The sequence below is a fragment of the Notamacropus eugenii genome, chromosome 1, assembly GCF_028372415.1.
Source record: "Notamacropus eugenii isolate mMacEug1 chromosome 1, mMacEug1.pri_v2, whole genome shotgun sequence".
NCBI classification, from domain to species: domain Eukaryota; kingdom Metazoa; phylum Chordata; class Mammalia; order Diprotodontia; family Macropodidae; genus Notamacropus; species Notamacropus eugenii.
This window is the reverse complement of record NC_092872.1, coordinates 528,695,799-528,826,651: the sequence shown is the minus strand read 5'-3', so window position 1 is coordinate 528,826,651 and position 130,853 is coordinate 528,695,799. Positions and strand designations below refer to the sequence as shown.

The 130,853-nt window shown below is 41.2% G+C and overlaps 5 protein-coding genes across 14 annotated transcripts; 2 read left to right on the top strand and 3 right to left on the bottom strand.

Annotated features, from left to right (window-relative positions):
• Positions 1 to 22,084: 22,084 nt before the first annotated feature.
• Positions 22,085 to 45,935, bottom strand: GCKR (glucokinase regulator). The gene is given in 20 exon segments (XM_072631119.1): positions 22,085 to 22,129; positions 22,880 to 22,963; positions 23,058 to 23,068; positions 23,071 to 23,154; positions 23,326 to 23,422; positions 24,049 to 24,125; positions 24,525 to 24,622; positions 24,907 to 25,005; positions 25,857 to 25,975; positions 27,714 to 27,819; positions 31,343 to 31,437; positions 32,227 to 32,280; positions 32,459 to 32,525; positions 32,629 to 32,702; positions 33,272 to 33,340; positions 34,617 to 34,685; positions 34,894 to 35,049; positions 35,591 to 35,644; positions 42,448 to 42,520; positions 45,742 to 45,935. Coding segments are annotated over 20 exon segments (1,725 nt in total).
• Positions 45,936 to 53,754: 7,819 nt separating this feature from the next.
• FNDC4 (fibronectin type III domain containing 4) lies at positions 53,755 to 57,344 on the top strand. Of its 5 annotated transcripts, none has more exons than XM_072634051.1 (7): positions 53,755 to 54,185; positions 54,397 to 54,548; positions 54,629 to 54,744; positions 54,991 to 55,195; positions 55,705 to 55,794; positions 56,381 to 56,502; positions 56,735 to 57,344. In XM_072634051.1, exons 2-7 carry the CDS (start codon positions 54,425 to 54,427, stop codon positions 56,768 to 56,770), a joined length of 693 nt encoding a protein of 230 aa, XP_072490152.1. In that variant the 5' UTR covers positions 53,755 to 54,185; positions 54,397 to 54,424; the 3' UTR covers positions 56,771 to 57,344. The 5 variants fall into 5 exon arrangements, with proteins under 5 accessions (XP_072490152.1, XP_072490151.1, XP_072490153.1 ...); XM_072634050.1 differs by having other exon boundaries at positions 53,777 to 54,185; positions 54,379 to 54,548; XM_072634052.1 differs by having other exon boundaries at positions 53,930 to 54,185; positions 54,361 to 54,548; positions 56,381 to 56,479.
• Positions 57,345 to 61,000: 3,656 nt separating this feature from the next.
• Positions 61,001 to 105,928, top strand: IFT172 (intraflagellar transport 172). Of its 2 annotated transcripts, none has more exons than XM_072634042.1 (48): positions 61,001 to 61,145; positions 69,337 to 69,480; positions 69,706 to 69,818; positions 70,249 to 70,288; positions 70,566 to 70,631; positions 70,954 to 71,033; positions 71,487 to 71,574; positions 72,199 to 72,413; positions 72,938 to 73,061; positions 73,418 to 73,513; positions 77,639 to 77,800; positions 78,205 to 78,258; positions 78,529 to 78,632; positions 79,053 to 79,138; positions 81,608 to 81,720; positions 82,747 to 82,914; positions 83,655 to 83,791; positions 83,991 to 84,098; positions 86,896 to 86,980; positions 87,287 to 87,379; positions 87,702 to 87,779; positions 87,979 to 88,227; positions 89,049 to 89,127; positions 89,410 to 89,530; positions 90,053 to 90,197; positions 91,052 to 91,141; positions 91,782 to 91,879; positions 93,988 to 94,123; positions 94,209 to 94,325; positions 94,562 to 94,704; positions 96,577 to 96,670; positions 96,784 to 96,848; positions 97,059 to 97,239; positions 97,481 to 97,590; positions 97,760 to 97,901; positions 101,067 to 101,165; positions 101,307 to 101,416; positions 101,525 to 101,588; positions 101,698 to 101,784; positions 101,972 to 102,088; positions 102,934 to 103,044; positions 103,175 to 103,294; positions 104,392 to 104,487; positions 104,638 to 104,697; positions 104,799 to 104,897; positions 105,193 to 105,346; positions 105,447 to 105,538; positions 105,766 to 105,928. In XM_072634042.1, exons 1-48 carry the CDS (start codon positions 61,107 to 61,109, stop codon positions 105,853 to 105,855), a joined length of 5,262 nt encoding a protein of 1,753 aa, XP_072490143.1. In that variant the 5' UTR covers positions 61,001 to 61,106; the 3' UTR covers positions 105,856 to 105,928. The 2 variants fall into 2 exon arrangements, with proteins under 2 accessions (XP_072490143.1, XP_072490142.1); XM_072634041.1 differs by lacking the exon at positions 61,001 to 61,145 and adding an exon at positions 61,320 to 61,628.
• A 63-nt stretch (positions 105,929 to 105,991) lies between these two features.
• KRTCAP3 (keratinocyte associated protein 3) lies at positions 105,992 to 107,541 on the bottom strand. 2 transcript variants are annotated; one of them, XM_072634047.1, is made up of 7 exons: positions 107,403 to 107,541; positions 107,121 to 107,305; positions 106,973 to 107,032; positions 106,660 to 106,848; positions 106,427 to 106,561; positions 106,230 to 106,342; positions 105,992 to 106,111 (listed from the first exon to the last, which is right to left on the bottom strand). In XM_072634047.1, exons 1-6 carry the CDS (start codon positions 107,428 to 107,430, stop codon positions 106,235 to 106,237), a joined length of 705 nt encoding a protein of 234 aa, XP_072490148.1. In that variant the 5' UTR covers positions 107,431 to 107,541; the 3' UTR covers positions 105,992 to 106,111; positions 106,230 to 106,234. The 2 variants fall into 2 exon arrangements, with proteins under 2 accessions (XP_072490148.1, XP_072490149.1); XM_072634048.1 differs by having other exon boundaries at positions 105,992 to 106,108.
• Positions 107,542 to 107,600: 59 nt separating this feature from the next.
• NRBP1 (nuclear receptor binding protein 1) lies at positions 107,601 to 122,894 on the bottom strand. 4 transcript variants are annotated; one of them, XM_072634044.1, is made up of 18 exons: positions 120,256 to 122,894; positions 116,222 to 116,451; positions 115,810 to 115,932; positions 115,492 to 115,593; positions 114,911 to 115,000; positions 114,667 to 114,707; positions 114,234 to 114,328; positions 112,529 to 112,612; positions 112,289 to 112,347; positions 112,045 to 112,143; positions 110,523 to 110,655; positions 110,129 to 110,234; positions 109,575 to 109,625; positions 109,342 to 109,477; positions 108,788 to 108,841; positions 108,625 to 108,688; positions 108,253 to 108,308; positions 107,601 to 108,167 (listed from the first exon to the last, which is right to left on the bottom strand). In XM_072634044.1, exons 2-18 carry the CDS (start codon positions 116,429 to 116,431, stop codon positions 108,063 to 108,065), a joined length of 1,608 nt encoding a protein of 535 aa, XP_072490145.1. In that variant the 5' UTR covers positions 116,432 to 116,451; positions 120,256 to 122,894; the 3' UTR covers positions 107,601 to 108,062. The 4 variants fall into 4 exon arrangements, with proteins under 4 accessions (XP_072490145.1, XP_072490144.1, XP_072490146.1 ...); XM_072634043.1 differs by having other exon boundaries at positions 120,260 to 120,551; XM_072634045.1 differs by having other exon boundaries at positions 120,198 to 120,525.
• Positions 122,895 to 130,853: the final 7,959 nt, after the last annotated feature.

Genomic DNA, 130,853 nt, shown 5'->3' with positions numbered 1-130,853 from the left:
TTCAGTGGCAAGATATAGATCAGGATTACTAGAGATGGCCCTTAGTACTAGCAATACTAGCTATAGCAATAGACAAGAGAAAGAGGCTAAAGATATAAATATTAGTTAAGAGGTAAAAAATTATCCGTCTTTGCAAATAATAAAATGGTGTGCTTAGAAAATTGTAGAGATCCATAAAACAGTAAATTAACATTTATCAAGCATTTCTATGTGCCAGTCAGTGTACTTAAATCCATTTGCTATTATAAATATGTAATGTAATATGTAAAGTGCCTTATGAAAAACTTATTTAATTTAGTCTTGAAGATCCATCCTTTTAAATAGGAGAAGCTAAGTGACTTGCCCAAGTCACACAAGTAGTGATTGAGCCAAAATTTAAATCAGTGTTCATCCCGTTGCATCATGGTGAAGAAAAAATATTAATGCTGTATTCTGCATTTTAGGCAAAAGCCTAACATTATTGAATCTATCAAGCATTTCTGACTCAGAGAAATGTCCACACTGACAAAGTCCCTTTACCCGTGCATTTCTTCAGATATATTGCACTACCCCCAAGACAATTTAATAGAGGAATCTTTAGCAAGGAAAAAATCCTAATTTATGAAAAAACAATTTTAGTTTAATATTGCAAGGCAATATTTAATTCCCCTCAGAAAACCTGACAGGGCCATTCTCTGTGATCAATATTGATATGCTTTGTGAATATCAGAAGGGGATATTTCCCTCACAAGCTGATCTCATCAGAGGATGGAGAAGGCAAAGATCTAAACAAGACAAGAGATAAGTTTGGAAGGCCTTAGTTTTTGTTCTACTCATTTTCTTAAAGGATAAAGTCTAGAAAGTATTTTAGGCTCAAGAAAATGTTATTTCTTAATATTTTCAGTTGAACTAAAAATGCTTTAATATGTTTCCATGACCACAAGTGATTGATATTCTTTAGAGATGGAGGCTTTTTACATTTCTTTTTACTCCTACCTACATATATGGTTTTCTCTCCCTAGTCTGTGAGCCTTCATATGATCTGTTTTTCAATGTTCTAATTTATTATTATTTATTTTTAACATGGCTTTCTTTTTAAATTTTGAGTTCCAAATTCTCCCCCTCTCACATCCACTGAGAAGGCAAGCAACATGATATCAATTATGCATACGAAATAATGCAAAACGTATTTCCGTCAGCCATATCACAAAAAAAGTTTAAGAAATAAAATGAGAAAATGATCCTTCAGTTCTCACTCAGAGTTCATTGTTCTGTCTCTGGAGGTGGGTAGCATCTTTTCATCGTGAGTCCTTTGGAATTGTCTTGGATAATTGCATTGATCAGAATAGTCAAGTCTTTAACTGTTGATCATCATTACAACATTGCTATTACTGTGTGCAATAATCTCCTGGTTCTTCTCTCTTCACTTTGTATTAGTTCACATAGCTCTTACCATGTTTTTCTGAAATAACCTTCCTTGTTATTTCTTATAGTACAATAGTACTCCATCATTCCATCACTAGAGGCAGCTAGGTGGCACAGTGCCCAGAGTTGCTGACCTGAAAGTCTCATCATCCTGAGGTCAAATCTGGCCCCAGATACTTACTTAGTTCCGTGACCTTGGGCAAGTCACTTAACTCTGTTTGCCTCAGTTTCCTCATTCTTTGGCCATGGCAACCCATGAAACACAAAAATACAGAATGGTCCTCAGTTCTCTGTGGCCTCCTCCTGCTTCTATAGTAACTATGACAGAATGGTGGAAGAGGAGGCTGATTCATATGCTATGAGTCACACAGGTTTTAATCTGTCTATAAATTTCAACTTGGCCCTTGGTACTCTAAATTTGAAATCTTTGTCCATTGACCATCAAATGGACGTATTGTGGAGACAGCTCTGGACTCTGGTCCCAAGAATGCCAGGAATAGTACTTTATCTCATACCACCTATCAGCTCTTGTTTCCAGCTTGTTCCTTATAGCTATCATGGAGGGGGATCAAACCTTCTAGAGAAGAGGCTCTTCATCTATACCACCATCAACATCAACTGCTGTTACTGAGTAGATGAGCCCAAGAACCATAGGAATAGCAGTGTTCCCAGGCCACCAGCCATACTTCAGTCCAGCCCTTATAGCCCTTGTATAGGGGAGTCACCCTTGTGGGGTGAGATCTGGCAACTACCTCTACAGGTGCTTCATTCCCAGCCTACTCATTAGATACAGTTCCTGAAGATCCAGAAAAGACTCATCCCCAAGGTCCTAAACACTGTCAGATGGCTCAACCTCAGAAACAGAAATGGTTTTATTAATGGAAAAGACAATTAAAAAGATGCATTACCATCTACTTTGCTACAGTACCCTAAAGACTGATGGGCTTTGCTATCTGATCTGCAGTTGAAACATCAGTATGTATTGCTTCCACCTATCAGAATGTGAACTTGAGATCAGAGCCTGTCTTGGTTTGGTTCTGTTGTTACCTCCAGAGCTTAGCACAGTGCTTTGCGTGTTGTTGTTGTTCAGGTGTTTCTGATCCTTCATGACCTCATATGGGGCTTTCTTGACAAAGGTACTGGATTGGTTTGGCATTTCCTTCTCCAGTGGATTAGGCAAACAGAGTTTAAATGATGTGCCTGCGTCACACAGCTGGTGAGTGTCTGAGGATGGATTGGAACTCAGATCTTCCAGACTCCAGACCCTGGGCTCTATCCACAGAGCCACCTAGTGTTTTTTCCCCTGTAGTAAACATTTAATCAATTCTTCATTCATTCATTTGTATTACTGTCAGAGCTGGGTCATATAAACAATGACATGCTCAATCTATAAATTAAACCAGGAGAAGGAAAGAAGTTCCAGCAAAATGGAAGCGTAGCTCACAGGTATCCCTTGGACGGGCAAAAAAAGGATTGCAGAAGTAACTGATAGGAGTAACTGGAGGCTTTCCAGGGTCTGTCTGCTTGGAGCATAGGGACATCTCCCATTATGTAGGATCATGGATTCAAAGCTGGAAGGGACCTTAAGGGCTAACTAGTCCAACTCTTTTATTTTACAGATGGACTTGATAGAGTGGGTTCCATCATATGCCCCCAACACCACAAGAAATATAATTTCATGGGACATTTGGTCACCTTTTATTCATGATAAATATTTGCAAAAAGACTACCACCTGCACTTTGTACTTCAACATGAATATCATAAAATGAAGAGACAGAGAAAATTTATGAAGAACTGGATAACATTCTTTGATTCTTTGATCCTTAATAACTTCAATTCAAAGGTTAGAATAAATGAGTATGGTAAGAAATTCAGAATCATGGGTCAGGAAGAGAAAATAAGAAAGGTTAAAGACTTGTAAGCAATGAAAAAGCTTCATGCTTCTACATCATGAATATTTTCTTCAGGATGGAGTTGCCAAGAAGGTTGTATAATATCGTAGTATACAGGGATATTTAATCAAACTTCAGGGGTTTCAAAACACTTCATTTATGTTACCTCATTTTATCCTTCAACTCCATGAAGTAGCTGCTACTCTTATTCCCATCTTACAGATGAGGAAACTGAGGCTGAAGATAAATTTCTTGAAGACTAGGCTAAATGACTTGCCCAGGTTCACACATAACAAGCATTTGAGGTAGGATTTAAACTCTGGGTTTGCTCAATTCAAGTCCAGAATTCTATTTATTACACTATCTAGCTGTCTCTTGACAGCAAAGAACTGCTTATTCAATGCCAGTCAAAGCATGAGCTGTTTGCTATGTGGTACAAGGTGGGGAATGTTGTTCTGCATGTTACATGAGTGATCTCTCTATTTTACTCCTAGGAATCTTCAGGTCAGAGCTGACAGTGTTCAAACTTCCATGAAGCTGCTGTTGCCTGAATTTAGAAATCATACAAGAACACTAAAGCATTCAACAAGAAAAGGGAGCTTGCAGCCTGAATTCATCAGGACCCCGAGCTTGGCAACAGCATAGGAGTGACGTCAGAGACATCAGTGGAAACTTCTGTGACTAGCAATGGAATCTTCAAACTCCAAGTTTCAACTGACGATCAACCAGAAAGTGGCTGTTGCTTTGAATTGGGGTGGAAGTGGAGGAGGAAAGAATCACTATCCCCTACATGATAAGATTGTTCCCTTTCTACTCTTTATGACTTTGATATTGGAAAAGTGCCTGATTGCCTTCCTCTACAAATGGAGTCAGTATATCTATAACCTTGGTGAAAGCGAATTTGACAACTTATGCTCTAATGGGAACAATTGTCACTGCTGGAGAATGGAGATTTCAGACCTTTACTGGAGTGGCTACAGACTTTAATGTTATTATCTTTTAATTTCAATTCCATTCAGTAAATGTACTTTAAGTTATAATGGGAATATGTAGTCCTTTAGTTCATGTGAAGTTGAGTAGGCTGAATGTAAGTAAGTATCTTAATAGGATGGGAACAGAGCCATTTTTTTAAAAAAAGTTATGAAATGTTATGGTGATCTTTGTATTTTTTTGTAAATGAGATAAGCTAGAACTTAGGCCAAAGCACTAGGACGCTGATATCTGCAGGAAAATCCAGTCCAAGCTCTTTGTGCCACACTACAGAGGGATAGACAGTGTACTTGAAGTGGCAGCCCAAGAGACTCAGGAGTCCATGCAAGTAGTCCATACCTGGGACATGTGTAAGAGAAGCCAAAAGGCACATGGGAACTGGAGCAGCTCAAGCTTAGAACACCACCTGGTGCTTTATATAGGGATATAGTTCCTGTCTGCCTGCCTGCTTTTCCACTAGTTCCCCACGTAGGGCTCTCATAGAGGAAAATACCTGGACCCTTATACATACATACATACATACATACATACATACATATATATATATTTCACAAATAACAGTTCTGGAACAAAACTCTTTCCAGTATTAAAAGAAATGAGACCCAGAAAAGCTATGCAAATTCAGACTGAAGTGCCCTGATCTAAACTTAGCAGATTGTGTAGGTCCCTATAGGTGTTTCTCCCACCCCTTTTGCACAGTAAATTAGGATTGTCCTTGAAAGATGTAACTAAATGCTCTATAATAATCTTTTGAAGAGCAATCTAACTTGTCTTTACTAAAGAAGTAACAGATGTTTACAAGACCAGACGAACTGAAATAGAAAGAGCTATCCTAAAACAAAGAGTGTTTCTATATCAATCCCTACCATGGCATCTATATATTCTGTGGTTTGGAAAATCCATAGATGTGAATTTCAGCAGGCTTTAAACATTACCAGCTAGTTTGTGCATGTGGTGGAGGTAGGAGGAGAGCAGCTTATTCATCCAAGAATCAAACACTGTTTGTTCTAAAGTTACAGCAATTAAAATTGTGCAACTGGGGAACCTTGAGATGATGTGCCATAGCTTGTTCTCTAAATAACCAGAAGATCCCTAAATATAACTACTGTAACTAATTATATTCTATCTGTATCATTTCCTCATGCAAGTACTTAACAGAAAGTAACCCCAAAGAGTGATTTGACTTATAAGCTGTTTTATCTTTACTGCATCTAAGAATGACAAGGTTAACAAACAAAACCAATGCAACCAAGATTAGAAGGAAAACAGAAAGCTAGAAAACCATTTTTACAGCAAGTGTGGCTGATAACGGTTTCATTTCTCAAATATGTAGAGAATTGATTCAAATTCATAAAATTGAAAGTTATTCCCCAATTGATAAGTGGCCAAAGGATATGAACAGGCAGTTTTCAGATGAAAAAATAAAAGCTATATCTGTAGTCATATAAAAAAAGTTCTAAATCACAATTAATTAGAGAAGTGAAAATTAAAACAAATCTGAGGTACTATCTTACACCTATCAAATTGACTAATGTGATAGAAAAGGAAAATAATAAATGTTGGAGTGGATGTAGAAAAACTGGGATACTAATACACTCACTGTTGGTACTGATCCAACCATTCTGGAGAACAATTTGTAGCTATGCCTAAAGGGCTGTAAAAGTGTGCATACTTTTGACCCAGCAATACCACTGCTAGATCTGTATCCCAAAGAGATCAAAAAGGGGGAGGAAAGTACCTATTTGTACAGATATTTATATCAGCTCTTTTTGTAGTAGCAAAGAAATGGAAATTGAAGGGATGCCCATCAATTGGGGAATGGCTGAACAAGTTGTAGTTTATGATTATAATGGAATATTACTCTGCTGTAAGAAATAAGGAGCAGTCAGATTTCAGAAAAAACTTGGAAAGACTTATGTGAACTGATGCAAAGTGAAATGAGCAGAACCAGGATAACATTGTATAGAATAGTAATAGCAATACTGTATGGTGATAGACTGTGAATGACTTAGCTGTTCTCAGCAATACAGATTCAAAACAATTCCAAAGGACTCATGAAGAAAAAATGCTATACATCTCTGGAGAAAGAACTGAAGGAGTCTGAATGAAGATCAAAGCATATTGTTTTTCACTTTCTGTATCTTTTTAATGATTTTTTTCCCTTTAGGTCTGTGCCTTCTTTAGCAGTATGACTAATATGGTAATACGTTTTGCATGCATAAACATGGACAACCTATAAGAAATTGCTTACTGTCTCAGGGAAAGGGTAGGTGAGGGAAGGAGAGAGAAAATTTAGAGCTCAAAATTTTTTTTAAAAATGAATGTTACAAGCTGTCTTTACATGTAATTGGGGAAAAATAAAATATTATTTAAAAAACATTTTTTTCGAAAAGAATGCCAAGCTTAAGAACTTTCCCTGAAGCCTACTTAATTGTAAGATGTGTGTTTTGTTTGTGTCCATATGGGTTGACTAGATGTGGCTTGATGGAAGACTTGGGGAAATACCTCTTCAATCTGACCCTTTCCTCTCTAAAGGAGACTTTGATTCCTTTCTAAAAGGGAACAAGAGAAAAGTCCAAGAGATTGGCTGCTCTGTTCTTTTCTAAGAGGCAATAATAGACTAGTATTACATTTATCTCATTCCACAAATAACACTGGTCTAAGGGCATGATATTTTTTTAAGACTGAGCCACTTCCCTGGTCACAATCTCTTAAATGTTCCCAAGAATGTTCCCAAGCTTACATCCACCAAATGCTAGTATTCACAAATAGTGAATACTGAGTAAACACATATATCCAAGCAGATATTACACAGAAACTGAAAAATAATCTATAGAGTCGAGAATACATGAGTGAAAGAGCTCTATATATATGAAGGTGAGCTGAGATCTTATTCAACCAAGAGAAATCTTGATCTCATCCAAAGCAAAATTCACCACTGTCTCTAGAAGGGCAAGCTACAAATCAGAGCTATATATTGACTGCATGACTGCCACTTTCCAAAGATTTTTCTTTCTCTCCTGGGTCTCTTCCCAGAGACTGGAACTACCAACGTATCTTGCATGGAGAAGGAATCAAGAATGTCTCTGTTCTACAAAGCTCTCATCAACTCTGCCCCTCATGTCGGCATATAGAATTGAATCATCCTCCTCCCCAGCAGTTAGGAGATACTGATGGAAAATACTCTAGGCTCAAAACCTGGGTTAGATGTAAATACATAAGTAAAAGTGGCTTTGATAGATCTGATCCTAAACACAACATGAGGCTTATTTCTTGAACAATTTTGGTGCTGTGTTCTTGATTAATTCTCAGCAGAGATTGGCAATGAGAATGCTCTCAAAGCAATCCTAGCATACCACTTAATATGTAAGAGACCCTCTGAAACTTTACAGGGATGTCAGTGAAGAAACTGTCTTTACCTGCCATATTCTTACTCCAATTTACACAAAGCTGACTTTTTTGTTGGCAAATCTGCCAAATTTACAATGTTAGTGAATGTATATCCTTGAGCAAGTTGAGATCTGATCTTACTGGAAAAGCTGCAAATTACTGGAATGAATTCTTTCTTCCTTTTTTTTCTTTTTAAAAATAAACCAATTCTATGTGAATTGAGTTTTGGAAGGAATAGTTTCAGGGTGTTTTTTCTTCTGAGTGTGAATTAAGTTCTCCTTTTTAATGTGTATTGTCATGCCCAAATTGTCATGCCTGTGTGAATCATAGCAACTGCCTTGCCCTTTTTACCCTTCTATACCCTATATCAAAATTGAGATAGAGCTAAAAGATCAAAAGTTTCACTAAACCCTAGGAAAAACAAACACCTACATATCATGTGTGTCTACCTTATGATTGCAAGTCTTTCTTTTGGCATTCCAGAAATGGCCCAATTAAAGTATTTCTTAGGGATGGATCTTTTAATCTAGATAAAATTGTTATTGTTCAGTTGTTTTTCAATCATGCCTGACCTTTCATGACCCGATTTGAGGTTTTTTTGGCAAAGAGACTGGAGTGGTTTGCCATTTCCTTCTCCAGCTCACTTTACAGATGAGGAACAAGGCAAATACAGTTGTGACTTGCCCAGGGTCACACAAGCTAGTTAGTATCTGAGGCTGGGTTTGAACTCATGAAGATAAGTCTTCCTGATTCCAAGCCCAGTTCTCTATCAACTGTGCCACCTAGATAAAACAGTGTACTTAAAACAGGACTACCAAGTAAGGGGTCCCCAGTGCAAAAAAGAATACTCAACTTTGATTGTTTAAAAAGAAAAATACATGATATAAGAGGTAGGCCTGACTTCACACAGTTCAATACTAGAATGAATGAAATGAGACATTTTGTAAGTTATTCAATGGTTAACAAAAGGTTTCCTTAGTTACAGCATAAGAAGGATATTCAATAAAGATACTGATAAAAAAAAAATTTCTGCAGCTGACCACTTCTTAGCCAGTCAGCCAACAAGCATTAATTAGATGCTTGCTATGCACTAGTCATTGTACTAAGCACTGGGAATACAAAGAAGGTAAAAACAGGTCCCTGCCCTCAAATCGTTTGCATTCTAATAGGGGAGACCACACGTAAACAACCATGCACAGAAAAGATAAATACAGAGTAAATGGGAAGTAGTCTCAAAGGGAAGGCACCAGCCTGACCAAAAAAAGACCTCTTGTAGGAGATGAGATTCAGGTTAAGCCTTAGAGCAAGCCAGGAGATGGAGGTGAGGAGGGTGAACATACCAGGTTGGGGGATAGCCCTCAACAAGGAACAGAATAGGAAGATTGTCATGTGAGACAAGGTCAGTATCAATGGATTGTAAAGTTCATAAATGGGTAATAAAGTCTAAGAAAACTTGAAAAACAGGAAGGACTTGGGAAGGACTTTAAAAGCCAAATAATTGTTTCCCAGTGTCATATCCCAATGCCTTATCTGAGAAATTTGACATAAAGATTTTTTTTCTCCATTCAACTGCTTTCCTTTTTATTCTAGATGTATTAATTTTGTTTTTGTAGAGTCTTTTCAATTATTGTAATAACAATTATCTATTTTATCTTTTGTAATTGTCTATCCTTTGTTTAAGAATATGTGTCCTACCCATAGCTGTGGAAAGTTTGTAATCTGTAACTTTTCTAATTCGTTTATGGTATGATCTTAATATTCAGGTCATATATCCATTTGATATTTATTGTGGAATATGGTTTAAATTATTTACTTGTATTATTGCTATTGCTAGTATTACTAAAAATCATGTCTAATAACAGAGAGGAAAGGGAGTATCCTTTATGCCTATATTTACTGAGCAAACTACTAGTGTTTACCTATTGCATATATGCTAGCTTTGATTTTAGATAGATATTTCATCCTATTAAAAATCCCTCTATGACTATATTTTGTAGAGTTTTTAAAAGCATAAATAAGTATTGTACTTTGTCGAATCCTTTTTTATATCTATTGAGACAACTATGTGGTATGGGGTTTTTTCATATGATTAATTATATTAATAGTTTTCCTAATGCTGAACTGTTCTTATATCCTGGTATAATTCCAATTTGATCATAGCGATTGATTTTTTGGATATGTTCCTGTAATCTTTTTGCCAGGATTTTATTTCTAATTATTGAATTGATATTCATTAGCAATATTGACCTATAGTTCTTTTTCTTTGCTTTCTTTTTCTAGTGTAGGTATTGAGTCTATATTTGTCTCATAAAATAAGTATGATAAAGGGCTTTCTTTCATAATTTTTCAGAATAATTTGAGTAGCACAGACACTTTTCTAAAAGTCTAACAGAATTCTCCTGTAAATCCTTCGGGATCAGGAGAGAGTTTTTCCTTTTGTAGTTTATTTATAGCTTATTCAATTGCCTTTTCTGAAGCTGGATTATTTAAATGTCTCTCTTTGGAGTTTTGTTAATTTGATTAATAAGTTTATATTTTTTAGATAATTCTCTATTTCTTTTCAATGCTCAGCTTTGTTGGCATATGCCCGCATATAATAGATTCATATCATTCTCTTTTTAAAAAAATTTCTGAGTTTGTTTTTACTTCGTTTTTTCCTTTTCTATTTTGTTAGTTTGCTCTGTGATTCTTTTTGTTTTGTTTGCTACATTTTATTTTTTTCCAGTTGTCAGGCACTCATTTTTTTCTCTCCCCCCTTTTGCCCTGTTAGAAAAATGAAAAACTCTCTTGTAACAAATATGTACAGTCAAGCAAAACAAATGTTCATATTGTCCATCTAAACATATGTCTCATTCCACATATTTAGTGCATCACCTCTCAACATTCTTCATTACCAGTCCTCTGGAATCATGATTAATCATTGGTATGCTCCAAGTCTCTATCCTGGACCCTCTTCTCTTCTCCCTCTATGTTATTTCACTTGGTGATCTCAGCTCCCATAAATATGATTATCATCTCTATGCTGTCTGCTATCCAGTCCTAACCTTTCTCCTGACCTCCATTGTTAATAGTATAAATTGTTCTCCTGGTTCTGCTTACTTCACTCTGCATCTGTTCATACAAGTCCTTCCAGGTTTCTGTGAAACCGCATCTCTTCCATCATTTCATACTCTGGTACAGCTAAAAACAATTGGTTTACTCCAAATTCTTTTGTGGCCCACCAATGCATTCCAGCTGTTTCAGTTACAAAGCCTCTATGTGGGAAAGGCAGCAAGAGGGAAGATCAACCATCATGGGAACTTTAGAAATAGTATAGGTTGGTTTTATTCAAATGTTGAAATGGTTTTTTTTTAAATAACTATTTTTTGTGACATGTTTTCAGGATAGGTGGAAGCCTGTTTCTATAAACAGCAGATACAGTCTCAAGACTCTTGTAAGAATTCATCTCTAGATTTGATATCCTTTTGATTATCAACTGTGATGGAAATGACAAATGTGCAAGATAGATGCTAAAGGCACAACAGATTCAATATTTTTACTACCACCCTGAGTCTATAGGAACTATAGGATGACAAAATGGAATTTAGAAAACAGCCAAAATTTTTGCTGTTTTAGGTGGCCAGATGTTATGCCCATAACCTTCATGAGTGTGATGCCCCTTGCCTTTAGGAAAAATTGGACTTTGTCTACCTGGGATTTTAATTATCTGCAGCCAATTATCTGACCTACAACTGGTTAATAACATTTTCTTGAATTATTGTAGGGCATGAAAGAAATGCATCAAAGTCTTCTATATGCAGGTTCATGCTCCCTTTATTAAAGTATCAGAAGAATCTTTATTCTGTCCAACCTGGTGAGTGGATCTAAGTAAAAAATATAGCAATAAAATTCCTCATTAAAACCCTCATTGGAGGGACCCACGTCAAGTTCTTCTCGCCAACAATACCAGTATAAAATGCCAAGGTCAACTAATTTAGCTTCATGTAGTTTTCTAAGATGGGGGGTGAGAAGGGACAGGAATATTTGGACTTGGTTGTTGCTATATCTTTTAAAGTAAATATAATTTATAAAAGCTAATTGATGTTGTGATTAAATGGAACTGGGGACTGGTCACTGGCTCCTATCAGTGTAGGGAACACAGCTGGTAGGGCTAGAGACAGTGGTAGTACAGAAGTTACACCAGTGAAGATATACCTCAACTCCTTAGGGTAACCTGGAACCCCCAGGAAGAGATATAGCCAACCTGGCTGTAGAAGAGAAAGTCAGAGCATACTGACCATACTAAGGATGATTCTAAGAGCAGAAAAATGGCAATGTAATGCTTTGTTATTGTTTAGTCATTTCAATCATGTGGGGTTTGTGACCCCATCTGGCGTTTCTTGGCAAAGCTACTGGAACAGTTTGCCAATTCCTTCACCAGCTCATTTTACAGATGAGGAAACTGAGGCAAACAGGGTTAAGTCACTTTCACAGAATCACCCAGCTACTAAGTATTTGCACTCAGGTCTTCCTGACTGCAGGTCAGTGCTCTATCCACTTTGCTTTTAAATATCCAATACTACTTTAAGTCATAATGAAAACACCTCTGTAAATAATGTAAGTCAACCTTTTAGATCTAATTGTAGCTTTAAACTCCAAAAGGATAAAAAATGGTTATTAATAACCAATAATTTGGGGAGATCCAGAGTTCTCCCCTTCTTCTAAAGCCCTAATTTTTTTTTAAAAGTGCATTCTCTTGAAGTCTCTTGATAACGAGATCAATTAACTCTCATCAATCTTGGTCAGACCCCACCCAAATTTACATGGAATTTAATCTAAAATAAGGCATAAAGTCTTTGATTAGATTGCCCAAAGCTGGGGGTGGTCTGGGTATACGGTCCAATGGTGACATGATGTCACTCTCAGTCCCTTATTTGAATATAGTCCACCTCCCATTGTATTACCCAATCATAGGTGATTGCCATTCCTCTTCCCAAAGAACATATAAGCCCTGAGTCCATTCCCAGTGCTACTGCTCTAGGCCAGATTCTCACCACTTCACACTTCACCTTAGGAGCACCAAAGCCTCTTAACTGATCTTATTTCCTCCAATACCTCTTCTTTCCATCCTTTATGAGCACTGTTACCAGACTCCTCTGAAGACACTGTTTCTGTCATTGCTCTCTTACTCAAGAAAGTACAGTGGCTTCCTTTTTCTGACCAAATCAAGTTCAAACCCTGCTCATTTCTAAAGCCTTCTATCGTGTCCTCTGCCACTCAAAACTTATCAAACCTTATTCTCTCCTACCTTCTGGGGTTATCTAAGTATATTATATGGAGAATGTTGTCTCTTTGTTGATGTTTATACTTTTAATTTTACCCTTTTGTCTTTAATTACAACTAATATTCCTAGGAGTATACAAAATAATTATGTTGTCCACTGCCTACAAATACGTCTTCTATTATAGTTACCATTCCCCATACATGTTGTAATCATTCCTTCTTCCATGTCTTTGTTCTGAGTCCCTGACTTACGAATGCCTTCTTCTGATCCAAATCCAAATTATACCTATTCTTCTAATAACAGTTTGTCTTACCTTTTTCACAAAACCTCTAGTCTAGTCCGAGCTGATCCCATTCTCTCTGCAGTCCCACTATACTTAGAGTTAACATTATACTAATAAACAACTTTGATTTATGTGTTTTTTAATTCTGTCTCAACATCTAGACTGTCAGGTCTCTGAAGATGTGGAAATGTATCCTGTACTTCCATTGTATACCCACAGGGTCTAGAACAAAGCCAGGAATTCAGTGAGTAGTCATAGTTGTAAGGGACTTCAGTAGTCATCCAGTCTATCCTATGCCAGAAAAAAAAATTCCTCTACAAAACACCCTGCCAAAGGAAGCTAAATGGAAAAGTGGCAGAATGCTAAACTTGGATTCGGGAGGACCTCAATTAAAATACAGTTTTAGATATGTATGACCCTGGGCAAGTCATTTCACCTCTATCTGCCTCAGTTTCCTCATTTGTAAAATAGGGATAATAAAAGCACCTACCTCTCTGGGTTGTCATGAGAATGAAAAGAGATATTTGGAAAGTACTTTGCAAATCTTAAAACATTATATAAATGATAGTTATGATTATCCAACACATAGCACAGACATAGCAGGTGCTGAGAAGATTTAATTGATTTTTTTATCATTTTTTATTGATCCTATATTTAATTAATAGATTTGTCCTATAACTGCCTAAATCATGGTTCTTGTCTCTGAACTTAGTTCAGAAATTCAGTTGGATTGTAAAGAGTCAAGTTTTGAAATCCACTTGCCCTACTAACTGCAACTCTATACTTGATTCAAAAAAAAAAAAAATCCTTGAGGAATGCAAGTAGACCCCATGGAGTCTGGTCTAGTATCTTTATACTACCAGGCTATTCTTTAAGGATGTCTGATTTGCTATCCAAATAAGCCTGGGCCACTATCTTTGTAGGTGAACTTGTAGGTGGACTTAAACAATGTACGTTTCTTAATTGCAGCAGATAAGGAGGGGACTGCTGCTAGTCTCTCATTTCTAACTTCCAATCAATCATATTGTTCCTCCTGCCTCAGCTAAGTAACCCGTCATGTTGTCTTCAATCCCATGATATCACCTTCCCTGTTCTGGTCTTTGTTCTTACCTTATAAAAATTAGTCATCTTGGGGTTCTTGGCTAACTGAGGCACAGCCATTGACCCATTTTATTGGTAAGGTAGTGTTCCATTAATAAAATGTTGTCTTGCTCAGAGAAAATATGCCTCAAGCTACCTTTGTTGAATTTTATTCAGATGGTGCTTAAAAAATGTTTGCTATTCACCTCTAGAGAGAGAGACAGAGAACTCTGAATGCAAATTGAAGCATTTTTTTTCTTTTCTTTATTTTTCTTGCCTTTTCCCCCAACATCGCTAATGTGGAAATATGTTTCACATAATTTTATGTGTACAATGGATATTGTCTTTCTTAGTTTCTCAATGGTTAGGGGAGAGGATGGAAGGAGGAAAAGAATTTGGAACTGAAAATTAAAATAAAAAAATTTAAATAAACACTCATCAGCTTGACTTGGTCATCCAGCCTTCACTTAGACTCATCCAATATTATTCCATAGCCATCAAATTTTTCAAAGCACTTGAACATATCTGATCAGCAATAATCAATCAACAATAAGTATTTATAAAAGCACCCACTCAGGCATCATGGCCAGCATTAGGGATACAAAAATAAAAATTCAAGCTGCTCTTGTCTTCAGTGAGCTAGTCTAGCCATGAGAGATAACATGTATATATGTTGTATGCAGCACTGAAAAATTAAGTGGCTTGCTGGCTTGCCCAGTCATACAGCCAGCAAGTGTCAGAAGAATGACTTGAATCCAGATCTCCTTGGATCTGAGGCCAGAATCCTGATCCACTATGTCACATAAAATTTAGTAGAAATAGGTGATTTTGGAGGTGGAGAGTTATTAACAGCTCACAAAGTAAGAAGGTCAACTATTATTATCTCCTTTATATAGATAGAGTAAGAGAGGAATGTTACATAATTTATCAAAGGAACACAGTGAACTAGAATTTGGGTCTACTAACTCGTAGCCCAGTGTTATTTCCCTTTTAACATTTTTTCAAAGAATACAAGTATTGAGCTCATAATTGAATCTTTACTAGTTGCATGAATTGGAAATATATTAGTATGGGTTAGAAATTTTGTTGTTTGAATTCATTGATAGTGAAGACAAGAAGAGGAGGAAGTTACGCATTTGAAGCTGGAAGTAGCTACAGAATGGATACCACTACTAAATGTATACTCTGAAGAGATTTTTTAAAAAGAGGAAAAGGAAATATACAAAAATATATTATCAGCTCTCTTTGTAGTGGCAAAGAACTGGAAACTAAGGGTATGTCCATCAATTGGTTGAATGGCTGAATAAGTTATGGTATATGAATATGATGGAATACTATTGTGCTGTAAGAAATGATGAATGGATTGTTTCAAGGGAACCTGGGAAGACTTGTATGAACTGATGGGAGAATGAAAGTGAGAAGAACCAGAATAATCTATGCAATAAAATCTGTAAAGACAGTCAACTTCAAAAATCATAGGAACTCTAATTACTATAATGACCAACCACAATTCCAGAGGACTTATTTTGAAACAGGCTATCTACCCCCTGATAGTGGCAGCTAAGTGGCACAATGGGTAGAGTGCAGGGCCTGAAATCAGGAATACTCTTCTTCACGACTTCAAATCCGGCCTCAGACACTTATTGGCTGTGACCCTGGGCAAGTCACTTAACTCTTATCTGTTTCACTTCCCTCATCTGAAATGGAGTGGAGAAGGAAATGGCAAGCTATTCCAGTATTTTTCTCAAGAAAATCCCAAATGGGGTCATGAAGAGTTGGATATGACTGAAAAATGACACAGCACAGAAACAGCAACTAGAACAAGCATACCTGGTTCAAATCTTGGCTTTGCAACTTACTATCTACACAACTTTAAACAAGTCAGTTAACACATCTGAACCTCTGTCTCCTTGACTCTAAAATGATGACAATCTCAGGAATATTTTCTAGCTCTAAATCTTTGATTTAATGACTACAAGATGTGACTCATTCATTCCCTAGCAGAGATGTGGTTCAAAGGATATAATCAGTTTTTTAAAAGTGCTCAAGGTTACTAATAAACAAGAAATGCAAATTAAAACAATTCTGCAGTGTCATTTTACTACTAAATTAGGAAGAATAAAAAAATTATCACTTGTGGGGGTATAGAAAAACAGAAATGCTCACTGTTCATCAATGTTGATGAAGATGTAATTTTGTCTAGCTTTTTGGGATGGAATTATACGATAAAAGTTTCAAAATTGTTTATAACCCTTGACCTGTTGATCCCACCACTAGGTTTATACCTCAAGGAAGCTATAATGAGAGGGGAAAACTTCACATATTTATAATAGCATTTTTTTCAAACTTTTCAATTGTTTTCAGTTATGTCTGACTCTGTGACTCCATATAGAGTTTGCTTGTTGCTTTTTTTTTTTTGCAAAGATACTTGAGTGGCTTGCCATTTCTTATTCCAATCCATTTTACAGATAAGGAAACTGAGGCAAATAGCGTTAAATGACTTGCCCAGGGTCACATAGGCCAGATTTGTCTGAAGCCACATTTGAACTCAGAGTCCTCCTGACTTCATGACCAGCACTCTATCCACTCTGCCACCTAGCTGTCCCTATGGTTAGAATGTGTCCTTATCTTTATAGGTACTATTTGTAAAAGTAAAAATTTGAAATAACTTATTATATATGAATGAATATTACTGTTCTATAAGGATGACAAATATGAAGTATTCAAAGAAATATGAGACTTAACAAACAGTGATGCAAACTGAAGAAATCAGTCCGGAAAACATAGCATGGGTACTACCAAATAACTTACCAGAATGGGGGATTGCATATACTGTTAGAGATAAATATGCAGTGTTTTGTAGAGGTTTTTTTTTTTGATCCTCAGGGCAGACTAGTATTAAGATTTATCAATAAAGTATAATAAAAAGCTCTTGTTCCAAACGCCCCTGGTCCAGGAGAACTAACTCCAAGATTACCTAACTCCTCGGATTAATCCTGTCTCTCCCAGATCACTCTGTTAAAACTTTATCCACTTGTATATTTTCAAAGCAAATAGCATCTGGAAGGTGTTTCTCCTTTGGGAGTTTCCAAGAGCCTTTCTCTTCTACAGGCATGAAACTGCTTTGTAGACACCCACTATATCTGTTTGTACTTTTTGATACATTTTTTCATAATTGTTCATATATGGTTGTGTGTGTGTGTATGTGTGTGTCTCCCCCCAGATAAATTGTAAGTGCCTTAGGAGGAGAGAGAAAATCTCTGATTTCTCTAATATTTTCCCACAACTCATAAAACAGTACTCTGAACTCAATTCTTACTTCATGTAGGTACTCCCCCTGCCGACATAAATCACAACCCCTCTGCTAAATCTAGAGTTGCTATGGCCAAAAATATATCACTCTACAGTCAATATGATGATAAGACTCTTGGCACTTACTGAGGTTGGTCCTCCAGATATATAATATCAGCAGAGTAAGAAGTAGTACAGCCTAGCTCGCCTATCACATCTCTTCCAAAAAAGATGTAGAAAATACACCAGACCTAATTCTGATTGAGAAATCCAAGAATAAAATCACAGTGACTAATTTTTCCAACCCAGATCATTTCAGGGAGACAAACAGAGGTCTGAGGACACTGGAGGTGGGGTTTGGCTAGGAATGTGGGACATTGCCAACCATTTCCCAGGTACTAAAAGAAGATGAGAGTGAGCACACGGATAGGAAGCATAGGAGCAGGAACAAGTGTCAAGGGAGCCCTGAAATAATGCAGGGTTCAGAAATAGGTGCCATCTGACAGCCCTGTGGCTCACTACCCAATTATGGGTCACTGATCCAAGGTGGACTGAGGGAGACTTGTGCCTAGGAAAGGAGTGGTCACATTTGAATCCTAGCTATGTACTGAGATAAGAACCAATTCCGAAGCAAACAGCAGTTGTGTGGCTTTGATCCCAGAAGTACAACAGAGACTCAATGCTCCAGATCAGGCTGAAGCCTGAAGTGGAATAAGCAGGGCCAGAATCCCAGATCTGTGAATTTGGTTACTCTGAACCTATGAAGTCTCTCAGGAGCTAACAATGACTGAGTCCACCAATAGTCTCCTGAAACTGTGAACCAGAAGAGGTCTTGCTCAGATCAAAACTTGGTTCAGGAACTTGCCAAGTTCAAACAAACAGAGCAATAAAGCAAACTGTGCCCAGCTCACATCACTTTGTGAACACTGAAAGCTTACAGGTCCCCAGCCCGAGCTGTCCCTAAGATCTCAGAAGAATACTAAGCTCAATACCCCAAGAAAGCAGCAGAAGGACCAAAGAAGACAGAAGCTCACTCAGACATTTCCCTCAGAAAGTATGCAGAGCCCCAGCCTAACATAAAATCCAAAGTGAATAAATAGGCTGAAAAAATGAGCAAACAAAAAACCAAATCCCATCATAAAGAGATATCATGGTGATAGGAAAGCTTAATACAGGAACTCAGAAGGAAAAAAATATTTAAAAACATCTACAAGTATAAGCTAGATACATTTCCAGTAAGATCAGGGGTGAAACAAGGATGTCCATTATCACCACTATTATTCAATATGGTACTAGAAATGTTAACGTTAGCAATAAGAGAAGAAAAAGAAATTGAAAGAATTAGAAGAGGCAAAGAAGAAACTAAGTTATCACTCTTTGCAGATGATATGATGATATACTTAGAGAATCCTGTAGAATCAAGTAAAAAACTACTTGAAATAATAAAGAACTACCCAGCAAAATTGAGCATAATATTTCAGGCAAGGAGATGGACATTCGATGAAATAAGGGATTTCTAGACCTTCCTGATGAAAAGGCTAGAGCTCAACAGAAAATTCGATCTTCAAACACAAATCTCAAGAGAGGCATAAAAAGGTAAACATGGAAAAAAGTGTTATTCAATATGGCCAAACTGTTTACATTCCTGTAAAGGAAGATGATACTTGTTAATCTAGAGAATTGTATATTTACTATGATATATAAAAGGGATATACATAGATAGAGGGAGTGGATATAAAGTAAATGATATGATGATAAAACTGTGATTTAAGGGTGCAAAGGGATTACACCAGGAGATGTGAAAAGGAGGAGGCAGAAAAAGGTAAATTACATCACAGGAAGAGGCACAAAAACATAGTACAGTAGAGGTAAAGAGGGGAGGGAGATGAGCATTGTTTGAGATTAACTCTCATCTGATTTGGTTCAAGGAGGGAACAACAAACTCAGTTAAGTACAGAAATTTAACTAGCCCTACAGGCAGTAGGAGGAGAAAGAGGGAAAAAAGGGAGGGGAGGCTAAAAGGGAGGGAAGAATAGTAAGGGAAAAGGGGAGTAAAAGAGAGGAGGGCTGAAAGAAGGGAAAGAAGACTGAGGAAGATGGTAATCAAAAATTAAAACTCTATTGTGGAGGGGAAGGGAGAAATGAGAACTAAGAGCCTAAACAGGGGAAAGAGGATGGAGGGAAAGACACAGATGGTAATCATAACTGTGAATGTGAATGGTATGAACCCTCCCATAAAATGGAGATGGATAGCAGAATGGATTAAAACCCATATAAGATTGCATGCCATCTCGGGGAGGGAGGGAAAAGAAGGGGGAGAAAATCTAAGACTTGTAGAAGTGATTGTAGAAAACTGAAAACAAATAAATTAACTTAAAAGAAAAAGAAAAACATCTACAAGTAAAGTCTCAATAATGGCTTGGCAAAAGACAAATCAGAATTCCTGGAAGAGATAAAGCAAGATTTGGTGGGGTTTTTTTTTAAGAACTAAAATTTTTTTAATGAAAAGAGAACAGTACAGGGAAAAGTGGGGAAAGAAATGAGACCCACAGATGAAAAATGTGAAAAAATATGAAAAAAGAATTACCAGTTTGGAACAATAAAACTTTACCAAAGAAAATAACTCCCTGAAAATTAGAATTGACCAAATAAAAGTTAATGATTCCATGAGACATCAAGAAACATTAAAACAAGGTCAAAAGAATGAATAAATAGAAAAAAAATGTGAGCTGTCTTATAACAAAGACAATTGACCTGGAAAACAGATCAAGGACAAAAAAAAAAATTAAGACTCATTGGACCACCTGAAAGCCATAACCAAAAATAAAACAAAACCAAAAATGAGTCTAGACATCATATTTTAAGAAATCATAAAACAAAAATGACCAGATCTCTTCGAACCAGAGGGAAAAGTAGAAATTGAAAGAATCCACTAGTCAACTCCTGAAAGAAATCTCCAAATGAAAATTCTCAAAAACATTATCACCAAAATCCAGAGCTCCAGAGTCAGAAAAAAAACATTACAGGTAGCCAGAAAGAAAGAATTCGAGTACCAAGGAGCCAGAAGTAAGGATCACATAAAATTTATCAGCCATCACTAAAAAGAAGCAGAGTTTGGAATACAATTCCAGAAGGCAAAAGATCTAAGCTAACAACCAAGGATAACTTACTCAGCAAAACTGAGTACAGTTTTCCTCCTATGGGAGGAAAATAGAACTTTAATGAAATAGAGGACTTACAAGCACTGCTGATGAAAAGGCCAGAGCAGAACAGAGAATTTGATATACAAACAAAAGTCAACAGAAACATAAAAAGGTGTGAACAACTGAACTGAACAAGATTAAATTGTTTACATTCGTATGTGATGAGACGATATATGCATCCCCTCAGAACTCTATCATCAAGAAACATTGAGGGAGTCTAATTAAACAGAGGGTCTACGAGTGATTGTTACATTTTGATGATCTTACAAAAAGAATGGAAAAGGAGGAGAGGGAGAATACATGAGGGAATGGAGATGAGGTGGGGAGAGGAAAGATGGGGGAAATTATCTCATATAAATGGGGAGCACAAGTAGAATCTATACAACAAAGAGGAAAGAACACCTCATTTGAACTGGTCAAAGGAGAGAAGAATACACATGCACTTACAGCTGGGTATAGAAATCCATTTCATTCAAGTGGAAAACAGAAGGAAAAGGGGCTAAGAAAAGGGAGGGGTGGAATAAGAGGGAGGGCAGATTAAAGAGAAGAAAAAGCATAAGAAAAAAACTTAGAAGAAAATTTACAATTCATAATCATAACTGTGAATGTTAATGAGTTGAACTCATACATAAAATGGAAGAGGAAAATAGAATGAATTAGAAACAGTATCCAATAATATGTTGTTTACAAGAAATGAACAAAAAAGTAGAAAAAAGAAAAGACACACAATCTATCACACTTGGGTCATACTCCAAACTAGCCCAGCTTAGTAGGTAGGTATGGGAGATAGTGTATTGTCACAGAAAGAGTGCCAAACTTGTAGTCATAAGCCCTGAGTTCAAATCCCAGATCTTCAGCTTACTACTTTTGTGCCCTTGTACAAATCATCTGCTTTCTCTGTGTCCAAGTTTCCCAGATGTAAAAATGAAGGGGTGGGAGTAGGTGACCTCTAACATTCCTTCTAGTTCTAGATCAATAATCCTACAGTAGGACATGCCAAAGTTTGTGCTACACTGGTATGACCTTCAAGAACACAATGTTATCTCCATACCATAAGGAGACTTTGAAGGGTAACTTTAGTAAAGACCTCTACAGAGAGCTGGTGTTCAATAAACATATATCATTGATGTTAATAATGTAGCTGGCATCTTTAATGCATAGCCCACACCTGTGTCATAATGGCCTATTGCCTTTGAAATTCACTCTGCTTAGTGACTTAGTGAAAAAAGAATTTACCCAGCCTGCCCCATTGTCACATTCACAGAAATGGGAGAGGACAATGTTAAATTACTGGCTTTTTGCAGATGTGTATTTCATTGTCACACCAAGTAGCTGTTGAGGAAATTCAAATATAACATGTCAAGTTGTGAGGATAAAGCACCAGCCTGGGAGCCATGACAACCTGCCACATGTACTCATTGACTAGCTATGTGACAGTGGGTAAGTCACTTAAACTCCCTAAACCTCAGTTCCTGCAGCTATAAAATGAAAATAATGATACCAACTTCACAGGGTTATTCTGATGATTGAACAAGATAATACATATATTTAAAGCACTTTGCAAGCCTTAAAGAATTATATAAAACTGAGCTAAATGATTGGTTTTGCTTATCTTTTTTTTTTTTGTTACAACAGAAGAATCAATGGTGAGAAGATAAGGGGTAAAGAAGGAATGATTATGATACTTTAAAAAATAATTTAAAATTTTTTTCTAAAATTATTAGCTTTCAGCCTCCTTCCTTGAATAGTTACTTTCTCCACATTTCTTTCTCTGAGAACACCAAAGTATGGTGTAATGGAAAGAATGTCTAGAGACCTGAACTCAGATCTGAACTCTGATACAGTGAGACAAAGAGCCTGTGTCTTGCCCTAGGGGTCACACAAATGGGATATGAACCTGGGTCTACTGATTCAAAAACCAATGTTCTTTTGGCTGTATTTTTCACTAACAGGGATCATGAACAAGTCATTTAACCTCTCTAAATCTTAACTGTAAAATGAGAATAATAATATTTCACTGACTGCTTCACAGAATTGTTTGAAGAAAATACAACAATATATGAATGTGAGTTGTAGTTTTACCTGGTTGAAGTTCCCTTCATATTCAAAGAAAAGAAGGGGCCAGGTGATGCTGATGATGGATGGAAAAAGCTTCTTCAGTGAGGACTGAGGATAGAAATGGAAAAGAGAGAAATATAGCCCCTGAAACTCCAGCCACACGCTTCCCATCATCCCCCTCTCAATCCTTGCTATTTCTCACTGGTAAGTACGTCCCACTGCGCTGTGCATCAGGGCTTGAATATTAGGACTCTTCTTCTTCACTTGCTTCACCAATGTTTCCACTTCTTTGAGGTTGTCTGGAATATAAGGAGAAGGGCTCAAAGCTGGAATTCTCTTTGGGAAGAATCAAATGATTGAAGTGTGGATGAACTTGGGTACTACCGCTCAAGAACAAAGCTATGCTTGGGGAGGGGAAGCCACCACCACTCTTTCCTCCCTACAACCACCTCATCCATATTCCCTCTCACCATCCAGGGTAAAGATGAACAGCACGGTGTCAGTTTCAGTGAGCAATGGCAAGATAGAAGTGCGGAAAACTTCTTGGGAGAAGGAGAACTGTGGACCCTGGGGGAGGAGAAAAAAAGAGAAGAAATCCAACCACCCTTCTCCCCAAAACCTTTAAGATTCCTTGCTCCTATTTCCCCTCTTCATACATTGAGCTAATATCCCCCTGTCCCTAATCACTTCCAGTTATCTCTGTGGCCTAGAATATACCTACCTGTCCTCCCATTGATGAGTTCCTCCTGAGGCCTCCATTTGCTAGAGGGGCTCAGGCCAGTTGACCTTCATTCCTCTCCCAGCTCTCCTCCAGACTTTTCAGACTTCAAAACCAGGTCCCATCTTGGATATCTTCATAGTCCCCACCCGCCATACCACCCCCACTTACAGCTTTTCACACATATATGTGTGTTGCTTGCCGGCCATTAGCACGTAAACTTCTTGAGGGCATGGACTGTCTTTTTTTGGAGGAGGTTGCATTTGTATCACCAGTACTTAGCACAGTACTATCTCATTCTAAATTCTTAATACAGGCTTGTTGACTTACCTTGCCTAATGACCCTTAACCCCTCACAAATTCTAACGCCTCCCTGTGAACTCTCCTCCCACCCTCTGAATTCTCCCAGTGGTCATGACTCTTCTCCAGCCTATCACTATCTCCCCAAGTTTCATCCTTCCAATCAGTTTCCAACCTGGGCAACAATTTCTTCCTTCTGATTAAGCATGTCACTATGGTCACCAATTAGGAAGCCTCAAACATCTTGGAAATCTAGTAAGTTTAAGAGATTAAAGAGGTATTTGTGTCAGATTTTAAAAGTTAGTTTTTAGAAACATGAAAGCATATGGACATTGGAACAGACTTCACCAAGATCTTAGGTCTTGGGGCTGGAATAGGACTAGAAAGGAGGGGGTCCAAGTTGCAAAGAACATGGGATGACAGGGAGATATTTCTAAGGGTACTTGAATCTTGGATTGTGGGTTAATATAGTTGGGGAATTGCATTGGATTAAAAGATAGTGCCTGTAGAATAGGAGCTTCAGGTTAGATTGGACTAAAAGAAATGTTGGGTAAGGAACCCCACCATATTGGAGATAGAGAAGTGTTAGAATGAGGATGCAGATGAGGTTGGCAAGGTATATCAGAGAGGCAGGCTGAACTGGGTCCCCACCTGCACCAAAGGTGTGTATGCACTCCACTCCATCCATGATGGCAAAAATACCTAGAGTCTGCCAACCAACCAGGTACATGTGGCCATTCTTCTGTAGACTGGGAACAGGATCAGAGATCAGTAGAGTCAACTCAAAAGTTAGAGGATTTGAGAACAGATATTGCTAGAGAAAAATTTAAAGAGAGAGCTAGCCAAGCATAGAAGAGACAACAAAGTCTTCCCAAGATGAGCAGATTACCATCATCTAAGAAGAGAACAAGGAAGGACTGTTATAACACCTACCTTCCCTTAGTCTCTCTATTCTAGATTGGCAAGTGCTCCCCTTAAAACTTTGTTGTCACCTACCCAGACCTGGTTCACTTTAAACCTGTTCCCTCATCACCTGGTGCTTGCCTGCTTCATCAGGGCTGCAATCTTGGGGGCTTGGCTGTAGGTGACTTTGTGTGCTCGTTCAAATGTTCTCAAGATCTCCAGGAGACAGCTAGAAGGAAGTGAAAGATACCTCCCTTCCAGCTCCCTTCCAGAAAGCTCCCAGGCTCTGCCTTGTCGCTATAACAGCTCTCTTGGAGAGATCTCTTTTTGAGAAGTGGATCTTCCCCCAAGGGAAGCATTATTCCCAAATAGGTAGAGGTAGCTAGACCTTAATGGAGTAAAGTGGTCAGTCAGGCTGATACCATGAAGGGCAAAAGAGGACTTGATGGATTAGTAGGTAACAAAAAGGGTATGACAGGGTCTTCCTGGGAGAGCTGTGGGGAAGATGGCAGAGACCTGTCAGGAATATATCATTTGATGCTGAGATGGTGCTGAGACCACCCTTAGCACCTCTAAGATACTTTTCGAAGTAGGGAGATATAGTATAAAACTATTCTGAACTTGGTCTTGAGTCATTCTAGGTCAAAAGTTTTCCCCAGAAATCAAATTAGTTCTGGATACTCCATGGCTTCCTGTCTGCCCTTAAATAAGCCTCTATGGTTTAGTTTAGAATCTCTAGGAATCCTGGGGCCTTTGAAACAAAATCTTATTTTGTTGCTACACAGAGAGATCATTATTCAGTTCAACAGAATATAATGCCTAGTATAGTACTTGACATATAGTAGACATTGAATAAATGCTTATTAAATTGAACCAAATGTTCATCTGCCAACCTATTTTCCTTTCTTGTTCAACTCTCCTAACTCTACCACACTAATCCCAGGGATGATGGGACTGTCTTTATCCCAGCTCCTCTCTATTTCTTTCCTCTCCCATTTTTCTTCATTGTCCATCCCTGCTGTGGAATGCTCCTGGTCCTCTCCTTTTGACCCTTCCTTCCCCTTATTCCTGGCTTCCTACCTCTGAGAGGCTTCAATGCCCCTGTCGACAGTCTTGTGTGCTGCCACTAGCAGAGTTTCCAGCAGGATCTTGGTGGCACTTCCACCCTTCATTCTGGAGGAGCCACTGAGCCCTTCAGGCTGAGTTAAGCAGGACAGAAAAAAGATTGGGATAGGGTAAAAAACCATCAGAAATAAAATTGACCAGATGATATTAAAGGTGCTTTTTCTTTCCAGGGGAGAAGGATGTCAAGATTCTCTGAGGTGAAAGAATCAAAAAGCACGGGAATGGGAGGTGAGGTGAGAAAGGGAATAGAACATCTTCAGTTTTTCTTGTTGGAAATAGTGCACCTGGACTCTGGAGGTAGAGTATTATGCTGGAAGTGGATGACTTTCACATTAAAATATTTTTCAGGAATCCCCTCCCCCACACCTTGGTTTTCTTTTTCTTCCTTTATGAAAATTGTTGTTTCACATGCCTCTGGTACATCACCTTCCTGATGTCATGGTTCTCTTTGGATGAAGGACAAACAATAGCAATGATATTATAGCAATAATTGCTCCATACATTTAGCAAACATAGCAAATAGGACAGAGCTATAAATAGGGAGAAACCTAGATTGAGACAGAAGTAAAGAGATGAATGGTGACAAAGTACAAGTTAGACAGGATCCAAGAAGCATGTCAGGGATGTCAGGGAGCCTAGGGGACTTAAGAAGGACTTCCTGCAGTTTGATGGAGAGGAGTAGGAAGAGTGGGAAGACAAAAAGGTTTTCACTATTTTTAAAAACACCAAAACATTTGTGTGAAGATTCAAACTTATAAGGCAGGTTTATTTTTGTCGACCAAACTTATGGTTTCATTGGTGCTGGGAACATCAGAGGAAGCAGCTAGCTCCCTCTAACAATGCCAGGCTGAACTTGCAGTTTGAAGCTTTGGAGAGTTTGCCGGAGCACTAAGAAGTTGAAAAGCTCAGGGTCACTCTTGTACGGTAAGAGATATGACTTGAACCCAGGTCTTCCTGACTGGGGTCATCTCTTTGTCCACTGTCCAGCTTAGTGATTATTTATATTATATTAACTGATTTTTTTTTGTATGGAATACAAACCTTTATTAAAAATTTAATTAGACGCTTTCCTAATGTAACCCATGACTTAACATTTGTATAATACTCTCTTCATTGGTGGAGACTGATTGTTATAGGACTGAAAGGTAGCGTACCTGGTCTTCAAGCACTAGGGTCTAGGAAGTCTGTAACATAAATAACAACCATTAACAGAAAGATTTAAAGGATGAGGACTTGGAGAAGTGAAACCTAGAGCTAAAGTGTTAGATATTGACTGCTAATTGAAAGGGCAACCAGGTGGTATGGTGGATAGAGTGTCAGGCCTGAGAATCAGGAAGATCTGAGTTCAAATCCTACCTAAGATATTTACTAGCTATAAGACGCTGGGAAAGTCACTTAACTCCATTTGTGTCAGTTTCCTCATCTGTAAAATTAGCAGGAGAAGGCAATGACAAACCACTCCAGTATCTTGGCCAAGAAAACCCAAATGGGAGCCTGAAGAATCTGACATGACCAAACAACCACAATCTAATTGAGAATTAACCAGAAATAAAGATAAAGCATCTAGAAGGTTAAAGTGGGAGTGACTGTAAAGCAGAACTTCTTTTTCAATAATTCAGTTGATGCTCAAATTTGTCATAAAGTGAAGAATCACTATCCTCCAATTGCTGGCGTTTCAGAGCAGCTTGAAGAGTATACGGGTCTATGCATGAATAGAAAGTTTAGGAAGGCAGATAGCAATCCTAATACGGTAAGATGACTGAGACAGGTGGGGGCACAGACAAAGGGAGAAAGAAGATGGAAAGCGCTTACCCCAATTGCAGGGTTGAGAACAAATGCTTTCTGCTTCTCTTGCAGGTCCTGCATCCGTTGGGCAATTTCACAGAATGTGGAATTCCAGTCCTCAGTAGGATCATCTCTGGAGCCCAGAAAGACAGAGGTTTGAGGGGGTGGAAGTGAATGATTGGGGTAAGAGATCAGGTTTATGCTTTGACTTTCCTGAATTGGTGGCAGCGCTATGTTCCCAAACCTTTCTAGCATTTAGTACAGTGGGGAGCCATCATAATAACGGAATTATTATTCTATTCTATTATATCTATATTATATTATATCATTCTATATTCTAGGGGCCCTGCAGAGCTGGAGGCACTGAGTTGCCTTGGCCACATATATACTCCTATGTGTGTGTTCACTCCTCCTACTAACACTGTGTGTATTTGTGGGAGAGTGAGCCCCCACGTTTATGAAGGGAACATTTTGTTACTACTATTCACTCTGTGCCATTTCAGTAAATGCTTTTAATTTGAGCTAATTGTAAACGTTGGCTGACTATTGAAAGTAAACCCATTGGTGGATGCTAGAAAACTATACTTTTAGAAATATGAGCCCACAGAGTACTTGGAACCTAGAGCAGTTTTTCCCCAGGAAATCCAACCTTCAAAAATAGAGAAGCAGACATGGGATCCCTCCTAGGGGCACTACACTGAGACAGGGAACATTTTCAAATGCTCAGCTACAGAGGTTCAAGAGTACACTCATAGTGGAAAGGCAACGCCCACAGTAGCTTGCTGTGTGATCTTAAGGGAAATTTTCATAAATCCAGCTCCTAATACAGTGCCTTGAATTTAGTAAGCACCTAAAAATATTTGTTTAATTGAAACATATTGAAGTAATTTAACTTTGCAGTCTTAGCTTCTTGATTGTAAAATGGAGATATTAATACTTATATTATCTTCCTCGTAGAATCATTCTGAGGATCAAATGAGATAATATATGTAAAGTGATTTGTAATATGAGTTATTATAAGTGTTGCTACTACTATCACTACTAATCTAATGTTATTTCTGAGTTTCCAGTCCTAAAGTTCACCCTGTTTCTTACTGCCAATGTTGTGACTGTGCTAGCCCATTCCTGTGGATGGCCTTAGCAGAATCAGTACCATAAGCTATTAGAAATACTACACTGTGTTAGGACTATCCAGACCAATGCAAGATCCTCTACATCATAGCATATATTATAAAGAGGGAAATCTGTGAGTATTGAAGTATACTTGTGATGGATAGACATATCTTCTTTCATTTAATTAACCTAGGAGCAAATTATAAGGTGTTAAGAGGTATGGAATGGGTATGTCTAAATAAATGTTTGTTAGTAAATAAATGAACAAATGAAGAAATAAACAGATGAGTGAGTGAATGAATGAATGAAGCAAGCTTTGGCTGTGCGAGTATGAATTATTGAACTGAATTGAAAAGATTTCTTGTACCTATCTGATAGTTATATAAAGATTCAAGTGACACATAATTAATATTCCTTAATAAGTATTCATTGAAACTGTGAAAGAAAAATAATAATTACCTTCTATTACATTATCTCAAAAAAATTTACTACGTACTCAAAGCCCCCAACTTCCATTTAATCAGTTATTAGTTCTATTTTCCATTAATTTATTTCAGCCTTTCTTGAAGTTATATTTTCCACAGTCATAGATTTACTACCTGCTATGTTAAACAGTATTTCCTATGAATAGCTCTCTGAGTATTTTGTTGCCAAGGCCTATCAATTTTACCTTTGTAACATTTCTCACATATGTCCCTTTCTCTGCTCTGACACCATCTTGGTGCAGGTGTTCATCACCACATTCCTGAACTATTGCAATAGCCTGCTGGTTTGGTCTCCCTGCCCCAAGTCTCTCCTCACTCTAATCCAAGTATCTGAGTATCTTATCCCCCTCTTTAATAGGCACTGGTGGCTCCCTGTCACTTTTAGGATCAAATATAAAATCCTCTGGCATTCAAAGCCCTTCATAACCTGTTCTACCACCACCACCTTTTCAGTCTTCTTATACCTTACACCCCATCCCACCCCACATACCCTGAGATCCAGTGACACTGATCTCTTTGATGCTCCTCAGACAAGACATTCCATCTCTGAACAATTTCATTAGCTATACCCCATGCCTGGAATGCTCTCCCTTCTCATCTCCTCCTGGCTTCCTTTAAGTTCCAGCTAAAATCCCACCTTCTACAGGAAGTCTTTCCTAATCCCCTTTAATTCTAATGCCTTCCCTTTGTTGATTATTCCCTATTTTTTCCTATATATAGCTTGTTTCTACATACATTTTGTCTTCCTCATTAGACTGTAAACTCCTTGAGGACAGGTTCTATCTTTTACCTTTCTTTGTATCCCCAGTGCTTAGCATAGTGCTGGGAACACAGCAGACTTTAAATAAATGTTGGTTGAAATGACTAACAGACTAAACTTCAAACTTTAGAGGATTCAAGGCCCCTAGTTTCATGAGTGGGAAAGTAGACTATGCGTACATGGCAAACTTCTTTTCCAATAAACACCACTTGACCTTTTTAATTCCCCTCAGTCACATTGTCTAAATGCAATTGATTTAAGATTAATTTGTGTTAATAAATGTCTTCTTTTAAAAAATATAGGCACCAAAAATTGGAAATTAAGGGGATGCCCATCAATTGGGGAATGGCTAAATAAATTATGGTATATGAATGTAATGGAGTACTATTGCGCCATAAGAAATGATGAACAAGAAGACTTCAGGGAGGCCTGGAAGGACTTATATGATCTGATGCTGAGCGAAAGAAGCAGAACCAGGAGAACTTGTGCACAGCAAAGACCACAGTGTGAGAGAGTTTTTTTCTGGTAGACTTGGAACTTCATAATAACGCAAGAACTTAAAAAAAAAATTCCCAATGGTTTTCTAAGGCCTTTCACACAGAGAAAGAACTATGGAATTCATTTGCAGAATGTAGCAGATCATATTTGTGTGTGTGTGTATTATGTTTTGATTTGTTATATGATTTCTTCCATTTATTTTAGTTCATCTACATAGCATAACTATAGTGAAAATGTGTTCAATAGGAAAGTATATGTAGATCCTATATAGAATTGTATGCCATCTTGGGGAGGGAGGGGGATGGTGGGGCGTAGGTGTGGGGGGGTAAAAATCTAAGTTTTATGGTAGTGATTGTAGAACATTAAAAAAATAAATAAAATAATAAAAAAAATATGGGCACCCCTGTGAAGGTTAAAAGTATCACTCATTTACACTCAAGTATGAATTAGACTAGACTGAAGTATTTTAGAATTGGAAGGGACAACCTACTAGGCATGCCCAATTCAGGAGTCTCTTCTCTGTTGAACCTGAAGACTAATCATCCAGCGTCAGAATGCTTACAAAAATAGGGAGTTCATTACCCTAGGAGTCAACTCATACCCTCTAACAATTCAATGAGTTGCTGTTCTCCTAATAACCAGTTGAGATGCTCCCTATTCACCAAGACAGATAACAGATCAAAAGAACCTGAAGATCTAATTAGCCCATCTCCTTTCAGTTCCTTCAAGGAAATGCCTCCCCAGTCAGCTTTCACCTTTTCAGGTGTAAGATTCCTGATATTTCTATTTGGAAGACTCACCTAGCCATGTTTATTGGATTGAATCCTACCAGAATAGGCAAGAAGATGTCAGGGTTATTCATACAGAAATCCATCTGACCAGCCACAAAAGGAGCCTGAGGTGATACAAGAGAATGAGGCAAAATGAATAAAAAGGAGAAAGCAAAAAAAATGTTTTTTAAATTAAATAGTAAGATATAAAAATAGACTATTATATATTATATACATATATACATATACATAAACACATATGTGTGTGTATATGTGTATATATATAATATACATATATATATACCTATATATACATATATATCCAGGAAGATAGAGACTTCATTTTATACTTGTGTATCACCTACAGTGTCTAGCTTAGTACAGGCGCCAAAGTAGGCACCAAATCAACACCTACAGAATAATACAATTGTTGCAATGATATGTGTGCCCTGTTTTCACATTCACAGAAGTGGGACAGAATTAATGGGACTGAGATTCAAGAATATCAGAAGGTCAAGGACCTATGATTCAACCACATGGAAATCATTAAACAGCTAAACAACATTAAAGACCTGAGTTCAAATCTTACCTCAGATAGCTTATTTAACTTTTCTTAACCTCAGTTTCTTCATTTGTAAAATGTGGAAAGTAATAATATTAAATGAGATAACAGATATAAAGTACTCTGCAAAAGTACAGTCTTAGAGAATTACTGAAGGCTCAGAACCAAAAGATTTGAACCCAGGTCTTTCCTGATTCCAAGTTATGCATCCTCTCCACTGTACCATATTGCTTCTGAAGCCTCAAGTTCATGTTAATGCTGTCTATAATCAAATCTATCCTCTTTCTCATTCTCTCCCCACCCCCATTCTCTTTACAAAACCTTTCCATTCCATCCTTGTATTCATACTCACAGAAAGTCCAACAGAAATGCCAATGACAATTACTCGTTTCTTTCCTGCAGCAACCTAGAAGAGACAGAGGGTTTCATGAGTTCTGAGGCATTTGAAGGAGATCCCTACCTTGGATAAGGAGGATCTTGATGGTTCATTGGGCACAAGCCCCTCTGGGGAGAAAGGATACAAAGGTGAGAAGGGATGGACTGGATCAACCCATCTAATGGGTCCGAGGTTGGCTGTCTCTGACCTTCTTCAGTTCCTCAATCCCATGCAAGGCACTATCTTCAGTTCCTTCCCTAGAGGCCACCACAGACCTGAGAGGACAAACTCATGGTTAGTGGTCCTCCCAAGACATTTAGGACCTATAGTGTAGGAAGGGTAGGTTGAGAACTCTTCAGAAGCCATAGGTCCCCTTACCTGTCACCTCCTGCAATGATGTAGGTATAGAGGGGTTTCTGTCCCAAGCCTTTCATTAGTTGGCTAAAGGAAACCTGTCAAGGAAATAGGATGTAAGGAAGTAGTAATAATAAAGAAAAGAAAATTGTCTTCAATTTCAGCTCTTAGAGATCAGAGACTGGGTAATTCTCTTTGTATAAGGTTTAACTCAGTCCCACAAGGAGTCTAGAGGTGGGGAACCTGCAGCTTCAAAGGTCAAATGTGGCCCTCTAGGTCCTTGGGTGCAGCCTTTTGACTGAGTCCAAGTTTTACAGAACAAATCCTTTTATTAAGGGGATTTGTTATGTGAAGTTTGAATTCAGTCAAAGGGCCTCACTTGAGGACCTAGAGGGTCATATGTGACCTAAGGCTAAAGATTCTCCACCTCTGAATTAGACACTTAAATGCTTTCTCATAGGGTAAACTGGAAAAATGAGAGCTAGATTGCTAGCAGATGTCTAGGATGTGATCAAAGAAAATTGAACACCATGGAAGATAGAGGTAGAGGGGCAAAACTGGGCAGGAACCATGACTAGGATCAGGGTTCAGATAAGGTGGGCTTCTAGGCTCTGGGTGGTAACAATAGATATGGAGTCAGCAGCCTCATTGGGATCAAAGCACTCACCGACATAAGAAATGCCATCTGGCCAGAAGTTCCCCCTCCACTCAGAACAACAAGCCCTGCTTCAGGATCCTAAGAAGTAATACACCCATAGCTGTTAGCAAGATCTGGTTAAAAGAGGAAATGATCATCCCTCCCTTTATTAGTAAAGAGAAGAACCCTGTGCTTCTCCTCTTATCCCTATATATAAGTGAGAAATACAAACAAGAAGTAATGAGCTACAAGGGGTTGACCTTGGAGGCAGGAAAACTTAAGTTATGCTACACGTACTAGCTGTGTGCCCATGAACAAGCTACCTTACTTTTCAATCCACCTCCCTCCCCAGCAAGTCTCTACCACTATCAGTTACAAATGAGTTGTTAATCTACATTGATGGAGGAAGTTCCCACACTAGGAGTTCTTTGGACCAATTAGTCTAACTCCTCATTTTGCAGACAAAGTAACTGAGGCCCAGAGAGGTTAATGATGTTGCCCAAAGTCATACAGGTGATCATTGGCAGAAACGTTATTTGAACCAGCCAAATCCTCAGAACACATGTCTTTCCAGTACGCAGCCTGTTTCTCTGTCATGAGGATGGAATTTGGGGCAGTGGTAAACAATGACCCTGGAATGGGTTAGAATGTTTTTTGATACCACCAAGCAGAGGAGGGAATGATAATTCAATCAGGAATAGTCACTTGGGGCCTCCCTTACCATCTCAGAACAAGCAGTAGGACATGCTCTCTGATTGTATTCAAAGGTACTTGAGTGGCTAGATGCCCAGATTTGCATAGGAGTCTCCTGAAAGCTGTCATGCCATGCAATACTGAAGTGATGGGGTCAGGGAGCGTGGAACAGTAGCAAAAGAAGAAAGGGCTTCTAAAAATCAACCGGGAAGGCTTATTCAGAATTAAGAAGGTGGAATGATAACTTTGCAGCATTGGTAAGTTTGCTGGAATTTCCGAAATAGTTTTAGCTAGAATTGGGTACAGTTTAAACCTTAAGTGTGCATGAGTTATGTTAAGAGGAGACAGGCCCAAAAGAGTAGGACCATAGACTCCTTTGGTTATTATTTCCTTACAACCATGACAGTACACTCCCAGGACACCTCCCTCCCCAAAAAGGAATAAACTGGAGGGTCAGGGATTGAAGCTGGGAAGTCCTGAAAGTAGAGCCAAGGTTTCATGAGGTAGAGCTAAGAGAAACAGGAGAACGTAATGACAAATGGTAGAAAAGGAAGGGGAGAAGGAAAAATATAACATTAAGTTGGACTGGAAAAGATAAGAGAGGAAGGGACAGGACAACAGAAGATTAGGGGACCTGGAGATATTAGATTATCTAGACAGGGACATTTAAAATTATTCATACCTTCAGTACTTCCTGAACTTTTCCAGCCACATGTATCATGGTTGTTAAGATCGATTCACTGTAGAGCCACTGTGAGGGATCAAATTGAGGTAAGATCCAGAGAAGGGGGCCCAGGCCAAAGTTCCCTCATGTTGCTATCCCTGGATGTGAAAGACTGGGGACTGGGATCCAGGGGCAGAGACCATTGTCAAGAATAGGGGGAAGGCAGAGTCAAGGTAAGATTAGGTTTGGAGCATATAGATCTGGTATACATAGGATAAGACTATTAAGGAGTTACCTGATAGGCAGGCACTGCTTGTCCTTCTTCCTGGAAGGTCTCAGCATCACACTGCCCCAAGAACTGTACAATTTGTTCAGCATTCACTTTATCTAAATCCTTGGTCAGAGGATTTGATTTTTCTGTGACTGGCAAGGATGCTTCATACCCAGACAACTAAAAGGGAGACAATCAATCAACAATGAGAACTTATTACTATGTGCCAGGCATAGGAGCTCAGAATACAAATTCAAAAGTGAGACAATTCCTGCCCTCAAGGAACTTATGTTCTACTGAGTAGGATGCCACATGTTCATGATAAGTAAATACAGTACACGTGCAAATAAATTCAGGGGGAGAGGCTGCAATAGTTTATAACCAATACCTGAGAGAATCAGGTAAGGCCTCTTATAGAAAGTGGCACCAAGCTGGGCTTTCAGGATTGGAGAGCATACCTATGGTCCCATCTCATGCCCACTTAGCTGGGGAGTATTGGCAGGCACAAGGATATACAGGGGGTGGACATATACAGATTTAAGTACTAGATCCCTTTTTGGTATCCCTGTTCCACTGGGGAAAGAAGAGGGTGAGGAAAACTAGAATGGATAAGGGAGTGAAAAGGGAGTGGGGGGATAGGACAGAGGATGAAGAGTAACAGAAGCCAACCCACAAGGAAGGGGTTTTGGGGAAGGATGTAAATACAGAGAAGGGTTTTCACCTCGCATTTGCCTGGCTCAAGGGTCTCGATCACATGTGATGTGGTTGACTTTTCCTAAGTTTGAAATATAACCATTGGAGTGGGATGGAAAGTGGATTCCCTGTCACAGTTCTGCATTTGGAGTTTATATGCCTTCATTTTTTTTTTAATTTTGAAATGTCTTCCATAATAGTTGTGTTGTCATGTCCTGCCCCCCATTGCTTCAATTCTCTCTTTTGATCCTGTCCCTCCCCAAGAGTGTTGACTTCAAATTGCTCCCTCCTCCCATTGCCCTCCCTTCCATCATCCCCCCCACCTGCTTATCCCCTTCTCCCCCACTTTCCTGTATTGTAAGATAGGTTTTCATACCAAAATGAGTGTGCATTTTATTCCTTCCTTTAGTGGAATGTGATGAGAGTAAACTTGATGTTTTTCTCTCACCTCCCCTCTTTTTCCCTCCACTAATAAGTCTTTTGCTTGCCTCTTTTATGAGAGATAATTTGCTCCATTCCATTTCTCCCTTTCTCCTCCCAATATATTTCTTTCTCACTGCTTGATTTCATTTTTTTAATATATGATCCCCTCCTCTTCAATTCACTCTGTGCTCTGTGTGTGTGTGTGTGTGTGTGTGTGTGTGTGTAATCCCACCAACTACCCAGATACTGAATAGTTTCAAGAGTTACAATATTGTCTTTCCATGTAGGAATGTAAATAGTTCAACTTTATTAAGTCCCTTATGATTTCTCTTTGCTGTTTACCTTTTCACACTTCTCTTGATTCTTGTGTTTGAAAGTCAAATTTTTTTTTCAGGTCTGGTCTTTTCATCAAGAATGCTTGAAAGTCCTCTATTTCATTGAAAGACCATTTTTTTCCCCCGAAGTATTATACTCAGATTTGCTGGGTAGGCGATTCTTGGTTTTAGTCCTAGTTCCTTTGACTTCTGGAATATCCTATTCCACGCCCTTTGATCCCTTAATGTAGAAGCTACTAGATCTTGTGTTATCCTGATTGTATTTCCACAATACTTGAATTGTTTCTTTCTAGCTGCTTGCAATATTTTCTCCTTGACCTGGGAACTCTGGAATTTGGCCCCAATGTTCCTAGGAGTTTCTTTTTTTGGATCTCTTTCAGGAGGTGATCTGTGGATTCTTTCAATATTTATTTTGCCCCCTGGTTCTAGAATATCAGGGCAATTTTCCATGATAACTTCATGAAAGATGATGTCTAGGCTCTTTTTTGATCATGGCTGTCAGGTAGTCCCATAATTTTTAAATTGTCTCTACTGGATCTATTTTCCAGGTCAGTTGTTTTTCCAATGAGATATTTCACATTATCTTCCATTTTTTCATTCTTTTGGTTTTGTTTTGTGATTTCTTGGTTTCTTCCATCTGTTCCACTCTAATTTTTAAAGAACTATTTTCTTCAGTGAGCTTTTGAACCTCCTTTTCCATTTGACTAATTCTGCTTTTGAAAGCATTCTTCTCCTCATTGTCTTTTTAAACCTCTTTTTCCAGTTGAGTTAGCCCATTTTTAAAGGTGTTATTTTCTTCAGCATTTTTTTGGGTCTCCTTTGGCAAGGTGTTGACCCATGCTTTTCTTGCATCTCTCTCATTTCCCTTCCCAGTTTTTCTTCCACCTCTCTTACTTGATTTTCAAAATCCTTTTTGAGCTCTTCCATGGTCTGAGACCACTGAATATTTATTTTGGATGTTTGGGATACAGAAGCCTTGATTTTTTTGTCTTTCCCTGATGGTAAGCATTGTTCTTCCTCATCTGAAAGGATAGGAGGAGATATCTGTTCACCAAGAAAGTAACCTTCTATGGTCTTATTTTTTTTCCCTTTTTTGGGCATTTTCCCAACCAGTTATTTGACTTTTGGGTCCTTTCTCAAGAGTAGGGTATACTCTGGGAATCTGTAAAATCTCAGTTCCTCCAAGGTGACACAATCAAGCGTGTACTGGTCTGGGTGGAGGAAGGGATTTTTATGCCCAGAATCTTAGCAGAGTTTCCTCTCCACAGCCACCTGGCCTCCAATTCCGCACAGCCAGCACTGGAGGGGTGAGATTCAGTCAAGCAGTAGGGGCAGGGCCACCCTTCAGTGCAAAACAAAGACCAACTCCCTCATGGCCTCTACACAGGGCTGAGGTAAGACACAGCTCCTCAGTGCCCCCAGGGGTTTTTACGATCCAACAATGGTCGTGGACTGCTGTAGGGGCTGCCGTGAGAACTGCTGCTGCCTGCCAGATGTGGCCTCTGCAGCTGCTGCCTGAGGCCAGAGCTATGGGAAGGCCCTTCTCCCTTCCTGGCCAGCTGAAAAAACCCCATCACTGACCTTTGGCACCTGTGGGTTGAGTATCTGAGAACCTGCTGCTACTGGGACTGGGGATTCCTCAACTGGAGATTCTGCCCCCAAGAGCTGTTCATGAGCCACACTGTTTGGCCAAGGCTGGGCTCCACTCAACCTCCACCTCTGGTGCAACAGACAACAGACATTTCCGTGGGCCTTTCAGGTCACCCTGGGCTAGAAATGTCCTCCACTCTGCTGTTCTCTACTTCTGCTGCTCCAAAATTTGTTGAGAGTCCCTCTCTACAGGTATTTTATGGGCTGTGTGGGGAGAGCCTGCATTTTTGTGTCTTTCTACTCCGCCATCTTGGCTCTGCCCCGCCATGCCTTCATTTTAATACACAAAAATTTGACTTAACAATTTGAAGTGGTACCTTGATCATCTAAAACAATATAAGTAGTTTATGATTTGTGCATGGTGTAAATCCATTAAGTATTACAGTTCTATTCTTTGTTTGGAACAATACATACTAGCCTTAAAACAAAACAATCAATTTTATATTTGGATACAATGAGTTAGAACATAAAAGCAAAATCAATTCCTTATTCAGTACGTCATTTCTATAAAATGTCATATTTTTTAAAAATATGGAAAACTGCCATAGAGAAACAAATGGAATAGTCTATTGATTTGCCAAACAGAAGAGGAAGAAAGTGCTTATTATTAATTATGGTGGATATCAAAATATATTATATCAACTTCTTTAAGCTCACTCTAAAATCTTATAAATTAGCAGTCATAAGATCCTTAATTTTACAGAAACACATTCATTGAAAATTAGAAAACTTTTGCAATGTTTCATTCCTGTACGACAGCAGATGCTAAGCAAGATCATCATAATAGTGAACCTATGGTTTACACAGGGGAAGAATGCTTGGCGTTACTTTTTTAACTTCAATGAATTTTTGGTGCTGACCTATCATTTGTCACCGTTGGTCAGTTTCACAATACCAAAAGGATTTTCTCCCTTTTGGAAAGCGGACTTTGTGTTTCATTTGTATCTAATTTAGAAGATGTGATTTCCAATTTGGACCCTGTTGGTTAAATGTCAGACTTTTCAAAAATGCATCTACTCTTTTGTCTGTAGGAGATCCTCAAGACAAGCACCTCAGATAATCTCGGGGCAGGATGACAACCCTACTTTTTCTTTAAACTGATAAATGCACTGTACTGATACTGCCAATGGGTTCAGGGTTTGGAACTGGCATATTTAATGCTTCCTCTTCATTTTCTTCTAGTAACTTCATATACAATGAAGGAGACCACCGCTTCATTTTAGTTTGGTCATGTTCTCCATAAAACCAGTTGTAATTTTCCACAAGTATGAGCAAAATGATGACATCTCCCTGTACAATGTTGTGCAATGTTTGGTGACTCTCAGCAAAATGTGGAAAAGGTTGTTTTTACTTTCTGCCTTTTAATCCTGTTTGATCCCATTGCCACAGAAACAGATAATTGTAAGGTAGGATCCTCCAAAACCTTTTTCAAGTGTTTGGGATGGTTGCTTGGTAGTTAAACATATCAACTAGAGGATTAGCATATGATCTGGATGAAGGGATTGAGCAAAACTTTAGTAAATACTTATGGAGAGTGTCATGATCTTTCCCAACTCTGCTGCTTTTTTCTAAAATTGGTGAAGGTTGAGGCTTCCCTCTTTTGCCTGGACATTCATCAAGGCAGAAGGCAATACTAGCTCATAAAGGCATCTCCCAAACGTTAGAAAATCAGATGATATTAAAACCATAAATAACAATGAAGGGAATCAAACAGTAAAAAATTACTTGAACCTTTCTCTAATAGCAAAGAACTGGAAACAAATTATATGCCCATTTATTGGTGAATGGCTAAATAAATTGTGTCACATAAAGGCAATGGAATAGCACTTTTCTATGAGGAACAATAAGCATGATGAATATAGGGCACTATTGATAGACTTCTGTGCAAAATGAAGTAAGCAAAATCAGGAAAACACTATACAATAATGAGTGCAATAATGTAAACAGAAAATTTAACAACAAAACAATCAAAATGGAATACTGAGAAATTAGAATTTCTTAGCTTGATTTCAAATAAGGAAAATAAGAAGGTGCCTCCTTCCTTCTACCTGACCATAGATTTTTACAGAGGTTGGGGCCTGTATGTGTGAAACACATATTAAATAATATAAGGATTTTTCAATATGTTGGTTAGTTTTGCTAAACCCTGGATTTGCCCCCCTATTTTTATTAATTGTCACAAGTAATGGCTCTCTAGGATAGGGAAAGGGGACAGATACATTGGGAAAGGTAGCAGATATAAAACTAACATTTGTTTCATTTGGCTTTCCCACAGAAACTATAGAGACTTTTACTATATCATTAAGAATCAAGTGAAATGTTATGGGAACAATACTTTGTAAGACAGATGAAAAATGTCTTGATGTGAGGTATTTCTTCCTATGGAGTGAGGGGGAGTGTGGAGGTTTTATTTTTGGTCTAAGAGACTTCTATAAAGAGTCAGTTAGGAACTGGCAAATACAGTATATTCTGGAAAGACTATTTCCTGTGATGACTAAAGAGAGAACAAAGAAAAAGGATTTGCTTAGCTTATCCCCTGAGAGACTGGATTTAACTCTTATCTTGAGGGGAAAAAATATGAAGAAAATTATTAAAAGACTATAATCAGTATTTGGAATGAGCCAAATTGTTAAATTGTGCTTCTGGAAATGGAGTCATCTACAGTTATGTGGAGGGTTTGAAGTAATGCTAGCTACGTTCTTTTGCTCAGTCAAAATATTATCGAGAGTTGTCTATGTCTTTGCTTTATTATATCTATTTAATTTGTTAATAAATTGTGTATGAGTGACTACAACTGGGGAAAGAGATTTCCCCATTTTCTTTATTAAATAATATTTAGACTTCAAAATCAAGATCAGTATCTAAACAAAGACAAACTGCCCAGCTCCCACAGATGAATTCCAGTAAAACCCTGAAATTTGCACCAGAACAAATAATAAATGAGAAATACAATGGGAAACTATAGCAAGTGACTTCTTCTACCCCAGAACTATACAAAAATTCAGGCAGAAGCTGGAGGGCAATAGGAAGGTGATTGGGCATGGCAGGAAAGTCAGTTCCCATGAAGGAGATTTTCCCAGTCTTATCAGAGATAGCCAGGGACACACATAGATGGCAAGGTTTTCTGTATAAGGAGGCTGTAAAGTGGGGGCCCTGAAATGGTTGGAAAGCACTAGGATGGGGACCTTCAAAGCCCTGAAGAGCAACAGCAAACAGAGTAAAGGACAGCAACAATTAGACCAGGACAACTTAGACCCAGGGGGTCTGAGATCACTAACAGTCTGTCCTTAGATGCCAGAGAAGTCCCTAAAGATCCATCACTCTGAACCTCAAAAGTCTTTGGAGTCCAAACACTGGAAAGTGAAGGTCAGCACAGGAACCAGGGGACACAGACAGAAATCAAGTACAGCCAATAATCCAACAAAAAGTAGAGCAGAAGGTAGAGCCTGACTCAGGCAAAAAACCCCTGTTTAGGAACCAGAGGTGGAGAGATGAATAAATTGACAAAACTATCAATAGTTTTAAAAAATTATTGCAAAGCTAAAGATCCCCCCAAAAGGAGAGGTTAATTTCATAATAACTGTAAGCAGACTCAAAATAAAAAATAAATTTCCTTCCATAACTGCATGAGTATCTAAAAGAAATGAATCAAGAAATAAGAAATTAAATACAAGTGTTAGAGGAAAGAATTGGAAGGAAAATAAATAGCTTAGAAGAGAAAGTGATAAACTATACCTAGGAAAAGGATTCCTTTCAAACTGGAATAAACCAAGCAGAAATCAATGACTCAAGAGATCAGGCAAGATAGTTAAAAAAGAGAAAGCAATATATCCTAATTCCCCTCTCAATTACCCCAGCAAAGATCTAAGAAGACCACCAGACCAAGCAGTGATTGGGAAATCTAAGGAGAAACCACAATAAGGCATAATTCTAGTCCAAATCACAAATTTGATCTGTGGGAAAGTGATCAGGGCAAGAACCATGGAATAGGGATGGGTCAGGATTATGGACACATTCCCAGCCCCAGACCAGGAGCATGAAGTCTTCCAAAGGTAATAAAATCAAAGATTCAGCCCCCAATACTTCAAACAGGCAGCGATGCTGTGATCTCCCAAAATGACCCAGGACTAAGTCCCCGGGACATGAAGAAACAGCAAGATGGGTCACCCAGAGTAAATGCCAGATACATGCTGATCCAAGGCCAGCCACACAGGGTCTTCCCATTTAGTTCCTAGAGTGCAGAACAGGGTTGGGTCAGCAACATAGCAGACTTAGTCCTAGACTCATGCCAACAGCAGGGTCTCCCAGAGAGGCTCTTTTGAGGACTTCCCAGAACTCTGAACAGGGCTAGGCTAGCAGTGCCTGTGGCCCAAAGAAAAATCAAGGACTCCATGCAGGACCCAGAACAAAGCTAGGTCAGAAACACAGTTGCTCTGAACCTGCTGAGCCTTTTAACTAGCTGGCAGTTACTTTTTACTAGAGAGTGCACCAGGTGCAAATCTACAGCTTCGTTGCCTCCACACCAACTCCCATCTAGAGCATGCAAAGCCCTGGAGGAGAACAATGGAAAGATGGTCTTGATCTGACAGCACAAGGTCAGCTGAAAGGCTATAATTTTCTAGTTCACTCTGCTTCTGTAATACTTGAAGAATACAGCACTCAGTATCCAAAGACCATAGTGGCAGAATCCCAAATATGATGAACCAGGATCATACAAGGCTACAACAGGCCCACTAGAAGTGGTGGATTCTGGTTCCAATATAAAGTCCAAATCCGGGAAATAAAACTGGAAGAATGAGTAAACAAAAAAAGATAAAGAACTTTTATGATGCCAGGGAGATCTAAGACACAGATCCAAAAGAGAATACCTCCAAAACATCTCAAAGCAAATCCCATCCCCACCAAAAAAGCCCCCACAGGTTGGCCATAAAAATCAATGAGAATTCTTTGAAAAAATGAAGCAAATAAGACCAAAATGATCATATAAATGAAGTAAAAGTAATAGAGGAAAGAATTGGAAAATAAAGGAGAGTTTTGAAAGAAAGACTTAGAAAAGAATGAACAGTTTAGCACAAAAGGTATGAACCTATACACAAGTAACAGACACTTTGGAAGTTAGAATGGCCCAAACAGAAGTTAATGACTATGAGATAATGAGAAATATTAAGACAAAGTCAAAAGATTGAAAAAATAGAAGATAAGGTATCCTATATCACAACATATGACATTGTAAAAACAAATCAAGGAGAGAGAATCTGAGAATCACTGGGCTAGACTTCTGCGTTGAATCAGCACCCCTTCTCACACCAGTCTCTCCCCCACCCCCCAGCTCTGGTAGGGCTATACAATTAGACCCAGAGGCTTATGCTAGGAGAGCCACACTACACTTACCTTGCTGTGCAGCATATTCTCTGCTCCTACCCTCACTAGAGCATTTTGTGGCAATAAGCAATAGAAGTTAACTCTTTCCTTCCCCTTCCCCACCCAATCTCTGTATGGAGGATACAGAAGTATAGAAAATGGAAGCCTATTCTGCTGGGGCAGCAGAACAAGTATTGCTCCATTGCTGTGCTCAGCCAGAGAACTAACGAATAGAGGGAACTGGAGCAGGGTACCTGTGTGTCCTGGGCTTCCATCAGCCCTGTAGTGCAGGGCCAATACTGCCCCTCAGAAATCACTTAGGACAAGGCCTGAAGCCAGTGAAAAATGAATTTCTTAGAATTCATTCTTCGCCAAGGAACAGACTGAGACAGCTGTGATATCCAGCCTTTGAGGGATCTATCATCAAAGAGGAGGAAATTAGAAAGTGAGTAATAGGAAAATATAAGGAAATAAAGACTCAAATTGCCAAAAATCTCAGGAGGAAGAAAACAGAGAATCTTGAGCATAAACAGATTAAAGTCAACAGAAAATAAAGCGTAAGGGAGATGTCCTTCAGAACATCTAAAAATCTAAATAGTCCAAACATCTCTAAAAAATATTGCAAGACAAAGTAAAATGAATCAACATACAATGAGGCAGAGCACCCTTTGGATTCCCAGGACAGCATTTAATAACAGCAGAATGTTCTTAAATGACTAAAGAGAGAAATAAGAATCATGAAAGCAGAATTTATGTCTTACATAGCAGAAATAATATGCAGAATAGAAAAATTTGAATCCATGAAAAAATTGAATCTCTTCAAAGACACAAAAGAGAAAACAAGTAGTTGGGAATACAATACACAGAAGTAAAGGATACTATAGAAGAATAAAATTAAAATGTCAAGGGATCTTACAAGCAAAACATAGTAATTTGAAGCCAAAATGTATAATGACAACTTGGCTAGAAGAACATAACAAGTCAAAACAATCTGAACATCATAGTGCAAGAAATAATACAAGAAAAACGACCAGAACTTCTGAACACAGAAAAGAAATTGAAAGAACCCATAGATTTCCTCCAGGAAAAAAAAAAACAAATGAACAAACAAATTCTATGTGGCAAACACCAAAACACATTGGAGTTAAATTTAACAATTCCAATTACAAAAAAAAAGTCATTGGACAAACTGAAAGCCATGACTGAATAGATCCTAGATGTCATATTTCAAGAAATCATGAAAGAAATTTGCCTAGAACAATAGGGCAAAGTGAAAACAGAAAGGATCGATCATCACTTAAAAGAAACCCCACCATGAAAAGTCCTAAGAACATCATAGGGAAAATCCAAAGCTTCTAGGTGAAAGGAGCAATATTGCAAAAAGCCAAAACAAACAAAGAGTTTTAGTACTGAGGAGTCACAATCAGGATCACAAAAGATTTAGTAGCTTCCACTATAAAGGAACAGAAAATTTCAAATATGGTATTTAAAAAGGCAAAAGATAAAAGCTTACAAAGGTAAAGGAAGGCAGCAAGTATCTATATAGCGCCTACAATGTGTTAGGCACTGTGCTAAGCACTTTTTACAAATATTATCTCATTTAATCTTCAAAACAACCCTGCAAAGTTATTGTTTTGTAGTAGTCATGTTTAATTCTTCATGATCCCATTTGGGGTTTTCTTGGCAAAGATATTGGAGTGGTTTTTCATTTCCTTTTCCAGTTCATTTTACAGATGAGGAAACTGAGGCATACAGGGTTAAGTAACTTGCCCAGAGTCAGACAGTAAGTATCTTAGACAGAATTTGAAATCGTCTTCCTGACTCCAGGCCTAGCACTCTATTCATTGTACCACTTAGCTGCCTTTAACCAAGAATAATTTACCATTTACAATCAAGAATAATTCAACTAGCAAAACAGTAAAATCATACAGGGGAAAATGGATTTTTTTAAAACTAGAAAAAATTTTTAAAGAAAATATTTCTTTAAATGAATTTCCAAGCATTCCTGGTTGAAAAAACAAGCAGAATAAGAATTCTGAAATACGAACATAGGAACAAAGAGAACATAAAATGGCAAATACAAGTGAATAATTCAAAAGAATTGTATAAGGATGAAGTGTTTACATTGTAATAGGGGGATGACACAAGTGTCCCCACTCAGAACAATAATGTCATCAAGAGTCATAGAGGAAGTCAAATAAGAAAGAGGGCCTCAGTCTCTTCTGCTCTGCTGGCATCTCTTCAGCTTTGCTTCTCACCCCCTGAGCCAAGTTCATCTCTACCCCTGCCCTGGAGAGGAGCTGCTCTCAGCTGCTGAGTAGACTGTTATCTACAGTGGTGCTACAAAGGCCTGAGACTCCGACAGATGAGAACTTCAGCATTTTGGCAGCATCAGGTCCCTTGACCTCACTTGTCCCCAGATGTAGATTCCAAATTAGTGTAGTCTTGAGGGACATTGATACAGCAGCCAAGTTCATTGGGGCTGGGACTGCCATGGTGGGGGCGACTGACTCTGGAGCTGGAATTGGGACTGTGTTTGGAAATCTCATCATTGGTTATGCCAGGGAACCCATCCCTGAAGCAGCATCTCTTTTCCTGTGCCATCCTTGGCTTTGCCCTGTCTGAGGCCATGGGACTCTTTTGCCTGATGGTGGCCTTCTTCACCCTCTTCACCACATGATGGAGCTATTTCTATCCCCCAACATTTCTGAATGTTCCTCCTTGTCCTCCTGGTCTTTCCATGTCTCTTCCAGCCTGTGTATACCTTGCCCTCCATCTTACCAAATGGCCCTGGGGAATGTCACCAACTCAGGATGTGACAGAAGTTAGACAAATAAATACTTTATTAATAATCTGTAAAAAAAAAAAAAAAAAGAAAGAAAGAAAGAAAGAGGGTCTGAGAGTGATATTTTTATGTGTCGACCTTAGAAGAAGAAAAGAAATGGGGGTGGGAGTAACAAGAGAAGAAAAAAAAGAAGAATGGGGAAGGGAGGAACTTACATAATTAGGGAATGCAAGTAAAAATCTACACAAATGAGAAACAGATTTTTCATATGAACTGGTCAATGGAAGTTGAACACACACATACAAACAGTTTTACTGCAGAAATACATTCAACTCTACAGGGAAACAAGAGGGAACAGGAAGAAGGGAAGGGAAGGAATAGGAGGATGGATAAATTTAGGAAGGTATTTGTTATTATTGTTCAGTCATGTCCGACTCTTAATGACCCCATGAACCATATCACATCAATATTGTCTGTGGGATTTTCGTGGCAAATATTACTGAAGTAGTTTGCCATTTCCTTCTCCAATGGATTAAGGCAAATAGAGACTAAGTGACTAGCCTAAGGTCACACACTGAGTGTCTAAGGTTGGATTTGAACTCATGTCTTCCTGACTCCAGGCCTAGCACTTTATCCACTGAACTACCTACCTACCTCCCGGCAGGTGTAAGTCATAAGTAAAAACCAATCCTAAACACAGAGAGGAGATCATGAAGAAAGAAATAAGAATTGTGAATAGGCTTGGGATGAAGGGGAAAAAAAGAGGAGCAAAGGATCTGAAGATGACACCGTTAAACATAGAGAATTGGTGTTGAGCATACTCCTGTTCTACAACTTCTTTGTAAAAAAGAAAAAAGGGGGAAAAAACTGTCAGATCAATGGAGATAGAAGGATAGAAGTACAGATAGTAAGTATAGATAGAAGGAAAAGTATATGACCAAACAAGAGATAGAAAAGATCATAGAATGTAAAATCAACAGTTTTAATAACCTAAAAATGTAAAAAGGTTTGCATAAACAAAATTAATGCAACTAAAATTAGATAGGATACAGGTAATTGGGGGAAAAAATCTTACCTTTAAGTTTCACTGATTAGGGTCTCATTTTCATGATATTTCAAGAACTGATTCAAACCTATAAGAATAAAAGTCATTGCCCGATTGATAAAAGTTCAAAGGATGTGAATAGGCAGTTTTCTACAGAAGAAATTCAAGCAATAAGTAGTTATGTAAAAACATGCTCGAAATCACTAATAATTACAGAAATGTAAATTAAAGCAACTCTGATATTCTACCTCAAAACATCAGACTGGCAAAATGACAAAAGAGGAACATAACAAATGTTGGAGGAGTACATTAATTTACTGTTGATAGAGTGTGAATTGGTCTAGCCATTCTGGAAAGGAATTAGAAACTACTCAAAATGGTACTAAGCCATCCATGCCTTTTAACCTAATCATATCACACTATTAGACCTCCAAAGAGATTTTAAAAAAGTAAAAGGGCCCATTGTACAAAAATATTTATAACAGCTACTTTTGGACTATCAAAGAATTGGAAACTATCATTTGGGAATGGCCCAAATTGCGGTATATGGGTGTAATGGAATATTATTACACTCTAGGAAAATAGAAAAGTGATAGTTTCAGTGAAACCTGGGAAGGCTTAAACTAATTGATGAAGAGTGAAATGAGTACAACTAGGGATACAATTTACACAATAACAACATTGTAAAAACAAACAATTTTGAAAATAGTAACAATATATATATTTGTAATGGTTTTGTTTTTCTGGCATTCTGAATGGATGGGGAAGAGGGTGGAGTAAGGGAGAGAATTCAAAACTAAAAATTAAATTAAATGGTACAATTTTTTTTAAAGAAAGACTTTAAAAACTCTAATAAATATAGTGACCAACCATGATTCCAGAGAACTGATGATGAATTTTGCTGACTATCTCCTGACAGAGAAATAGTGAATTCAAAATACTGAATTAAACATATATTTTTGGATGTAACCAATATGGAAATTTGTTTGCTAGGTTTTTCATACATGTTACAAGGGTTTTGTTTTTTCTTTTTTTGTTAGTGATGAGAGTGGTGTGAAAAGAGAGAATTTTTTAGTTGTTAATAAAATAATTATAGAAAGAGAAATCAATGATTCCATGGGACAAGAAATATTAGAACAAAGTAAAAAGATTGAAAAAATAGAATAAAATATAAGATACCTGATCTCCAAAACAATTGACCTGGAAAACAAGTCAAGGAGAGTGAATTTAAGATTAATTAGACTCCCTGGAAAACATTATTTTTTAAAAAACCTAGAAACTATATTTCAAGAAATCATAAATCAAACCAGAGGGCAAAGTGAAGACAGAAAGAATCTTCCTATCATCTCCCGATAGGAGCCTCAAAAAGAAAAGTTCTAGAATGTCATAGCCAAATCCAGAAGTCCCACATCAAAGAAAAAATACAGCAAACTTCCAGAAAGAAGTAGTTCAGGTACCAAATAACTATAATCAAGAACACATAAGATCTGGCAACTTCTACTATAAAAGAGAGGAGAGCTTAGAAAACAATATTCCAAAAGGCTACAGATTAGGCTTACATTCAAGAATACCTTACCTTGCAAAGCTGAGTATAACCCTATGGGGAGAAAAATTGACTTCTAGTGGAATAGAAATCTTATAAATGTTTCTGATGAAAAGATCAGAGCTGAGTAGGAACTTTGAAATATAAATCACAAGAGTCTAGAGAAATTTTAAAAAGTATTGGAATAACTGAATTGGAAAGAGGTACAAGTAAATTAACATTCTAATCGAGGAAAAGAATCAAGTATCCTTTTGGAATCTTAAAGTTTTCCAAGGGTATTGAGGGAGTTAAATAAGAATACAAAAGTGCTGAGGGAGGTGAGGGGTATTGATTTTGTCTGAGAGCTGGAAGAAGTGAAAGAAAAAGGCAAAAAGGAGAAATATACTAGTATCAAAAAAGAAGAAGAAGAGGTTGGAACTTACTATTTCTCATAACTGAGGTACTTGAGAAGAATATAAATACAGATAAAGGGATTGAAGCAATGCGTATCAGATGAATTTCACTTCTCTAAAATAGACAAAGGAGGGATTAACACACATACACTAACAGTTTGATATAGAAATGTATCACACTCAACAGGGAAGCAAGGGGGAATGGAAGGACAGGATTAAGAGAGAGGATAATGCCAGAAAGGGAATAGTCATAAGCAAAAGAAATTTCCTGATCCTAAAGGGCAATTAAAAGAAGGAAAAGAAAATTAAAGGAAATGATGAAACTCTAAATTGGTATCTTATATAACCTCTTAAACAGTTGGTTGAACAAACTGAGTTATATGAATGAATATAAAGGAACATTATTATGCCTTGAGAAATGATGAAAGTGGCAATTTCTGAGAATCCTGAGTGGTATGAATGGATGCAGAGTGAAGTGAGCAGAACCAGGAGAACAATTTACGCAAGGAGAGCAACATCGTAAAAGAGAAAAAACAACTTTGAAAGCCTTAAGAACTCTGAACAATGCATTGACCAACCAGGTCTCCAGAGAACCTACAATAAAGCTTGTTACTACCTCCTAACAGAGACAGGAAGAAAGGAAACAAGCCATTAAATGCCTTCTATGTGACAGGCACTGTGCTAAGCACTTTATAAATATTATCTCATTGGATGCTCACAGAAACCCTGGTGGCTGGGTCCTATTATTATCTCCATTTTATAGTTGAGAAAACTGAAGCAGACAAAGGTTACATAACTTGTCCAAGATTACTAGTGAGTATCTGAGGCCAGTCTTCCTGACTCCAGGCCAACCTTTTTATCTATTGCCCTAGATTGAAGGACAGGGACTATCTTTTGCCTTTCTTTGTATCCTCAGTGCATACATAGCACAATGCCAGGTGCCTGCTAGGTACTTAATAAATGTTTACTAAATGACCTACTACCTCACCTAGCTGCCTACAGAGAAGTGATGGGCTTGAGGTGCATCATATACCTTTAGATATGCAAATCAAAACAACCCTGAGGTTTCACCTCTCATGCTTGACAAAGAAAATTGGCAAGAGATGACAAGAGATGAGAATAGTCAATGTTGGAAGAGTTGTGGGAAGATAGGATCTGCCATTGAACGCAGTGAATCAGTACATCCATTTTGGAAAGCAATTGTGAATTATGCATATAAAGTCACTAAAACACCATACACTTTGACCCAGAGATTTCATTACTACCCCAAGAAGACCTTTAAGAAGAAAGTCCTCATATATATATAGATATAGATATAGTGATACTGTTTAATATAAAATTTTGGAATAATCTCTTTGTTCTCTCTGAAGCAAACTCAGAGAATGCCTCTTCCTATGTCAACAAAGCCAGCCAAGGCTGACTCTGCATTCCTTGGGAGACCTTTGACCTGGGACGCTGTCTTGAGTGATGGGCCTTTCCTTTGTGTTTTGTTATCTATAGACACATACTATGTTATGGCATATTAATGGTAAAGAAAATATAGACATCTTAGGTCGTAATTTCTGTTGAACTTTGTTTACCCTTTCCTATATCAGTTATCTGTTTAGGGCAGGAAGCCTGCCACTCACTAGTGGTGGGATTTCCTTCCTTATCACTGAGACATATGTTTACCCAGCCTGGAATTGCAAGGCCTGACCAACATTACTTTGTTAATTGTCTTGTCTTACTAAATTTATGATTTGTTCAACTAGGAGAGTTCCTTCCTCTCAGCAAAATGTATATAAGCCAGAAGATTTCAGCACTGGGTAGCCAGAACATTTCTGGCTCCATAAGGCATTATGTTACCGTTGTCTTTAATAGGGAATTGATTAATTAACTAATTAAATCATAAAATGTATGCATTTAGCCTGTTGCCTTTTCTTTAACCAAGTTTTCAGGTCAACTATAGATATCAGCACTTTTTACAACAATTATACTATCTTTTCTAAGAGTGAATTAAGTCTGGCTGACAAATTGATATCAATAGATATTTTGTGAAGAAGCACACCAATGAGGGCTTGTGAACTGCTGAATTGAAATACATTTCCCTAACCTCTCAGAACTACCCCTGACTGTGGGAAGATGTTGCATCTTGCTAAGATGCAACATCCTGCCTACCAGTGTGTGAGTTGGAAGGGTAGCTGCAGAACATCTATGTACTATTCTTATCACAAATAAGTATGGCTGAGCTAAACAATTCAATACATTGACCATATATGAAAATATATGCCCTTGTTCTGCATCTCTATCACCTTCCTTCCAAGAGTTGGGTGGCATATTTCATCATCAGTCTTCTGAAATTATGATTGATCAGTGCTATAATCCTTCAAAATAGTTTTCCTTCATATTATTGTAGTATAGTAAATTGCTTTCTTACATTTGCAAGAATTCTATATACATTTCCTTCTATATCACTTTATACAAGTCCTCTGTATCCTTCCTCTTGCGTCCCACTTCATAGTTTGTCCTCAGCAATAGTCCTATTCCTCAAATGGTGATATCATCATTCTTTGAACTCCAGGAAACTTTCTAGAAGATGCTCTCACCCCTAAGTATTGTGGGAAATAAAGCCCTATAAACACACTCCTTACCTAAATACAGGATAACTTGAGAAAGGAATCACTAATAGCTAAGGGGAGAAAGAAAGGGAGGGAGGAGGTTAAGGCTTCTTACTGGAGGTAACACCCTGAGCTGTAACTTTAAGGTTTCTAAAACGCAGAGGTACAGAGAGGAATTCTGGGAATAGAGGATAGCCTCATAGAAGATGGAATGCCAAGATGGAAGTAGCAAGTTGGTCAGGCTGGCAAGAGAGTATAGAGTATAAAAGGGAGTGATGTGTTATAAGTTCATTAAGGTAGGATGAAGTCAGACTGTGAAGAACTTTATGATATTTTGAGGAATTTACAATATCCTGAAAGCCTCCTATTACCTTCTGTTGGTCTCTTTACTTCTAGTCTCTTCTCCCTCCATTCTGTCCTCATGTATCTCAAACTATAGATACTATGTATCTAAACCACAGGTCTGACCATGTCACCCCTGCTCAAAAATCTTCAATGGCTCCCTATTTTCCTTAGGATAAAACATAAAAATCTTCATAGCAGTTAAGGACACTCTGTAATCCCATTTGAGGTCTTTTTGTTAAGGATACTAGAGTGGTTTGCCATTTCCTTCTCCAACTCATTTTATCATGAAGAAACTGAGGCAAACAGGGTGAGGTGACTTGCTCAGGATCACACAGCTAGTCAAAGACTGAGGCCAAATTTGAATTTAAGAAGATAAGTCTTCTGACCCCAGGCCCTGTCCTCTATCCATTTCAGCCTACTAACTTCCCTTCATTTATATTCGCTGTTCCAGCCAAACTGATCTGGAGCTCTTCCCTGTACTTACCCTTCCATTTCTCACCCTATAACTCTGTTCAGGTGGTCTTTCATATGTGGAACGCAGTCTTTCCTCATCCCCTACAAAATTTCTGATTTCCTTCAAAGCACTGTTCAGATTCCTCTTGAAATTACTTTGTATTGATAATATTTAATATAAAATTTTGGAATAACCTCTTTGTTCTCTGTGAAGCAAACACAGAGAGTGCCTCTTCCTATGTCAATAAAACCTAGCCAGGGCTGACTGAATATTCCTTACGAGACCTTTAACTTGACACTTTTTCTGAATAATGGGACTTTTCCATACCTTAATATTTTGTGGACATATACGATGTTATGGCATGTTAATGGTAAAGAGAGCACAGACATCTTGGGTCGCAATTTCTGTTTGAAACTTGTCAAACTCTGTTATTTTATTGTATTTACAACCTATGCAATTAAGAAATTCCTTTCTAATGGTCTAGTTAATCACTTATGGAGACCATAAATCTGAAGGACACAGAACACCTTCTTTGTCCTAAAACAGATTTAAGGCTGGCTGTTTTTGGTATCTGGTAGCTAGATCTAATATCTAGCTCCGTGGACTCCATGTACTGTTACTTTAAAGAGAATGAATTAATCTATAATAAATAATGACAATGTATGCATTTACTCTGTCGCCTCTACTTTAACCAAACTTAAAGGTTAACAGTATATACTTAAAAGTAATTATATACACATGTTAGGACATACAATGTTTGTCTTTGCATGTTGTATTTCTCCAATAAAATGTAGGCTCTTTGAGGGCAAGTATTTTTTATTTTTTTGTCTTTAAGTCCGCAGTACCTAGCACATTGCCCTGAATATAATAGCTTAAGAAATATTTGTTGAATTTAATCCTTGTAGCATTCTGTTGTTTCCTTACTTTTCACACCGATCACATTTTGGTTTGTTTGGGGTTTTGGTTTTTTTCTCCCACTTGAAATAGTGGGTGTTGAGCCTTGGAGTTAGCAGGAGAATGGGTTTGGGGAGGCCCTGGGGGTTGCATTGGAGACTCAATGCTGAGAAAGACCCTCTAGCACTTGTCATCCATCCCCAGACAACATCCATCCCTTACTGGACCCACCGGGTAATCTGTTTTGGTTCTATAGATGTGGGAAAGAGAGAGAGTCAGAAGGAAGAAAGCCTACGGGAGAGGGAGAGTGGAAGGCGGGGCGGAGGAGAGAATGAAGGGCGGCTAGAGCCCGGGGCGGGGGCGGGGGCGGGGCTGGTCCGCACGTCCCAGCTGCGGCGGCAGAGCCAGAGCGCTGCAGAAGCCCAGTCCGCGGTCTCAGGCTGGAGGGTCACATCCTGCTGCAGAGAGCGGCGGAGCGTGGCATCTGGGCATCGCGCTCCGCACCGGGGAGCAGAGCCAGCATCTCGACCTGCAGGGAAGGAAGGAAGCGAAAGAAGGAGAGCGACAGAGCGGAGCCCTCTGAGAAGCCCCCGGACCAAAGCCCAGCTTTCTGAGACAAGAGCTCTGCATCACGCCCTCAGCTCCACACACCGGGCCCTGCACTGCCTTCCTTGCCGGGCCTGGGCTGGCATGGGGTAGGGACAGCGCAACGGAGCTGAGAGATGGGCCGCTCCCTAGGCGCAGAGCGGCCCCTTAGGCTCCGAGCGGCCTGACGGTCCGAGACTCTGGGGCCCAGCAGGTGGGTGTGGGCAGGGCAGAGGCGTGTTCTGAGGTGTACTTAGTGGAGCTGCTTTGTTGGCGTGGGCGGAGCTTACCTGGGGGCTTTCCAGGGTTGTGGTGGACCTTGCCTTGGGAAGCTTTTAGGGGAGACGTTGGGTCGTATACAGGACATTGGCTGCAGACCCTATTTGCAGGCATTCTTTGATACCCAGGACTCCTGACACCTGCAGGAGCCCCTAAACTGGCTGAACTGAGCAGATGATGACCAAGTGCCCCAGAATGGACTCTGTAGGGGCAATGGCTTCACTGATTCCACTGACCCCATATCTGAGCCCTACAGTCCTATTGCTGGTCAGCTGTGACCTGGGGTTTGTCCGAGCAGGTAAGTTGAGGGAGGATAGGAAGGGTAAATTAGAACCTGCTTTATGGGTTTAGTCATAACTTGTCACTTCCTTGGCACAGATCGGCCTCCTTCCCCTGTGAATGTGACTATCACTCAGCTCAAAGCCAATTCAGCCACAGTGTCCTGGGATGTTCCAGAGGGCAACATTGTCATTGGCTACGCCATCTCCCAGCAAGTATGAATCAGCCCTCTTCAGATTCCCCTGCATCCCCCTCAGGCTCTCCCCAAGTTGGGGAATACTGGAGTAGGTATCTCCTATGACAAGCCTCCTTTAATGAGCACTCTAACACTTTTCCCCCATTTAGATATCATTCCCCTGAGACAGGTTGTATATGATCCCTGATGGAAACATTATAACCAGAATCACGATGCGTCCTGTGTTCCGGGTCCTATGGTCTACCACTCTTTTCTGCCACCACAGAGACAAAATGGACCTGGACAGCGGGTAATCCGAGAGGTGAACACCACAACTCGAGCGTGTGCCCTTTGGGGCTTGGCTGAAGACAGTGACTACACTATACAGGTCAGGAGCATTGGTCTTCGGGGGGAGAGCCCCCCAGGGCCTCGGGTCCACTTTCGAACTCTCAAGGGCTCAGACCGACTGCCCTCAAACAGTTCAAGCCCAGGTAAGAACCCGACCTGACTCTATAACCCTCTGTATGCAAGATCCTCTAACCCTTACTTACCTAACCACTCGATTTAGCCAAGGCAAGTAACTATCCTAGATAAATAGAAAGAAGGGTGATTGAATTAATTATGCTACCACTGTATCTGTGAGGGAAGGCTAACTGCTAACCGGGAGGGAGGGAAAAAAGAAAAGGCTGGTAATTTGGAAGAGTGCTTTTTACAAGGCTACCTTAGCCTAAGCTGCAGTCCACAAAGCTTCCATCCTGAGTAAAAAACCTGGCTTTTCCGCCCCACTTCAACTATCTGATGCTTTGATTTCCTGACTTCCCAATCTCTCTGTCCACAAATCAGCCATCCTTGGGGAGAGGATGACCTACAATTTGAGCTCAATGACTATGAATCTATCCCTCATTCTATTTTCCAGCTGTACCTTCCTTAAGTGTCTTTTAAAATAAAGCTTCCTAGCTGTCCCCTTGGTAATCCTTTAGGTCCTGTGTGTCCTTCTTAGGTGACATCACAGTAAAGGGTCTAGATGGAGATCGAACCCTACAGACAGGGGAAGTGGTTATCATCGTGGTGGTGTTGCTCATGTGGGCAGGTGAGCAAGAGGTTTGGAAGAAAAAGGGTCAGGTCGATTGAGGACTTCTTAGGGTGGGCTGGGGATTAAAGAGATGGGGTAGAGAAGATGGGAGGTGGTGAATAGCTTTGGGGAAAAGGGGGCAATAATGATTACTTGAATTTCTAGAGCACATTGAGATTTTCAAAGTACTTCCCTCACAACAAATCCATAAGGTAGGTAGCAAGAATAATATTGTCACCCTTTTACAGATGAAGAAACTGAAACTCTTAGAGGTGAAGTCACTTGTCCAAGGTCACAAGCAAGGGAAAAAGAATGAGGGTTGGTGCATTTAGGGAGGGTGGAAGGGAATCTGGAAATAACTCGAAGCCAGAGAGTGAAGGCTGATGAGAGTCTGTTAAAAAAAAAATCAAGGGTTGAGGGGGGGACTTTTTAAGGAGGCAAAAATGAAAAGATCAGACTACTTGGGGTTTTATAGACATAGGGTGTGTATGTGTGTGTGTATGTGCGCGCACATGCGTGCATGCACATATGCTCTTTGAGGGTAGGTAAAAGGATTCAAAATTGGGGTTATGGATAAGAGTAAAGTATCTTGATGTTATTACAGCTGTGATCGGACTGTTCTGCCGTCAGTATGACATCATCAAGGATAACGACTCCAACAATCCCAAGGAGAAGGGAAAAGGGCCAGAGCAGAGCCCTCAAGGTCGGCCAGTGGGGGCCAGACAGGTGATGTGGGAGTTAGGAACTGAAGAAGGTTGGAAGGGTGGGTGCTGTAACAGAGGTCTCCACAGGTAGCCAGCAAGACCCAGATAAATGAAGGGGAAACCTGAGAGAGAATGAAATGGTTTGGAAGAGTGGAAGGGAAGTACGTACATGGAGTAGGAAAAGAGAGAAAAGTAATTGTATTCCTAAGATAACTAAATGATTTCAGAGCCTCAAGCATAATTTTCCATTACAGAAAAAGTCACCATCCATTAACACCATTGACGTCTGAAGGAAATGGAGCCAAAAGAGAGAGATGGATTGGGAATGGTGATTAAAGACTCAGATGGTCATCTGCCCAAGATAGAAGGATCCTACCCTCTTCCTTACAGCCGAACCAGAGGGGATAACTAGCATTCCTACACACTCAAACCTGCCTCCTATTCCCCTTTCTCACTGTAAGCAGGGTCTTGAAGGCTTGGTAGGAAAAGCTTCCCTAGACCTGGAGAGTGAGCGAAAAGTGGGAGAAGTCCCCCAGTGTTCCAGGTCCTGAGAGGAGTGACTTGTCTAAATTTATCCTGTGAAGCCCAAGAAAGCAAATGACCTACTTCACCTGCATCAGGACTGTCAACATCTTTAGCTGCCTCTAAACCCAGCCTCTGTCCCCAGGACTCAAATGGAGGTCTTTCTGTGGGCTCTGGGCAGGGGGGAGGGACTGTTGGGGCCCACGGACCAGATACCACGCTGCACTAATCTAATGTCTTCCATGAAGCCTGAGGAGCTTCATTGCCTCATCAGGCAGCCTCCAGGAGCTGCTGGTGATCACACCCTTGGGCGTTTTTACAATAAAAGGTTCTTTGAACAAAGTAATTTTCCTATGTGACTATTGGAATTCCCCCACTTTTTTCTATATGATATCCTAATACAAGACTGCCCCCATCATACTAGCCCCCAGGTTTCCTGTATCAGATGTTCTATTTCTTTACCCAGAGCTGGAAAAGAATGAAGAGAATACAGGAGGAATGGGTGTAGGGAGTTCCTAGCTCCACTTGTTTTCAATTCAAGCATTTTATTGAATACTTTGGTATCTTACAATGGGTTTGGTACTGTGTTAGGTACTGGTGATTCAAAGACAATGCCAAAAATCTAGGGGAAAACAATGTGGCCACATAACTATATACAAAATACATACAGGATAAAAATAAAATTTCTGAGGGTTGAGGCAGGACACTAGCAAGCCTGGCAAGTGGAAGGGTGTAGGGGGAGAGAGGTGTCAGGATAGGTCCTAGGAAAAAGATGGTAATGGGACTTGAACTGAACTTAGAAGGAAGCTAGCGATTCTAATAGAACAAGGTGAGTTTAGGCAGAGGGACTAAATATAGAGGAAATAGCAAGTAGGTTGGTTTAGTTTCATGTGGACCTGAAAAGGTATACAGGAGCTAGACTGTGAAAATGGGAGTTTTTATTTTATCCTCGAAACAACAGGGAGCTATTGGATTTTTCCTCTTTGTGGGTGGGAGGGATGCAGTCAGACCTGTGCTTTGGTTGAGGGAGACCATCTAGGATTCTATTGCAATAGTTCCCGAGAGAGATGGATGAGGGTGGATGAGAGATGAATGCTGTGGTTATCAAAGTGGAGAGAATGAAAAAAAATTTTTTTTGAAGGAAAAAATTGGAGAGAATGGCATTGAGATATTATGAAGGTTGAATCAACAAAACTTGCCTGTTTATTGGAAACGGAGTGATAGGAAGAGTAGGCAATCTGGGTGACTGGAAGGATTTGTCTTCCACAGAAATAGAATTTAGGAAGAGGGGGAAATTTAGGGAGAAAGAGAATGAGTTCTGTTTTTAATATGTTGTATTGAGATGCCCATGGGATATTCAACTGGAAAGATCCTATAGATGACACATGAATGGAACTTGGGAAAGATCTAAATTCTCCTGATTATGGTCAAAACAGGGTAGTTTTAACAGATCAATTAACATTATTCATAAAAATTAGTCTCTACTATGTGGCAGGCACTGTGTCATTGGAGACCTAATGACAAAACTGAAATTGCCCTGTCCTCAATAGGTAGGACAGAGAAGGGGTGGGGTGGGGGAGTTCATGCTATCACCTTTTATATCTTCCCTGCCCACAGTCTAAATCAGAATTGTCCACTTTTGCCTCGTGTCACCCTTGCTACACAGGGACAGGTCTGAGCAAAGCAACCTTGGTCAGTCCTCCCTATTGATAGTGTCAATGCTCCTTGATCATCTCTTCAGTAGAAGTGGGCCTATCTTAGAATCTGTTTATCCCTTTCTAAACATTTACCTGCTTGTCTCTAGCAGGACTCAGGCAAAGATAAAACTGTCTGCCTGGGGTCTGTACAAGTTTAGTGCTCAAATGTTCAAGACTCATTAATAAAGAAAAGCTTAAATGGATTCATGTTCAGACTCCGTCTAGAACAAGGTCCTAGAAGGAGAACTGAGGAGAGGAAAAAATAATGTGAAATAATGTGACCTTGATGTAGGTTATTTTCTTTCTGGGCCTAATTTTCTGTGAAAATCATACCTGTGCTCCATACCCTCCTTGTTTCTTCCTGTGAAGATGAGAGAAATCCTGGATGGCTGCTCTACTAGGAAACTAACCCAGAGACTGAAAGCTTCTAAGACAAAAATCTCTGCCCTAAGACTTTCTGCCCCTCTGGGCCACATTCTCTGCCTTCTGGAAGCCTCAGAGCCTTCTCATTCAAACAGAGGTAACTTTCATGATCACCATTCTCCACTTCTGTTGCTTAAGTCTGGGTAAGAAACAAGAATTCCAGAATACAGAAATAGCAAGGGTGTGGTGGAAAAAGGCACTGGAGTCTTTAGCGAATGGATCTAAAACTGGAAGTGACCTCAGAGGCCATGTAGTCCAATCCCTTCATTTTACAAGGAAAATGAAGTCCAAAGAGGTTAAGTGACTTGTCCACAGTCACACAGGCAGAGATAGATTATGAACCTGGGTCGTCTGACTGGGGTCCAGTGTTCTTTATACTATGTCTATCACACTGTCTCCTCCCCTCCACAGGACCACAACACGCCAAAACTAAGTGAACTCCAAAAATACAGTGTGTTAAACAGAACTAGGAAAAGAAATCAGACACAAAGACTACAATCTTCTGAGGTACAGTATACAACATATCTAATACAGTCCTTGAGGTATGTCAACTTGGAAAGAAAATTAGATGAAATATAGAAAGGTAGAGTAAAGGGAGACTTCTAAAGAACATTTTGTTTTTGTAAAATACTGGGAAAGTTACTTTGTCTTCTTGGGTTTCAGTTTCCTTATTTGTAAATGTAGGAGTTTGGATGAATCCATCTCTAATGGTCTTTTCTGTCTTCTAACCTGTGACCAGGAGACAAGAATCTGTGTCCTCTCCTCACCCTGTGTCCGGGCTCCTACTTCTAGAAGTTCTACAATCATAGGAAGCCTGGAGAGATTGTGACCAGCTCAGCCACTCGTACCTTGACTTTGAGCCAGTGACACAAACTCCCAGGGCTTAGTCTGCTCAGCTGCAAGATGAGAGGCTTTTTCTAGATCACCAGGGGCCGGTGCTTCCACCTTGACACCTCACTGTCTGACTTTGAAGTGGCAGAGCTGGGCAGAGAGGTGTACTAGAAAGAGCAGTGATGCCCCCACAGTCGTGGCAGAGCTGGGCAGAGAGGTGTAGTAGAAAGAGCAGTGATGCCCCCACAGTCGTGGCAGAGCTGGGCAGAGAGGTGTAGTAGAAAGAGCAGTGATGCCCCCACAGTCGTGGCAGAGCTGGGCAGAGAGGTGTACTAGAAAGAGCAGTGATGCCCCCACAGTCGTGGCAGAGCTGGGCAGAGAGGTGTACTAGAAAGAGCAGTGATGCCCCCACAGTCGTGGCAGAGCTGGGCAGAGAGGTGTAGTAGAAAGAGCAGTGATGCCCTCACAGTCGGGGCAGGGCCTGAATCGGAACCTGAACCCGAACCTCTGCTGTGACTTGCGCAAGTCACCCCAGTTTCCTCAGCTGAAAGAGGAGAGGGGTTGGGTGAGATGAGCTCTGAGGTCCCTTCCAGCTCTGCTCTTAGTATCGGGCCGAGGTCAGCCAGGTAACCAGCGGCAGAGCTGGGATTTAGACCCAGGTGCTCTAAATTCAAATCCTGCGCCCTCCGCCGCAGCCCGGTCCCGAACCGGCGCCCCCTCCCACCCCGGCCTGCGCCCTCCGACTGGCCCCGACCCTGTGAGAGACGGAGGCCTTGGAGCGATGGTTCGGGATGAACTGGGGGTGTGGACGCAGATGTTTTTGGCCTGGGCTCGGGCTCAGGACTTAACCCGAACTGGGAAGCTGGGCATGGTCCAGGGATGAGAACATACTCCTCAGCCAGGAGCCTCCCTCCCGCCGTGCATTCCCCTTCGGCCCCGCCCCCCTCCGCCGCTACTTCCTTCTCCCTCCTTCCCCCCTCCCTCGGCGCCCCCCCCATCGCCTTTGCGCCTGCGCCGTCGCCGTGCGTTGCGCTGACGCGCCGGGTCTACGTGAGCGTGGCGCGGCCCAGCTGGCGGTGTGCGGGAGGGCTGGTTGCCCGGGTAACCGCGGGAGTTTGTTGCGGAGAGTGCGGGAACCCAGTGCCGGGTCGCCATGCAGTTGAAGCACTTGAGGACCCTTCTGAGCCCTCAGGTGAGCCTCCCGCCGCCCCCTCACGCAAGGCTCGGGGCAGCGGGGCCCCGGTGGGGGCGGCACCGAGACCCTGAAGGGAGAGCGTCTGGGGATGCCCGTGGGCACTTCCCTCCTCCGCGCGGCGGGGGCCGAGGCGCCCGGGCACCGGAGCCCGGGCTAGCCCCCGAGAGCTGGGGAGTTGGTCTCGTCCAGCCCCACCGTTTGGCAGAAGTGACCTGACCAAGGTCACGCCGGGAGTGATCGGCAGACCCCGGATTTGGACCCCGGGCCACCGAGTCTGGATCTGGGCTTCTTTGCGCCGCCCCCTCGATCTGCGTGTTGAATTGGATTCCAGCTCTAAGTCTGCTCCCGGGATCAAAGTGATGATAGCTAGCTTTAGGGTTTGCAGAGGGCGTTTGATCCGCACAGCCATCACCCTGGCAAGGAGGTTTACAGATGAAGAAACTGAGGCGGGGCTTGAACCGAGGTCTTCCTTACTCCAGAGTCAGTATTGTCTGCTTGATCTCAGAAGGCTGTGGAGCATCCAAGGCATCTCTCAGGGGAGATGGGATGGGGAGGTCTGAGAGGCACCTGATGGCTGCCTTCAAGTACCGGAAAGGAGGAAGATGAAGGCTTGATGTCAGGACGTGCTTCCTGACTAATGAGGACCACCCAGAAGTACAGGCTGCCCCAGAAGATAGGATGTGCCCCCTTTGAGTAGATGGCTGCTTAGGTTCCTTTGAAGTCATCTCTGTGGTTCTTTAGAGTGCAGTCCGGGACAGTGCCTTCAGCCCCTTCTTTCAGCCCAACAACAGCAAGAACTGTACACCGGGGGTGGTGGTCTTAGTAGTGTGACGGTGAGACTGGAGGTCAACCTCAGAGAGGGTGCTCTGGCTAGTTATTCTTAGTAGGGTTTTGTTTTTGTTTTTTGGAGAGGAAGGTTACAGGGCAAAGAATCTAAGAAGGTAACCAACCCTATAGATTAGCTCAAGAAGTTAGTATTACAAAGGATGATTCTGACCTCGGTTAATGGAAATCCATGCTGACAGATCTGCACAGGGTTAGTGGTGGGTGGGGAGAATAGGTTCTTTAATGCTTCATTGGTCTTGGGCACTCTCTTCACTGTGATCTAGGCAGTGAGATGGTGAAGTGGATGATAGAGCAGCCCGGAGCCTGGAGTCAGGAAGACTCATGTTCAGATCCAGGCTCTGCCACTTGCTACTAGTACAACCTTGGCCAAGTTCACTTGCCCTCTCCAGGCTTCAGTTTCCTCCTCTGTAAAATGGGGATAATAACAGCAACTACCTTACAGGGTTGTTGTGTGGATCAAATGAGATAATAACTGTGAAGCATTTAGCACCATGCCTGGCATGATATAAATGTTAATTGTTGTTATTGTCTAGGCAGCTAGGTGGAACAATAGGTTGCTGGGTCTGGAGTCAAGAAGACTCCTTTCAGATATGACTTCACTAGCTGTGTGAACCTGGGCAAGTCACCTTACTTCAGTTTGCCACAATTTCCTCAACTATAAAATGGGAATTGTGATAGCACCTATCTCCCAAGGTTGCTGCCAGGATCGTAGGAGATAACGTTCGTAAAGTGCTTTGCACAATGCCTGGCACATAGTAGGTACTGTACTAGCTGTCATCATCATCATCTTTGCATCTTTCCATAGAGGATCTGCCCCAAATTCCTGAGGCTTTCTTCTGATATTTAGTGAAGTACTTAAATTGTTTCTTTCTTATCCTTTACTCTTGCTGCATAACTAGCCTACTTTTTCCAATTATACATTCCTTTGTGATGTCTTTTATGCTACTTGAGAGATTTGTAATTTCTCTGGTGAGGGTATTCCCACAACCAAGACAGATCACAGTCCCTCTATAACTTAGTAGGCTGTCATTGAGAATTGCTGTGACTATCTGAATTTAGCTAGACTAGTCCTTAGAATCATAGAATTTGAAAGTTGAAAGGGACCTCAGCAACACTCTAGTCCAACTCATATACCTAAGGAATCTCCACTGGATACTTGACATATGGTGATGCAGCCTCCATGTGAAGACCTCCAAGGATTCCCTGAAGGCCACTCAGCCTATTTTGGGATGATTCTCATAATTAGCAAGGTTTTGCTCACATCAAACTTAAATTGGTCTTTTTGCAACTTCCACCTATCCCTCCTGAATCTGCCTTCTAGGATCAAGTGGAAAAAGTCTAATGCCTTTTCCACGTGACAGACTTTCAGATATTTGAAGATATCATATTCCCCTTCTCTTCCCAAAGCAGTTGGGAGCAGTTCCTTTAACTAATTGTCAGGTGTCATGGACTCAAGGTCCTTCACATCCTGGTTACGTTCCTTTCTTCACTCTAGCTTGTCAATGCTCTTTTTAAATTATGATGCCTAAAAATGAACACAGTATTCCAAATAAGGACTGATGAGGGCAGAGTACCTAGGGACTATTACTTTCTTATTCCTGGATATTATGCTTCTCGTCATGCAGCTCAATATTGAATTAGCTTTTTTGCTATCATATCACATTGTAGAACATATTCATTTTGCAGTCCATTAAAATCCCTTAATCTTTTTCAGAACAATTGCCATCTCATCATGCCTGTGTCAGTTTGTGTTTGTGAAGTTGATTTTTTGTACCCAAGTGCAACACTTTTATATTTATCCCTGTTGAATTTCATCTTTCTGGCTGTTTAAAGTGTTTTATTTTTGACCTGGGAGCTCTTGAATTTGCCTATAATATTCTTGGGAGTTTTCATTTGGAAATCTCAATCAGTGGATTTTTTCAATTTCTGTTTTACACTTTGGTTCTAGGATATTGGGGCTATTTTCCTTGATAATTCCTTGAAATAGGATGTCTAGGTTCATTCTTTGATCATGACTTTCAGGTACAATAGTTCTTAAATTATTTCTCTTCAATCTGTTGTCCAGGTCATTTGTTATTCTGAAGAGATTTTTCATATTTTCCTCTATTTTTTTCATTCTTTTGATTTTGTTTTATTATTTCTTGATGTCTAATGGAATTATTAGCTTTCATTTGCACAACTCCAAGTTTTAAGGAATTATTTTCTTCAGTGAGATTTTGTACCTCTTTTCCCAGTTTTCCAATTTTGCTTTTTAAGGAGTTATTTTCATCAGTGAATTTTCGTACCTCTGTTTTTTAAGGCGTTATTTTCTTCAGTATTTGTTGTGGCTCTTTTAACAAGCTTTTAATTTTTTTTCATAATTTTCTTCCATTACTCTCATTTCTTTACCTCAGTTTTCCTTGACCAGTCTTATTTGATTTGGAAAATAATTTTTTTGTTCTTCCAAGAATTCTTTTGGGCTTGTGTCCAATTTACATTTTTCTTTAAGGCTTTGCTTATACTAACATCATTGTCATCTTCTGAGTTTGCATCTTGATATTTCCTCTTATCATAATAGCTTTTATGGTCAGATTCTCTCTCTTTCTCTTTCTCTCTCTCTCTCTCTCTCTCTCTCTCTGTCTCTCTCTGTCTCTGTCTCTCTCTCTTTGTTATTTTCTTATTTTTCCAACCTATTTTTTACTTTGAACTTTATGTTAAAGTTGGGCTCTGTTCCTGGTGTGGAGTGAGGAGGAGGGTCACTCTCCCTAGCTTCAGGCTTTTTTGTGCTGCTGTTTTCAGAAATAGTTCTGAGGACTTGGAAATTTTCAATGCTTGTAAGATGGTGTGATCTGGGGAAAGGTGTGGACAGTGCTCTCCTAGTCTGCACTCTTGTCCTGATCCAGGCAAGGCCCCTAATCCCTTGGGATTACAAGGTATACTGCTCCTTAGGGCCCTAGCTCCCTTTTGACCGAAAATGCAACTCTTTGCTCTCAGACTGTAACCCAGTAGTGGGTATAGGCAGTGGAACTGCTAAATAGCATCTGGTCCTGTGTTCAGTCCTAGACAGAGATCACCTGTAATCTCTTTCTGACAGTTACCAAATCTCTTTACCATCTCTTGATTGAGGTAAACTTGAGAACTCCCAAAGGTGCTGCTGCTTCTGTTACCACCATCCAGTCCCACCATTGGCATTGATGTGGGCTCCAGGTCAGCCCTCATTCCCATATCACAGATCTCTCCTTCCAACCTCCTAAATTATCTTGGACTGAAGTAATGTCTTACCCTGATCTTTTATTGGTGCTACCATTCCAGAATTTGATTTGGAATGTTATTTTAAAGTTGTTGGAGGGGAATGTTGGGAGACATTAGCTGAATGCTTCCTCTGTTCCACCATCTTGACTCTGCCCCCAAAAATGTCTCAGAATTTCATTTTACTAAATTCAACCCAGTGTTCTAACCTGTTAAGATCTTTTAGAGCCTGACTCTGTCACTCAAGATAGTTGCTGAGAGATATCCCTCTCAGCTTTGTGTCATCTGCAAATCTTACACCTCTGCTATCTATGCCTTTACTTTTGGGCTTTGATAAAAAATATTAAACAAAACAGGACCAAGCACAGATCCCTGGGATACTCTGCTGGAGACTTCTTGTCACATTGACTTTGAACCATTACCTTTGGTTTGAGTCCAGCTATTTAACTGGTTCTAAATCCATCTGATTGTATGTCATTTCTTTCCATCTTTTTTACAAAAATAGCATGAGATATATGACCAAAAGTGTTCACACAATCTAGGTAAACTATATCCACTGCATTCCCTTCATTTAACTAGTTGAGTAATCTTGTCAGAAAAGGAAATAAGGGCTCATATTCTAATGTGAGCCCTTTTCTTGATGAAGCTTTGCTTCTGGCTCTTTGTATTCACTGCTTCCTGTCTAGCTGTTCACTGTCTCTTTAATGATCCATTGTACATTTTCCCAGGAATCAAAATCAAGCTCATAGGCTATATTTGCAGACTATTCAGTCATTCAGTTAGTTAAAAAGCCTGTATTAGGGGCTTATTACCTGTCAGGCACTGTGCTAAGTGTTGGGAATACAAAGAACTATGAGAACATGATTCCTGTCCTCAAGGACCTAACATTCTCATGGAGGGAAACAGCATATAAAAAGCGTATGTAACTATGTAATACAAGGCATAAACAGATTAGATGGAATATAATCTTAGAGGAAATGTACTTGGGAGGGAAAGGGGCGGGGTAGGGAAATGGGGAGGAGAAATGTGCTGAGCAAGGCCTTCTACAGAAAATGGGATTTAGGATGGGATGAATCTTGAAGGAAGCCTATGAAGTCAGAAGATAGAGGTAGGAAAGGGAGAGTGTTCCAAGCATGAGAGACAACCAATGAAAAGTCATAGAGCTGGGAATCAGAGTGTTGTGTGTGAGGAATAAAAAGTAACAAACTGAAGATTTTATATTTGATCCTGAGGCAAAAGGGAGCCACCAGAGTTGATTGAATAGGAGCAGTGACATGGTCAGATCTGCACTTTAAGAAAATCAATTTGCAAGCTATGTGGAGGATGGATTGAAGTGGGGAGAGACGTGAGGTAGGGAGATCAATGGAAAGGCTATTGCAATAGTCCAGGGGAGAGGTAACGAGGGCCTGAACTAGGATGGTGGCTATGAATGGAAGGAAGGAGGTGTGTGCGGAGATATTTTGAAGGTAAGAATGACAAGACTTGACAGCAGATTGGATACTCCAGAGTTGAGGATGACACCAAATTTGTGAACCTGGGTGACTGGGAAAGTAAGATGCCATTTACAGTATAGTAAAGTTGGGAAGAGGTTTTGAAGGAAAGATAGAATTCTGTTCTGGAGATGCTTATGTGATATATTGCTGAGTACAGAAGGCAAAACACTGATGTAAGGCTATAGAGCTCAGGAGAAGGATTTGGGCTGAATATATTATATTTGCCTAATTGAGCCTATGGGAGCTGATAAGATCATTTAATGAGATAGTATAGAGGGAGAAGGAATGAGGGACCAGGATAAAGCCTTGGGGGAAATCCTCAATAGTGAATGTGACCTGGAGGAAGGTCCAGCTTAGAAGACTTAGAAGGAGCAGTCAGGCAGGTGGAAAGAAGAGCCAGGAGAAAGCAGTGTTACAAAATCTGGAGAGGAGGGAGTATCCAGAAGAGGGTAATGGACAGTGTCAAAGATCGCAGTCAAGTCAGGAAGGGTGAGGATTAAGAAAAGGTTATTAGATTTGGCCATTAAGAGATCATTGGTAACTTTGGAGGGAAGTTTCAGCTGAATAAAGAGAATGGAAGCCAGACTGCAGATTTTAGAAGCAAGTAGCAGGAGGGAAAGTGAAGACTCCAAGTGTAGACAGCTTTCTCAAGAACTTTAGATAGAAATGGAAGGAGAGAGATAGGATAATAGCTAGTAGGGATGGTATGGTCAAGGGATTGGGTTTTTTTTGAAAGACAGAGGAGATATAGCCATATAGGCAATAGAGAAAGAGACAGTAGATAGGGACAGAATGAAGGATATAGGAATTGGAGCAATAGTTGGGCAATCTGCCATAGAAGATGGGAGGGAATGGGATCAAGGAAGCATGTAGAGGGGTTTGCCTGGGCAAGAAAAGGGTCATCTCTTCGTGTGAGATGGGGGGCAAGGAAGGAAGAGATAGTGGGGGGAGATATCTGAGTGGTGTGAGATGAAAAAAAGAAAAGGGAGCTTCTCACTTTTTTCAGTGAAGTATGAGGTCCTCAGTCAAGAGGGTGGAGGTAGGAAATAACTTGTTCTCTCATCTTTCTGAGAATCAGGACAACATTTGCTCTTTTCCAATCTTATGGTATCTCTCCTGTTTTTCATAATCTTTCAGATACTGTTGATGAGGAGTCAGCAATAATATTTGACAATTCTTCAGTATCCAAGGGTACTGAAAGAAGACTCTCTGGGCTGGGCTAAGTAACTTGAATTCATCAAGCTCATCTTTGTTATATCAGTTCATCCTTATCACCAGGCTTATGCTTGGCAACTTTCTAGCTTGTTAGAGTCTGACATAGCTTGCACCCCTTTTGCATAGCTTTTGAGAACCCAGGATCATTTTCATACCCCTTTGGGGCCTCAGAGTAAGATTTCAGTGGCATACAAGTCATCTCTGATAATAAGCTATAACTTAACTTATACTCCTACTCAGCCTATTACCCTGTGGTAGTGTTTCATGATTTACAGTCATATAGCATCATCAGGAGAAATGTTGAAGTTTAAAAAAATAGACTTTTGCAAAAACAAACAGCTTGGAATTACTGAAAGCATTATGTGGTTTCCCAAATGCACTCCTCTTTTTCCTGTCCAATTTTGGGTACAGGGCAAAGCAGATAATTTGGTAAAAGATAATTTACAGGATTCTCAGTTTAATTCAACAGATACTTATTAAGCATTTAGTATATGTAAGATATTATGTTGGTTCCCTAAAATGTCAATGACGTGTGATAAGATTGGTGTGGGAATTTTCCGTACTGGAGCAATTAGCAACCTATCTATAAGTTACCACCTTAGAGAGTTCTTTGCCTGAGGCTCAGAGGGTAAGTGATTTGTCCAAGGTAATACAACTAATAAAGTATCCAAGTCTTCCTGATTCTAAGTCCAGCAGTCTATCCAGAGTTCCAGTGACCCTCTCAAGAGCTACTAAGAACAGTACACAGTTGTTGTCCTGTGACAACATAATAAAGCCAAATGCAAAGCAGTTAAGATAAAAGCAGTGAGATAAGGAAAGGAATTTGGCTTAGTAAATGGAGGGCAGCATGTTTCTGAGTCAAGAAGTTCTGTGTTCACATTCCACCTCTGACAGATACTGACCTTGCCACTTAACATCTAAGTTTCCCGGGCAACTCTTCACATGATAACATGTTGAATAGCATGAACAGAGAGGGTTTCCTAGACCAGTGAAATCATACACCTAGTTTTAAATAGGTGGGGAGCAGCAATATGTGGACATAAGATTCCTTACAACGATAACTTGAACACAGACTGTAGTGTGAAAATGGGAAGGCCCTGTAAGGAAAGCACAAAAAAGTCAATAAGCACTTAGTAAATGCCTTCTGTGAGCTGGGTACTATGCCAGATGCTGGGAATACAAATTAAGAAGTGAGATAGTCCCTGCTTTCACATACCTTATATCCTACTGAGGGGATGTATGGTCACAAAGACACAGAAAATAAATACAAGACCATTTGGTCCATGTTACATGCTCATGTTTCTTATTTTCTTATGTTTTTGTCTATATATTTGAACGCTATTGCTTCTCAAAGCTAAAGTAAAATTTTCCTTTTAATTTTTAAAATTTACTTCTCCCCCCAACAGGATGGGGCTGCAAAGGTAACCTGCATGGCTTGGTCCCAGAACAACGCCAAATTTGCTGTCTGTACAGTGGACCGGGTGGTGTTGCTGTATGATGAGCATGGGGAACGGAGAGATAAATTCTCCACCAAACCAGCTGACATGAAGGTGAAGAGAGAGAATACTTCTGCCTTGTCCTCTACCAGGGGACCTGAGGACAGTGGAAACTTTTTAGCACTTTCTCTAGTCTTGAGTAGCAAGAAATGGCACATCACTCTCTTATTCCATCCACTTCCCTTTCCCCCTATATTGCCCTTAATTTCAATACAATCAAATAAACCTTTTTTTTATTCTTTCTCCTAATATACTTGTATTCCTTTGTCTTTCCTTTAGTATGGTAGGAAGAGCTATGTGGTGAAGGGCATGGCTTTCTCTCCTGACTCCACTAAGATTGCCATAGGACAGACTGACAATATCATCTATGTATACAAGATTGGCGAAGATTGGTAAGGCTACAGGTAGTGAAAGTGGGTGGCTGGGAGGATATGAGAAGTGAAAGGGAAATTATACTAGGGAGAAGGGTCTAAGGATGAGCTATTAACACCTATCCAAAATACAGAGGTATTTACCATGCTTTACCAGGATGTTAGTGCTTCTGTCATTGTGCTTTCCCAGTCCCATTCCTAGGAGAGTCAGTGTCACATGAACAAAGCAGCAGCACTATATCTCTACTTACTAACTGAGGTATGGAAGGTGTCACTGAGGCTTGGTATTGTTCACAAAGCCACAGCCCTTCCATCTAATTCTCCCGTGGAATCTCAGTGGTATTTTCCCTTGCTACTCCTTATCTAAGGCTTCTCTTGATACTTCCCTTAAGATTTAATTTTAACAAATTGATTCTGCTTTTGATACCTTTTTTTTTCCTTTTTGGAGCAGGGGTGACAAGAAAGTGATTTGCAACAAATTCATCCAGACGGTAAAGTATTATACTCCCTCAGGATGATTTCATTAGAAATATAGATTTTTATAAGGATATCTGACTCTCTAAGAGCTCCTTAGTCTGACGTCTGGTGCTCTTTCCATTGCCAAAGAGGTAGTAGTCTCTCTACTCATCCTTATATGCTTTCTCTTTCTGAGCTCAGTTGTGTCTTTCTGTGCAAAAGACTAGGATAGTGCTTCTATATTTATTGGTTCTGATAGTTAAAAGCAGTGCCAATTCCACACAACTTTTTTTTTCTTTTTCTTCCTTGTAGAGTGCTGTTACTTGTTTACAGTGGCCTGCAGAGTACATCATTGTTTTTGGACTAGCTGAAGGGAAGGTAACAGAAACACAGAAGAAGTTGTCAACAGGGTCTCTTCTCCGCTCCCTTAGGATAAGATCTTGATATAGTATTAGTATTTATTTTATAAAGGTAAGGTGATTGACCTTATTCACACCAAATGACAGTGGAACTGAGAAAAGCTTTCTTATTCCTAACACATAAGTTTAATTTTGCTGGAGGGGAATAGGAGTTAGGCTATGTTAGTCTTCGCTTTCCCTCTTAAGTCTTGAGCATGTGCAGAGTCTAGTCTCTTTTTGCTGCCTTTTTTTGGGGGGTCAAGGTGAAGAAAGAGCTCATCTGGTTTCCTTCTCTCTTTCAGGTCCGTTTAGCAAATACTAAAACCAATAAATCATCTACCATTTATGGAACAGATTCTTATGTCGTGTCATTAACATCAAAGTAAGTAAGGGAGAGTGCTGCTGGGGGTGAGAGGGACATAAAGATGTTGGGAGTGAGTGGATGGATGGCTTTTGAGGGGCTGTGTATGAGGGATAGAGGGAGCCCCAGGTAGTGATAGGGCTTGAGAGTAAAAGGGCACTTGATTGATGATCCCATCATGAGTGCCTTAGGAGAGGCAGTGTCGTGGGGGCAAAATACTTTGGACCTAGAGTCAGGTAAGACTTGGGTTTGAATCCCAGCTCTGACATTTATGAGCTGTAATCCCCAAGACTGTTTTCTCCTTTGTAAATGGGGATAAAAATTGATGTTATACCTCTCTTATGAGGTTGTTGTTAAGTTCAAATGAGATAGTGGATATGGATAGAGTGCTTTATAAATCTTTAAAATGCTCTATAAATGTCAATTGTTATTACTTTATTTTCCCAGTATCTGCTTTTTCTCTTGACTTTCCAGCGGCTCTGGGAAAGGAATTCTTTCTGGTCATGCTGATGGTACTATTGTCCGATATTTCTTTGATGATGAGGGCTCCGGGGAATCACAGGTATGTATAGTAAGGGATCCTCAGAAATCAAAGTGTTTAGAGAGTAAAGGTGAGGAATGGCTTGGAACTTCATAGGAAGAAGATCAGAAGACTTAGATGTGTGAATGTGGAAGTGAAGAAGGCTAGAATCTTAGGAGAGAGAGGGATGGAGATCCTAAGACTAAGAATTCCTGGGAGAAATAGGCATAAGGATACTAGAAGTTGAGGGGTTTTGGGGAATGGTGCCTTAAGAATGCTTGAGGCTAGAATGAAATGAGGACTCTGAGGAAAGTGGATTGTGTGGTTGTGGGTCTGGTCATTGCATATTGATCAGTGTGTGTGGTCTCACTGGTAGGATTTACAAACTAATTTGATATCAGTTTATAAGACGAGGCCTACCTCATACTAGTTATTGTGTATATTGGGGGTAATTGCCTCTTGGACACTGGTCTGTGTGCGTGTTTTCTTTCTAAAGGAGATTTAGTATATATAAGTAAGATCTCTGTTGTGTTAAAAGAATAATTTCTGTAGTGAGAACATGGTCAAAGTAAGTGTGAAGGAAGTAGTGAAAAGAAGGGATTTTTTTTTTTAATGAAAACAAGGTCAATGTGGCTGCTTGCCAGACTTCTTCCATTCCTGATCTAGGGGAAATTGGTCAGTCATCCATGTCCACCCTATGCCTTGGCTTGGGCATCTAATAGCATTGTGGCTGCTGGCTGTGACCGAAGAATTGTTGCTTATGGAAAAGAAGGCCACATATTGCAAACTTTTGATTATAGCCGTGACCCTCAGGAGCGTGAGTTCACCACAGCTGCAGCCAGTCCCGGAGGCCAAGCTGTTGTATTGGGAAGTTATGACAGGTGGGACAGGAAAATGGTTGAACAGTCAGCCGAAACATTGGAAGCCATACCAATCTTGTCCCATCTTCCTCTAGGCTTCCTTGTAGTCTCTTCTCATTCTTTTCTCTTTAATCTCCTTGGCCTCAAACTTCCTATTTTTGTCTTTTCTATATTTCTGTCTTTTTTCATCCCTTTGTATCTCTTTTCTAGATGACTTCTTCCATCTTCCTATTCTCCAGCTTTTGCCCATTTCCCTGTCTTTAAGAGCTCACCTCACCACCGCTCTTCTTAGCCTTATCTTCCTCTCCACAGCTCCGCTAACCATCACCCTTTTGTCTCCTTCCCAAGTCACCTTAAAGTCTTTGCTCTCTCTCCCACTAGATTTCTCTCCCCATTCTCTCTTATTGATCTTTTTCCTCACCAATGAAGGGAAAACATTTTTCCCATCAGTACCACACCCCTACTCTTTTTTCTTCCTCTACACCCCTCTGCTTAAGCCCCCATACCTTCTACAAACCATATGCTCTGTGTCCTTAAATTCCTAGGCTTCGGGTGCTGAACTGGAGCCCTCGAAGAAGCATCTGGGAAGAGGCAAAGCCCAAAGAGATTGCCAACCTATACACAGTCACTGCCTTAGCCTGGAAGCGGGATGGTTCACGACTTTGTGCAGTATGTTTACCCAGGACCCCCTTTTCCCTTTTATGGGAAAACCCTCTTTCCCTAAGGATGTTTGTGTGACTCCACCAGCAGCTCTACCTTGTTTTGGCCCCTTTCTACCAGACTGGGACAAGAAGTAGGGAGAAGAAATTAAATCTTCTCTGTTTAAAGGTCACTAGGAGGATGCAAAGAGATGTGTATAAAGGTCTGGAGCTTCACCACTTTGTGATGCCCTCCTTCTGCCATCTTTTGCTTTTGGAGTGCTTACTGCCAGCTTCTTCCATATATTTTCTGTGTCTCCAGATGCTTCTCCCTCGTTAATAATTCTGCTTCAACACTTTTTAGTAGCTGCCATTTTTTTCTCACAGGGTACATTGTGTGGTGGGGTGGAACAGTTTGACTGCTGCCTCCGAAGAAGTATTTACAAGAACAAATTTGAGTTGACATATGTAGGACCCAGCCAGGTAAGTAGGACATAGTCCACATATCCAGGCTTTGCCATGAGTCACTCAGCTTTGTACTATTTCCTTTCCCCCAAGGGTATATTACTATTATATCCAAGGATAACTATTTTTCATCACACTGCAGGCAGAGCTTCAGTGAAGAGCAGGTCACATCAAGGTAGTTCCCTTCATTCAAGCCACAACACTTGCTGCTTTTTAGGGAAGAGATTGGCAGACATTAGATCTTTTAAACTGGACTCTAGCAACTGATTCTCAGTCCTTTTCTAATCTGAAATTGTCTTGACTGTGAACCGTCTTAGGGAAGAAGAATAACTTACATGTACATGCTACTGTAAGGTTTATAAGCACTTCTCTCACACCTCTGTAAGAAAAATAGTGCAAGTATTATTATCTCTTTATTAAGATGAGGACACAGACTTAATGAAATGCCCATGGCCACAAAGCTGGGACTCAAATGTTAGGTCCCCTGACAATCCAGCTCTGCTTCCAGTCTACCATGTTGCAATATTGTTTGCTAATTTTTAAAATCTTTTTTTTGGAGTAGCCTTGTGATTTCATTAGTATTGAGAACTTCTGGCAAGGAAATTCCCTACCTATGCAGGTAGTACCTGTTCTACAACTTAGTTAGAAGGTTGCCTGGGTCACTGAGAAGTTAAGATACTTGCCCAGGGCCACACAGCCAGTATGTGTCAAAGGCAGGATTTGGAACTAGGACTTCCTGACTCTAAGGCCAGTCCTCTATAAATTGCACCATAACGCCTTTCAAACCTTATTTTAGTGATCATCTTCCTTTTTCTGATAGTTAATTTAGAAGTCGCTAAAATTTATATAGTACTTTAAGGTTTGTAAAGTATTCTATAAATATTATCTATCTCATTTTTTCTTCATAACAATCTTGAGATGAAACCTACACTAAGACTCATTGGGATTGATCCCTTTTCCTTGTGGGTGGAGAGACTCAAATTAGGAGAGAGGCATAAGGAATGGGGGATTGGGGAGGGACATAATTCTTCCTTATACAGTGCCTCTGGGGCACTTGGCTCTGGCCAAGGTAAGTGGGCCAAAGTAAGCCAAAGAAGAGAAGTGCAGAGGACCAGGAGCCAAGAATCCAGAGAGACAGTCATGAATAACCCTGAGCCCAAAGAAAGGGTAGCTCAGGGTCCAGACTCTCATTCTATCAACTGTCCTAGGGTGAGAGGGCCAAGGCCTAGGACCAGGCAGAAACTCTAGATCTTGTTTCTTTTTTCCCAGCCAGACTCTTTCCTTTTCCCCACCTCCAACCTATAGGGCTGCCCTATCACCTTAGGGAGGGCCCTTCCCTTACTAGCCTTTGCTTCCTTTGACTAATCAAGTTCATGAAGACCATGAGGGCTAGAGGCTGATTTCAGGTTAAAAGCCAATGTCCAACCTGTGGTGAGAGTGGTATCTCATTTCTTGAGCCTGGGGCTTATCCAGAGCTAGGCTCAGCAGTTCCCTTAGCTAGACAGAACCTCAAGATTCTTAATCCCTTCCAGGGGACACAAAAGCAGTCAGGCAGGCCTTGATTCCCTGGGAGGGGCTCACCTATCAGTCAGTCTCTCCCACAGCAGTCAGAAGGGCCGAAAGAGTGCCAGGGCCCCCTCCAGTCTCTTAACTCTGTTTCTCCTAGGGACAAGTAGATAAGCAAGCAAGCCAGCAAGCCTTGAGCCTAAAGAGAGCTACAGGTTCCATGCTCTCTGCCACCCTCAGCAGGCTCTGGGCTGTTGGCTTCATTTCCAAATATATTCTCCCTTCCTTATCCATTGAGTCATCCCTAATATCAAAAAGTTAAAGCAAAAAAGTTCAGCAAAACTAACCCACACATCAACTTTATCTGACAGTATATGTAATATCCCATATTCAAAATCCCCCACTTATGTGAAGAAGGGAGAAAGGTGAATTTGCTCAAGTCTTCTGTAGAGTCAAACTTGTTCATTATCATTACCCACCACTCAATTGTTTTGGGTTTTTTTTTGCTTATTCATTTATGTTATTATAGTCATGTTTTCCTGGTTCTGCTTACCATATTCTGCATCAGTTCATAGAAATTTCCCCATGTTTCTCAAAACTCTTTATAATCTCCATTTCTTATGGCTTAGTAATGTTCCTTTACATTCTTATACCATATTTTGTTTAGCCATCCCCCAATTAGTAGGCATTTTCTTTCCAGGTTTTTGTTTTGTTTTGTTGTTGTGTAGAGTTTTTTGTTGTTGTTTTGCTTTTTGCCAACCTGTGATTTAATTGGTGGTGTGCTCTCCATTGTGTGGCAGACTTCCTCTGCTAATGCAGTTCTGTGCCTGTACTGATGATACCACTTAGAGAGTTACCCAGGGTACTTTGAGGTCAGGTCATTGTCCAGCATCTCACAGTCAGCATGTGGAAGAGATTTCCCTGACTGCATGACTAGCTTTCTATCTACCATGCTACACTGCTTCTCTAACCAGTTCTTTCCTATTACAAAAATCAGAGATAATCAAGAAGCAAAGCACCAGAATTATGAGGGAATCATAAAAGGTTTCCTGTAGAAAGTGTGATTTTTTTTTTTATGGGACTTGAAGGAAACCAGGGAAGCCAGGAGTGAGAGATTAGAAGGCAGAACATTCCAGGCATGGGGGCCTAGAGTTGAGAGATGGAATGTCTTGTTCTAGGAACAGCAAGGAAGTCAGTGTTACTGGATCAAAGAATATGTGAGCAGGATGTAAGAAGACTAGAAAAGGGAACTGGGGGAGGGGAGAGGCAGGTTATAGGTTTAATGCTGAAAAGGATTTTTATTTGATCCTGGAGGCAATAGGGAGCCACTAGAATTTAATGAATAGTGGGGGTGACATGTTCAGACCTGTGCTTTAGGAAAATCACCTTGACAGTTGAGTGGAGGATAAATTGGAGTAGGGAAAGACTTGTGGCAGGCAGACCCACCAGCAGCGGTCTAGGCATGAGATGATGATGGCCTACACCAAAGTAGTAGCTGTGTCAGACAAGGCAATGGGACATGTGTAAGAGGTTACAAAAATAAAATTAACAGGCCTTGGCAACAGATTGGAAATGATGGATGAGAGAGATTAAGGAGTTGAGGATGACTCCTAGATTGTGAGCCTGGGTGACTGAGAGTATAGCAGTGCCCTTAATATAACAGAGAAATTTGGAAGAGGGGGAGGATTTTGAGGGGAAAATAATGAATTCAGTTTTAGACATGTTGAGTTCAAGATGTCTTTGGGAAATCTATTTCAGGATGTCTAATGGGCAGAAAGGTTGGGGCTGAATAAGTAGATTTGAGAATCATCAGCATAGAAATGATTATTGACTTCACCAGAGTGATAAGATCACCAAGTATAGAAACTGCATAGAGGGAGAAAAGAAGAGCACCCTAGTGGCCACTCATTGTTAGTGGGTATGACCTGCTGGAAGATCCAGCAAGGAGACAGAGAAGAAGCTGTCAAACAGGGAGGAGGAGAGCCAGGAAAGATCGTGTCCCCAAAATTTAGAGAGAAGCAAATTATCAAGGTGGAGGGGGTGATCTACAGGGTCTAAAAGTGCATAGAGTTTAAGAAGGATTAGGGTCAAGAAAAGGCCATTAGATTTTGCAGTTAAGAAATTATTAGTGACTTTGAAGAGCAGTTTTGATTGAATGATGATTGGAAGCCAGATTGTAGAGAGTTAAGAAGAAGCTAATGAGAGAAAAGGAAGTTGATATTTATGCAAGTTGTTATGTTGAGCTATCAGCCCTTTGCTCCCTTCACATTCTCCTCTACCACTTTATTCCCAATTCCCCATTAAATTGATGCCAGCCTCTGACCTGTGCTTATGGAAAAGCCAGGATAAGTGAGAAGATGGATAAGGTTCAGGATGCTGACTCTTCTCCTAAGATGAAATGTTTAAGAGAAAGGTGGTGCGGTATCATGGGAAGAATACTGAACTAAAACTGATAGAAAATCAGGGTTCAAATTCCAGCTCTGCTGCTTAGTACCTATGTGATCTTAACTAAGTCACTTCATCCCTATGGGCCTTCCCTGTCCATAAAATGAGGGAGTTAAACTAGATAATCTCTTAAGGTCTCTTTAGCTCTTAACATTCTATGTAGTGGTTCTCTGTGTATTGCCTTCTATCCAGGTGATTGTGAAGAATCTTTCATCAGGCACTCGTGTGGTCCTCAAGTCTCACTATGGATATGAGGTAGAGGAGGTGAAGATTTTGGGCAAGGAGAGATATCTGGTGGCCCATACCTCTGACACACTGCTGCTAGGGGACCTGAATACCAATCGGCTCAGTGAGGTAGGGACCAAGGATTAGGTGTTGTGGGGCTATCTTGGATGGAATTTCCTCAGAATGCCTGAGGAATAGGAGATGGGGAAAAGTCTTTAGGCACCATAGATATTTTGATTCTAAGTGATCTGGTTTTAATCATTTCATTGTTAACAGTATGGCACAGGGACCCAAAAGGCTTGGGCTGGGACAGAGATCTCTGAAAAGCAGCTATTGTTACTGTATTTGGATTCCTTAGAGACATGGTGGAGGGTAGAAGAGAGGGAAACCAAGAGAACTAGAAGATCTGTCACTAGAGCCCACTGTCAATCTCCTTCTGACTCTCTTCTATCATTTTTTCCTTCAAACTTCCTCCCACCCCAAGCCTCTTGGATTTGTATCTTGATTAGTCTTCTTATCTTCCTCTTTTGCAGGTGGCTTGGCAGGGATCTGGAGGCAATGAGAAGTATTTCTTTGAAAATGAGAATGTGAGTGGAGCTGAATATATGGACCACTTGGTTTACCAAGCCCTTGACTATCCCGGTCTTTTCTAGTCTCTCACTTCCTACTCAAGAGACCTGACAGTGAATAGAGAAGATAATGGTAGGAGAGAGTGCTGATTAAGTAGAGGAGTGAAGCAAAAAGAAAATTGTGAGCTTCTCAGTACAAGAATCAGTATTCTAAGATGCTACACTCCACTATTTTTTTCCTTTACGAAATGAAATCTTGGTTAATATGTTAGTATCACTCTTTTCCAGGTCTGCATGATTTTCAATGCTGGGGAGCTGACTCTGGTGGAATATGGGAATAATGACATTCTGGGCTCTGTGCGCACTGAGTTCATGAACCCCCACCTCATCAGGTAAAACACAGAGACCCCACCTTGTCACAGATGCCTCTCACTCTGACTTGTGACTCTCATCCCCTTAAGTGGGACCAACACCCAGATATATTCCCCCTTCAAAAACTTAGACAGAGATAGAGAGCATTTGGGGTTTTGGTTCAAGAGCTGACCTTGGAGTGAAAAGGACCATAGTTCAAGTTGTTCTCAATCTAATACATATTGGCTTTGTGATTCTGGGCAAGTTACTTAACTTCTCAGTGTCCCAGGTAACTCCATTTGATTATATGTTGCTGAAAAGGTATAGATCTTCATTGTGAAGGGAGTTCCTCACCTGAAGCTCGCTACCTAATGAAATCACAGCTCTGAGCCAAAAAGAAAAATCAGCATCAAGATGTCAAGAACTTAAACCTTGTTTGTACCCTAATACTTTTCTTAAAGTGTCCGTATCAATGAGAGACGTCAGCGGGGAATGGAAGAGAACAAGAAGCTGGCATATCTCATAGACATTAAGACCATTGCAATCGGTAAGAGCATTACACAATTCAAATAGACATACTGTGCACCTACATTGTACTTAACTGCTCAGGGCCCCAGTGTCCTTATCTGTAAAATAAGGATAATAATACTTTGCATTGTTTATCCTGCAAACCTTAAAATACATTATCAGTGTGAATTATTCTTATTAGCATAGTCTATTCTAATGTCTTGTTTACTTATACACATCTATATCTCAGGCATCATGATATGATGGATAGAGAAACAACCTCAGAGTCAGGAAGACCTGGGTTCAAAGACCAACCTTTGATCCATATTGGTTGTCACTTTAACCTCTCAGTGACTTGAAGCAATTTAGGTTAGAATATAAGTTGCTGAAAGGTACCCATCTACATTCTTAGAGAGAGCTTCTTCACTAGTAATTTTCCTACATTAATGAAATCACAAGTCTAGAACCAACTCTGCCCCTCCCCCCTTTAGTAAAATGTGTTGTTCAGTTTTATTCAACTCTTCATTATCTCATTTAGGGTTTGGTTTTTTCTTTGTTTGGGTTTTTGTTGTTGTTGTTGTTGTTTTGTTTTGTTTTGTTTTTTTGCAAAGATACTGGGGTGGTTTGCTATTTCCTTCTTTAGCTCATTTTACAGATGAGGAAAATGGGGAAAACAGGGTTAAGTGATTTGCCCAGGATTGCGCAGCTAGCAAGTATCTGGGGCCAAATTTGAACTCACAAAAATGAGTTTTCCTTGACTCCCAGCCCAGCATTCTATTTGCTGTACCACCTAGTTACCTTCAAGTAAAGTATAGGAAGGATACTTTATTATTTTTTAGTCCTTTTGTCTCAATTAATCATTAATTGGTCTTTAGCCTAAATATTTAATAAAAGTCAGGAATTAATGGTATCTAAGAAGTAGTGTAATTAAAGATTCTATTGAGGGAATCTTGTGTTTGTCCTTTGTTCTCGAAGAGGACCATGACATCAAAATGATGACATGACTTGCACTTGACTTTGATTTGAGTGAGGGAGTCTTAACAACTCTGAAAAGCTCTTTGCCTGACTTAAATGCCATGGCCTTCCTGATCACCTCCAAACCCTGATTGACCACACTCATGCTCCATGCCACCAATTTATCTTTAGCTAAGGTTTCACAGAATCACTGAATTTTAGACTTGGAAGAGACATCTAATCTAGCCTATACTCCCCTCCACAATATACCTGACAAATGCTCCTCTGGCTTTTGCCTGAGGGACCTCAAGTGCAGGGGAACCCACCACCTCCCAAGGTAACCTGTTTCACAGATCTAATTCTGAGTGATCATTAGAGCTGGATGAACCTTATAAATCATTTAGTCCACGCCTCTAATTTCACATATCGAAGCTCTGAGAGCTTTGAATGCAGTCAGAATGACAAGAGCTAATTGCACATCCTGGGACTAAAGAACCCAGCATTCAATTCATCCTGAGGAAGAAGGACCACAGAATCCTTACAAATGGATGTAAAGGGAAATGGTGAGAGATGAGGGAATATTGTATTTTCTCTGCATTATATCTGGGCAGGTCCCTAGTTTTCTTCTGGGACTATCAGGGTCGATTTTTGCTATTGTCTCATTGCTTCTCCTGTTGTAAGATAGCACACCTGTTTTTTCCAGGATGGGGCAATCAAATATGATTGTATTAGCTGCAGTAAAGCAAAAATATCTCATGTTTTACTGTAATGTGTGTAAGTGCTTCCTATACAACAACTCCATGAGGGATACAGTGGAAGTCTTACTAAGCTCAGTTTACAAATGAAGAGACTAAGGGCCACTGAGGCCAAGTGACTTGCCAGTGATTATACAACTCATAAGTAGTCCCACCTGGTTTTTCTTGTCCTACTGTTTTTCTCCCTTCTTCCCTACATCTGTCTAGTTCTTTCCTGAGTTTTCATATAACAAAAATGCAATTAAGCTTAGCAAATGTTTCATATGAAAATAAATTTGAGGAACATTTCATTTATAAATTGTCTATCAGTGAGGTGAATCTAAGTTAAGATTACGTCCCTGAGGTTTCTGTTAGGTTTGTTTCAATGAGATCTTCCAGTACCTTTGAAGTTATAGTTACCCTATGTCTTGTCTGGGGTGTGTTCAAGCTGAGTGATCTCTTTTGAGCTCCTCTTGTCCCTGTTCTAATTTAGAGTTCTGAGTGAGGCCAGATGTACAAAAAGTTCTCCCTTTCTCTAACCTTCCAAGAATCCTAGATAAGATTTATATTCTTTAGACTAGTCTGGATTCTTTGAGTTCACTAAAGACCTGAATTCAACTCCTAAAATTCCAGAACAGAGTCAACATGTTAAGCATCCCAACCAAATAATGTCCCATCACCATGTGATATACTTTGGGACAATGCGGAATTCCTGAGGCCTACCTTAGGCCTTTGAAGCCTTTTCCTAACTGTCTTAGTACTTGGTGGTTGGTACTATGGCATCACTAAGCTCTTCATGACCCTTCTTCTCCATTCTGCAGTGGACTTGGTTGGTGGCTACAACATTGGTACCATCAGCCATGACAGTCGTGTGGACTGGTTGGAACTCAATGAGACTGGACACAAGTTGCTCTTCAGGGACCGGAAACTTCGTGTAAGATGCTAGGATCTAGCACTGTTCACTTTGGCAGTAACCACAGGCGCAGTTTATAGGGGGCATGATGCACACGTTGTTAATAGTACTTGAATAAGGGGGTCTAGAAACGCAGGCAAGGCCATCGAATTGCTGCCACTGTTGCTATTGGTATTACCTGGTGATCACTACTTCTTGCTTCTTCTGTATACTAACCAGTCATTGATGGATGGTTCAGGAATGGCTGGCACAGATTGCTGCATGATCAGCATTCATCCTTCTGTTGCCATCATTGTAGTGAAGTGTGGGAAGGTCAGTCAATGGTGCATACCAGCTCTCTTAAGACTTTTGTCATTTAGGAACTCCCAACCCTTGTAAATCCTAATCTCTTTGCCTAACTGATTTTCAACTACCCTTGCCCCAACATTGATATAGTAGTGAAAGTAGCTATTAAGACAGTTCCCCTTTTATTCCCTCATTAGTTCATGAACTCACATCTTAAAAATTATTCTGATGACTCTTAGTGCCCCCCAATATCATAATGTCAAAGTTCTGCGTAGAGGGCAAAGAAACAATATGATAACTTTTCAATTAAGTGAAGACAAATCATAAGGGTCAGATCTTTTGATACATCCCTCGGCCTAGATCTCAGAACTTGTGATTCTAGAGCCATCAGGTTTTCTGGGACTGATCTGGAAGTGTCAGTCTGGCCTGTTGTCAGTATGGGCTCCCATAGAATGGGTCAGTGGTCATAAGAGGACTGTGCTATGTCAAAGGGCATTTACACTACATGCCTTTCTGGCTCCCTTGTTTTCTAAAACCAGAATATTTCAGATCTGAATGGACTAAAAGGGATATAGCTTGAGGATATAGCTAAAAGGGATATAGTTTGAGGGGTGGTATGTACCTGACTAGATGCACCTTTACCTCTGAGAATGACATGTTCACCAAAAAATCTTCAATTATTTACCAGATACTGTTCTCACAAGGGGAGACCCTCACTGCATCTCCTACTGATTCTCTCTCCTCTACCCATCCTTTCCTCAGTTGCACTTGTATGATATTGAAAGCAGCTCCAAGACGATGATCCTGAATTTCTGCTCCTATGTGCAGTGGGTACCAGGAAGCGATGTGCTGGTAGCTCAGAACCGGAACAGCTTGTGTGTGTGGTACAATATTGAGGCACCCGAAAGGGTCACCATGTCTCCTATTAGGGTATGGTGGGGCCTGACAGGGACAACCTTGTATTCTATTCATTCAGATTGTGGCATACATTAGTTATCATTTTCATGACTTTCAGCTTAAGTATAGAGAGAGCCTTGGGAGCATAAAAGGTCATTGGTATGATGCAAATAGTAGTCTGTGCCACACTACAAGGCCACTGCAGTGTGCTTCTCAGACAGAAGTAAAGCCAATTTGGAGAGTCTGCTTGTAGTTTAGAAGAATCCCACCTAGGAAAATTTTATCTAGATCTACCTCTGAATATATGCTAATGCATTTGGTGGAATCCTGGTTTGGTCCAGGCTATCTTAGATCCCTTTTCCCTCAGCACTGCCTCTAACAGAAATCTTGGAAGAATTCTAGATTAGCTGAGGTGTGCAAAGTAGAGAATATCCTGACTTATACTTTCAGGGTGATCTTGGAGCCACCAACATGTTTAAGGGTAGCAGACCAGGAATGCCTTGGAAATCTAGTAGAGCTGATTGGCACCATTACCGTTAGGCATCAGGGCCGTTTAGCCTATTGGATCCCACTTTAGCTCATGGACTTAATAGCACATAATAGATATTGAAATGCTATACCTCAGGACAGGACCCAGGAAAATCATATTACTGTATAATTTCCTCAAGAATGAAAGAAAATGGGAGTGGACAAAGATGGGCCTAGTCTCTTAATAGGAGATTAAGCCAAAGAAGAGATACTAATCCAGAACCTGGCTGGGGGGGAATCCACAGGGTGATGTCGTGAGTCTGGAACGGGGTGGGGGAAAGACAGAGGTGATGGTGACCGAAGGTGTGACGACTGTTGCCTATACACTGGATGAAGGGCTTATCGAATTTGGGACCGCCATTGATGACGGCAACTACACCCGGTGAGGGGATGGGTAGGGACACAGGGAGGCAGGGGTTAAAACTAGAGTAGAAAGAAGAGCCTGGTTTGGGTACTACTAACCCTGAGGAAGACTGGCTCAGGGAGTGGGGGGGGGGGGCCTTCAGGGCCGATTTCCCTGCTCTGATATTTCAGTGTCCTGTATTTTCTAATCCTGTGGTCATTCCTCGTGCCACTTTTAGAGCAGCTGCATTCTTGGAGACTTTGGAAATGACCCCAGAAACAGAGGCAATGTGGAAAACATTAAGCAAATTGGCCCTGGAAGTGAGACAGCTACATATTGCAGAAAGGTAAGCAGATGGTTGGACTGAGATACTGAAAGTTTTGAGATCTGGGAAGGTAGGTGGCCAAAGTAGATACAACCATGCTGCAATCCTGCCTTCCTGGGTCCTTCCTGAAAGTCTTTTCTTGGTGCATCCCCTCCAAGGATCCTGGCAGACTAAGATTATAAATTTCTTGAGGGTAGGAACCATTCCTACTATTACAGTTTTGCAATCCTTAGTTGTTCACTAGCTCTCCAGCCCTTGTCATCCCCACCCAGATTTTCTTTTTTATTATTATTATTATTATTATTTTATTTGTTTGCAGTGTTCTACAATCACTTCCATATAACTTAGATTTTTTTCCCCCTCCCTCCCTGAGTCAACATAAAATTTTACATAGGTTCTACACATACATTCCTATTAAATACATTTTCACCTTAGCCATGTTGCATAGAAGAATTAAAATGAATGGGAGAAATCATATAACAAACCAAAACATAATACAGAAGAAAATGATCTGCTACATTCTGCAATTGAATTCCATAGTTCTTTCTCTGGATGTAGAAGACATTTTGCCTTAAGAGACCATTGGGAGTATTTTAGGTCCTTGCATTGCAATGAAGTTCTAAGTCTACTAGAAAAAATCCTCACACACTGTGGTTGTTGCTATGTATAAAGTTCTCCTGGTTCTGCTCCTTTCACTCAGCATCAGATCATATAAGTCTTTCCAGGCCTTTCTGAAGTCTTCCTTTTCATCATTTCTTATAGTACAATACTGTTCCATTACATTCATATACCACAATTTATTCAGCCATTCCCCAACTGATGGACATCCCCTTGATTTCCAGTTTTTGGCCACCACAAAGAGTACTGCTATAAATCTTTTTGTACATATGGGACCCTTTCCCATTTTTATGATCTCTTGGGGATACAGTCCTAGAAGCAATATTGCTGAGTGAAAGGGTATGCACACTTTTGTAGCCCTTTGGGCATAGTTCCAAATTACTCTCCAGAATGGCTGGATCAGCTCACAGCTTCACCAACAATGAATTTAGTGTTCCAGCTCTCCCACATCTTCTCCAACATTTATCATCATGTTAGCCAATCTGATAGGTGCGATGTGGTATCTCAGAGTTTTGATTTGCATCTCTCTAATCAGTAGTGATTTAGAGCATTTTTTCATACGACTATAAATAGTTTTGATTTCTTTCTCTGAAAACTGCCTGTTCATATCCTTTGACCATTTATCAATTGGGGAATGTCTTGTATTCTTGTACATTTGACTCAGTTCTTTATATATTTTAGAAATGAGGCCTTTACCAGACACACTAGTTGCAAAAATTCTTTCTCAGTTTTCTGCTTCCCTCCAGATCTTGGTTGCATTGGGTTTGTTTGTACAAAAACTTTTCAATTTAATGTAATCAAAATTATCCATTTTGCACTTCATAATGTTTTCTGTCTTTTATTTAGTCAAAAATTCTTCCCTCCTCCATAAATCCGATAAATACACTATTCCTTGTGCCACTAATCTGTTTATAGTATCAGTCTTTATACTTGGATCATGTACCCATTTGGACTTTATTCTTGCGTACGGTGTCAGGCATTGGTCTATGCCTAGTTTCCACCATACTGTTATCTAGTTTTCCCAGCAATTTTTGTCAAACAGTGAGTTCTTATTCCAGAAGATGGGGTCCATGGGTTTATCAAACAGTAGATTGCTAAATTCATTGACTACTGTGTCTTGGGTAACTAACCTATTCCACTGGTCTACCCTTCTGTTTCTTAGCCAGTACCAAGTGGTTTTGATAATTGCTGCTTTATAATACAGTACGAGATTTGGTAGGGCTAGGCCACCTTCCCTGCCATTTTTTTTCATTAGTTCCCTTGACATTCTGGACCTTTTGTTCTTCCAGATGAATTTTGATATTATTTTTTCTAGCTCTACAAAATAATTATCTGATAATTTGATTGGTATGGCACTGAATAAGTAAATTAATTTAGGTAGAATTGTCATTTTTATTATATTCTAACCACAAGCAACTGATGTTTTTCCACTTACTTAGATCTGACTTTATTTGTGTGAAAAGTGTTTTGTAATTGTGTTCATATAGTCCCTGGGTTTGTTTTGGCACATAAACTCCCAAATATTTTATAGTGTCTACCGTAGCTTTAAATGGGATTTCTCTTTCTAACTCTTGTTGTTGGGCTTTGTTAGTAATATATAGAAATGCAGAAGATTTGTGTGGGTTTATTTTGTAATCTGCAACTTTGCCAAAGTTGTTTATTATTTCAAGTAGTTTTTTACTTGATTCTTTGGGATTCTCTAAGTATATCATCATATCATTTGCAAAGAGTGATAACTTAGTTTCTTCTTTGCCTTCTAATTCCTTCAATTTCTTTTTCTTCTCTTATTGTTACAGCTAACATTTCTAGTACTATTTTGAATAATAGTGGTGATAATGGACATCCTTGTTTCACCCCTGATCTTATTGGAAATGCACCTAGTTTATCCCCATTCATATAATGCTTGCTGAAGGTTTTAGGTAGATACTGCTTATTATTTTATGGAAAGTTCCATTTATTCCTATGTTCTCCAGTGTTTTCAATAGGAATGGGTGTTGTATTTTGTCAAAAGCTTTTTCTGCATCTGTTGAGATAATCATGTGATTTCTGTTAGTTTTGTTGTTGATATGATCAATAATGTTACTAGTTTTCCTAATATTGAACCGTCCCTGCATTCCTGGTATAAATCCTACCTGATCATAATGTATTATTCTTGCCCCACCCACATGTTTATACCTTGCCATGCTCCCCCTTCTTCTAGGTGCTTCTCTGCTTTGGGCCATGTAGCAAAAGCTCGGTTTCTACATGAGACCAATGAGATTGCAGACCAGGTATCCAGAGAGTATGTAAGTATCAGCTTTCTGATCCTTTCAGTCTTTCAAACTGTGATTCCTCAATTTTTTAACTTTGTGATTTGTAGTTTTCTGGTCATCTCTTTACTTTTTACCACCCCCTCACTAAGAGACAACCAGTTATTTTGGGATAGCTCCTCAATCCTCTTGGCCTTTAAGCCTCAGAGTTTTCATAATTTTCAGTACCCTAATCCCTTAGTGTCCAAGCCCTTCTTCTTGCCATCCACTTACATTCTTCTTCCTCTTCCATGCTTCCTCTTTGCACACACCTGTGGTTAGGGTCTCTATTTTCTTTGGTAGGGTGGGGAAGGAACTGACTTCTATCAGGTCCGAGCACGTCTGGCCATGCTGGAGAAGAACTACAAATTGGCAGAAATGATCTTTCTGGAACAGGTAATAGGGTGGGTTTGCATGGATATGGATAAGTAATCTAGAGAAATGGGAGGAAAACTCACATATGGTGAGGAACAGTGGTAGAGAATTAAAGGCAACAGCTGCAAACTGCTTTTACCCAAAGGTTGGAAAGAGTGATGAGTTTTGGGAGAATGTTGTGTGGTTAATGCTGGCTCTGTAAATGTGTGTGATAGAAAGTCTAAGTGAATCCCCAGTGCTTGTGACAACTCTTGGGACAAACCAGCCAAAGAGGGCCAGGTGATTGGTTGGTGATCCTCATACCTTCTTCATATTCCCATTTCCTTTCCTTCTAATCTCTCAGAATGCTGTTGAAGAAGCTATGGCTATGTATCAAGAACTGCACCGCTGGGATGAATGCATCGCTGTGGCTGAGGCCAAGGTATAGATTGCTCTTCCCACAGCTCTTCAGAAATAAATTTCCCTTCTCAACTCACTTCAGAAATTTTCTCCTTTTGTAAATAAGACCAGAAAGCAGGGGTGTGGTTGAACCTAATGAGATTTGTAGAGATCTGGAGCATCTCAGATCCCGAGGGTAGAAACATGTACCAACTTTCATAATTTCTCTCTTCTACATGTAGGGTCACCCTGCCCTGGAGAAGCTACGCCGGGGTTATTATCAATGGCTGATGGATACACAGCAGGAAGAAAGGGCAGGTGAATTACAGGAAAACCAGGGAGATGGGCTGGCTGCCATCAGCCTCTACCTTAAGGCTGGACTCCCTGCCAAAGCTGCTCGGTTGATACTGGCTCGAGAGGAATTGCTGGCCAACACTGAACTAGTGGAACACATCACTTCGGCGCTTATCAAGGGAGAATTGTTTGAGAGGGTAAGATAAACTTCCTAGTCCCTGTTTCCCTGACAACACCATAGTCTTTAATTAACACTAGGTTCCTTACTAGCTGTGTGACCTTGGGCAAGTCACTTAACTCCAATTGCTTTGCCTTCCTCCCTCAAAAAAAAACCCTAAAAAAAAAAACTAGGTTTCTGGGGCCCAGTACCCCTATACTCACCAAAGAAGAGCTCCATGATAGAGAGCCTAAGTCCTTGACTTGATTCTTTTACTCTCTATCCTGATGTTTGTGATGGGAGAGGTAATTTTTTTTTTTAACAATAATAGCTTTGTTATTGCATCTTAAATGTTCCTAGTAATGATAATAATAAATGAAAACTTGCCTACTATGTGCTAAATAGTGTATTAATCTTCTTACAAATATTATCTCAGTTGATCCTCACAATAACCTTGGGAGATAGATACTATTATTAGCCCTATTTTATAGTTGAGAAAATGGAGACTGTTTAAACAGAAGTCAAGTTTAACTAGCTAGTAAGTGTCTGAGGCTAGATTTGAACTCAGATCATCCTAACTCTAGGCCCAACACTATCTGGCACACCACCAGCTACATCTGCTTTCATCAGTATTATCCCATGTATTGTCATAACCCTGTGAGAGACAGCATAACAGATAATAAATATTACACAAGGTGGAACTTAGGCTGAATGACTCACCTCATTACATACTTGGGCTGTGCCAGATTTGGAATGAGATCTTGGATCACCAGAGTGCTAGTTTCAGAATCCTTCATTCCTCATGCTGTCACTTCCAACACATAGACTGAATCCCTGTATTAACATTTTATATGTTAATAGGCAGGAGATTTATTTGAGAAGATCCGGAATCCACAGAGGGCCCTTGAGTGCTACTGTAAGGGCAATGCATTCATGAAAGGTAATAGTGCCCTTATTATATAATTGCTCATATATATGTGTATGTATATATGTATGTATATGTATGTATGTATGTATAAGTCTATTTATGCTTTCTATGGAGCACATATATGTACTCCTTCCCTTCACTGGTCCCCATATTTTCTTGTTTGGGTTGACTCTGCCTACAGTTCTCCCCCATTCTTCCCACTTCTCACCATCCTCCCCTATCCCTCATTTTTTTTCCATTTTATGCCCTGAACCCTGAAAGTCTGAGCTGGGTTCTTTTCTTTGTCTCTGGCAGCTGTGGAGTTGGCCCGTATGGCATTCCCAGCTGAGGTTGTGAGGCTTGAAGAAGGATGGGGGGACCATTTGGTGCAACAGAAGCAGCTTGATGCTGCCATCAATCACTATATCGAAGCCAGGTATGAAGAAGAAGCAAAGAGGGTAGGTCTGCAGGTGGGAGATAGGAGTTCTTTAGGGGCAACTAAACTGGGGATCAAAGTGCTAAAAGAAAACTGGTCCCAAAACAAGAAAGAGCACAGGCTGGAGTATTTCCTTCTATGCTTGTCATCATACAGTTCTGCCCTCCACATGAATGAATGAATGAATGAATGAATGAATGAATGAATGAATGAATGAAAAAGCATTTATTAAACACTTAATATATACTTGTTAATAGAAGTACTAAATTCTGGTAATACAAACACAAAAGTAAGATTCTTTACTCTCAAGAAGCTTCTATCTTTAATAAGGAAACTCAACTTAAACAAAAGTGTAACCAAGAAAAATGTTTTGGTCTGAGAAGTCACAAGATAGTCTCTTTCTGCACATAGTAGCCGGTTAGATGGTAAAGAGCTCTTGACTCTCCCTCCTATGTCTGCCTTCCTATCTGAACATGTTTTCTTTGCCTCCTCTAACAGCATCTCTTCTGTCCTAAATGTTAGGTGCTCCATCAAGGCAATTGAGGCTGCTCTTGGTGCCCGTCAGTGGAAGAAGGCAATTTATATCTTAGATCTGCAAGACCAGGCTACTGCATCCAAGTACTATCCTCGTGTGGCCCAACACTATGCATCCCTCCAGGAGTATGAGGTGAGAAGTCAGCCATCCACCATTGCCAGCCAGAAATACAACCTAGAACCTCTCACAAGTACTTCTGAGAGACAGAGAGCCACTCCCTCCTTACTCGACCTGTAGTGCTTATTTGGAAGACCAGCTCAGATACCTCCTCTCAGAAAAAAACCCCAAAAACCCCATTACACCATGACCTGAGAGCTGTAGAAATGAACTATTATTATTAGCTATTATTAGCCCTAGAACCTTAGAGGTACCGTACAGATGAACCCATAGTCATCATCCTAATGATACCAGACATTTATGTAAGCACTCTGTGATTCCTTACAATGTGCTTTATGTGTTATCTCATTTGACCCTTACATAACCCTATGAGATATTATTATCTCCATTTTATAGATGAGAAAGCAGGCCTAGAGAAGTTGATTGCTCAAGGTCTTGTAAGTGGTAGAATCAGGATCCAAGTATAGGTTTCCAACTCCAGTGTTCTTTCCATACTTTCTTTTTATTTAAGTTGAATTTTACAGTCCCTCAAGAAATGTAAAGTGAGACCTTAGCTTCCTTCCCCTGCCAATGTCAGTGTATTGCTTTACGTTACAGAAATAGGAGGTGAATTCCCCTTATACTTATCTTCATGTTGTTTAGTGCTCTTCTGTGCCACATGTATATAAAATTGTAACCTCCTTGTAACCCCTTTTTGTCTTTCTACCTCCACTAAAACTGTCAAGTAAGAAAACGTCAGTCTCTACCAGTCTGTTACCCACCCTAAACCTAATTTATATTCCATACCCTGTTCTCTCAGTTTTCTCTTCCCATCAGCTATTTCCAAATCTTTGCCCTGACTGTTTATGTTTTCCTCTTTTCCTTTCCAGATTGCAGAGGAGCTGTACACCAAAGGAGATCGGACAAAGGATGCCATAGACATGTATACCCAGGCTGGACGCTGGGAGCAAGCACACAAGGTAGGGAATAGGGGTAGACTGCCATTGTGGCCTTGATGCTCTGGGCACCTAACAGTGTCCCTTATCAGTTTGAGAGTACTCTACGTGTTAAGTCAAGTCAACATCTAGTCTCCAGCAGGGAGAGGATTGAGTAAAGGAACCAATTTTGGTTCCAGTCCTTATTACCTTGAAGGAAAAAGATGGAGAGAAAAGCCATGAGAGTTGTGGGGGTTAGCCCCCGCTCCTGAAATCCCAGGTTCCAGTCAGTAACTGCTCCAATCTCCAAGTTGTAGGGAATGAGCATATACTCCTCAATGATGCAGAGAGTCTCTGAACCCTGCAGAAGAAAAAGGAAATTTAGATTCTATTTCTTCACTCTTGAAGAGTTTCTGGTCTTTGTAGTCCAGAGGCAAAGGTTCTTCCTTAAAATAATCTTGGAAAATGACAGTTCTGTTAGGATTTCATCAAATCTGTTATGGTTTTAGGGAAAGGTTATTGTCCCTGTAGTGTGAATTGGGGATTTACAGAAAACAGGCCTGGCTTCCCTTCTCTTCCATATACCCTTTGGTCTCCCTTGTCCCCAAGTAGCAAGGGGGAGCACACCAGCCAGATGGCTCCTTTTGGCCTAGGGGACTACTCATGTCTCTGTGTCTCTGGACAGTTGGCAATGAAATGCATGAGGCCGGAGGATGTGTCCGTGTTGTACATTACCCAAGCTCAGGAGATGGAGAAGCAGGGGAAGTACCGAGAGGCGGAGAGGTAAGGGGGGAAAGAAAGACAAGAATAGGAAATTATTATAATAATGTCACATTTATGTAGCTCTTTAAGCTTTTCACACACTTTCCTCACAAGGATTCCTCTGGGATAGGCAGTACAGATATCATTGTCCCCATATTAGAGAAGAGACAACTGAGGCAAGAAGTTAAGTGATTTCCCCATGGTCATTTCAGCAGAGAGGTGTCTTAGGAGGCATGTGACCCCAAGGTCTCCTGCCTCAGAGTCCAGTTTTCCATCTGTTATATTGTGCTCAGGGAAAAGAAAGGAAAGAGGCATCAAGGACAAGTCTAGTGTCCCATCTCAGGAGAGGCAACAGGATACAGTCAAAGACCTAGGTTTGATTTCTGACTCCAACATTTAATAGCCTTATAAAGATAGGCAAGTGAGCTTCACCTCACTGTGCCTCAAGCCCCTTCTCTACTCAATTCCTTGAATAGATCCATGATCTCAGTGATTCTGGAATCCCCTCTCACAGTCCAGACCACAACCTGTCCAATGCTAACCAGACCATGTGACTGATCCATCTCCTCCCAAAAGTTTGCCATGGAGGGTATGCTCAACATACTGGAGGCCTTCCTTGCTCTCTCCCTACACCATGAGGCTGCTCAAGCTATTCATTTATCAGCCCTCACTCCGGCCATGTAACCCACTTCATCATCTCTTTCTGGCCTATTTTTTTGATGGCATCTTTTACTCTGAGTCTGCAAAGTTCCTCCCTGGTTATGTGTTGCAGCATGTTCACACCTATCACATAACTTCTGTTGCCCACTGTGTTGATACTCATCTTCTGTGGCAATGGTATTCTGGGTCTTGCTTATATATAAATACAAGTAAAATGCATGAGTTGAAAAGATGGGCCTTTACTGTTAAGGGAAGCTTGAGGTCAGTAAAAGTGCTTTGAAGTGTCTCCATGGCAATCTAGCCCACTCTTCTCCTCCCCTTCAACTCTGGGCCCAGCTCTCTGTCCATCTGGACTGCCTCTCCCAGATAAACACTGTGGGACAAGCTCAGTGGGTTTTTTATTCTTCATCCATTTGGTCCTTCTATGTGGATGGACAGGCTGAGCTCCTTTGAATGATTACCTATCTATTCCTGGAGGCTCTGGAGCATCCTAAGCCTTTATGCAGTCAACACAATATCACCCCAAACAGCATCTAGAGGACCTCACCATCCAAAGGGATTCCCTCCTCCATCACAGCATGCATCTCCTTCTGTGCTTCACCTGACATTTTTTATCAGAGGGTCATTACAGGGTTATTTTATTGTTACATCTTCCAAGGAAGCATCTTGGTAGGTGGATGGGAGATACCTTGTTGTAAAATAGCCTTGAAAGCCTTTAAAGTGTTTGGTCCTGAGTTAATACTTTTTTCAGTTGATTATGAGATGTTAGATATGGACTCCATTGTTAAATATTCACCAGACCCTACTTGTTCCCTACTAATACCCTTATTGAGGACGACCTTAGATGGAAGATAACACATGGTAGTTATTGATCTTTTCACTTTTTTTTGCTATCAGTTAAGGGCCTAGATTTTTTTCTACACCTTTGATATCTTCCCTTCCTTTAGTTGCCTTGGAAATTTGCCCCTCAGTACCCTCATAATTTTATCATTTCCAGCACAGATCATGTATATTTATATTAGTAGATCTTTTTTATTTGATCCAATTCATTTGCTATTCCTATCTTCTGTACTGCTTGCACTTCCTTTGTCAGCTCTCAGAGAGGTTTGGGTCCAAGTATGGGGTTCCACTATCCTTGATGGGGATAACAGTTGTAATATTTTTTGCAGATCTTTTCTACTTTTTTCTGTTTCTGTCTTCTTTCTGTTTTCATCCTTGAGTGTCTTTGGAATGACCTTACTTAATTAGTTTATCAAGCTTTCTTTAAACTGATTTTACTCTTTATTTATGTCTGCTGTCTCTGCTTCTCTCCTTATCTATAAAGTGGGAATATTTATCTCGTAGTTGATAAAGAATATATTTTGTGAACTAGAAAATGCCATGTAAAAGTGTTCTATTACTATTGCTCATCTCTTGGGGATGTTTCTAAGGGAAAGTATCTGGGGTAAAGAATGTTTTCACTACCCTAGGCTATATGTGACAGTGGAGGAGCCAGATCTTGCCATTACTATGTTCAAAAAGCACAAATTATATGATGACATGATCCGCCTTGTAGGGAAGCACCATCCAGACCTGTTGAGTGACACCCATCTGCATCTGGGCAAGGTGAGACATTTCCCCATTCTGATCCATCTTTCCCTTAACCTGTATCTATCTCCCTTTCTCTCTACACTGGCTTATCGTTCCCCAGGAGCTGGAGGCTGAGGGCCGACTACAGGAGGCTGAATATCACTACTTGGAAGCCCAGGAGTGGAAGGCAACTGTGAATATGTACCGTTCCAGTGGGCTTTGGGAGGAAGCCTACCGGGTAAGGAACAGATTTGTTTCTCCTCACCATCCAGTAATTGCCAGCTTCATAAATAGCTTAGTTTCTTCTGATTCTTGTCTAAGGATCTGTATCCTAAATTAGAAGCAGATCTGAGATTAGAAATTAGAGGATGAGGTGGGGAAGGAATGCTGCTGGTACATGGGGTAAGGATCAGATATTAAAGAGCAACCACAAGCCTTTGGACTGGAGGATCACTGGGTAGCTCTTCCTTTCAGGTGGCAAAAGCACATGGAGGTGCTAATGCCCACAAGCATGTGGCCTATCTGTGGGCAAAAGGTCTTGGGGGAGAGGCTGCTGTTCGTCTACTCAACAAACTAGGACTCCTGGAAGCTGCCATTGACCATGCTGCTGACAATTGGTGAGACTGCAAACCTTTTCTCCCATCTCTCATTGCAAGTGCTCTCATATAACATGGAAGTATCCCCTTCCCATTCCTGCCTCTAGAGTGTGACACAATTTCCTTAGGATACCACCAGCTATAAAAGTTTCCTTACCTATAAAATGGGTACAGTAATAGTACCTTCCTTCCCATGGTAGTTGTGAGGGTAAAATGAGATAATATTTATAAAATACTTTGTAAACCTTAAAGTACTCTATGAATAAATGTTAACTATTATTATCGTTAATTATAATAATAATTAATAAAACAAAAATGGTCTATGAATCTTAAAAAAAAGTGTGGAAGTTGCAATTGAAGAAATGAGTATGGAAGAGGTCTTTGGAATGAATTCTAGAAGAGGAACAGGAAGAAATCAAGTATTTTCCCTTCTCATTTTGTGGGGTTCAAGTCAAAGTTAAGTCAACTTCTTCCAACCTACCGTTGGACCAGGGATAGTAAGGTTTGGTTTATTTTAATATATCTTGTTTTTACATCTTAGTAATTTCTGAAAATAAACCATTGTCCCTACCCCCCTGAAACTGAATCCTTCCTTGTAACAAAGAACAACAGTTATACAAAAACACCTGATACAGGGACCTTGTGTGACAACAAATACAACATTCTTTCTTCCTCTCTGCTGAAAAGAGGGAGGCATATATTTCATTTTCTGTTACCCAGGATCATTTTTGGTTTTCCAGTTACTCAGAATTTGGCTTTCTTTTAGTGATCTTTCCCTCTACATCATGAAAGACATGTTCTTACAGACCATATATTTTCAGGCAGAGTTGGGCTGAGGTAATGGACAATGAGCAACTCCCCTGAAAGGGCAGTGAAGACCTTCACGGACAGGTAGCTCAGGAAGGAGGAGGGAGACCCCACTTGTGTAATGGTAGCCAAAAAGTACAAATAGAAGGAGCATCTCAGGATTGAACAAGGAAGTTGGATAATGTTTCCATGGTGTTTCCGCAAAGCACAGGACTCTGGACTTTGCAGCACAGTAAAACTACCCCTGTTTTCTTTCCATTTTCCTCCCTAAACAGGAATTTTGTCTCTAAGGGGAGGGAAAAAGTTTAGTGTAGATGCAGTTACATGTTTCTATCTCTCCAGGTACCTCTCTGTCTGTCATAGAACTAAATTTGACACTGACATGGGATAGCATTAATAATTCTGGCACAAGTGAAGTACACATCCTTTTGTGGTGGGATGAGAAATGTATGAAGGAAGCCATTTAATTATGAGGATCGACTTTCAAGGTCAGATTTATACTGAGCCTTCTGGGATGCTAAAATTTGTCTCCATTGGATCTAAAGTGAGATTTTTTTCAGCAAATGAGAATAACACTAGTATAAACTGAAGCTGTCAGAATGCCAGGCTATTTGATTCATTTCTAGGTCACTTGATTTAAGGCTGGTAGTGTTTCATAGTAATATTCATGGGCCTCAGGAGATTATAGGGTGAGAGTCTGCATTAGTTTACCGAGGTCATCCCAGTGAGAACATGAAGCAACCCCATTTATTATATCAACTAATCATTGGCCTTTCTCATACATTGTCTACTTTCCTACTTTTTCTATTCTTCCTCTCTATTGCAGTCCATCAGGCCCACCACACCCTTTCTTGTAGTAGTGCCTGTGCACGTCTGCCTCCTCCTGAAGAGCAGAGGGCTCTCTGGAGGCTCAAAAAATGCCAAAGAATTCACTTCTGCTTTCTGTTGTGCATTTCCCAGCTGTTGATCTTTTTCTCAGTCTTTACTTTTTAATTTATCTCATTCACCATTATTGTTCAGTTTTTGTTTTTCTTTTATAAATGTAAATATTGAAGTAGGCAAATTCTGTCTTCATCTTTGTTCCAGCTCCTTTGATTTTGCTTTTGAACTTGCTCGACTTGCCCTCAAACACAAAACCCCCGAGATTCACCTGAGATACGCCATGTACCTGGAAGATGAGGTATGGTCCCCTGGTCCCAGAGTCTTCCTTCTGCAGCCTTATGTTAATGTCAGTGGAAATCCGTGAACCCCTCGAAGTTTCTTACTACTGTGACCTCTCTTCTCCCTAAACAGGGTAAGTTTGAAGAGGCAGAAGCAGAGTTTATCCGAGCAGGGAAGCCCAAAGAGGCTGTTCTCATGTAAGTAACTCCCATGGGACTTTTTCACATTTCCCACCAGAAACTACCCCCAAGATCTTTTCCTTCACTATAATCATCATTCATACCTAATATCATTCAACTCAGTGCCCTTTGCACAAGACATAACCTCTTTCTACATATCCCCCAAACGATACTACCCCATACTTTTTTCTCCTTTTAAAAACTCATAATACTGATTTTTATGAGCAGGTTTGTCCACAACCAGGACTGGGAGGCAGCTCAACGGGTAGCTGAGGCTCATGACCCTGACAGTGTCTCTGAGGTGTTAGTAGGTCAGGCCCGGGGAGCCTTAGAAGAAAAAGATTTTCAGAAAGCTGAAGGGCTGCTGCTTCGGGCCCAGAGACCTGGACTGGCCCTCAACTACTATAAGGTACAGAGCTTGAGTGAAAGCCAATGAGAGAGGGTGGAGGGAGAAGAGCCTAGATACAGAGTTGCCCAATGTGACTTCGAAGAAAACCTGGAGAACTGGAGAAATGAGAGAGACCAAGAGACTCTGGATAACAAATCAGGTGGACTGGTAGAAAGGAGCTTTGAGTGTTGGGAGAGGCTGTTGCAACTGGCTTCCTATCCTCTAAAACTTCTTGAAACCCCCATGAAAACACTGTTAACAGGAGGCAGGACTTTGGAGTGATGCTCTTCGAATCTGTAAAGATTATGTGCCTGGGCAGCTAGAAGCGCTGCAGGAGGAGTATGAGAGGGAAGCCACCAAGAAAGGTGCCAGGTATACACCATTAAGGAAACCAGAAAATGGAGGGCCAGGGTGGGGAAGAACATAGAGGTGTGCAGAAAGCTAGGGCAAACGAGTTTTAGATATTTAGCTACCCTATCCCCACATTCTCTGTCACTCCTATCCCTTTCTTTAGTCATGGACTCCTTTTTCCCTTCCATAGGGGTATGGAGGGACTGGTGGAGCAGGCACGGCAATGGGAGCAGGCTGGTGAGTACAGCCGAGCTGTTGACTGTTACCTCAAAGTGCGTGACTCTGGAGGTGCCAGTGGAGCCAGTAACCTTGTAGAGAAGTGCTGGATGAAGGTAAGGGACTCCAGATCCCTTCCCTTCCCTGCCCATTCTTCCTTCAGCTACCTCTAGGATATTTCCATGGAGGCCTCATTTCTCCCCCTGTTCAGCTCTCCAGAAGATTATTTACTGTGGCACACACTGGAAAGGGCTCCAAGAATAAAAAACGTGGTCTTTACTCTGAAGGAACACAGACATTTGGAGGCATGAGACTGACAAACCTCCTACACTGAGCAAGCAAGATACATAATTAAATGCTAACGTATATAATACAGACTCTACGTACTGTGGGAGCACTCTGTTCAAATCCTTTAAGCAAGGATTTGAAAGGTATTTATGAGAAGGATCTGGAGATAGTAGAACACAGACTGTTCCTAAACAGCTTCTGTGAATAGGTTTTCAGGCAGTTCCTGGCTCTTTTCTTCCTAGAGGATCAGGGGGTCATCTGGAGGGACAGCAAACCCTCTTTCCTGACTTCTCTTTCTTGTCGAGCACTTACCATAAAAGGAGTAAATCTGGGCCTGTACATGTGGCTCCGATGAGGTTTCAAAAGCAACAGGAAATATAATAGAAAGGATGTGGGACTGGAAATTGAAGGACCTGGGTTAGAATCCTTGCTCTGTAACCGGTGATGTTTTACTACTTTGGGCGTTCTTTTCCTTATATATAAATATCTACTCCTCTTCCTTTTCCTCTCCAAATCTGCTTCTTGCCCCCAATTGAGTCACGTTTTAGAACCATCTTTGATTCTTCCCATTCCTTTCAAGTCCTCAATCGCCAAGTCTTGCCTGTTCTATTTCTGACATCCGTTACTTACTCTTTACATTACCATTACAACCACCCTGGTTCCTGCCTTCTTCATGTCACTTCCATTTCTGAGAAGATTGGACAAGATGACTTCTGATGACTTCCTTTCCAATTCTGAAGTTCTGTGCTCTTGCCTTCCAAAATACTTCCTCTACTTGCTCTCTGATGCCTGAAATTCTTAGGATCATAGGACCACATACACTGAGATGTGGAAAGAAATTTAGTAATAAGCTGGCCTAACCCAGTCATTTTAAAGATGAAGAAACTGAGGCCCAGAAAGGTTGGGTGATTGCCCAAGGTTTTATAGGTAGTTTTAATGGCAGAGCCTCCATTTGGACACAAGGCCTTTGGTTCCTAATCCCCTATCCTTTCCACTATACTAGTCTGCTTGCCTCAAGTGTCCTCAGCTAGGACAAAGCCATTCATGCCAGTTAAAAATAAAATGTTAAAAATGCAATTTCCTGGAGGCAAGTTCAACAAGAAATTCATCAACAATAGTAAAATTGTTATGAAACAATTTCTTGTTTGATGAGATGAGGGGAGAAGCATTGATACAAAGAAGCGTGCCGTTTTCTGTGAAGCAGTGAGTTCCACCCCAGTAGTTAAGGATTAGGGGTTTAGGGTTAGGGTTCAGCACTGTGCCTCTATGTTTATTTGCTTCTATAGATTAAGTACTTCATATGTTCCATTGTTCAACCTCTCAATTTTCAATGATTACCCAGTAGATTACTGCTTTGTAGTGTATTTTTAGATCTGATACTGATAAGCTTCCTTCCTTTCCACTTTTTCTCATTATTTCTAATGAGTGAGATTCTTGACCTTTTATTTCTCCAGATGAATTTCTTTACCAAGTGCACTCTTCTGATATCATTCATCCCTCCACCTCAGAAAACCCATTGCCTACTAAATAAACTCCTGCAGTCTTAGCCAAACTTGACTACTTTCCATCCCACATTGTTGTGCTCTCTTGCCTCTGCTTTGACCTTTCCAGTTCCTCTTGCCTAAAATGGGTTCCCCGCCTCAGCTCCCCCAGCCTTCTGAGGGCCCTCCTTCCTTTAAGACTCACCTCAGGTTCCATGACCCTTTCTTGCTCTGAAGCTCAAAGTAGTTTCTTCCTCGTCAGAGTTCTTCATAGCATTGTGCCTGAACCTCTCCTTCTAAAAATACTTATCACATCTTCCTGGGGTTCTAGTTATTAGTATACGCCTTTCCCTCTTAGGTTGTAAGCTCCTGCTAGAAGGTTCTCTATGTGTATGTGGAATGGGGGCGTGGGGGGGAATAGGGTGGGGTCTGTCTTTGCATACCCAGCAGCAAACCCAGTGCCAGTAAGAAGTAAATGCTCCTTGATTGGATGTTGTCATTTGACAGTGACTTAATTAGATTGCCTAGAAGTAAAGGAGCAGTTAGGATGTCAGCTGAGGCAGAGCAAGGGATGAAGGAGAATGGATTGGATTGATGGTAGCCTTGAAGTTACTAAAGATTAGCTAGTCCAAAATTTCACTTAAACATAGTTTAACATAAACTAAAGCATCATGAACAAAAACATTCAAGCATACAAATGTTTGTATATGAAAGCATGAACTTTAATTAGTCTGTCCTCTCCTTTCTGTAGCCCTAAAATATCAAACTGTCTTATAGTACACTTCCTTGTTCCCTGTTGGCAGGAGTCTGACCATGTCACCTCCCCTCAGTTCAGTAAACGCAACAGTGGCTCCCTATTACCTTCAGAATCAAATACCAAACCTGCTTGACTTGTAAAGCCCTTCCCAATGGGCTCCCTCCTCTCTCTAGTCTTTCCACACACTCTACAATCCAGAAATACACATCTTGCTGTTCTCCCCCTCCATTTCCAACTCCTTGCCTGCTTACTGGCCACTCTCCTGCATCACGTCCACCTCCTGTTGGCCATCAAGACTCAGATCATGATCCTATCTCTGTAAGAGACCTTTCCCAATCCCCCCATATCCTGTTACCTACAGTTATTGCATGTTGTTTTCCCCATTAGAAGAGAAACTCCTTGAGGGCAGGGACTTTTGCCTTTTTTTGTATCCCCAGAGCTTGGTGACTAATAGCTGAAAGTCCAGAGTGGAGGATTCTTAATGAGAAAAGAATGTTGGGATGAATTAAGAGAAAAGGTGGTGGTTCATTGGATCATTTGAAGGGTATTATGAATCAGTGGGTAAGCTTTAAAGAGCACCATGGGAAGGGAGAGCACCAGAGGAACTTGTGACTTAGGGAAAATGGTTTGTATGGAGCATTTATGTGCCTAGAACCATAGCAATAATCTATTTATATCCTGTGAAATAAACATGGTGGGAGCTGTATCAGTATCTGGCTCTCCTATCTGTTTCCCTCTTTCATTTTCCCCTCCAGGCAGCTGAACTCTCCATCAAGTTCCTACCCCCACAACGTAGTTTAGAAGTTGTTCGAGCTGTAGGACCCCAATTGATCGGAATTGGAAAGCACAGTGCGGTGAGCAGGGTGCTGGGGAACAGAGATGGAGAGATGCATGAGCTGAAGAAAATACTTATGACGGGCTAGCAATATGACTTTGGGTAAGAAGGGAATGTATTACTGGAGAGCAGAAGTGACAGACAGTCTCTAACTTTGTAGGCTGCAGAGCTCTACTTGAACCTAGACCTAGTGAAGGAAGCAATTGATGCTTTCATGGAAGGTGAAGAATGGAACAAGGCCAAGCGGGTGGCCAAGGAATTAGACCCCCGGTAAATGCAAACCCCCCCTTTCCTTAGAGCCCTTTCACTTCAAGGATGAGAATGGAATAGGATGTGGCTTTCAGTCATCCAGAGGTTAACTGAAACATGTCTCCCCAGGTACGAGGACTATGTGGACCAGCAATATAAAGAGTTCCTGAAGAACCAGGGCAAAGTGGACTCCGTGAGTTGCCAGGAAATGCCAGAGTTGGTGGGGGTAGGAGAGAGAATCCAGGTAGGGGCCAGAGAAAACTCATGTCCCATGGAAATATTTCTCTTCAATTTGCTAACAGCTTGTAGGTGTGGATGTTGTGGCAGCTCTGGACTTGTATGTGGAGCAGGGTCAATGGGATAAGTGCATTGACACAGCCACCAAGCAGGTGAGTGTTCCTATCACCCCATCCCTAGCCCTTTGCTTCCACCTTCCCCCAATTCCACGTTTGCCTGTAAAGCTTCAGCGTTTAAAGCTAATCCACACTTGCCTCGTTTCCCCTGAATACAACAATGTTCTTCCTTCCAAATCTTTCTGGTCTCAAACCTTTCCCTGCCATCTTCCTCTCTGGGCAGAACTACAAGATCCTGCACAAGTATGTGGCATTGTACTCGACCCACCTGATCCGAGAAGGTGGCTGTGCCCAGGCGCTAGCCCTCTACGTGCAGCATGGAGCACCTGCCAACCCACAGGTACTGCCTTTTCCTGGAGGAAAACTTACAGAAATCCTATTTCTTCTCATGGATCCTTCCCACTCACAGCAGAGGGAATAATAACTATCCCATGGATAACCCAGCCTCTCCTCTCAGAACCTCCTTTCACCTGAGTATCTTACACCTGCCTAGAATCTACCATATCCTTGAAAAAATACTTCCCTTAGAAATAAACACATCCTTTGCTGAAATACACCCATATTTTGGGAAATCCTTTAAACTTTTAACATCTAGTCTTTGCTGATCCATTGGGAAGTTTTCCAGAGGCTAATCTTGCTACTGGAAAATCCCCAAAGTCTTATTAACTTTTCCCCAAAGAAATAAATATCATTCCCACTGCCTCTTCTCCTTTGTTTTCTCTCAGTTCATTAGAGTCAGCACATCTATGCTCCAGAAACTTATGGCTGTGCAGAGACTAACCTATGTATGTTTTTAGAGGCAGGATTTGAAGTCAGCAAACTCAAATCCTAGGCCCAGCTTAGATACTTTCTGGCTGTGTGACACTAGGCAAGTCATTTAACCTCTCAACTTTAGTTTCTTAATTGTGAAATAGGGATAATACTTTACTAGGCTGTGAGGCAAGTGCTCTGTAAGCCACAAAATACTATAAAAACATGAGTTAATCTAGTATTCATCATTCTATTATTAACATTTCTTTTTCCCTCTTCCATATTCCTTTGCCCTGAAAAACCTATTAATTGTCCCCCCTACACGTTATCAGTTCCTCTCATTTAGTACCCCCCTCCCAAACAAATCTCTTCTCCAATTCCAGTTTCTTCTTTACTAAGATTCCTTTCTTTCTTTCCCACCCCAATGATCTCCAGAACTTCAACATTTACAAAAGGATCTTCACAGACATGGTGAGCTCCCCTGGAACCAACAGTGCCGAGGCCTATCACAGCTGGGCTGACCTTCGAGATGTCCTGTTCAACTTGGTGAGAAAGCCAGAGCCTTCGTTTACATCGCAAAACTACTCTCCATCCTCTTCTCAGTGTTCATATCATTATGCATCCCTTTGGCCTCCAAACTAGGCTGGGATCTCATTTATTTTCCTCCTTTCCCCAGTGTGAAAACCTAGTGAAATCCAGTGAAGCAAACTCAGCAGCCCATGAAGAATTTGAGACAATGCTTCTGATTGCTCATTACTATGCCACTCGTTCTGCAGCCCAAAGCATCAAGCAGCTGGTGAGATGGAGGGAATTGGTGGAGGGGCATAATGCTCCTTTCAAGAAGTCAAGTTCAAGACTTCATCAGAATGCAAGCAGGTTTCAAGTTCATGCTATAATAGCTCCTTCTTAGATTTGTACAGGAAGCATTGTTGCCTGGAAGCCACGGTGACAAGGGAGTACTCTAATTGAATGTGAACATCTCAGGTCTTTTTTGGCATTGGACTAGATACTACCTTATGGATTCTTACTTAGAGTCAGAAAGGCCCTTAGAGGTCATTGAATCCAGCCTCCATTCCTGTAGAAGATCCTGCCTCTACTTGCATACTTCCTGTCATGGGGAAGCCACTACTTCCTGAGACACACAATTCCAATTTTAGACAGCACCAATTGCTAGTGATTAAATAGTAAATCACATTTACATAGCACTTTAATGTTTACAGAGTACTATCCTTCAAAACAACCATGTAGTTAGGTAACTAAGGGCACTGAGTCTCCCAAAAGTCAGGTACACCTATGAGCTCACAGCTAGTCAGTGTCCCCAGTGCAAAGCTAGGCCTCTTTCTGCCTGATAAGAAGTGCTGCCTCTTCTGTTTTCAAAAGTTCTTAATTTTTAATCTGCCAAATAGGCACCCATTGATACTAATTGTGCCCTCTATCTGCCCAGATTGTCTTGTTCCTCTTTCCACCTGATAACCCTTCAGACATTTGAAGTTTTAATACATCCCCAATACTCACTGCCCAGCTCTCCTGTTCTTGTAATGGTCTCTTTGATGCTTTCCTCTTTCTATGTTATATCTTAGGGGTCTCTCACTCTTCATCTCACAATCTATCTATTTGTTAACATATTGTCTTTACGTACTTAGAACCATTGGCTCATAAAACTGAAAGGAACCTTAGAGATCACAGAACGTTAAGAGCTTTTAAAGGTAATGTAGAAGGACGTTCTCCCACCTGGTCCTTATGATGATGAAAAAACCAGTCCAGAGAGGTTAAATATTATCAAATATTTGTATAAAGTTGTGTTTTCTGTCGCTCATCTCTGAGGCTGCAGCCTCCCTGATACAGGCCTGCACCCTTGGTTTAATTCGATACTTTTAAAATCATAATTCATAGGAGACAGTGGCTGCCCGGCTTTCTGTGTCTCTCTTACGCCACACCCAACTAATTCCTGCAGACAAGGCTTTCTATGAGGCAGGAACAGCTGCCAAGGTGAGTGATGAAATGAGTAATGTGGCCAAAGTATCAGGATCTCAGAAGCGTAGAGACTAAGAAGGGGACATAGGGTGAATAAGACTGAGGGTAAAAGCTTTTGAACCAGAAGTGATTACTAAATTCTCCTTTCCTTTCCTTTCCACCTAGGCAGTAGGCTGGGAGAACATGGCATTCATATTCCTGAACCGATTCTTGGATCTGACGGATGTAAGCTAAGAGGCAGCTGTGCCCAGGGGAGCAGGTGACTGTGCACAGAAAGCTCACTGTGTTGGGTTAGTCTCACCACTTTTCTCCTGTGACTCCTCCAGGCAATAGAGGAAGGCACTCTGGATGCCCTTGACCACTCAGATTTCCAGGATACAGACATTCCCTTTGAGGTGCCACTGCCAGCGAAGCAACATGTGCCGGTAAGGGCTTAAGCTTAGAAAAGTATGACTGGTCAGGTGAGAGTTCAGCTGGGGAGAGTAGTGCGAATTTTTTCATTCGTATTTCCCGTATGCCAGGAGAGGACAGAAAGCATAGGGGAAACAGGAATTTGCTGTGGGAGTTTCCTGAATTTCCCTAAGTGGAAGTGTGATCAGAAGAAAGGGAAAGCTGTGCCCCTGATTTGTAGCCAGAAGATAGCCTGCTGTGCCATTATGTAAGCTGAGTTGAGTTCTGCCTCCCATGGCCTACCTATGTGAAAAGTTCTGTTCTTTCCAGGAGGCCCAAAGGGAAGAAGTTCGGGATTGGGTACTCACAGTCTCAATGGACCAGCGGCTAGAGCAGGTTCTACCTCGAGATGAACGAGGTGCCTACGAGGCTTCCCTGGTGGCAGCAAGTACTGGCGTCCGGGCATTGCCTTGTCTTATTACAGGTACAAAACTACCTTTGTTATGGGAGGACAGAAAAGGCACCTCTACTGTGTTCTTGTTTCTGATGGGTATAGAAAACAGCAACTTCTCCTCCCACCCCAGGGTACCCAATCCTGAGGAACAAGATTGAATTTAAGCGACCAGGGAAAGCAGCCAACAAGGACAACTGGAATAAGTTTCTTATGGCCATCAAGGTTTGTGGGGGAGACTAAAGATGGTGGTGAAGGTAGTAGGGAGAACAAAAGCTTAAGAATGAGATCAGAAGATCTGGTTGGGTGGCATTGAGAGAGGGTGGTAAGAATGCAATAATTCAACTCAGCGTGTCTGGGATTAGATAGAGATTGAGGATCACTTCCCTTCCTTTCTACCAGGAATCCCAGGCCATTCTCTTTACCACGTTTTCCTTTATATTTCCCCACAGACCTCCCACAGTCCAGTATGTCAAGATGTCCTTAAGTTTATTAGCCAGTGGTGTGGAGGGTTACCCAGCACCAGCTTCTCCTTTCAGTGACCCACAGCAATGGAGAAATCACTGAGGCCCTATGTTGCTATGTTCTTCTCCTACATTAAAGTTCTGAGAATAATTTGGATCACTGTTGTCTTTGACCTAGGATTATCCTTACACAGCCAAAGAAAAATTAATAAGGTGCAAGTGGAAAGCAGGTCCTTTATTACAATTATTTACATCACAGTTTGTGTTAGTTTGTGTGTTTAGAAACGAAAGAAAATTGGTCACCAGGGCTTGTTAGCTCCACTCACGGGAACTGCTGGAGAAAGGGGAAAATAAATGTTGGCAAAGGAGTGGTAGGGTGACAGGTCAAAAACAGAATGGGAGGAGGCAGGCAGACTCTGCCCCGAGGTTATTTTTTCCTGAGGGCTCCTTACCTGTCCTAAACCCAGACTTTCCTCGGTGACTTGATTTCCTGGCTTTGCTCCAGAAGCTGTTCACTTTCCTGCCTTTTCCCTTTGGGGAAGTCAGGCTCTCCTAGTTCCTGAAGCTACAAAAGAGGAGGGTTGGGGCCTTGGCCTAGGCCCAAGTCTGAAGTCAGCTCCTGGCTTCGCAAACGCCCTGCCTTTTTTACCTGCTGCAGTAGTCCTTCCTCCCCACAGGGCTGGAACCCCCGAAGGGCTAGTGCAGCCCCGCAGCAGTATCCGGACAAGGCAGCCTCCGCTGCAGCCATGAGCACGGACGGGAGCCAGAGGGCCAGGGCAGTCTCCTGGAGGGCAGAGGAGAGGGGCAAGGGCAGGGGAGCGTTGTGGGCCGGGCACTGGGGAAAGAATGCAGGGCTGGCTTCAGACTTCAGGGGGTGCTTACATAGATTCGGGTGGGGTCAAACGGGCAGTCGTCGGCGGGTGCCAAAGGGTCGGCGGGGCCCGGGTAGCACTGGGCCAGAAGGCGTCGGCCTCCGTTGGCCACGGTTAGGGAGAAGGCCAGGAGCAGCCCCACGGAGCAGGCGGCGGACAGGAGCAGGTTCAGCAGGGACACGGCCAGCAAGGCCCAGTGCTGGGGGCGGGGCACAGTTAAAGGATCTCCCCCCCCCATCCCCCCACGGAGCGGCGGCCGCCAGAGTGGGGCCCCGTGGGCCCCGGCGGCCCCCAGCCCCGCCCCGCCCCGCCCCCGGCCTCACCAGCGCCCCCAGCAGGAGGTTCCTGGAGGTCAGCAGCGCCACGAGTCCCGCGGCTACGCTCTGGGGAGACAAAAGGCTCGGAGGTGAGCGCGGGATTCCGGCCCGCCCAGCCCGGCCCGGCCCCGCCCCGCCCAGCTCGCCGGCTCACCAGCAGGCCCGAGCCCACCGAGACGACGTTGGCCGTGGTGTACTCGGGGGTGATGCCCCCGCCGGGGTTCGCCACGTGGCGCAGGACGGTGCCGTGCAGCACTGCTCCCACCAGCAAGTTCACGTGCCCCACCAGGATCAAGGCGAGGCCGACGCGCATCAGGCGGCGGGGGCCCTGGGCCGCATCTGCGAAGCACAGGCGAGGGGCGGCTGGGAAGAGCGGGGCGCCGAGCTCGGGGAGCGCCACAGCCCAGCCCAGCCCAACCCTGCCCGGGGAGGTTACCGAATCGGCAGCGGCGCCCACGGCACATCCTGCTTGGAGGGCCGCGGGCCACTCGGCCTTCCCGAACACCTGAGCCGGGCCCCGCCCCGCCCGGCGCTCCCAACCCTGGCCCCGCCCCTCTACCTGCACCCCAGCCCCGCCCCCTGCGGCCCGGCAGCGACCCCTGTCGGAGAAGGCGCGAAGAAACAGGCGCAGACGTTAGCAAAAGTAGACTTTATTACAGCAGCAACTGAGTCACACAGCCCCAAGGGGCCACGCTGCAGCACCCTCCCACCTCTCCAGACCAGTCCTTCCTAGCGGGATTGTGTAATCAGCTTCCTCGGCCCCAGCCTCTTTCCAGCACAGGCTGGGCAGGCTTAGGGAAGCTGGCGGAAAGCCTGAAGGCAAATCAGCCACTCCGGTGCCCCCCCCAAGGGCAGAGGGCAGCTGAGTACCCCCGGCTCAGTTCTGTGCAAAACAAGTAAACAAAGTGCAGGGGAAGAGGAAGAAAAAGGGGAGGGGAGTGATGATGCTCAAAGCCAGAGCCTTCCACCTCCCTCTTAAATGATAAAGGGAGAGGGGGCTGCACTGGGTAATACTGACTCCCAGAGGGAAGGGTGGGGCAAGAAGGGGCTGCAGCGGGTCTGATGACAGTCACAGCCCAGGGCACAGGAGTAAGCACTAGGAAGAGACGGTGACAGCAGCTGAGTTGAGGGTGCTGTTCCTGGCAAAATTGAACTTGTTTAGAGTCTCCTCCAACAGAGAGGTCAGGCGACTCTGGTCAGCCTAAGGAGGGAGAAGTCAAGGTGAGGTCTGAAGTGCGGTGGGGTAGGTCAAAATGATTCCAGGAAAAAAGGCAAGAAAACCTCACCTCACTGATGAAGCCCAACTGCACTAGCTCCGCGGCCAATTCTGGGATGTTTTCATCTACAAGTGGGAGAGAAAAAATGTTAAGACATTATTAGGAAGGTAAACTCAAACCATGTCTGTGAGGACCAAAGAATGTGCAACCTGAAAATTTCTTAAGCCTAGGACTTGTTAAATTGGTTGGGGAGAAAGTTATCCTTCCTCCCATAATTCCAATAAGAGGCTAAAGATGCCTATGTTTTATTTCCCATTTACCCAGAATGAATCTTGCCTCCTTTCCCAAGCCAGGATTGAGAATCCTACAAAAGGCAGATGACAGCTCTTACTTCCTGAGGGGAGAAGATAGGGGATAAAGGGAAAAGGAAGTCATACTCACTGGGCAGCAAGTCACAACTCAAATGCCGATTCAGTTTGTCCTCAAGTTTGAGCAGGAGTGTCAGCTGAAATATACAGCAAAGTCAGGAAAGGGAAGGAGCCCAATCTACACCCCACCCCCATCCTATCCCAACCCCCAAGTAGCTCTGTCCCCTGAGACTCACATGGTGTTTGACTCCTTCCTCTACTGATTCAATGTTGCACTGCATCAGCACCACCTAGGGGGGAAGAGTGTTAACTCCAAAGAACCTCTTTACCTCTGAAAGCCTCTCTCTGGGATCTTCCCCAGGACATACTATTTACTCCAGGGGGAGACAAGACATCTTTCTGTCTTTTAGTATTTAAAAGGCTGTCATACATAAAAATGTCAAAACCTCAAAGGGCAGGCCTAGGAAGAAGGGGTGTTGCTTGCCAACAGGTAGATTTAAGCTCAACATAAGGAAAAACTTCCTAATGGTTATAGAGCTGTCCAAAATGGGTTTTGGAGTTGGACTAGATGAGCTGTGAAGTGCCTTACAATTGAAAGTCTGTAATTCTAACATGTCAATTGATATTCTCTAGTTTCCTATAAAATTCAAAGATATTTCTATTTCATAATGATCTTCACCTTCCAGATACGAGCTGACATTTATATAATCCTTTACCTAAATGTCATTTGAGCTTTATAACAACCACTCTGTGACTATACCACATGTACTTTTTCTTGGCTTTTCCTCACCTTTCGAGTCTCTACTTCAGCTGGCTCAGGTGTTGGAGTCTTCACTGATGGGGGCACTACAGGTGAAGTCACCTCCTCTTGTTGGGGCTGTTGGGGCCGAGGTAGCCCAAAGGCCGTAAGGGGGTAGATCCCATTTCTGGAGTGAGATTAAGTATGTTAAACAAGGATTGCAAAGGGTTCCATTGGCTCCCCCTGGCCCTGCTTCCCCATGGATACTGTCTTTTCCCTCTCACCTTACATCTTCAAGGAACTTATCCAATTCCAGAGCTGGTGACTGAGAATACCTTGAGAAAAGAGTTTGAAAAAAGGGAAAGGTAAAGTTATTTATGCACTCAAATACAATCACTCTTGTGAAACATTTAATGATCCTTAGGGAATCTCTTTTTTAGCCTCCACACCCAAACCTAACTAGATAGCTTATGGACATTCAGAGAGCTTGTAGACAAAATAGAATGCCTATTTGCCAAACACTTGCACTATCCCCCATACCCGGAATGAGCTCCTTCCTTACAATCTTCTGTGCCTCTGAAGCCCTTTCTATCAAGGCCCAAGCCAGCTTCCACCTTCCTCCATGAAATTTTCTCCCTCATGCCCACCCTGAGGTGAAAGTGATTTCTCCCTTCTCAAATCTTTCATAGTTTCTCTCAGTTAAGTTAAATATTTTTTGTGTAGATCTCTCCCCTCTGGTCTCATTACACTGAAAATTCCATTGTCTCTGTTTTATTGATCTTTGTAACCATAGTACTACAAAACATCTTGCATCTTGGAACACCTCACAGTCACTCACAGGGTCCGATAAAGTTCTCTCCCAGGTCCTGGAGGGATTTCTGCCAGTACAGCATTGGTGTCCATGTTCTTGGTGATCTCCTCCAGGGCATTTTCTGGTATGAGGTCTGGAAGACGTATACAGGTGGGTCAGAGTGGAAAGTTATAGGAGGTATAAGAAACAAAGACATCAAAAAAGGCTTTTTTCCTCAGAAGTTTTTAAGGATAATAAACTTGGAGGGAGAGCAAGAAGGTGGTATTTGTCACATGTTGGGACCCCATAATACTGTGGGTAGAGATAAGAAGTTGTATGGGACAAAACAGTCCCTTGGGGGAGGAAGAGAAATTCATGATGAAGTCATAGTGGCACAGCTATAGAGGCACTAGAGTGGAAAGAGATCCTAAGCAAAACTTACGTTGGTGTCCCACAATGCAATGTGCAGCAAGCAGTTTGAGTGAGGGCACCTCAAACAGTGCAGGATGGAAAAGTAGTTCTCTGGCTGTAGGCCGACGAGCAGGCTCAGTTTGCAGGCATTTTTGAATGAACTCCTGAAGAATGGAGAGAGTTAGGTTTTCTGTTCAAGTTCCCTTCTTTTGTGCTTCCTAGCCCCAAGATTTCTCAATAATTTTCATTTCTCTTATATCCCTTCTTTGAAGTCAAGTCACAAAAGCTCTTTCCTCTATCACCTCTCAATAAATGCATTCTTCTTAGTTGACTCCCAAATACTATGAATCGCAACTTTCAAATTCTTAGAAATTTTCTTGCTATTTAATGTTCTTCTTCTACTTCCTTTCTTGATCTACACTTACCTGGTTTTCACTTTTTATGGAAAACTCATCCTTTTTAAGGTCTCCGATCATCTTTTTACTGCTAGGTTCAAAGGTTTATTTATAGTTGATCCTCCATCTATCTACTATATTTAACTAAAACTGAAGTTGCTAAAGATTAGAAAAAGAAATCGATTATGGAACAAAAGCCTATGCTTCCTTCAGTAGTTTCCCTACCCAACTTCTCTATATTGGTCAAACAGCAATCCTATTTCTCAATCCTGAGACCTCAAATTCACATCAACTCTTGAAATATTTTTTGTCTTAAAACTCCATTTATCAAATCTCACTGTTATTCCATACATATAGGCTTCCTCTCAAAGGAAAACTTATTTTTAAAATTTCTGGCATGTACCGCCTTGCTTGCGTTGGCTGAACTGAACATCCTCATTCCAATCCCATCATTCAACAGTGAAATTATCCCTGATTTTATCTGATTCACATTTGAATCTATCAGTCCCAAGTCATAGCACATCAGTCTATCCCTATACTCCTAATCCCTGGCTTCTACACCACTCACCTACCGAATTCCTCATGGTTCACCTTCCTTCTAGTCCTCTTCCCCCTTATCTCTTATTCCTCTCTCCATCTACCAAATCACACTCTTCCTATTCAACTTTAGGACAGTGGGATATATTTTCCAGTGGGCAGGTACACTAAATAGTAGAATTAAAGGAAGAAATCCTGGAAATATCTTACCTCAAATATTTATCTAGGTGTAAGACCTTGGGCAAGTCACCTAATCAGTCTCAGCCTCAGCTTCCACATATGTAAAATGGGGATGAGAATAATATATACCTCTGGGTTTTGAGGATCAAATGAGAGAACAGGTAAAGCACTTCATAAACCTTAATGTACTTATGTAAAAAGGCTGTTATTAGTAGTTATTATCAAAGAACAAAATATCTCTGGAGTGAGGGAACCTGGTTTCAATTCCTGTCTCTGATGCCCACTACTTATGTGAACTTGGGCAAGTCAGTCCATCAGTGTCTCAGTTTCCTTATCTTTAAATGAAGGAGTTCACATGAAATGGCCTTTTCCAGCTATAAAGTTATGCCTATGATCGGGGCAGAAAGGGGACCTAGAGTTAATGATCATGAAGTTGCTCACCCTCTGAAGTGGGTCCTCAAGTAGCTGGATGGCACTACTGATGGCCTCCTGTGGAACATAAGATGACTCTCCATTTCCCTGAATCTCCAGCACTGCCATCTGGGGTGGTTTAACAAAAGAGAAAAAAGATGCTGCCTAAGGACCTACATATTATAATATAACGCACAGGCCTCAGGAGACTGCCTGACCCTCATCCATTTTCTCCTCCCATTTCCCCTCATCTCATCCCTTATGGAATCCTCACCTCCAGTGCACACATGCCGAAGGAGTAGATGTCCACTGCTGTTGTCACGTTAGTGACTTCTGGGAAAGAGACAAGGCTCATGGTGGATAAAAGGAAAGGCTGAAGAAGCCCTGAATTTGTTCTCTATGTGGACTAGGAATCTGACACACCTAACTTCTTATATGCCAGTAAGGCAAATATAATAGGACTTCTGGGATAGGGAGCTAGGAATTGGAAGTACAAGTGAATAAGATCCCTCACCTCCATACTCGGGAGCAAAGAAGTGTAGATTCTTCTGTTCTTCTCGACAAGTCTTCACATGATTGTTAATAGTGTCAGGAGCCACTGGGAGTGGGAGATGCATCTTCAATTTACGGTCATCAAGAATGCACAGCTCCAACCCAAACAAATCCCAGCTTTCACTTACGAATCCCATTCCCAGTCTACTTACCTACCCCACCCAGAACTATTTTGTATAGGGATGACACTGTCACACAGTACATCCCTGGTCCTCATTCTGTGTTCTTTCCCCACCGACAAACATAGACACAAAGGCATCATAGCTATATGAGACCTTGGGTTGGTCAATGGTCAGGTCTTCTAAGGAAAAGCCTTGCACCAAAGGCCCACCCACCTCCCTAAAATAGTAATCTAACTTGCTCATGTCTACCCCCCCATCTCAATGTTCTATAAATCTAGTGTTAGTTGTGCCCTGATTTCTTCCTCCCACCCATCCCACTGTTCTGTAGTTTCTAGCTTAAGTTGCCAACATGGGAGAGTAGGAAGCCCATTCTGTTTCCTTGGTGTCAAGGTAGGGACCTTGAGAGTTTTGCTGAAAAAAAGGCAGGAAATGCCAATGCATGACAAAGTGTGTAGCCTTCTTCTTACTCCCCCTCAGCTGACAGACTCCCAAAATACTTAAGTCCAGAAGTAAGCTGACAACCTTGAACAATGATCCTACTTTTAACCTATCCTACTTCTTATTTCTTGGCCCCCAAAAGTATCTCTGCCCTGCACCCTCCCCCTAAATTTCCCAAGATCCTGCCTGCCACAGAGCTGAGTGAGGAACCAGGGCTGGGCTCATTTTTGGAGTCACTCAGGTCAGAAGACAATGGCCACAAGTCACAGAGAAGCTGGGGAGCACAGCATGGTTTGGAAGGGACCAACCTGATGAGAGGGTCTGAGGAATGTAAGGGGTAGGTGGCCAGCCAGACAAAAGTTCACAGGAAATAAGCAAGTTAGGACTGGGGCAAGCAAGTACACAACTAATGGGAGCAGTAACTAAGCAGGCATAAGGGTGGGAGGGAACAGGTGCTTGCTCCATTATTGCATGCTTTGGGTAGCCAGTCCCAAAGGGAGCACAGACGGAGCCCCAGGTGGGGCAGAGAGCTCTCACCATTAGCAAAAATCCTATGAAAGACTGTTGGGAACAGAGCAGCCCGTAAGCGGGAGGGAGGAAAACAGAGAGAAGTCATGAGCAATGGAGCAGCCAAGCCCCAGACGCATGGACACACAAACAGCACATCAACACGGCACACAGAAATGCAATACACTGCACACAGACACAGAGCACATGGACAGCACTCACAGCAGGCACAGTCTGGAACCTCTTTGGACAGGGCTTGCAAGGCCCCCCTGCCTAGATAGATATCAACCCGTCCCCATTCTAAACAGATACCACCCTCATTACCTAGTTTTTCCCAAACTGTCTGTTAAATCCCTCCCACCCACCCAAACTGAGGTTAATTCCCTCAAAAAAAAGTTCTAGCTCAAAATTACACTATGCCTCTCCCTTTTAAAAGGACTCTCTTCTTATCCTCCCCAAGATCTACCCTCCAGCTTAATTTGTACCTTTTCCCCCTCATTTCATGAATTTTCTCTGCTCTCTTCCTCTTTCACCTTAGCCCATGATTCCCATGTTCCCCTGCCACTCCCTTGACCTGAACCTCAGCCTCCCCCCCCTCACCAGAGCCAATCTTGATGAGTCCATTGTGCTGGATGAAGATGGTGTCACAGGTCAGGTTCCCATGGATGATTGGGGGGTCACAGGAGTGCAGGTAGCTGTGGGGGCACTGGGCTGTTAGAGGGGCTACTAGAAAACTAGGGAAAGGGCAACCCAGGGAATAAAGGAAATAGCATGAAAAGCCCTGCTGGTTATTACACAAGGTGCCCCCACATTCTGGGTTTTTCACCATGCCAAATGCTTTAGGTAATTGGAAAAGTACTATAAAAAGAGAGGCAGGAGATGGTGTTATGCCTGGAGAATTGAAATTTGTTAATTTGTTAAGGATGACCCACTATCATCCAGACATAGTATTACATGGCTATCGGGAAGTGGGAAAAGGCAAAGAACAATGCCTTGCAATCTACGGGTGGAAACTAACAAAACAACAACTTACCTAAGAGCAGAGAGGATCTGTGTACACCACCGCTTCCAAGCCTAGAAGATGGACAGACCAGGTATAAGAAGTAACCCCATCATTTGTAATAACTCAAACCAGGGACCATTTTGCCCCTCCATACTTAATATCTCACCCCCACCAACCCATATATAACAACCCATATATAACAAATGTATACACCAACACAACATTCTTCAAACCTCAAACCCACCCCAACCCTCTGCCTACTTTCTGTCCATACCTTTTCATTCATGGTCTTATGGTTCTTCTTTGTTTTCTTCAGAAACTGTTTCAGACTTCCAGATGACATGTATTCTGTGATAAATATCACCTGAAGGGTAATTTAAAAAAAAAAGCACAGTGACAATTTGTGAAAGGCAAAATTCTTCATCATTTTGTGGTCTACAAATCAGATACTGGAACACAATCAAGACAAAAAAATAAAATAAAATCACTTATCTTCATTAAATCATCTGTTAGATTTTTGCTCCTTTTGTTTAGAAGAGCAGTTAAAGACTGCAGAAAAGTAAAAGTTTTTCTTTGTATATGGAGGGGGCAGGAGGATGGGAAGCGAAAGTGACAACTATTGGTCTTGGAAAAACCCTAATCTTAACCAGACAATAGGTAAGGAGGTCATGGCCCTGGTCCCCACTCCCCAGAACCACTCCTCACTTCCACAGTCCCTCCCCACTTTCACACCTACTGATCCCCGTTCTGTTTCCAAGCTATCTTGTTCTCATCTGTAGAGGTAGAAAAAGAAACAGGAACTGCTCATCTTCTTGCACTACTAGGATAAGGAGAATTCAGGAACAGATTCCTTACCCTGGCTTTGTTCTCCTTAATGTCAGCCCAATACTTGTGGAATTTGACAATGTTAAGATGTTCCAGCTGAATCAGATTATCAAATACAGCACGAACTTTTTCCTGCAGGTAGGGGACAATAAAGGGTGTAACTCAGGAAACCATTTTATAGATGATTATATTCTTCCTCCTTCTTCACTTTTCACATCCCCTTCCTCAGACTGTTCTAATCCCAAAGCTATCCCCTCCCCCCACAGCCAGCTCCCGAACACCAAGTCCACAGATACTAAAACACTTCCCTTCAATCATTCTTTCTTAATTCTGATCACTATCACATACCTCCTGAAGTTTGTAGTTCTTTCGCTCAGAGAACTGCACCTCATTCCACACGACTTCCACACCCTCCTCTGTATCCATTGCTAGGTAAGCACTATCAATGCCTGGTACATTCCGCTGGTTCACCTGGTAATGAAAACTCCAAATGAGAAGAAGTTAGGATAGCTTCATACCAACCTAAATACATCTCCAATTGTGAAAGGAGTAAAAAGCACTTTGCAAACCTTAGAGCATTATGCATACGTGAGTTATCATTTGTTAGAATTCATTTACACATTCAACCTATACATCCATCTCCTACCTATGGTAAGGAATCTATCCTACATATTTAAGTCAAGCCCTATGAGACTCCTTTACCCAGTTTTTTCCTCTTGTCCTCCCTTCACCATTCTCCAAAGCACCCTTATGAGTTCACCTCTTCTCTCCTCTTCTGCCAACGCCCACAGGGTGACTCTTCCAGGATCTCAGACTCATCTTCACTCTCTTCCTCTTCCTCTGGAGAAACAGCTGAAGCTGTGGAAGTCACTGGAGGTGACACAGAAGTCAACCCTGGGGCTGAAGATGAGGATTCTGCCTTTGGATCTGAACCACTGCTGGGTGCTGTTTGGGTCTCCCCCTCTGACATGCTGGAATGAACACTTAGGTCTGCAAAGATTGGGAAGTAGGAAGGTCTAAGAATGGATTCACACAAATCCCAATTCCCCCTAAGTCAAGGAAAAAAACAGATACTTCTACATAATTCTCCCTAATTTTCCCAACTAATTCCAAAGTTAAAGCCACTCTTGCTTCATAATGTATTCTAGCTCCATTTATTCTAGGTCATTTAAGCGTTCTTACAACACCAGAAAAGAGAAGCTAGGAGCTCTCATTGCCAGAGTGCAATACGCAAAGAATTATGGAAGCTTTATCTTCCACACTCCATCAGTGACTCCTCTGACTCAATTGAGTGACACAATGGTAGGGTTTTGATTCTTCTCAAGAGCAATAAAACCTTCTGGAACTTTTTTTTTTTTACTACCCTTACCTTCTCTTATTTGTGCTCAATAATGAGATTTCATGGGAAAGACAGGACTGGTTGATTTTACTAGTTACAGCCAGCCACACGCTGTTTAGCCTAGGTGGGATGATGGTTCCAGCCAATGAGCCTTACTGTCTCATGGGCAATTAGAGTGTAGTCTCAATAGTGGGGTTGGAGGTGTGCCCTAGACAATATCCATTGTGTATAGAGGTCCAGTAATAGAATGCTCCTATTCAAACCCCCAAGCAGGCAACTGTTCCACTCACCCTGCCCTAAGTAAGGATAGACTTGGGACAACCTACTCCAACTCTCTAGATAGGAATAATGTTAGTATTCTAGAACTAGGGCTAGTCCTCTCATTAAATGTCTCCCACTCAAAGGACTAATCCAGTCAATTCATGAAGAAACTCATTCATAAAGCCAGATGACTGGGAGTTCAATGATCTCATCTCTGATGACCACACCTTGTCCTATGATGTCAGTGTGGCACATATGGGTGTCACTCAAAAATATCACATCACTCATGTATCCAATGAGATGTCAACCTCAAACAATACATCTGGCTGGGAGCAGCCTACTCTGGGCCCTCTGAATCTAGGTCTAAAGCTAAATTCATTTCTTATCTATTCAAAATACCTTATAAAGATTTGGCTGTTCATTAGTTTTCCATTCCCAAAGCAGACTGAGTCTCCAGTTTTTGGTACATGGGGATGGTGGTAAGTCTCCATTCTATATGGTTCAACAAATTTCGACTCTTATCCTCTGAAGCTATCCTCTGATATCCTTTGAATCCCTGAATCAGATGTGGAGGTTTCTCTTTGAAATTCAAATGACTGCAAAATTCATAGTGGCCTAGTTCCTACGTGCACCAATAGTAGGATAGTATAATTCACTTTTCTGTACGTATTGTTTCCACCAAATAGAATGTAAGTTCCTTGAGGGATAGGATTGCTTTGTCTTTGTAATCCCCAGTGCTGAAAGTAGTGTACAGTTAAGTTTAATAAAAATTTGTGTTACATGAATAACCAATACCTGACTTTAAATTATAGGAAAGTGACTTATTCAGTAAAGAAGATTCCCAGCTTCTAAACTTGTTTTTCCACAGAGAATACAATCACTATTAAATACATTCCATACCCCTAAAATTAAACATTGAAAAGAACTTAGATCCAGAGTACTGACACAAGACTTGTACAGATTGAAAGTGCTATCCACAAAGTAAATATGCTATTCTCCATAATGGTTATGAATTTTTAAAAGCCTAGACTGAGTCTATCCCACATCTCTTTTTAGAAAGCAGGCCACTATGAATATACATTCAATCCTAATCTGCTATCACTTCTTTTTAATAATACAAACTAACAAAAAAGGCACTAAATCGAAGATACTCTTCTTAATACCATTATTTAGTTCTTTAACTATCATTCAAAGGGAGAATTTTCAGAAGTTCAGCATTGTCAGAACTACTAGGGACTGCATAACTCTTCTATCTACTATTCCCCCAAGTAACTGGCCTCTTCAGGGGTTTAGGGGTGAGGGGTTATTCTCTTTCTTTTTCTCAGAAATGCAGCTACAAAAACGAACATGTTCCCTCCCACTTTCACCTTTGAAAAGATTAAGATAAAGAAGTCCTTAGGAGTCATCCTTATAAGTGATCTTGTCTCTCAGGATACAGGAGAACTTAAATTCACCTTCCAGTGGGGGTGTTAATTAACTAGCAAACTATGACAAATTTGCTTCTCAAATCCTTGGCTTAGTTAAACCTACTCTAATCTGTTGAGCCTGAGTCCTTTTCTAGAAATGGGCTCTAAAACCACTCTTAGCAATAAATAAGATTGGTTACTATGAAGAAGTTTCCAGGGACTTTCAGAAAAGCAAAACAGTAAGTTACTGCTAGACCAGTATTTGGGAGAGTAATATAATTTTCAGGTAGGTGTCAGAATTGCCTTTGGAATTCACCTGCCAGAAGCCCACAGAGACGATGAGGTTACAAGCAGATTCTGAACTCTGGTTTAGCACAATAAAGGAAAATAGAATGAAAGTCATGGCCAATGCCTCAGCAATAATAAGAGCCATGCTCTTAAAGATTTTTTTCTTTCTAGATGTGGCATCCAAGATTCTAGTATCAATATCAATCCATTCAACAAGCATTTATTAAAATACCTACTGTTATAGGGACACAAAGACAAAAAGAACTTTTTTCCTTAAGGAGCTTATAATGTCTTGGGGAAACAATATATGCAGAAAAAAATTAAGTATCAAGTAAGGTGGAAAAGGAGGTAACAGGATGAGAGCATGAACAGCCGTAATGAAGATCTGAGACCCCCCCAGAGGGTCACTTAATACCTGTACTGGGAAGGTGACCCCAGTCATGGCCTTAACTACTATACAAAGAACCCCTGGTAGGTTGGTGTTCGGTGGTGTGGTTTGTCCTTTGTTCTCGAAGAGGACCATGGCATCAGGAAGGTGATGCCATGGCTTGTGAGTGAATTGGATTTAAATGAGGAAGGGTTGTGCAAAGTCAGCAGCCTCACTTTCTTCTCCGGAGCCATCCAGGTCCAGTGGCAAGATATAGATCAGGACGACTGGAGACGGCCCCCCACAAAGAAGCCCTGCCAGGCCAAGGGAAGGAAGAAGAGACTTCTACCTCAACACTGCCCTCTACCCACATCCTCACCAAGAGCAGGGTGGAGGGGGAGTGGCGGTGATCAGAGTGGGAAAGAACCGCAGCAAAATTCACCCTAAATCCCCAAGCATCGAGCACAACCTAGGCGCTTAATAAATGCTTATTGGTGGAGAGGCTGCCACCGAAAAACCACAGCACACCTCTACGGCCTTCGACAACCACTGTTTTGTTGAGCGTGGCCGGCTGGGCAGGGTCAGAGTTCTCTCCAACAAAAGCCTGGAGGCCCTCGGCAGCCAAGCGCCCCGGTCCGGAGCTGACCACACCGGGGTACGTTCGGCAAAGCTGGCGCCCGAGACGTGTGGAGCCGGTGGCCCGCAGCGAGGGGACGAGCCGGCCGGCGTCGGCTCAGACCCGCCGACACTTCCCCGGCAGCGGGACGGCGGCGCTGGGCGGCCCGGGACGTCTGTCCCCCGTCACGCGGGCCTGTCAGCGGGCAGGAGGCCACGCCCACGGTCAACTAAAGGTTCGAGGCCTCAGCCCCCGAAGCCCAGTAGGCCAGTCACAGCCGCGGGCCAGGCTGTTGGAGCCGCGGGCCCTGTCTAGGAGGCGAGCTGCCCCTCTCGGGCCTGCGGGGGCACCGTACCGCTACGTCGGGGCCCAGGGAGAAGGCCCAGAGCCCGGGGGCCACACACACACTGGGGCCGGACAGCCAGCCTGGCCCCTCTACCTCCTCCCCAGCTCTCTTACCGGCCTCAACTCCGCTCTCTCCCTCACACCCTCCTCGCCTCCTCTCTGTCTCACTCACGTACGGGCTTCGGTCCCCTCAGCCTCCGCTGCAGGTCCGGCTCCGGTTCCGGTTCCGGAGACTCTGCTCAGTTGGGCTCGGCTAGATAAGGCGCAGCTCTCTCACAGCGGCTCGCCACAGCTCAACCGAACTCTGGGCCCCGCCCTCCTCATCTGAACCAATTGGCTAGCGGCGCTGAGCGGACGCTGGAAATCTATTGGTCTAGGTGGACCACAGTGGGAGGGGAGCTGCCCCTCCTAGCCAGTCAGTGTAAGATCTAGGAAGTTTCGTCCCACCTCCCCTCCTTTTACGTCAGAGGTTTCCCCTCCTCCTCTCCCCTCAGCGCTCCCAGTCACAGAAGTCAGCCTCTCCGTCTGGTCCGTCCGGATAGGCGGCCTGCCCCTCCCCCCTCGCCCCGCCCCGCGTGCTCCTCCCTCTCTCCGCCCCGGTCCAAGTGTCAGCTGGTCTCGGATTCCACCGAGGAAGACTGTTTACTTCCTTCGGGGGCGAGGTGGCGAGCGGTAGGCGGACAAAAGAAATTAGACGCAGCCAATAGGACCGCGCGGTCCGGAGGAAGCCTTGGATTTAATTCGAACCCCGCCTGCGTCTCGCTCTTCGGGCGACCTTCGGTGGTGCCCCGGTTTCCTCCCCCGATGATCTTCCGGGTTCCCTGGAAGCCCTGGAAGGGGCTGCCGTTTGTTTAGGGTTAGAGGACGTTACGACGGATTTCCTGCAGGCGCCAAGTGCTTCGTGTTCGTCGCTGTATCCTTGGCCCGTCGTCAGCGCTGAAGGGCTCTTGATTGATGCACAGCCGGACGGGAGCTGTGCCCACCCACCAGCCAGCCGCAGACGACGTACGTGAACAAGTGCAGAGAACTCTTTTTTTACGTAGCACACCGCGCTTTTCAGAACACTTCCACATGCAGTCTTCCTATTTAGAGATTTCGAAATCTCAAAAAAAGAGCCAACCCCCCCCCAAAAACCTAAGGCACAGAGAATTTACCTACGGACGTAAAGCCAGTTAGGGACAAAACCAGGACAGGACCAGCCGGTGAGCAGGCACTTGGAGCATGAGGAAGGTGTGTCTAAGAGGAACGCACGGTGTCTCCGAAGAGGAAAGAAAGTATAACTGGAGAGCAAGGGTGCGATCAGCTCCGCACAAACTTGCATCTGAGGAGTAAAGGAGAGGAGGGCGTTATTAACAGTAAAATTAATTTTGAGAGATTACTACTGCTTCTTTATCAAGTCAGGAGACCTTCAGTCACCAAACCCCCCCATTGAAACAGGATGACTAAATGAAGTCAACAAGCATTTATTGTTATTTGTTAAGCGTTCACTAAGTGTGTGAAGGTTGTACAAGGTAGGACTTTAGCTGATAACTGAAGGGAGCCAGGAGGCAGAACTGAAGGGAGAGCATCCAGGCACCGGGAAAAGCCACTAAAACTCACTGAGTATAAGGATGAAATGTCTTGTGTGAGAAACAGCAAGGAGGCCAGTGTCACTAGCTTGTAAAGCATGGGGACGGGAATAAAGTGTAAGAAGACCAGAAAGAAAGGACTGTGTTATGATGGGTTTTAAAAGCCAATCAAAGAGCTTTATATTTGATCCTGGAGGAAACCACTGGAGTTTACTGAGTAGTACATGATTGACATGCTCAGACACCCACCAGGGAGTAAGGAAGTGCATTCCAAAAAAGCATAGTTCTAAACTGCAGAAGAGGGGAGGAAGCAACCCCTAGATTAAGCCATTAGTTAAAGTCAGAGGCAAGGGCAAGGGCAAGAGCCCTAGGGTGAGACAATCAGACACAGAAATAAAGGGGAGGGTGGGGGTAGGAGCAGAGAAATGTAAAATAATGATTCCCAGAGACTGAACACATTTTAAATTACTTACATTTTCAAGTTGACTGTAGATGAATGTCTTCTACAGTATAGAAAGAAGTTAATTTAGCATATAGCACAAGTAGTGCTAAATGGCACTTGAATAGAATTGAAGTGAGGGAAACCTAAGCTATGTGTAAGCAAATCATTTAGCATTTCTGGCCCTTAAGTTTCTTCTCCATTTGTAAAACGAGGGGGTTAGATTTAAAACTCTAAATCTATGACCCCTCTATCTTTTAGATAGATGGAACTCGTTAATCACACCTGTGCATGAGCCACTTATCCTAATCCTACACACAACAGAATGTTTTAATCCCTGTATTATTTTCACATCACAAATTACAAACAAGGATATAAACTTTTTAATTATTAATTATGCATTAATTATGCAAAAAAAATACAAGAAGTAAATGAAGACAAGGTACCAGGTACACCAAAACATCCATGACAGCCCTTTTGTGGTAGCAAAGAACTAAAAACGAAGTAGATGCCCTTCACCTGGAAATGACTAAACAATTTGTGGTACAGGAATGTAATGGAATATTGCTGTGCTATAAAAAACTGAAAAATTCACCAACATGAGAAGATGAATGAACTGACATAGAGGGAAGTGAGAAGAACTAGGAAAATGCATACACAATGACAATTTTTGGAAATAGAATAAAAAAATGAAATTGAACACTGTGTAATTATAATGAACTAGCCTTATTTGGAATTGAGAAAATGTACCACTCTTCCTTTTTTGCCACCATAGTGGGAAACTGGGTAATAAAAAATTTTATATATTGTTGGGTTCCATTTGTGCTTTTTCTGCTTTTTAAAAACAAGCTTTAATAGAGGAGATAATTTGTTGGGGACAGGGGAGGAGAGGGGAGTAGAGGGGAGGGAAGAGGCGAAAGACACTCAGAAATGGAGGTGATATAAAAACTGATTCTACAAATTTTTAAAATGAAGTATTTAAGACAAATTCCGGTGCCCCACTCAGTAGTCTGTAAAATCCTTGAGGACAAAGACTGTTTGATTTTTGTCTGTGTAACTTTGTGGTTCAGGAACCACCAAAGACTCTCATCTCACACAGACTTGATCTGATCCTGAGGGCTTGAACCAAAAAGGTCAATTTATCTTCCTTTGGCTCATTGCCCACACCTGTATTAATGCAAGAATGTTTCTGAAATGAAACAGAAATGTGTTGGGAGTCAATAGTTCCTAGGCAGGAAACTTTCTTCTCTCAGCATAGAAAAGCAAACAATGACCATACTCCTTATAGTTTCATCAGGTTGCTTAAGAAATTCATCAGTTTTGTGGGAGAGTTGGAACACAAATTCATTGTTGGTGGAGCTGTGAGCTGATCCTAATCAGCTGATTGCTGGAGAGCAATTTGGAGCCATGCCTAAAGGGCTATAAAAATATGCATACCCTTTGACCCAGCAATATTGCTTCTAGGGCTGTATCTCAAAGAGATCATAAAAATGAGAAAAGGACCTACATGTACAAAAATATTTATAGCAGCTCTTTTTGTGGTGACCAAGAACTGGAAATCAAGGGAATGCCCATCAATTAGGGGAATGGTGGAACAAGTTGTGGTATATGAATGTAATGGAATACTATCATACTATAAGAAATGACAAACAGGAGGACCTCAGAAAAACCTGGGAAGACTTATATGAACTGATTTTGAGTGAAATTAGCAGAATCAGGAGAACATTATACACAGTAAGAGCCACAGTGTGCAAGGACTGTTTCTGCTAGACTTAACCCTTCATAGCAGTGCAAGGACCTAAAATATTTCCAAAGGACTCAATGCAAAATGTCATCCACATCCAGAGAAAGAACTATGGATTCGGAATGCAGAGTGAAGCAGACTATTTTCTCTTTTGTTATGTTTTGGTTTGTTTTTCTCATGGTTTCTCCCATTTTAATTCTTCTATGCAACATGACTAATATGAAAATGTGTTTAATAAGAATGTATGTGTAGAACTTATATAAGATTGCATGCCATCTTGATTGGGGAGGGACAGGGAGAAAATTTAAAACTAATGGAAAGGATTATTGAAAACTGAAAACAAGTAAATTAGTTTAAAAAAAGGAAACTCATCCATTTGATCAGAGGACAATGAGAGTACCCACCTTATATGCCCTTGAAATATTAGGTATTAAGTAAATGTTTGTTAAATTGTCCTTAGTCTGCTCAAATGTCATCAATTTCCATCCCTCCCCACAAAATCTACAGGACAAAATCCATATAATAATAGCTTGTATCTATGTAGTGTTCTTTGACTTTGCTATGCTACTAGACAGTGCAAATATTATCCCCATTATATAGATGAAGAACCTGAGGTCTGGAGAGGTTGTCACTTGCCTGTAATCACACAAATAATGAGTTTCTAAACCCAAGTCTCCTGATTTCAATTTTTGTTCTTCCTGCTATGCTGGTGTCCTCAGCGACAATCTCCTATTGGAGAATGGTATATGAAAATAATGACATATTATTGACCCATAAGAAAGGATGAAATGAACAGTTCCAGAAGAGTTTGGAGAAATCTCTGCAAACTGATATAGAGTGAAGTTAACAGAATTGGAACAATTGATACAATAACGATAATACCATAAAAACAAACAACTTTGACTAAGAACTCTGATCAATACAATGACCAACCAAAATCTCAGAGGACTGAAGAGGAAGCCTACCATCCACTTCCTGCCAGAGAGGTAATGGGCTTAGAATATAGATACTATGACAAATACATTTGTTGTTACTGCTGTTTCATTGCTTCAGTTGTATCCAACTCTGTGACCCCATTTGAAGTTTTCTTGGCAAAAATACTGGAGTAGTTTGTCATTTCCTTCCCTAGCTCATTTTACAGATGAGTAACTGAGGCAAACAGGGTTAAATGACTTGCCCAGGGTCACACAGCTAGTAAGTGCCAAATTTGAATTGAGATGAGTCTTCTTGACTTCAGGCCCAGTACTCTACCCAATGTACCACCTACCTGCCCCAGATACATTTTTGGATATGGCCAATTTGGGAATTTGTTTAGCTAGAATCCAGAAAAAATCCCCTTTTACAACTCCCTTTATTAAGGAGTTGTTCTGTGAAGTTTGGATTTAGTCAAAGGGCTGCACTTGAGGACCTAGAGGGCCACATCTGGCCTCAAGGCCACAGGTTCCCCACCCCTGACTGCTATATGCATATTTGCTATCAATTCAGAGACAGTAGCAGAAGGGAGGGATAATAAATGCTTGTTAAAGTTAATTTTAAAAACAAATCATGAATATGGAAAAAATTGTCCAAGAGCTACGCTTCTATACTCTGGCCAACTTGCACTCAGGAAAAAGCTGTACACTAGTTCAGGTCTAGACCACCTGACCAATTAGCAAGAACATTTGAAAATTAAAGACTTAATGGATAAGAACAAAAGCCAGAAGAGTAGCTTTTTTCACAAAATAAACAATAATCTATCTCGTCAGCATGTACACTCATTCTATTTTGCTTTCATCTTTCAATGGCACAGGGGTAACATGTACCCCATAACTATTCATTTAGAGAGCACTAGCTACTAAATTTTTGGGAACAGGCAGGAGAGCCTGTTTGGAATTAGCCCCCAATCCTGCATGTGGATATGGTGATATATCAGAATCAGAATATAGGACATCAGACCATGTCTCTACTTGAATTGATACTAAAAGATTCAATACAAAGTGGATAAGATTAGCCTTTTGTAGGAGTGGTGAATTAAAGTTCCCTTTCCCTCATGAAGATTTCCCCCACTCCTCGATTTAATCAGCTGTCAGGACAAGCAAGATAAGTAGTTTTCCTTGATGCTAGAAAGTTACCAAGCCTAAGTTCCTCCAGATTTTTCTTACTCCTACTATTTTCAAGTGTTACAGAGGATATATTATCTCTGCCCTTCCTAATCTTTTTCCTAGTAGTTAGTAGTCTTTGCTATCTCTGTGCTGGTAATGAGTGGGTCTGGGCTCTTGGGATAGAATGCAACTCAGCACTTCCCCTCTGGTACCTATATCCTGCCAGGAAAGAGGGGTAAGGAGAGTCAGAGAAGGGCAATGAATGCCCAGTCATGACATGAAAATGAAAACAAGGAAGATTAAAAGAATTAGAGACTTTTTTAGCATGAAAAGGAGGTAGTTCAGACAACCAGGGTGTATTCCTTCGTCTAGTTGTAGTGATTATATTTTCTGAACTAAAAATCAGAACACATGCTTTGATAAAGGATGATTCTTTTTGTGAAACCTCCATAAAAGGATGCTTTCTTTTCTTGATATATGCTCTGGGCTCACTATACCAGAGTCAAGTTGGCTATATCTTCCCCTCAGGATTCTAGGGGTATCCTGAAGGGTTTGCAGTATCTCTTCTTTAATACAATTGGTTCAGGCCCCTTCAGTTTTGTTCCCCAACTGAACCAATGAACATGAATTAGCTTTTACAAAGGGATATTTACTTTGAAGATGTAGTAAGTACCAACGTTCCTTCTCTGACACCTTGGGATATACTCTCCCCTATACCATCTCAGTCACCGGGGAGAATGAGCTTAGACTTAGCATAGCTTCTACATGGCATTGGTCCCACTAAATTTATCACAGCTGCTGGATAAAATACTCATCCACAGCTACTGCTGGGATGGGTCAGTATTGAGCTGGTTGCAAAACTTGGCATGAACTCAATTCCTGGACTTCCGAAGCTCCATGTTTCTCAGATGTCCAGATGACTTGTTCTCCTGACCTTTCAGAACTCACAAGGTTGAAGTGTCCAGATAAATCTCCTTTACTTAAAATACAAAAACAAACACTGGGGCAATACTCAATTTCATGGACTAGGAGAAGAGAGAACCTTAGACCTCTCACTGTATAGTACCTTACTCCTGGAGTCAGAGCCACATTGCTGATGCTTTTTTTTTAACTTCTTCCTTTCTTGGCACACAAACTAGGGTCTAAGCTGCCAATTGGTAGGTGTTTACACACACACACACACACACACACACACGCACACGCACACGCACACCCAGTCTTGGTGGCCTGGTAAAGTCTTGCCTGGGTAGGTAGGCAACCTCTTAATGAGGTACCACTGGCCAGACCCTATCCCCAATATCCTCTCTGTCTTGATTTGACAACTTGTTCTGTAAAGGTGACTCACTGTGATTTTTTCCTTGGATTTCCCAATCAGAATTCAATCTGGTATATTTTTTAGATCTGTTTGAAGAAGTTTTGATGGGGAGCTTCTTCATGTTCCTACACTGTCTTATCTCTGCCCTTCTGACTCATTTAATTTTAACCATTTAACATTAATTAGCCTTTACAAACACATATTTACTGTGTGTGCGTGCGTTCATCCTTTGTTGCCGAAGAAGACTATGCCATCAGAGAAATAATGACATGACTTGCACTTGACTTTGTTTTGAGTGAGGGAGGGCTGACATGTTTACTGAGAAGATACAGCAAGAACAAAAGTACAAAACACATTCTCTTCTCCTCCCTACCCCAACCCCAAGGGCATACTCTCTCCTATTCCATCTCAGTCCCTAAGGATAGTGAATTGGGTTTAAATTTAAACTGGTCACCACAAAGCCCCCACTGAATCCAGTACAGCTGATGGACAAGATTCTCCTTTGTTTACAAAAGAAACCCCCAACATCTCAGTGTTTATTCTCCACTAGACTGAGTCTAGCAGGTAACTCTGGGCTTCATTCCTCATTGGGCTTGGCTGCTATTGTAGGCATGGATCTAATGCCCTCTTAGTTCAAGTTCAATGTTGGGATGAAATGTGGTACTTGAAAGTCACTGAACATTTAACAAAGGAAGTTTACTTTGCCCTTTCTCAGACAGACTTTGCAAGAAGGATGCAATGATACTTAGTCTCTCTGAATATGGCCCTCTTCTGGTCAGTAAGTCATCAGGGAATGATAACTCACAAAATCTCAGGCACCCATCAAGTCTGAAAGACCCCAAATGACTACCCTTGGCTGTAATCTTTTATGCCCCCAGACCAGGAAGTTTTGTCAGGGAAGCTGGGGCCATCAGGAAAGTAAGGGAAGTTGCATTAGGAAAACTTTGGTCCTCTGACAGCTGTCCACAAATTCTGGCATGAGTTCCGTTCCTGGAACCTTGGTGTTCTCCCAATCTTTCCAAGATCACAAGGTCACAGCCTAGTCTGTTCCATTTCCAATACATGCAACAGGGACATAAGCCATGGCTGGGCCATATACTCATGGCTTTATGTTGACCCAGGCTTGGATCAGTTATTGCTTCTTCACACAAATGCAGCCAGGAAGGAAAGAAAACAAAGTTGAGTCATGGAGGCCTCTTGTAGGTATGCTCAAGACCAGCTCAGAAGCTAATAGAAAAACTTCTCTTCACCATGCAGTGAGTAGATCATAAACACTCAGAATACTTAAATATTCTCCAAGTCCACTGGGGGGATTTCATCAAGCTGACCACTCTGTGAATGCTCATAAGGGCTGGGCTCTCAAAGGACAATCTCCCATTATAATTATTCTTAAAATAGGGTAGATAGTAAATGGGCCTTTGCTAGTGCCTTCTCTCTATTGGTTTTCTCCAATTTTTTCTACTAGTAGGCATCCCTGTCTTAAGTCTCTCCCCATGCCAGTTGAGCCTCAAGTCAAATGTCAAATTGGTATTCCTAAAATACTGGAACAATCATGTCCCTCATCTGTTCATTCAACTCTAATAGCTCTCTATTGTTTCCAGAATCAAATATAAAATCCTTTTTTTTGAATTTAAAATCCTCTATAACCTGACCTTTTTTGGCTGTTCTGATCCTAGACTTTACATTCAATCCCTCCTCACATACTCTGGATCTAATGACACTGGACTCCTTATCATTCCTTAAACTAGACACTCCATCACCTAATTCTAGGTATTTTCACTTGATGTCCCCTAAACTTGTAACTCTTTTCCCTACCATTTCTTTCTCCTATCTTCTCTGGATTTCTTCAAATCTCAGCTAAAGTCCCACTTTCCACAAGAAGCCTTCTGGATCCCCCTTAATGCTAGTGCCTTCCTTCTGTTGGTTTTCTCCAATTTATCCTTTACATAGCTTGTTTGCACATAATTGCTTGTATGTTGTCTTCCCCATTACATCTGAATTTTCCTTGAGTGCAGGGACTATCTTTTGTCTTTCCTTTAATCCCCAGCACTTAACACAGTGCCTGACACAAAGTAGGCCCTTAATAAATCCCTCTTCTGGCCATCTTGTTTTTCTGGATATTCTCTCCTCCTTTGACTTCTGAGACATCATTCTCCTCTCATTCAGTTCCTATAACTCTAACTTCTCCTTCTCTGCCTCTTTGTTGACTCATTTTCCCAGTCTTTCAATGCAGGTGTTAGGAGGTTTTGTCTTTAATCTTTCTTTCTTCCTTAGAGGATCACAGAGCAGAGGTGGAAGGGACCTTAGAGGTCGCTTAGCCCATCCCAAACATGAAAGGAAGGCCCTTTATAAGCTGCCTAAGAAGTTGTTGCCATGAACGTCTCTCAAAGCAAATAATTCCATTTTTTGATAGCTCAAACTATTGGGAAATTTTTAGTGACATGTAATATATGAACACAATTACAAAACATTCTTTACACAAACAAAGGCAGATCTAAAAAACTGGAGAAATGTTCATTGCTCATGGGTGAGCCAAATCAGTATGTTGACAATATCACCTAAATTAATTTAGTTATTTAACAGCATACCAATCAAACTAATAAACAATTTCTTTATAGAACTAGAAAAAAATAATTTAAAATTTTGTTTGCAATAATTAAAGGCCAAGAATATAATGGGAATTGATGAAAAAAATGGGAAGGAAGGGGGCCTTAAAGTACTTGAGCTCAAAGCCATAATCATTAAAATAATTTGGTACAGGATAAGAAATAAAGAAATTGATCATGGAACAGAGCACGTACACAATATAGCCTAATATTTAATAAGCCTAAAGATTCCAGTTATTTGTGGAACTGATTCAAATTTGTAAAACTAGGAGTCATTTTCTAATTGAAAAATGGGCAAAGGATTTGATAGGTGGTTTTCAGAGAAATAAGTTCAAACTATCAGAAGATATAGGAAAATACTCTAATTCACTAATAATTAAAGAAATGCACATTAAAAACATATTTAATATATTACGTTATGCCCATCAGATTGGCAAAGTTTACCAAAAAGGGAAAAAGACAAATGCTGAAGGGGTTGCAAGAAAACAGGTACATTTATAAAAAGTAGATGGAGCTATGAACTGGTCCAACTATTCTAGAAAGCAATTTGAAACTATGCCCCCCAAACCATTAAATTATGTATATCTTTTGAGCCAGCAATACTACCCATAAATCTATACACTGAAGAAATCAAAGAAAAAGGACCTATATGTACAAAAATATTTATAGCAGCTCTTTTTCATGGTGGCAAAGAATTGGAAACTGAGGGTGTGCCCATCAATTAGAGGATGGCTCAACATGTTATGGTATACATATATGATAGAATGCTATTGTGCTATAAGAAATGATGAAGAAAATGGTTTCAAAGAAACTTGGGAAGATTTATATGAACATATGCAAAGTAAAGTGAGCAGAACCAGAAGAACAATCTATACAATAACAATAATGTTGTAAAGACAACTCCAAAAGACTCAGGAACTCTGATCGACATTTTATGACCAACTACAATTTCAGAGGATTCATTGTGAAACATGCTATCCACTTCCAGATAGAATAGTAATGGCCAGGGTTCAGACT

Excerpts from the sequence above, each read along its gene's own strand:
- FNDC4 (XM_072634051.1), top strand. The coding sequence starts at position 54,425 with ATGATGACCAAGTGCCCCAGAATGGACTCTGTAGGGGCAATGGCTTCA. Across the intron at positions 54,549-54,628 it reads CCTGGGGTTTGTCCGAGCAG|ATCGGCCTCCTTCCCCTGTG; the intron begins GTAAGTTGAGGG and ends TCCTTGGCACAG. Across the intron at positions 54,745-54,990 it reads GCTACGCCATCTCCCAGCAA|AGACAAAATGGACCTGGACA; the intron begins GTATGAATCAGC and ends CTGCCACCACAG.
- IFT172 (XM_072634041.1), top strand. The coding sequence starts at position 61,581 with ATGAAGAAACTGAGGCGGGGCTTGAACCGAGGTCTTCCTTACTCCAGA. Across the intron at positions 101,166-101,306 it reads GAATTGGAAAGCACAGTGCG|GCTGCAGAGCTCTACTTGAA; the intron begins GTGAGCAGGGTG and ends CTAACTTTGTAG. Across the intron at positions 103,045-103,174 it reads GAGATGTCCTGTTCAACTTG|TGTGAAAACCTAGTGAAATC; the intron begins GTGAGAAAGCCA and ends TCCTTTCCCCAG.
- NRBP1 (XM_072634044.1), bottom strand. The coding sequence starts at position 116,431 with ATGTCAGAGGGGGAGACCCAAACAGCACCCAGCAGTGGTTCAGATCCA. Across the intron at positions 109,478-109,574 it reads AAGTTCCTTGAAGATGTAAG|AAATGGGATCTACCCCCTTA; the intron begins GTGAGAGGGAAA and ends ATCTCACTCCAG. Across the intron at positions 108,689-108,787 it reads AGGAAGGAGTCAAACACCAT|CTGACACTCCTGCTCAAACT; the intron begins GTGAGTCTCAGG and ends TGTATATTTCAG.
- KRTCAP3 (XM_072634047.1), bottom strand. The coding sequence starts at position 107,430 with ATGTGCCGTGGGCGCCGCTGCCGATTCG. Across the intron at positions 106,562-106,659 it reads TTGACCCCACCCGAATCTAT|GAGACTGCCCTGGCCCTCTG; the intron begins GTAAGCACCCCC and ends TCTGCCCTCCAG. Across the intron at positions 106,343-106,426 it reads AGGAAGGACTACTGCAGCAG|CTTCAGGAACTAGGAGAGCC; the intron begins GTAAAAAAGGCA and ends CCTCTTTTGTAG.